Raw genomic sequence first — 127897 nt, 5'->3', positions numbered from 1 at the left:
CCTAGTTCTGTGACAGGACAAGTCATGTTTTCATAACTGGAAATAGCTACGTCAAGTCTTGAGAACAGATGCTTGCTTAAAGACTAGCTTCCGTTCTTGAACATGTCTAAATGGGCTGCCATGTAAATTGTCAATTAACTCTTCACTTGTTAGATAGAAGCCAATATATTCTGCAATAGTCCATTTCTGTTCTGTAATAGTCGGTTTCCTGCTGTCTGAGAATCCAAGCCAGTTTGGGAATTACATAACAAGGGGCATCATGTGTCTACCTTAGCCCTGTGCATTCCACCAACTCCCTTGGTGATTCAGGGCTGAGTAAGAAGATGGTGACGGGGCAGGTGATATTTTTGGTGGCACAAGGATGAGCTAATCAAAACAACACAGGGGCAGGCTGTTGAGGGAAGAAGCATTGGCGTGGCATCACAGATGGATTGCTGGCTTAGCTTAGACTGTCCAAATTCTTGCTTGGCCACAGACCTCACCAGGTGACAAAGGGCCAGCTTCTTTTCTCTTGACCGCCCTGCTTAAATGGCTTATGAGGAGGATAAATAAACATTGCTGTCAGTTCTTGGAATAGAGCCGGGATGCAGAGGTATTAAATACTCAAAAACATTCTACATTTTGGACCTGTTTTTTAAAAACATGCCAGTCAAGAATAGCAGACAGAGGAGAACAATTCTGGTGAGACTGGTCAGTTGTTTAAACACCCCCCCCCAAAAAAAAATCAGTGTTGCTGACAGAATAAAAGGAAAACCATACACAAGATGAAAGACTTAAAGGGAAATATAAAGTTGAAATTTTTAAAAGAACAATGGGAATGGACGTACCTAATCTGAATTTCCTGGCTGGTATGTAACTTGTTACTTTTTTAATTTGTATTTTTGCAAATCATCAGGACACTGAATATCTGGCACTCTTCAGATCCCTTGTTTATCTTAACCTGTTTAATGTGGGTAGAAACATACTGGTAGTTCCTAGCCTTGGGTCATTGGATGTTCTTGGACTACAACTCCCAGAAATCCTAGGCAGCACATCTAGTGGCAGAGGCTTCTGGGAGTTTTAATTAAGAACATCTGGGGATCCAAAGTTGAGAAAACCAGTATACAATATTAGTTTTTTAAAGGGTGTGTGTGTGTGTAGGGTGTGTGTGTGATCGGGTTCAGTTTCACATTTTGACAACTCATTTTGCACGTGAAATGTCACAGGAGACATTTTCTCAACCTTAACAATTTCATCTTTATTGATTACATGTTGATCGATATTGTTCATAATTGGATCAAAAAGGCTTAACTCGGGCAACAGGCAGTAACTGTCCAACACGAACTCCGGCCCCACATCCATCAAACTCACAGGGATGCTGGGCCAAACTTATCTGCGTCAGTGGGTTTCTGGAGAGGAGCGCTCTGCATCGCACACATGGTGCCACAGCATGGGTGCCGGGCCCAGTCTCCCTCGGGGGGGGTGGGGGGGAGGTGTGTTGTATCAAGAATCCAGGTGGATCACCTGACATCCTCTATATTCTTAGGGAATACTATGACAGAGCATTCCAGCAACTCCTGTCTCACCTCTCCTGCTTTTGGGGTGGGGTCCGGTAGCAACCCCCCTAACTTAAGTTTCGGAAAATCCCGTAACAACTTATTTATGTATTTATTTTATTTATACCCCGCCTATCTGGTACAATTACCACTCTAGGCAGCTAGAGTGTCTTTACTCTCTCATACTCCCGCAGCCTCTCTTACACTTCCACAACTCCAGTTCGACCTCAAACCGTTGCTCTCCCTGACTATACCCTCTTCCCAGACTGACAGCTCTTGCTCATCCCTCTTCTGACTCCCACTCTCCTCCACCAGACATATTTGAAATTTCCCGCCTTGCTCCATTCTCGCCCTGTTCATGGTCAAGTTCTCCTTTAGGTCCACCTTTACATCGGCACCTTCTGGCTTCCCTACTCTCTCTCCGCCCTCTTTCTCGTGGGGGGAGGGCACACTCCGGGACCTCCTTCACAGGCGGCGGGGGGGGGGGGAGACAGGAGAGATCACCACGTGCTGTAATCATTACCTAAAGTAATTTTCCCTTAGGGTACATTCCTCTGGCAAGTACATCTGGCTTGCTGTCTTTGTGCAGCCAGGCTTGTATAACCAGTTTCTGGTGGCCTGTGTGTGTCTCCCCCCCCTCACCCATTGGAAAATGTTATCCTTGGCCAAGATCAAGAACAGAGATGGGTAAACTTGTCCTGAGTCAATTGGGATAAGATTGTTGCAGAGAACTGAATCTTCTGACTTTTCAGGCCCCAGACATTAAGACCAGAACTCCCAGAATTGCAGAGAAGCCACAAAGAAGAAGGGTTTATTCATGTAGTGTTTCCTGAATTTTTTCAACCTGCAAGTGATGTAACACTTTCTCAAGCTTATTCTTCCTTGTTCTTCCATTAGAAATCACATGGTGGGCCACCAATTCCAGCCCACAGGCCTTCTAAACATCAAATGGGATAAGAAATCCACTCTGCATCCAAAAGATTCAGTCCCAATATATATTTTCTCAAAATCACTGATGACAACCCTTCGATTGTCCATGTTTTGGGCTTAAAGGTAAAGGTAAAGGTTCCCCTTGACAATTTTTGTCCAGTCGTGTTTGACTCTAGGGGGCGGTGCTCATCCCCGTTTCCAAGCCATAGAGCCAGCGTTTTGTGCAAAGACAATCTTCCGTGGTCACATGGCCAGTGAGACTTAGACACGGAATGCTGTTACCTTCCCACCAAGGTGGTCCCTATTAATCTACTTGCATTTGCATGCTTTCGAACCGCTAGGTTGGTGGGAGCTGGGACAAGCGACGGGAGCTCACTCCGTCACGTGGATTTGATCTTACGACTGCTTGGTCTTCTGACCCTGCAGCACAGGCTTCTGTGGTTTAGCCCACAGCGCCACCACGTCCCTATGTTTTGGGCTTAGGTAAAGGTAAAAGTTCCCCTTGACATTTAGTCCAGTCGTGTCCGACTCTAGGGGCAGTGCTGATCCTCATTTACAAGCCACAGAGCCAGCGTTTGTCCGTAGACAGTTTCCGTGGTCACGTGGCCAACGCGACTAGACACGGAATGCTGTTACCTTCCCACTGAGGTGGTACCTATTTATCTACTTGCATTCTTACATGCTAGGTTGGCAGGAGCTGGGACAAGCGACAGGAGCTGACTCTGTCGCGTGGATTCAGTCTTACGACTGCTGGTTTTCTGACCTTGCAGCACAGAGGCTTCTGCGGTCTACCCCACAGCGCCACCATGTCCCTGTTGTGGGCTTAACTGGAGCCAAAACAGGCATGAAATGGGATTTTAGTACAGGAAATAACACCTTTGACTATTTGCAAAGTATAATTTCTATGCACCCCTTAAGAGAATAATATCTTAAGATTTAACAAAGTAGGTTCCCAGGTCAGACTCTTCCAGCTGCTTCCATTCTTCTCCAAGTGCAGCCATTTTACAATTGAAGCCAGCCATTTCATACAAGGATAAGCGGAATCTCTATTCTAAAGTAAGAAGGGCAAAGCAAAAGTAAGAGAAATGAACAAAAATGGCAAAGAAAAAGAAGTAGAGTATTACACCCAAGGGGTTTTCACCATAAAGACTCGGAAGTTACCAAACCCTCTGCCTCCAGGGCTCCTCATGGTGGCTGGCAGCAATCCTTCCCTATGGTACTGAATGTGGGAGAAACTGACATTTAAAGGTGAAAAGTGCATGTATACCAGTCTATGATGCTTGGGGGAGTTTGGCATCACAGTCTATTTGAGCTGCCATAAGAAATAATGTGCTATTTTTCCACAAGAGGCAGTAGTGCCCATTGGCACCGGAAGGGAGGTCAAGAAACCTAATTAATCATAATGGATTCCGCAGATGATAGTAGAAAGGTTCATGGGAGCAACCCATTGCATGGAAGAGAGAAACTGACATGGTCCTGGTGCCTGCAAAGCTGCAGAGGGGACACAAAAGCAAGTTTTTCATCCCACATGAACAATTCATCACACAGAAAAGGCAATGAGATCTAAAGAAGTTCAAAAGGCCTCCATGTTTATCTAGAGTGGTGGGAGATCATAAGAGAGAAGCCGTGAAGGTGACAGTTTACAGAGCAAAACAAGCCCTTTTATGGAGGCCTGAGAAAGATTTTGTGAAATTAGAACAGTTGGATAGATTTGAGTAAGAAAATCTGAGAAAAGCTCTATTAAATGCTCTCTTTATATTTATGTGTTCTGTTCCTGGATTTGAGTGGCAGCTTGAAAGACAAACATTTTCTGGGCTTAAGGAGGGATACGAACAAAAAACTTTTTTTTCAGTATATGTCCAGTACAGAAGCCTGCTAAAAGAACTACAGTGGTCCCTCGCTAGATGATAATAATCCCTTCCACTGAAGCATTTCCCCATTGGAATGCATTGAAACCTGTTTAATGTGTTCCAATGGGGAAGAATCGTCGTTGTCTAGTGAAGATCGCCCATAGGAAAGCCGCTTTGCGAACCACCGATCAGCTGTTTAAATCACTGTCTTGCGAAGCTTAGGTTCCGAAAACACCTGGTTGCAAGCGCGGAGGGAGCTGTCAAAATTGTTGTCTAGCGAAAATCGGTTTGTGAAGCAGGGACCAAACATTGTCCGGTGAAATTTCCCCCATAGGAATCACTGTTTTGTGAATCGCTATAGCAATTGCAAAAAGCCAATGTCTAGCGAAAAAACTGTCATGTGGGGTAACTGTCTAGTGAGGCACCACTGTACATGATGCTGATGCCACTATTTTTCATTTCTATTCATTTTATTATTCTTAATGTTCCCTGCAAGGGCATTCTCTTCTGTAATTCCATACAAGAGTAAGCAGACACGATCATCCAGCAGGAAGGCAATGGGATTCTGCATGAATTCAGGAACACCTTTGTCTTTATTAATGTCTCATATAATCACACTTAAAACTGCCAAATCAGAAACTCTTTAAGACTTTTTCCACCTTAAAATCCACTGAGGCAAGGCATGGGCTCACAGATGGTTATTTGGCCACCACAGCTGAATAACAACCGATGAGAATAGCCGCTGCCGCCACCTCCACCCCCCCCAGTGGGCATCATATGGTGGCACTGGATATGTGGAGAGTGGACCAGTGTTTTGCACCTTTGACATGGCTACTAACTGGCCAACCTTGCCCCGTGTGGTCCCTCAGAGGTAAGCCTTTCATTATGCCTCACGATCAACTAAACTGTCCCTTTTCATAAAGATGTGAAGAAATTCAGACAGCAAAAACACAAAACACTCTAATCTACACCTGAAAGGGAATGCTATTCAAATTCCAATAACTTTACACCTTTTAAAAATGTTACACAAAACGAGTCATCTGTGTATCACTTAGGAGGGGGAGGTTACTTGTTATATACATGAAACTAATGATCCTTCATAATTTTCAAAGAAGCAGCTGGGTTAGTTTGTTTCAGCACAACGATGACAACAGCAGTAGCAACAACAACAAATTCTTACGGTCTTGTTGAGATTAACAGGTTTATTTTAGCATGACCTTTCATAGATCAGAAATCACAAGCATGTATGTCTTATGACATTCTGTTTCCTCACAGTTAGTTGCTTCCTGGCCCATTGCTTGTGGCGGGTGGGAGCAGGTCATCTGAATAGCTAGATGGCCCATCAAAGTGCCTAGGTTCCTTGTTATCCAATAGTTTCCCTGCTGTGCTCTTTTGTTGCCCTTGTGGAGAAACTAAGATCAGAACAAATCTTTCCTGCTAGGATGAATTTAACACATGGCGCTGTGGGTTAAACTGCAGAAGCCTCTGTGCTGCAGGTCAGAAGACCAGCCATCGGTAAGATTGAATCCACGCAATGGAGGGAGCTCCCATCACTTGTCCCAGCTCCTGCCAACCTAGCAGTTCAACAGCATGTAAAAATGCGAGTAGATAAATAGGTACCACCACGGTGGGAAAGTAATGGCGTTCTGTGTCTAGTCGTGCTGGCCATGCGCTGGAGAAATGCTGGTTCTATGGCTTGGAGACGGAGATGAGCCATAGAGTCAGATACGACTGGACTAAATGTCAAGGGGAACCTTTATCTTGGATTATCACCTTGTGCTGGAATGTTAAAAAACAGAAGGTAGCGTAGTGTGGTGGACACGGGGATAGACTAGAATTCAGAAGACCTGAGTCTGAATCCCTTACTCAGTCTTGGAAACTCACTAGAGGGCGGCAGTGGTGAAACTAAGTAGCTCACATATCTAGAAAATCCTATTAGAGTCACTGTAAATCTGATGTGACTTGATGCTACACCGCAATTTAATTTATGCTTTGTGACACCACCCACCCATTCAACCCCTATTGGAGTCATAATCTCTCCCCCACACACACACACACCAACCCCTGCTTTGTCAGGACTCCTAGACAAATCACTAATCAATTTTTCTTCTCAAGCAAGGGGGTGATATCCCAAGTTTCCACCTGTTATATTTTGGCCTAAATCCAATTGCTCATCCCAACTACAGCAGACAGATTATATCTAAGGAATCTATATGGCCAGGGATTTACCATTCAGCCATCAATTCACTAGGTCTACTCTGCTGGGAACCAGCAATTAGATTTCAGCCACGTACATCCTCACAACCACCATGTGAAGTTGGTGAGGTTAAAAAAAAAACAGTGGCTGGTCCACGGTCTGCAAAAAAGAACTTGAGAGAAGTGGGAGATGTTGCTTTCTTTGGACGATAACATCCAGAATCCTCAGCCGTGTAAGCCATGGATTTCTAGGAGGCCCAAAGTCCAAAACTGCAACAGCCAGAACCCCGAGTACAATGGCATGGACCACAGTAGCAAATTGCTGCTCATCAAGGAAATTGTTCATGTTCCTCGTGGTGCACCAGTTGTGCAATGTGGCACCATGAGGAGCACAAACGACAACTCTTTAACAAGTATCGGTTTGCTGCTGGTGGTCGTGGGGGAGGAATGGGGTTGTGTTATTTTTTACTTCTGTAAAATTCATGGCCAAATAGGAATTCGATCTGAGGTTTTCTCTCTATCCAACGCTCCATTCACTACTCCCCACTGCTCTTAAGCATGAACCTGTCTATGCACCTGTCTGGCAAACCATGTAGGAAGCCACACCTCCTCACAGCCCTGAAACAGCAGCTACTTACAGAGGCACCTGCCCCTTTCTTTTCTTGTCCCCTGAGGCCTCTTCTCAGAGACTCACCTGCACACCACAACGGGTCCCAGTTCACGTGAGGCAAGGCAGGAAGCCTTTAATTTTCTTCTTATTTCCTGACAGATATTGAGTCAGCCCTTTGTGCGTTGTCATTTGCCGAGCAACGCAAAGCTTGGGAACTCCTGGAATGTATGGCAACTGGAGTAGACTCCATGCCGTGGGAACATGTGGCATGAGGAGAGCTTAACGTCAACAAAAGATGACTGCATGATGAACTTATGATTACTACCATCTATAGCCCAAAATATCCCTTCTTCATTTAAAACAACCTTCTTTCCTCTTTCTCTTTCGCCTCTTTTCTTAGCCATATCCACTCACCTTCTTCCTATCTAATCCCTTCTGTCAGCAGTATAAATCTCCTAGTCCCTTCCTCGGCTCTATGTGAGGATTTTCTTCTAGTTGCCCCTGTTGTCCTTCATTCCACCAAACTTTTCTCTTCCCCCACCTTTTCCCATTTCTCCCTCAAATTTCTGCTTTTTGGCAGCTGTGACTATTTCATCCCCTTCCTCATTTATTTTATCGATTGATTTCTACCACCATCTTCTCCAAATAGGAATACTGTATGGAGAAAGAGAAGAATAGAATGCATAACATACTAGAAGACCAATCATTAAAATTGAATTAAATCAAAATTATAATTAAAAACACAATTTAAAAACACATCATTAAGAAAATACAGGACCCAAGTGGGTGACATGGCCTGTCCTCAGCAGATAAGCAATCATTAGAAGCTCTGATGGTTGTTGTGGGTTTTTCGGGCTCTTTGGCCGTGTTCTGAAGGTTGCTCTTCCTGACGTTTCGCCAGTCTCTGTGGCCGGCATTTTCAGAGGACTGGAGTAGGAACTCAGTCCATGCTCTGTTGCTGTTTGTTGGATAGTAGAAGTTTGTTGGATATTAGAAGCTCTCTTGGAGGAAAAGTTCTTCACCTGCCGTCAGAAAGACAACAGGGAGTCTACTCTGTCTTTGCACAGAGTTCCAAAGTTTGGGAGCAGCCATCATGAAAGTCCTTCAGCCACTTGGCCCCTGAACTAGGGATAAGGAACTTGTGCAGTCCAGATGCTTTTGTTTACAGCTCTCATGAGTTTCTCATCAAGACATATGACAGGTGAGGCTGACGGGAGCCGGAGAACAAAAATCTGGAGAGCCATAGGTTCTTCTTCGTGGCCTCTGTGAATGCACACTAATGGGTTAAATCTGCACTTGTGCAGAGGCCTCGGAATATTCTAGAGCTTAAAGTAACACTTTTGGCTCCGCCCCCCAGGACCTCATGGTCCGCCCGCCCTAACAGTTACCTCAGTTCCATTTTTTCCGCTGCTGCAGTTAGGTCTCCTGGCTAGAGCTCCGTGAAATTATTGGAAATTCCTGGAAAATATTTGGCTCCTGTTCGATTCTTCATTAAGGAAAGTACAAAGACTTTATTATTTAGGAGGGGAGGTGTGCGTTTTGGCCCTTTGCGAGGGTTTTCCCTCTTTCCACCTCCCTTCCCCCCCTTCCCCCCCCCCCCCTTTGGACTGTTCCCAGGCCTCCAAGGCTTCCTCATCTCCCAGGGTTATTTTTAAAGCTGCATTGCCTTGGAGAGTCGCACAAAAATCTTTGTGTATGCATTGAAGCGGCCTCTGCGTCCGCAGAACCCGACCCTTTACCTCATATATAACCTAGGGAAAAGAGTAAAGCCTCTAAAACTAAGGCCAAACCCTTAGTTTTATAACCACCGACCCCTCATTCTTCGGCTATTCCTAGCCTGCCACCACAGGCTTCCCCGTCCTTGCCTGTCCTCACTCCTCAGTCTCCTGTTGAGTTTCTTTCCTAGGGCTCTTCGCCTCCATCTTCACCGCCATCGTCGGTCCGGCTTCCTCCTACTCTGGAATTATCCCTGCAACATCATCTCCGAAAAACAAGAAGGTGAAAGCGAAGCATTTGGCGCCATCTTTAGAGATTCCCGGTCTCCGAGCCACTCGGGACCGAAGGTCTCACCCCACGGGGCTCGACATCTTCGCCCCAATAAAGCGAAGAAGCATGCGCCTAAAGAGGACTTGCGAAAAACAAGAAGGCGAAAACGAAGCATTTGGCGCCATCTTTTAGAGATTCCCGGTCTCCGAGCCACTCGGGACCGAAGGTCTCACCCCACGGGGCTCGACATCTTCGCCCCAATGAAGCTAAAGAGCATGCGCCTAAAGAGGACTTGCAACCGCTCAAGCTCTCTAAGAGCTATTTGAGACGTTGGAGGCAGCAAATGCAAAAGCTGTATTATCCGTGTCTGCTATACAGCCTTGCTGCGGAAACTTCATCCTCCGAGTCCTCCTCGTCCTCATCAGAATCCTCCAATGAGAGTTCGACATCGTCGGTACCGTCCTTCCCTGATATCAGGAGGAAGAGGCACCGATCGGTACCAAGGGAACCTCCGTTACTGGAGATGCCTGAACATCTATGGACCTCCCAGGTCCCGATACTCCCGCGGGCTCCGGTACCGAAGAAAGAGATCATCTCCTGATACCAAAAGACATAAGAAGAGATGGTACCATGAAGCCTCCCTGGTACAGGAGGTTAAAACATGCTGGTACCATGCCTTGGTACCAAGCAGAAGGCTAAAACATGCTGGTACCAGGAGGTCAAAACATGCTGGTACCATGCCTTGGTACCAAGCGGAAGGCTAAAACATGCTGGTACCAGGGGATTAAAACATGCTGGTACCATGCCTTGGTACCAAGCAGAAAGTTAAAACAGGCTGGTACCAGGAGGTCAAAACATACTGGTACCATGCCTTGGTACCAAGCAGAAGGCTAAAACATGCTGGTACCAGGGGATTAAAACATGCTGGTACCATGCCTTGGTACAAAGCGGAAGGTTAAAACAGGCTGGTACCAGGAGGTTAAAACATGCTGGTACCATGCCTTGGTACCAAGCGGAAGGCTAAAACTTGCTGGTACCAGGGGATTAAAACATGCTGGTACCATGCCTTGGTACCAAGCAGAAGGCTAAAACATGCTGGTACCAGGGGATTAAAACATGCTGATACCATGCCTTGGTACCAAGCGGAAGGTTAAAACAGGCTGGTACCAGGAGGTTAAAACATGCTGGTACCATGCCTTGGTACCAAGCGGAAGGCTAAAACTTGCTGGTACCAGGGGATTAAAACATGCTGGTACCATGCCTTGGTACCAAGCAGAAGGCTAAAACATGCTGGTACCAGGGGATTAAAACATGCTGATACCATGCCTTGGTACCAAGCGGAAGGTTAAAACTTGCTGGTACCAGGAGGTTAAAACAGGCTGGTACCAGGAGGTTAAAACATGCTGGTACCATGCCTTGGTACCAAGCAGAAGGCTAAAACATGCTGGTACCAGGGGATTAAATCATGCTGGTACCATGCCTTGGTACCAAGCGAAAGGTTAAAACAGGCTGGTACCAGGAGGTTAAAACATGCTGGTACCATGCCTTGGTACCAAGCGGAAGGCTAAAACTTGCTGGTACCAGGGGATTAAAACATGCTGGTACCATGCCTTGGTACCAAGCGGAAGGCTAAAACTTGCTGGTACCAGGGGATTAAAACATGCTGGTACCATGCCTTGGTACCAAGCGGAAGGCTAAAACTTGCTGGTACCAGGAGGTTAAAACGTGCTGGTACCATGCCTTGGTACCAAGCAGAAGGCTAAAACACGCTGGTACCAGGGGATTAAAACATGCTGGTACCATGCCTTGGTACCAAGCGGAAGGCTAAAACTTGCTGGTACCAGGAGGTTAAAACGTGCTGGTACCATGCTACGGTACCAAGCGGAAGACTAAAACAATATATGCCCATAAGAAACGCCTGGTACTGAGGAAGTATTCTTAAGGAAGATACTGAATACTGATGATATGAGGAAGGATACTGAAAAAGAAACCAGAAGTCCTTTTTCACTTCTGATGCTCCACTTTCTTCTACTTTCCATGACTCTGACTCTGAGTCTTCTGACTCCATGGCACCAGACCACTCCTAACCTGACCCTGCCAGACTCTGATATTTGTGATGGCTTTCCTCCATCCCTCATTTCCGAATTTCATTCATGTTCTAACATGATACAGAGAATCGATAAGGCTCTTGATTTAACAGTGCATCAACTTCAAACAGAGTCTGATAAGGTTTATGCAGATATTGATGAGGAATCAGTGCCTTCCCTGTGCTTGTCCCTTATCCCATCTTTATTCTGCTTGCTTCAGTAGACCTGGGAAAAGCCCTTCTCTGTCCCTAAAATGTCCAGGCTTGTAGAAAATCTGTACAAGACCTATGGTACCAATACAGATTTTTAACTAGGCATCCTCCTCCTTATGTGGATGTGGACGCCACACAAGCCAGATCACGCTCGAGATCTACTACCACACCGAGCAGCGAGGAGGTGAGAAAGCTCATCTACATGGCAGCTATGTGCGCCTACCATGTCAGCCTCTCTAACTGTGCACTACCCTCTCTTCAGGCAGCCCCAGCAGCATTTAATCCGAAAGGGCTTGCTCTCCATTAAGACGCCATGTCCCTCACTCAGCAAGAGAGTGTGATAGCGCATCACATTATCGAGGCCACCTCCAAACAACTCATGACTGGGGTAACCTTGCAAAGACACGATTGGCTAAGTTCAGCCAACATTTATGATTATGTCAGATTTGGAATAGGGGACTTGCTCTTTGATGGCTCTAGGTTATTCGATCCCTAGATGGCCTTCAAAGAATGAGGAAAACAGCATGGTCGTACAACGTTCAGCCTTATAGATCTCCGTTCTCTCTAGGAAGGCCCATTTTAGAGTTCAGCGCCTTGCCATTCAGCTCTCGACGGCGCCTCGAGTATTCACATAGGGGCCGTATTGGAATCTTGGCCGGCAAGAGCTTTTCCTTTCCCAGAATGGCATGGTTTAAATTTGTTCCCTGATATGTTGCTCCCCTCCGTTGTCTTGGATCACAGCCCATCAGGCCCAAAATCTTCGGGGACTCATGATTTCCACCACATCTGTCATAAAGCCCGCGAGGCTCAAGAGGCAGTCCCTACAGCCCTGGCATCTGCCCTGTTTAACCCCATGAAAAATACGCCCTACATATGCCTCCAGATTACTTATGAGCTTGCACACCAACCCTGCTGGTAATCAACCCAGAAGACTTGGCCCTGGAAAGACTGTTTGCTCCACTCCTACCTACCTCGAGAATCACGACAGACTCCAGTCTGGTCGGATGGGACCCCACTGTACCAGTCTTCATATCTACGACACCTGGTCAGTGAAGTAAAACTTTCTCTTTTTAAAAAAATCTGGAATTGCTGGCCATCTTCAAAGCATTTCAGGCGCTCCTAACTCTCAACCTAGGCATGGCTGTCCAAGTTACTACGGATAATGCGACAGCAATGTACTACATCAACAAACAGGGAGGCACCCATTCTCTTCCTCTACTGTACCTGACTGTTCAGTTTTGGGAGTAGTGTCTAGAATTCCACATCTTTCTGTCTGCTGTGCACATCTCCGCCCAGGACTTCACATGGGCAGACCATCTGAGCAGGCAAACATACCAAATACACGAGTGATCTCTGGACCATTGCACATTCATCAGAATCTGCAAGAGATTTTTTTTTTTGGTTCCTCCCTGCCATAGATGCCCTTGCAATTGAGGTGAACAGCTAGTGTGCCATCTATCTTTCACGGCCTGGACTAGGGGTAAACTCTCAAGGTGCCCTGGAAGGGCTGCTTCATGTACATGTTCCCTCCAATACCTCTCCTACTGTGCATAATAGTGAAGATATGACATGACAATGCCACCGTGATCCTCATAGCTCCATACTGACCCATACGGCTGTGGTTCACAACACTGCTGTCTATTCCTCATCTTCTGACCCAGAATCAAGGGAAAACGTACCGTCCAGGTCTACAAGCTCTTCACCTCATGGCATGGAGAATTCCTCCTCAATAAACTCCATATTATCACACTCCCGGAAGCCCTCTACCAATCAATTCTATTTCTGCAATTGGCTGGCATTTACCAAAATTACTACTCGCTACCCTAAATGAAGAGGTTTTCCCATGGTACAGCAAACCTTTACCCTCCATGGGGCCAGTCTATACCACAGTGGACTCTTCACACTGTCCTGAGTGCCTCTCGCATTCATCGTTTGAGCCACTGACCACAATTGCTGGACGTTTGTTGACTTTCAAGGTTATTTCTTAGTTGCAGTTACTTCCAGTAGCACTTCAGGTGGATCCTCCCTTCCTACTTTGTCACCTGGACAAAGTTATCCTGTTCCCAGATGTCTCCTTCATACCTAAAGTTTCTACTGAGTTTCATGTTCGGCCGCCTATCAGTCTGCCCACTTTCTTTCCTAACTGCCTACAGATGTAGAGAGGTTTCTTCACCTGCTAGATGTTCGCAGAGCATTATCGTTCTATGTTTGCAGGGCTGTTTTTCCCCCCGCAAATCTAGTCACCTGCGCCCGGTGAATGCTCATTTTACCGGAACTTTGGCTACTTCTACAGCTTTTCCTCAAACACCTGCACAGCTGACATTTGGCCCACTTCGTCAGCCTTCATCTTTCACTATTGCCTGAATCTGCGGGCCAAGGAGGATGTCATTTTTGGACGCGCGGTCCTGTCTGCTGTTTTGCCGTGACGTCCCTCCTCCTATCAGAGGCAAGCTTGCTAATCACCCATTAGTGTGCATTCACAGAGGCCACGAAGAAGAAAGAAAGGTTACTTACCTGTAACTCTGGTTCTTCGAGTGGTCCTCTGTGAATTCACACGTCCCGCCCGTCCTCCCCTCTTTCCGTCACGGCTGTCTCACCTTAGAGCAGCAGCGGAATTTGGGGAACTGAGGTAACTGTTAGGGCGGGCGGACCATGAGGTCCTGGGGGGCGGAGCCAAAAGTGTTACTTTAAGCTCTAGAATATTCCGAGGCCTCTGCACAAGTGCAGATTTAACCCATTAGTGTGCATTCACAGAGGACCACTCGAAGAACCAGAGTTACAGGTAAGTAACCTTTCTTTCTCCCTACTCTCACTCTGAACCCTCATTTCCTTCTCTAATGACCTGTTGTCCTGATCTTGCCTTCCTGCTGGTAGGACAGCACCCCCGTGTTTTTAGCTCTATGTGAAGCTTTTATCGTTGACATACAAGCCTTTATCTTCCTTCTCAGAAGTGCCAAAATGGGTCAAAACTGGATTGCGGATACTTTCCCTCTGAAAAATTAAATGACTTTATGAACGTTTCATTCACTGCAGCACAGACAGTGGCCTCAAAGGATGATGGTGGGAACAGAGAGACTTCACTATTTGACGTTATAAAATGAGTCTGACTGGATCAGGCTCAAGGCTTATCTTTTTCCAGGCCTGGCCCCTGTTTTCAATACTGGCCAAACAGATGTACTCTCCAGAAACCCAGAACAGGACATAAGAGAAACTGGACCAAGATGATCAGCTGACACGAGCAAGGAGCAGGATAGTCATGCTCAACGCTCCTACTCCCAATCACAACAACAACAATGACCTTTGAACTGCAGAGCAGGAAGGGACCTTATCGATCCAGCCCTTCTCAAGGAGGAACAGTAGGGAATTGAACTCCCCAACTCTGCCTAAACTGCTGAGCTATCCAGTGGTTCTGGACGTGAACTATCTCTACTGGTGAGGGGATAATCCCTCATTGTACCTGAGGAGTGACATGTCAGTTCAGAAGGTGCAGGAGAAACTGTGGTCTATACAGGCTCCGTTTTCTATCACTGTTGCTTCCCAGCATCTGACACTTGGAGCACTTCCCTAATGGGAGACCGAGCCTCACCTCGCCCACTGCTGTTCCTTGAAGACTGAGCATGGACCTAGAACATGGGTGGACAGCAACTCTCCCAATGTGGTTGATTCCAGCTCTCGGTACTCAACCATTTGCTGTTGTAGGCAATGCAATGGGGGAACAAATAAGTGTGTTTACAAATGCAGAATCAATATAATGACAGGTCCACTGATATTACACAACTGTAAACGGGGCAGCAACGGATGTTCCTATATACCATCATAGTATATCATCGCAGACAATCAAAGCAAATGACATGTCATGCTCTGCAATATCGCAGGTGTATATAGAGTTCAACAACAGCAACCAATATACCTTTGAAGATTCTCAATCATCCAGGTGAGATTATCCGGAAGTTGAGTCATGTCAACTGGATCTTTCTTATTAGGTTGAAACGTTTTGCTACTCATCCAAGTAGCTTCTTCAGTGTGAGGAGAGTTGGTAGGAGACCCCTGATATATCCTCCACATTCTTTTCATTTCCCTCTGGGGGAACCAGTTAAAAAAAATCCTCAATATGTATTCTCTGCATCCTGTCAATTCTGTATATGCACACACTGGGTTTCAAGACAGAACTTTGTAACTTGGATTCTAAAACTTTTGCCATTATTTTTAATGATGTTTCCAGTATTTAATTATTTTTATCTGATTATAGTTTCAATTTTCAAATTGCTTCAGATAATTCAAAACACAAAACAAGAACCAAAATTAAAACATGAAGACATCTTTTCAAAAATACTTGAAACAAATAATTGAGTTTTTTTAAAAAAACATGATTGACACCTACCTTTTTTGTGCTTTTCATTTTGGCTCTCTAGTCTGTAACACACATACACAAAACACAGATGTATCAGAATGGGTTTGCCAAAATGGTGTAACGCAGAAGGAGCTGAGTTCGGAGCTAATGGCCAAACTTAATTTCCACCTGGGTTATGATGTCACAGACAGACTTGGGTAAGCTCAGTCCCTCTGTCATGAAAATTAGTTCAAAACAGGGATTTGTGGGGACAGAATAAAACAGCTTTCCCCAATTTGGTGCCACCCACAAGTTTCAGAATCCCAAATTCCATCGTTACTGAATTGACACTATGGGAGTTGTACTCCAAAACAATCAGAGGGGCAACGAGATTCAAAAATAGATTTTTAAAAACCTGTGAAACAGATTTCATATTCAAAATGTGCATTTGGTAGTGGTGGCTCCAGTGGAAATACAAAAGCATATAAACAGATGTCAACGGACTCATGTTAGTGTAGGAGTATGCAAACTTTTGACTTTCACATCACTCCTCCTTCTGCTTCCTGAAGAGTTCTGTGACTGAAAAATGGCCTAATCCTGTGCAGAGTTAGGCAGATCTAGACCCAATGAAGTAAAAGTAACATCATAATTGTAGCTATTGACATGGAACCAGGAAGACCTCACTACAAGATCCAATGTCATCCTGAAGTGCAGTAGGCAATCTTGAACCAGCCTCTATTTCTCAGGCTAACCTACTTTGCAGGCTTGTTGTGAAGAAAAACTGCAAAAGGAGAATCTATACCACTCACAAAGCCTAGAGAATGTGAATTTTAAATAAACTAGAGCCAACACTGGGTTCTATCAAGCACACATGTATTACCTGGGGCCCAAGCAAGTCCAGCTAAGCTTTTACGATTTCTACCAAAGGGATCATATTGTCCAGACTGAATTACTGGGGTTAAAAATGGGGGCAGCAGGCCAGAGAACCTCAAGGAATCCATAATGTCCACCCACTTCTTCCTGTCCCTCACTTTTCGTCCATCTGGAACTTTCTAAACAGAGTGAGGAACCATTTTTAAAAAGAGGGGCCCAGGGCCATGACCGAGCTTCTATTCATTCTCTCTCAGCCTATCCTACCTCAAAGGGTTGTTGTGAGACTAAAGGCCCACATACCATGCCTTGAGCTCCATGAAGGACAAGAAGGGTAGATCAAGGTAAGTGATGTTCCTGTTTGAGAGTACAGATCTCAAGAGTCCTCTAGACCAGTAGTCCCCAACTTTGGGCCTCCAGATGTTCTTGGACTTCAGCTCCCAGAAATCCTGGCCAGCAGAGGTGGTGGTAAAGGTTTCTGGGAGTTGCAGTCCAAGAACATCTGGAGGCCCAAAGTTGAGGACCACTGCTCTAGACAACTCTAAAAAAGAAATCTTTACCATACAGTGCATGGCTACAGGATGATGGAAAGATTGATCCTCTTGCTGGCTGGAGGATTTGGGGCGTGGTCGTTCCCCCACCCCAAAGGGGGATATTTCCAAGCTCTGCCAAAAAATAACAAGAAACCTTTCCGGCTGAAGGTTCTCTCAAACTCCCCTTATTTGCACGTCTCCCTTCAGGGGTGGAGCCCCTCCCAATCCTCCGCCTTCAGCTCACCTGTGAAGGTGGGCTGCCTCCTTCCTTCCCCCTCTCCCCCCTCTCTTCCTCTGCCCGGTCCTGGGAGGCCGGTCCTGGGAGGGCCCCCCCCTTCCCGCAGTGCCTAGAAAGAGTCGCCGCTCCGTTTGACAGGCCAGGGATGGCGCGCGGGGGGGGGGGGAAGGGAAGGCTACAGGTGAGCCAACGCGCAGGAGGCAACAGGTGAGCCGAAGCGGGACTTCCCCCTCCTCCCGCCGCCGCGGCCAGGTGCGAGGGAAGCAGCTGACTGGCTCTGGCGGGGAGCCCAGCCCGTCCCCAACAGGTTGGGCCACTTGTCCGTCATCCCCGGGAACGAGGCCGAGCCGGGAGCGCCGCCTCCCCTTCTCAGTTCACCTGCCTGCTGGGCTACCTGTAGCAGCCTTCGCCCCGGCTCGCTTGCGTTTGGCTCTTAAGGCGCCGCCACCTCTCCGGGAGCAGAGAAAAGAAACGGGGCTGAAGGCAAGCAGACATCCTGACCAGTAGCCACGCCATGGGAAGGTGGCTAGCACTCCGGTCCTTTGGACTCGCCCTAGGCCTGATGTTTGCCAGTGGTGGTGAGTACCCCGGGACAACTCTCCTAAGATATTAACGGGGCGCCATGAGCCAGGGACTGGAAGATTTGCCTTGGTGGGACTACAGTTCCCATGTTGGTTAGGGGATTCTGGGAGCTGTATTCCAGGGCGGGGAAAAAAAAAACTTTCCTGTCTTTGCTATGATCATGGCCCCTCTCTTCTACCTTTCTCTGCTTGCTCATAGAGTTCTAGGCGCTGTATTTTTTCTTTCCCCACATCCACACCCCACTAATTTTGTCTGCTGGCTTTTTTCCCAGTTCCTCCCCTGCCATTTGGCACAGAGGGCGGCTTGGCATCCATGTCAAGATCAAGCAGTTTAATTAACAACCGTTGGGTCCTTTCAATCTGCTGGAAATGTCTGGGCGGCTGTGTGTGGGGAAAGTTAATGGCACGAAGGTTCAAATCCCTAGAAGGGAGAACTTTTGGAGCCCCGTGGCCCCGTTGAAGGCGAAGAGGAGCCACCGGCCTGGCTGTGTAGACCAGTCAGTGGCTTCATCAGAAGTACCAAGGCAGCCCAAAAGCTGGGTCACCTTGTGTTTACCTACCTGTGCCTTGAGATGGGGGGAGTAACATAATATATGGGTTTGTCATTGTATCTGGGGAGGAAAAAAAATGTAGTGATTCATTGTTGGTCAATACACATTTAGTCAGGAGTTAATTTCTTAAAACGGAGGTGCTGGGATTCACACGTCTGGAAGCTTCCCTCCTCCCTTCCTTCCCTATCTCTTGGCTGGCTGTAGCTACCTTTTTTTTTTGAAAGGGAAGTCCTGTTGAAATGGATGGTTGTCCTCAGATTTGCTTCACATGGCTGCAAGTTTTACCGTTGATTATTGTTACATTAAAAAAGCTCTGTGTGAATTCTCCAGGGTTTACAAGCGAGTCTCAGAACTAAGCCGTCTTAAAGGAAATTTAAAAATCTGTACATCATATATTATGGACTGTGGATGTGTGCCTTATTATTTATTGCACTCTGATGCTCCTTGGAGGAATATAGCTCTAAAGAAATATTACCAAAAAAGAGGAATATTTGGAAACCAGCTGCCACATAGTATACATCTCCTGTTAGGTGGCAAATTAACAGTAGAGGATTTGGCTCAGTTGTTTATTTGCGGTGAGGCTGCAGTGGAGGTCCGGTGATCTTTGGGTGGAGTTTTGATGGGTGGTCTGATGACTTTTCAATTGCAAAAGCAAACACATCCTGGTCTCTTTTCCTCTTCCTGAAAGCAGTCCTGTGTGTATAGCTAGGGGGTGGGAGAGATGGGTGTTACATTCCTAGAGGACAAAGGTCTTCGAGTGCTGAGAAAACACAGGCAGAATGGGGAGGGGGGCACGTCTCAAGCAAGCACTTGTAGAACACTGGAATGAGCTTGTCACTTGCCTTTTCTCCCTGTTTCTTTGATTTTTCTCCTAAAAATTGAATTCAGGTGAATTTTTAAAATGGTTATCATTACATCTCTCTGTAACAGATGCTTTACCTAATGAATGTCTTCTTCCCATCATTTTTGTTTCCTTGATCTGGTAGAAAAGGAAAGGTTATTAATCTGGAAAGAGGAAAAAATTAGCCTGCAGAGGTTGCTCCGTGTTTTACAAGAAAAGCTTGTTTGAATGCTGCAGGTTCTAAGCTAGAACATTAATAATAATCATATGCCGTCAAGTCAATTCTGACTTACGGTGACCCATGGTTTCCCATTCCTGTGTTCTTGGGGCATCCTGGGACTGTGCCGCTCACCCAAGGCCACACAGGCTGGCTCCACCCAGTGAGGAATCGAACTCCCAACCCCTGGTTTTGCAGCCAGAGAGACCTAACCCACTGAGCTATCCAGTCAGCCAATGAGAACACTGGCTGCCTATTTATGGATGTGAATGGGAACTGGCTTTGATGATATGTCAACATAAAGACAGCAGTCCGTGAATGCTCAGAGGTACCGTTCTTTAGTACAGTGGTGCCTCACTAGACAGTTACCCTGCATGACAGGTTTTTTTGCTAGACATTGACTTTTTGTGATCACTATAGCAATTCACAAAACAGTGATTCCTATGGGGGAATTTCACTGGACCATATTTGGTCCCTGCTTAGCAAACTGATTTTCGCTAGACGACGATTTTGACAGCTCCCTCTGTGCTCGCAAAACAGGTGTTTTCAGGATCTAAGCTTCGCAAGACAGTGATTTAAACAGCTGATCGGCGGTTCGCAAAGCGGCTTTCCTATGGCCAATCTTCGCTAGACAACGACGATTCTTCCCCATTGGAACGCATTAAACAGGTTTCAATGCATTCCAATGGGGAAATGCTTTATGCTAGACAATGATTTCGCTAAACAGCAATTTCAGTGGAACGGATTATCATCGTCTAGCGAGGCAGCACTGTAAGTGGTGGTAGATGTCAGATCTTAGACTCTCGGAGATGCAGTGAGTTTTAGTCCCACTAGATTTTAATCAGTTATAGAGGCTGGTGGCAGCAGTACTGGTATTACTTCTTTCTCCTCTGGGAAGGAAATATGACCTAAGAGCAAAAGGGCATATATAACCTTTCTTTCTTTCTTTTGTAAAAGTGAATAAAGTGGAGAGCCGCTGAAGGTGCAGCCAGGAGACTGGTTTGTGTGAAACTCCTGTTATCTGTCTTCCAACAATCCCGAAACTCTTTGTAACCAGACACCATTGAGAGAAGAGGCTTGAAACCCATGACTTGGGAACAGTGGGCATGGGTGTGCATTTTGCGGATGCCGGCAGGTGTATGTTTGTATAAGCATGAAGTATGCAAACCGTTGACTGTTGTACCTGTGTTCAGTCCTGGAATCAACCTCTCGTGAGCATTTGGACACCTCTGTAACTAAACGTGGAGGATATACCTCAGCGGTGTCTCTGTGGTCACTTCAGTAAGGTGCAAAACGGTGTACACTGCCAGTTGTTTTCAGTGGCTGTGTAATGCCATGGAATAGGAGGGTGAAGGAAAGAGGGCCTCTGAGCATATTCAGAATGTCTTTCTCTTACCACTGACTAGTGACAGCCACTCTCTATGCCTGAGATCACAGGACATATGTTTCTTCCCTGATAGGCTGATTTCTTCTGATGTCTCACGTTAGAAATTTCCTCCCTGAATCAATAACGGTGGATATTAATCTGCAAAGCATACAGTCTTGATTCAAGTCAGTTCAGACAAGTGGTATTTGCAAATAATTGCTGTAGTGCTTATGCGGCATGCCCCTGTTTTCTAGCCATCTGTTTTCTTCTAGGAACCAGAAAAAGCTGCATCTAGTGGAATTCGGCCGGTTGTGTCACTGTAAAAAGAAGAAAGGAGCATTCAGGCAGAGAAAGTGGCCGCTGTAATTTCTCAAAACGGTTGATTTTTCTCCTGGGCTTTTTATTTCTTTACGGGACAGAACTGGTTGAAACAGAAACAGCCAGGTCATGTTGTGAAGGTTTCGAAATTTGTTGCTGAGGAAACGGCCTGAGAACTGCACTGAACGGTACGAAGTATGCCCCGAGAGATTCTTTGAGGGCCGCCTTGTGTCCTGTGAATGCTCATTGTCTGGGAGGGCTGAGATCTGGGGGCCAATTGGTGCAACAGGGCATAGGGAGGTCAGCTTGGTGTCTTTTCGGTGAAATTCTGTCAGCCAAGGTGGGGCCAGCTTGACATCACAGGCAAGCCACCTAACCAGTCAGACTTGGCTCTATTTTTAAGTTGCCTTGTTTGATTATTCAACTGCAGCCTCCTGATGACGGGGCCAGAATAGTAACTGGCCCGTATGAGGACCAGCTTGCAATGAGCTGTTGGGTTTAGCTTGGGATATTTTGTGGGCAGATTTAAACGGTGTCCCTTTGTGGTCTCATTTAGGAGCTGAGCTGAGTGACGTCACCTAAATTTTGTTTCGCGCCCAGGTTATTATGAGGGCAGACTGATGACCTCAGTGTCCCCTAGAGGCAAGTTCCTGGGGTTCATGCTCTTGCAGGAAGTCAGGACTGATTTCTCTGGAACAGGTCTGGGGTTCCCAACGTGGTTCAGAGGATATGGACAAACTGGAGAATATTACAGCTTTCTAAGGATTCCCTTTGGAAGGATGGGGTCAACTTGATCGTTTGTTAGAACCTCAAAGAATTTAAGATTGGGACGTGGTGGCGCAGCAGGCTAAACCGCAGAAGCCTGTGCTGCAGGGTCAGAAGACCAGCAGTCGTAAGATTGAATCCATGTGACGGAGTGAGCTCCCGCCAACCTAGCGGTTTGAAAGCATGCAAATGCAAGTAGATAAATAGGGACCACCTCGGTGGGAAGGTAACAACATTCCGTGTCTAAGTCGCACTGGCCATGTGACCATGGAAGACTGTCTTCGGACAAAACACTGGCTCTATGGCTTGGAAACGGGGATGAGCACCGCCTCCTAGAGTCGAACACGACTGGACAATAATTGTCAAGGGGAACCTTTACCTTTACCTTAACAGTCTTAGAATCTGTACCAGGAGATGGGAAGAAGTAAGAATGCCTGAGGGTCTGCCGAACCTCATTTCCCATGTTCCACCAAGGGAAACACAGTCAAGTCTTCTGTGGTTAGGCTAAGCTGTGGAGATTTCCAGGATGAAATATATAGCTTGAACCCTGACAACTCTCGTGTTTGAAATTACCCTTCTGGAATATGTCAGAGCATTTCTCTATATATGTATAGGGACCCTCAACCTCTGGCCCCACAGCCAGATGCCTAAGCCACTGTGCTACCTATTCAGCTATATGTGTATCAAAAAGGAGGGAAATACCTTTGGTCTATGTGTATTTTTCCCATTACACATTGTTTGATTTTAATCAGCTCTTTGTGGCCTGGCTTTATTCACTGTGGTTTTTCTAGTTGCTTTCCTTCTCTGATTATTGGTTATGATTTATATTTTAATTGTTCTATAGTTCTTTTCTTTCTGTGAGTCATGGTGTGCCCTTCAGACAGAAAGGGGAAATGAAAATAATGAATGTATTTTGAAAATCGAATCCATGTTCCTGCAAAGTCCTGCCTCACCCAAAAAGTCATTCCCAGGCCTTTTCCACCAAATGTATTATGGACCAAGGGGTGATTCCTCAGATAGTTAGAAAATGATAATACGAGTCAAGATTTTTCTGGGCTTGCTCTTTAAAAAGGCTAACAATTCTCTTTTGAAACCTTGGATGTTGGTTTTCTGATTGAACCAATGTAGTGAGTGAACTGGGTGCTAGATTAGACGGGTGAGTGAGTCCCGGTTTCCAATCCCGCCTCATCCCCAGAGCTTGCGGAGTGACGTTGGGCAGTCATAATCTCTCAGCTTAAACTGCCTCAACAGGGATGTTGTGAAGGGGAAAATGGAAGCTGATCCTATAGGTTGCCTTGAGTTCATTTTGAAGAAAGGTTGATTAGGCATCCTTCAGTCTCGAGAGACTATGGTAACATGCTCTGTATGGAGGACTTGGAACAGCATCTAGTGTGCTGAGAAGGCCAATAGGAGAGTGACCATCCCTTTCACACTGAAAACAAATCCAATCTGTCCCCTGTCCAGCTCCCTACTTTTGCTGCTCTTGGAACTGCCTCTTTGCCTCGGCCTGCTGGACAACTGTCTCTTCAAAGTGGGAGAGGCCATGATGCACTGCCTGCCTCCAGGCTGAATGCTCAGATGTTGAGGTTTCCCATCTGTTGAGGTCCATTCCTAAGGCTTTCAGATCTTGCTTGCAGATATCCTTGTATTGCAGCTGTGGTCTCCGTCTGGGGCGATTTCCCTGCACTAATTCTCCACACAGGGTCTTTTGGAATCCGACCATCAGCCATTCTCACGACATGCCTGAGCCAAAGTAGATCTCGCTGTTTCTCCCCCACCGGGCAGCTTCTCCGCTGCTGAAATTGCCATCGGGGCAGCCCTTTGGGAGAAGCCGGGTGGCGGGGAAGAAAGGCAGGAGCCGATCTGGTCTTTCTCCCCCACTGCGCGGCTTCTCCGCTGCTGAAACCACCATCGGGCGCAGTGCTTTCGGAGAAGCCTCACGGTGGGGGAGAAAGACCGGATTGGCTCCTGCCTTTCTTCCCCACCACCCGGCTTCTCCCAAAGGGCTGCCCCGATGTCGATTTCAGCAGCGGAGAAGCTGTCCGGTGGGGGAGAAAGGCCAGATCGGCTCCTGCCTTTCTTCCCCGCCACCCGACTCCCTCCCTTTTCCAAACTGTTGGGGTGAAAGAGCTAAAGAAGCAGCCTCTTCGCCACCAACGGTTTGAATTTCCCGCCCTTTTTCCCTGCCTTTTTTGTCTGTACATCGAAGCTCCGTCTGCAAGTCCATCCAAAATTTTGTGGCTGGAGCTGTATGTACGTTGAAAAGTCCGTAAGTGGGGCCATTCGCAGGTCGAGACTCCACTGTACAACTGGTTCCAGCGACGTTGCAGGAGTTCACAGAATGACACGAACTGCCTCCGGGACTCCAGCTCCGGATTTTGCCTCGAGGTTAACTCCTGAAACCTTTTCCATCAGTGGATGTAGCCACAAGGCAGTGGAGGTTTGAAATTGAAGTTTTTCTTCTCCTAGATGGCCTGCCTTCCAAGGCTGATGAGCCCCACCTACCTGGCCTGCTCCTAAAATGTATATGCAATGCTATTTGGCTTTCCTATTTACCAGATTAGAGTCAAAAATAGAACCAGAGAATTTCATGTGCCATTAGGTGCGCGCTTCTGCTCGCACTCATTTAAAGCTAAAACTCTGCCCCCTCAAACCATGTGGTCAGGGAGAATAAAGGTCAGCCTAGAAGAAGATACCTCACCAAATAAAATGTCCTCCCAAGAAAGGTTGAACAGATAGATAATATGATGAGTATGACATTAAAACATTTATAGTAGCCATAGCATGTGAGCCTGGGTGCCAAGTCACCCTGCTTTAATGATGTTAAATAACAGAGAGTCAGCAGTCATATCACTTAAACGTAATAGTCAGAATAGCGACTGACTCTTCAAAACATCAACTTCCATTTTCAGAGTGGTTATAATAAACAAAACCGTAGTGCTTTTACCCCTCCCCCCCCGAAGCATATTTGTTATTCCCCTTTTCTCCTCTCAAAACAGGAATTCCACTTGACTAGAGGAAAAATATTCAGAACAACCTGGCCGGATCTTTTGACTTTAAAAGAAGCTCAGTATGGACAAATAAGCAATCGAATCCTTTCATATCCTAAACTGTCCTTTCTTTTTGTTGTTACGTGCTATCGAGTCGGAACCGACTTACAGCGACTCCAGTAGGGCTTTCAAGGGAATTTAAGGAGTGGTTTTACCAGTCCCACACACATACACCCCGTGAGTTTCCATGGCTGAGCAGGGATTTGAACACAGACCTAAGTCTTGGTTCCATCACTCTAGCCACTACACAACGCTGGATGTCGAACGGAAATTGACAATTGTGTGGCAGTAAGTCAGTTCTGTAACACGCTCTACTTGAGGCTACCTCCCGAAAGCGTCATGAAACTTCAGCGGGTCCAGCAGCCGCCATATTGAGATTGGTCACAGAGATCACATACGAGCCCCACTGTTGCGGCAGCTCCACTGGCGGCCAATCCATTTCCAGGCACAATTCAAAGTGCTGGTTCTAACCCATTAAAACCTAAACAGCTTGAGCCCAAGCTATCTCACAGACCACATTCCGCTTTATGAACCTAGTGGAATATGAAGATGATCGGGAGAGGCTTTCCTCCTGCCCTAGCCCACCTTCACCAGGTGCATATTGTGGAGACAAGGGAGAGGGCCTTCTCTGTTGCTGCTCCCAGGCTTTGGAATACCTTCCTTCCTTTTAATTCGTGTCCCACTCCCATTAGTGTCGAGGCACTACTCAGGGTGGTTACAGAACATATAATAGAAAACAAAAATAAAGGTAGAGCAGGCTGGCTGCATTTCTGCCCTTCTTCCGCAAGCAGGCAAAGACCGTTTCTCTTCAGGCAAGCTCTTTTCTTAGTGACTGATTGGCTAGGTGTTTGTGTGTGTGTGTTTTAGTGGATTGTTGTACGTTACTGCTGTGAATGTGTTTTGGTGTTGCTTTTGTTTACCAATTTTTAGTGTGGTGTCTCTTTGATCTTTTTGTATTGTTTACTCATTGTTAAATTTACATACTGTCTTTTAATGTTGTGAGCTTCCGCGTGTCTTTTTTAATTAATTTGCATATCTGTATGGGTCATATGAGCGGGACGTGGTGGCACTGCGGGTTAAACCACAGAAGCCTCTGTGCTGCAAAGTGAGAAGACCAGCAGTTGTAACATCAAATCCATGCGACGGAGTGAGCTCCTGTCGCTTGTCCCAGCTCCTCCCAACATAGGAGTTTGAAAGCATGCAAATGCAAGTAGATAAATAGGTACCACCATGGTGGGAAGGTATCGGTGTTTCGTGTCTAAGTCGCACTGGCCACGTCACAACGGAAACTGTCTTCAGCCAAATGCTGGCTCTATGGCTTGTAGACGGTGATGAGCACCGCGTTCTAGAGTCGGGCATGACTGGACTAAATGTCAAGGGGAACCTTTACCTTCACCTATGGGTCATATGAGCACAATAAACTTTATTATTATTAATAAAAGTTCTGACTTATGGCAACCCTGTTCAAGATTTTCTAGGTAGGGAGTACTCAGAACTGGTTTGCCATTCCCTCCTTCTGGGACTCTGCAGCTTGCCCAAGACCACAGACTGGAGCTTTGCTGGAATGCACAGTGGAGAACTGAGCTCTCAACCTCTGGTTCCACAGATAGATTATTGTCCACAGAGATGAGCACTGTTGCTTGTTCATGTTTGCACACCCATGGTAGACATTTCAGAAGAAGATTTGTTTGTTACCAGTATATTCAGTCCTCCTTCCAAAAAGCTCGAGGTGAGCTTTTTGGTGGCTGACCTAATCCCCCACTTTACAATCACCAACTGTCTTGTGTGGCAGGTTAGCCTGAGAAAGTGGGACTGTCCGGGAGGCCACTTAGTGAGTTGCATGGCCAAGTCATATTTACAATTCAATTTAATTATTTTAATATTTAATATATATTAAAACCAAAGCCCTACTTGGGCCAGGCAACGATATAGAGGCAAACCCATTCCATAATACATTCAACTGGAGTCCCATAGAGGAGCTAAACCTGGAACTTCCTCTTAGTTAAGAGTCCTCTAGTCTAGTCCCTTCAGGGGTGAGTGAGTTTCAGCAGGGCTGCGTGTGCTCTCTTACTCTGTCTCTGACGACACGGTGATTGGGTGCTCGCAAAATCAGTGCCAGCTCATCTGTCAGGAATCTCTGGCATGTCAGGATTCTCATCCTGGAAAGTTAGTTCGCTCTCGGTTGGCAGGTTCCTGGGAAGCAGGGCTGTGGCAAGAGAAACTAGGGCAGGTGGAGACTGACTCCTGAGGAGGAAGGTGCAACTTTGGGAAGAAATTTCAGAAAGGGAGAAACTGCTTCTCTCTGTATTTGGTTGTATCATGATGTCATTTATCATGTGAAGTCGAGGAGACTGGTGTTGTCAGACATTACATCGATCTGGATAGGGCTCGTCACTTTTTTGCTTTTCCTCTGGCGCTGTTCCTTCACCTTTCAGTCAGGTGTGAAAGCTACGAAGAGCAGCATTCTTGAAACCTCTTCCTCCTCAATTTCTGCCTGTTTTATAGCTGCTGAGGTCACAGTGACTTGGCAAAAAAAAAAAGACACTGTTCCCCATTTGATTTTCACATTCCAGGACAGACATTTAAAAGAAGGGCCATGGCTGAGCCATACCTCCATCGAAGACCTGCTGAGGATTAAAGGATCTATTTGAATCCAGTGGTAGTTTGGAATAGCTTTCCTGGATTTTGCCACTGCAGGGAATTTCAAGACAATAACACATTGCCTGCCTTCTAAAACGCTAACTTTCTGTGTCTCTGAGGATAGAATTTGACTGTGCCATCTCTTCTCCATAGGCGCTTTCAGCCTTTAAATGGTGCAGTCCAGGAAACCTTTACCACTTGATTGCAATGAATGTCTGAATTATTATACATTTTCCAGGAGATAAGTGTAGTCCTGGATTGCAGCCCAGACGGGTTGGTGGGTAGATCACTGTGAAGGATGTAATCTGTTGGTAAGGATTTCGTATTTGAATTTTGGACTTTAAGATAATACATGGCCTGGTGATTTATTTTAAAAAAAAAAACTTACCTGAAACTAAACTGCAAAACTGGGGTCTCCAGGATTCACTCTTAGAAAACATCTTCAGTGTTTTATTTTTCATAGTAAAGAAATAAGAGCTTTCAGTGCAGTTCACCAGTTTTGTCATAATTGGAATGTTGCATACTACCTTTATAACTGACTGATAACTTGTCTTTTTTATTTGTTTTATACAGGATTTTTATCGTGCTCGCACTGTGCAGTTGTAGGCGAGGCCAGCACAAGAGAAAGTAAGAGATTTGTGAATGTTGTATTGATTTAAAAAAAAAATACCAATAACAATAGAATATCACTGTCCACCCTTTCCATTTTCCTCACAGAAGTATGTCATTTTCAGTTCCCATCACTGGTTCCCAGCAGTCTTAGTTTACCTATCGTTATACATTTTTCCCAAAGGAAATCTTACAAATGGACCCTTTAATGAATCGCCAAATCCTTTCCATATATACAAGTACACAAGTCTTGACTTTTAAACACTGCCTTCCTATTTGGTCCACTGTACCTTTTGAGATCTCTCTCTCTCTCTCTCTCTCTCTCACACACACACACACACATACACACACACACACACACACTCAAGCCCTACGTTCATTATTTAATCGTTGTATACAAAAGAAGTGTTGTGATGATTCTTGGAATGCTTTTTTCACTCTACAAAATGTCTTTTTATCAGCAGTGCTCTGCGGAGTGCCCTCCATGGGACGAATTGTGGGTGGCACAGACGCCCAAAGTGGACAGTGGCCCTGGCAGGTCAACCTTAACTTTGATGGCCATCATGTCTGCGGAGGGACCCTCATCACCCCCCAGTGGCTGGTCACGGCTGCACATTGTTTCCCTCCGTAAGTGTGAGCAAGGCATATGTGGTGGATGATACTGTTGTGGGTATTGGAGAGCAGAGATGGAAAACTGGGCTGTCCTTTGGAAATGCAGGTGTCTCGCCCAGTAGAATGGGCAAGATCCAAGTCTACATTTATAAGCTGGTAAAAAATTTAGGGTTTGGAGAATACAGTAGGTATGGAGAAATGCCATGCTTTCTCATGACATTATAATTCACCCAACAATTTTCATAATGATCATCTTTGTCTAGCTTATTCCAAAATGTGTACAACTCCATACTGTATGGTTGTGTATCTTGTTGCATATCCTCCCCACCTCATAGTTCAGTTTGTTGCCCCTGTAGTTGTGAGAGTTCTTAGTCTCAGATAATGGCTAGATAGAGATCCAAGACAGACAAAAGGAACTTGTTCTCCACAAAGTTTTAGAAAAATTTACTCCTTCAGACTCAGCAGTCCTCCTGCCCGAATCCTACAGCCTTAACTGCATTGTCTGGTGAGGCAAAGGACTGCCATGGAGTCCTCTTCTCTTTCCTCATCAACCTCAGTTTTCTCTTTCATGTGGGGTTGGTGTGGGTGGCTGGGAGGTGGCCATTGTGGCATCATGTTTAGTGAGAAGAAGCTGTTTTCTTCCCACCTCAAACTGCAGCAGAACTCAGGCAATCTCTGTGGAGATCAACCCGAAAGTGGATAGAACCAGGAAGTGGAGCCACTTTCTTAAACTCATGGGTAGAATCATTGCTGTATTTCCACACTCTGTACATTTTGACACCCTGGAGCCAAGCCCTGGTTTTGCCCTGCCCTAGTTACGGCTTTGCCTCTTTGCCTCATCCGTCTAGCAGAGGTGATTTGACGTCTCTGGCAATGAAACTCCTTTGGTATCTTAGAAATGGATTTTTGTTTTCTTTTCTCTTCCTCACTTCAGAGTGAATCCAATAGACAGGTATGAGGTGACCTTGGGGGCCTTTCAGCTTAAAAACCCCACGCCGGACATCGTAGTGAAGCAGGTGGCGCAGGTGATCAAACATCCCGAGTTCACTGATGATGAAGGATCGAAAGGGGACATTGCCCTGGTGAAGCTCAAGGAATCGGTTCCGTACACCCGGACGATACGTCCCGTCTGTCTGCCTGCCTCCTCTGTCAGCTTTCCCAAAGGAATGAAGTGTACAGTCACTGGCTGGGGCAATGTGCTCACCTCTAGTAAGGAATTTTTCTCTTGGAATGACACTCCCTACAGTTTATTTGGTGGTGGGATGTGTCTGGGAGCTGTGAAACACAGCCAGGAGAGAAGCGTTGAATGATTATCTTTCTTGTGGCTCTTGTTTCCCCAACACATGTAGGGATCTTTGTTCCCATATTTCAACACCGGGGTCTGGCCTGGAACACATGTAGTTTGTTTCTTTTTTCTGTTTCTGTGCTTCTTTCTGATGGTTTAAAATGAAAGATGCCCAGAAGAGCTCACAACTGTGATAAAGATCGGCCAAGAAATAATTTGAAAAATGCATGATGCCAAGTCGTTGAGCAGTGTTAGAAGGAGATGGTTGCATTTAGGGGCCAATAACTGGCAAATAAAATCCAAACATTTTAAGTAGACTGAAATAAAGTCTGCAACAACTAAACAGATGTAAAGTAGGGCCTGGCGAATTTCTATAGGGTGGGTTCTTTAGATTTATGGTACCAGTGCTAAATAAGGCTCTTCCTGATCTTGCATTATAATAATAGGAGGCTGCATCTGGGCATGTGCAGAGTGCTTTATTTTTCCTATGCATCCCATTTAGACAAGACATATTGCAACATCTGCATCTGGAAATGGGCTTAAACCTTCTGCATTAGAGATTGTGGGTCCCAGAAAGGTTTTAGGTTTGGGACCTCTTATTTTGAACTTAAAATTTGAGGGGACATCCCTTTTTAACACGCACACGTACCCCTGCCTTCTCTACCACTGGACCCTGACTCTTAATTCTGTCCTTCCATTTAGCAAGCCTTCCCTCACCTATGACACTACAACAGCTTGAAGTGCCCATAATTGGGATGGACACCTGCAAGTGCCTATACAACCGAAACCCGGACCCTGAAGATCCTCACGTTCTCCATGATGACATGTTGTGTGCTGGATTTGCTGAGGGAAAGAAGGATGCTTGTCAGGTGAGACCATACAGAGGTTGGGGAGATTGGGAAAGCTTATTCATTGAAGTGGGATACGATAACCCATCTCAACATTTTGGCTGAAAGAGTTGAAAGCCGAGCTATGGACAGGTTCCTGCTATTTCAGTGAAGAGTATGTAGGAGATTGTTCCTCACAGAAGAATAGAATAATGGGGTTAGAAGAAGGCAATTGTCCTACTGCTCTAATAGTGAAGACGTTTTTCCTGATATTCACTTGAAATCTGGCTTCCTATAACTTGAGCCCATTATAACACGTCCTGCACTCAAGGATGATTGAGAACAAATTCTGTCCCTCCCTTCAAATATTTGAAAAGGGCTATCATATTTCCTCTTAGTCTTCCTTTCTCAAGGCTAGACGGGCCCAGTTCTTTAAATATTTCCTCATAGGGCTTTCAATCCCTTGACTGTCTTTGTTGCCCTCTTGCTGAACTTGTTCCAGTTTCTATGAATCGTTCTTAAAGTGCAGCACGTAGAACGTAATATTAATGTCATATTAGCAGACTAGTGCCATTTGTTCTTTGTCTTAGACACCATACAGATGGGCCAAGTATAAGCATCATTCACACATACACACACAAAAGTGAGGCAAAGAATGCCCCATAGTTGTATGTGGAACAGAATCCGTGTTTCTTCCCCTCACAAAACATGTTATTTCCCAGCCTCAGCCAAGCAATGAAGTGGCATGAAAAGTTATTCTTCTTAGTGTCATAGTTGTGGACGTTTAAAACTAAAACATACAGGAGTGTGGGGCAAACTTAAACGTTAAATAAGGAGTTCTAACACCTGTTCTCAGAAGATGCTGGCCACAGAGACTGGTGAAACGTTAGGAAGGAAAACCTCCAGAACATGGCTAAAGAAGCCCCAAAAAACTACAACAACCATCATTAAATAACATGTTTATTTCCTGCGGTTAACATGTTTTCCCACTTATAGCGGGATTTGGGAGATACAGGTCTTCCACAATTGGCCTTCCAAATTAAGCCTGTGTTTAATTCTTGTGAAGTTGGTAATCCGATCACACCACAGAAGGAAAGCATATGAAATCCAAGACACATAGGTGGATTTAATGTAAAATACTGTGACAGATTACTTTCTGGATTTGGGGGAAGTATCTTTTCTAAAAGCATGCTAAGCATATTGCCTTGTTTTACCCTAAGGAAGGGGAGTTAGAAATGCTTATATGAAAGACATTGCATTGAATGAGACTGACAGTGGGCCTTGGCTAATTCTGGCCCTAATAATCATCTTCCAGATCTCTGATCTTTGCAGAATTAGGTGATGCCCTCTGGCTTGTGAATTTGCAGATTCTCAGATCTAGGTGTTTAATTTCCCCCACAAACGCATAAACTATTTTTTTGTTTTATCTAGGGTGATTCTGGAGGACCTCTCTCCTGTCGTGTTGGAAATGCCTGGGTGCTGGCAGGAGTGGTGAGCTGGGGCGATGCATGTGGGGCTCCCAACCGGCCCGGCGTCTATATCCGTACTTCAGCCTACTCTGACTGGATTAAGGAGAACATTCCGGAGGTGGAGCTCAGCGAAGTGAAACCCAACGTGGAACCTGTCTCTGAAGAAGGCATGTGCTCCAATACTACTACTAGCCGGCCTGGACTTTATGATGGTATCCAGCCCTCGCCAGGGTGGAATCGCCCTATCGTCCCCAGTAAATTCCCCCCAGAAAATGGGGCCCCTTCAGCTTGCATGGCCAGTCTGCCCCTTCTGCTCCTTGTTCTCCTTCAGAGTTTATATTACCTTTTATAAATAATACCTCAAATATGCCAAAACATTGTAGCGGAAGAGTACTTCTTTTTAGTCCCCTACTCATTGGTGGTCCTGCTATTTCACAATCTTACACCTCAGATTATTATTTTGCACTCTCAATTTAGTGCGGTTGGCTGTGACTCCAAAAATATCTGCATGCTCTTCAAGCAGAAGTTTCCTTCAAGCTTTGCGATTCAGTCTTGCGGGTACCTAGTGCCAGCATCTTGAGCCTCAGCTTATTGTATGCTTTTTATATCCAGCCCTGCTAAGTTTTATGTGTGTTCCACTTCCATTGCTAATCATCTAACTTTTTAATTCATTTCAACCTTCCCAACATTTCTGTATTTCCTGTGTTAATAGCATGCCCCTCTTTGCCTTGCTTTAGAGAACGTACTTCTTTTAAGTTATGAAATTCCACTTACCCTCTTCCCCAAGTCAATTCTTGATCTGCTTTTGTGTCCGACCGTTCATTAATTCCTTCCTTCTGGCAACCTCTGACAACTCATTCTTCATACCCATACCTGTAACCTTGAGCTATCTCACAACAGAGACATCTTTTCTCGTGCTTTGCTCCAAAGCCAGCCTGTCCCAATAGTTGCAGTGTGTGCCTGCCATCTTGGTTCTTTGCAGTAGTAGTTTCCTCTGCAGCCCATTCTCTTTTCTTAAAGTGGGATCTACAGAGGCTTAGTCCTAATTTAAGTCAGGATCCACATAAGATTGCACGGCCACCACTTCTGTCTTATGTTGACTGGCTTCCTACCAGGAATTGCACTAAGTCTTCCCAAGCCATAGAGTTGGTTGGATCCTGTTAGTTCTTAAGTTCCAACTATTGTTTGGTAGTCCCACCCTTCTTGATACCTCACAGGACAACTAAAAATGCTTTAAGCTGTTCCGTACCTATATTCCTTGCTAGGGTAGGTGTGGGGGACCCTCCTCCTCCCAACCAAGACAATGCTTGGTTCCTGGGTGGAGCAGTGGTGCCCACTGTCTATATTCATCTTTCACCCTACACAGATTGGATCAAGAACACGGTTGGAGAAGTGGACGAAGGGACATGTTCCACAGCATCCTCTCTGCTTTTTCCTCCCTGGATTTTGGTGGCCTGCTGGTTCTTGCCATACAGCTTTGGAACAGGCTAATGCTCCTGTGTTTTCCATGCCTCCTCCCAGTAGCAAGACTGAAGGGGGAAAAAAGGAGCCATGGTGGTGTAGGACTCTGGAGCCAACTGATTTTGAAATTGGTTCTATTTATACCCTTGATTAGAGGACTAGGTCCAGCTTTGTGTGGTGATCACAATAATATAACTTCCACTGACTCGTCTTGCATTTGTCACACACAGTGAAGATGATTGCCTGGTTTCTACATTTCTGTTTCATGGTCAATTAATCTATGGGTGGCTGAAGTATTTTGTGTATGAGTGAGTGTGACAAGGGCTTGAGGAAATGATATAATCAAAGCAATGTTCTCTCGTTGTCAGCTTGACAGACTTATTTATGGTGTATGACTCAAATGTGATGCAGCAGCAGCCGGAATGGGATCCTTGATGTGAATGTGCTGTCAGATAGACAAAACAATGGTCAGTGCAACCGCAGTGTTGGAAGGAAGAAGACAGATGAGGTGGGTGGTGGGTGGGGAACCTACGTCCTTGCAGGCAATCAGCTTTTTCCCCCCCCAAGCAGACTGTTTTGCACAACTATTTAAAAATATCATGTAAGCATCTCTCACTCTATCAAGAAGGATGTGATTCGGATGCTACCTCTCATGATGGTTTTTAATAAAGTGAAGAGTAAATTCTGCAGCATGGGTGGCTGTTTTATTATTGAAGGATAATCTTGGTCCACCACAGCTGGATCACAAGCATTCTGGATGTATTAGAACTGGCCAGCAACACAGCCTCTAGTGTATGGGACCCAATATGTATAAAAGTTGCACAAGCGGTAACGTTCAAATCTCTTACAAGTTTTATTCTCAGAAGAGCCGAAGCTCTCAAGTGGTCTCATGATGAGGCAAATTGGACTTGCCCTCGTGCCAGCACTATAAAACAATGTAGCTCACATGTTACTACACAGTGATACTGCACTCGTTTTGTGGTTTTTATTAATTAAAATACTTTTTAAAATAACAGAAAACACTGCATATGTGGAGTCTGACTCCAATAGCTGTAGCAAGACTACCAAACTCAATGGCTGTTTCTTCCAGAAGTCCTCCATGCAAGTCCACACTCCTGCCAACAGCACTGGTGCCAATGTCAAAACAGTGTGATAAAAAGAAAGCTGTATGAAGAACAGTGGCTTCCGTCTCTTTCAGCATTGCTGAGCTACAGAGACTTGTCTCTTTTGGGAGGAAAACCCTTATTTTATCACCTGATAATGCAGTACACACAACATAGGGCAGCTATGTCAGGATTAAAACAAACAAACAAAAAAACCCCATGAAGTAACACAATTTTCTCTAACTTGCATGCTGTCGCAACAATGCAAAGTCAGAGTGCTCCTCCCTCTCCACTTTGTTCCTTTTCATATATAGCTTTTCTACTGAATTTGGGATTGGGTGGTAGGAAACAGCCCAGATCCCCTACAATAAGCTAAAGGCCAGGTTTCATTTTAGCTGCCCCTCCACAGTTCACACAAGCTCAGCAGTGGAAGTGGAACAATGATATTTTAGTTGCTGCATCTGCCTTGGGAAGCTACTCTTCAAGTGAGACCCAAGTGTAGACTCTTGCTGCCAATACTATCTTAGGGAAAGGCCAACTGCCTAACTATTTAGGAAACAAGGCAAACTAAACTGTAAATCCTTCCAGTCTCTTTTTCCAAGGCTGCTGGCAGCAGCTGTGTCGTTTGAAACGCTGGGAAAACCTCTTTGCCAGACCTAAAAAACCGGTGGGACATTTTTTTTTATAGACCAAGACTTCTTGCATCAGAAGTCACAACTGAGGGCTTCCCTTGAAACGGAGTTTTGTACTCTTAGAGCAAAAGTTATACAGCTTTTAACAATTTGAGCATGAACATTACACTAGTGGGCATTGTTGCTGGAGAAACTATTTTCCTTTCCTGCTTGTAAATTAGTACTCCTTGGAAACAGTCGCTACTGCCAACCAACATTACCTACCAAATCTGTTGACCGATTTTCCCAAACATCTGGACAATGCATTCAGGCACATGTTTGCTTGCTAGTCCCCTTTTGATCTACAACTAATCTTCCACGGTGTATGACTTACTTAATTCCAGAGGTGGGAAGAAGCTTGCAGACTTTCCATAGAGTAGGTGAGAAACTGGCTACATCTCTGGCCCAATAAGGAATAATACAAGAAAGTGGGTGAATTCCCATTCCCTGCTACAACAGAGAGGACACCAGTTTTGTTAACCAGCAAAGCAACGTTTCAGGCTGGCAAGGGAGGAGTTTGCCAAGCAGGACAGAAGAGGGTTTAGGTGGGCTACCTACACTGTAGTGAAGCCCTCTCCTCTCCCTGACCCCTGGTCTCTCTGTTCCAAGCATGTCTTATCAATACAAGACCAACACAGATGCTTCACCTTAGAACATCTCTTTAGAACGAAGGGTGGATATGCACTGAAGCTTAGTGCTTTTTTTCAGTCAATTCTTCCTTCACTTCTTGGAAATCTTGGCTTGCTTGTGTTTGGGTGGCGCCCATCGCAGGCAGAGGGAATCAACTGGAGAAGTAATAAAAGAAAGAGGAAAGGAGGAAATTGTCAAAAACTCTATAACGGAGCAGAATGGCCAAAGACATTCTATTGCCATCTCTTGATACGATGGGCTGCCTCCTTTTAGAATACCCACGAATGTGTCATGGGAAGTAATTCGAGTTGGATTGTTTTCCATGATATTTTTAAACGGCTCCTTGAACAAGTCTGTAGCAGCAGCAAATCAATATTAAAAAAATGTCCTGTCCAATTTTTCTTAGCTTTCCCAAGACTATTTGCTCTGATAGCCAGCATGGAAGCAAGTAGTTTGTGAAAAGCAAAATGAGATGCCAGCCTGTCTTTCATGTGACTGCCCATCATTCCTCCCCTTGCCCTGCCCTACAAGGATCTCCACATCGGCTTCTTTAGAGGGGAGAGGCATGGGAGGAGGAAACTGCCAACTCACCACAGGTCTTGTTATGTAACATCACGGGCACATCACTCCCACCCACGGGGGACAAACAATGACTCTTTCAACAAGGATAAAAATTCGAAACCAATGCAAAGAAGCTCTGACTCCGCGACCTCTAGTAAGGTGGTTCTGTGTTTATCTTTTGCTGCGCCTGGCACACTCCACAATAGGGCTAACAAAGCAAAATCCAGTTCTGCAACTTAATACGGAAACAGTGCACTCAGCGAGCCCGGATTTGGGGAGGGATGCAATTTCTGCTTTCGGAATACTGCAAAGTGATTAAGTCTATCTATCTATTTAATTTATATCCATAAACATGCTTTCTACAAGGACAGACTGGGGTGAAGAACCTGTAGCTGTCCAGATGTTTTTGAATTCCATAGACGTTCAGCAGTGATGGCACTCATGATATTCTAACAACATCAGGAGGGCCATGAGTTCCCCATCCTTGATATAGGAGTACTATCGAAGACTATAGCGGCAGAAGGGGAACTGGGGAAAAAAATATACAACTTAGGGTGCAACTACACAGTGAAGAAAATGCAAATCCACTTGTACACATTTGCTGTGAAGTTGCACCAGGAAATTCAGGTCTGTGTGATTTAAGTGGCCACAAAGAAAAACAGAGCCCTTTTTTGCTGTTTGCTTGCAGTTCTGATCTAGCCCTGTAGATTAAAATGACCTGCCTTTCAAGCACTAAAAAGGCTTCCCACTTCAATTCCCTACTGTAGCTATCTTGTTTGCTTAAAAAAAAGAAAACACCTCTCATGCTGGAAAACAAGCTTTATTTCTTAAACCATAACAAACCACAGGTATGTTGCCCATGGAGAAGAATGTAGGCTTTCTTCCCTGTATGTGTGTGCACAAACACGTGGCTTGTGTTTGCCTGTTTCTGTGTGCTGTGCTGGGTTTTCCTTTCAACATTAGTTGAAAACGACCATATGCTTTGAATTGAAGCAAAAAGATTCCACTTTTAAAAAGTAGAAGTCTCTCTTCTGGGAAGGAAAAACAACAGATTGGGGCTGTGGGACTCCTAGCCGATATTCAGCACCCAGTTAAATCCTGGTTCTCCATCCAAGAAACTAGCACTTACTGAGATCATGGCTTGGTTTCCAATTTATCAGTTTGCCGGTTTCTGTTTTGTTTGAGTTGTTAAATTATAAAAAGTTTTTTAAATGGACTAAATTATTAAGTCAAACACTTTTTATTGTGGTTTTATTAATTGTGTATCCTGATCTGAGATCTGATTAGGCAGGTATGGTGGATTTGAAATGTTAAGAGTAAAAAACAAAGATACGAAGGAGCCAAGAATCAGTGTGAGGGAATAACTAGGGGGCAAGGGCAAATATATACTAATTTCAACTAAATTCCAGTTAAAAGCAATCACCAGCAGAGCTAGGCCAGAACTTCTCCTCCCCACTTCACTCCCTGCCCCATCATACCTGTGATGGGAGGCTTCTTATACTGGGCACTTTTGAGGTGTTCTTCAACCAGCTTGGGGGTGACGCAGATGACATGTTGTCCCTTCCAGTACTTGACCATGTTTAGGGACTGCAAAGTACTGATGATGTCATTCTGTGTGATGCTTGTCATTTGGCTGTGCCGGGGTCAATGGAGGGAAAAAGAGGGAAGGCGGTGAATGAAGAAGCGCAAGGTAACATAACCTCAGGGGTTCTAACTGGGAGGAAACATGATGCTCCCCCCCAGACTTCTCAGAACATGACACCAAATGAGTATGCGTACTCCCCTTTCAGTACAGGATGGTGCTGTGCTTCACAGAATAACAAGGCACGCTAGTTCTCAGGTTCTCACTTACCTGAGATCTTTGATGGAGAGAGTGCCCCGGAAATCCCGGAGGATTTCCAGCAGCACCCAGGACCAATAGCTACGGTAGCTCAGCTTGCCCAGATCTGAGAGGGGCTTCTCTGGGGAGCCCACAGTGCTTTCCAGCTTTGAGAGTTCGTAGCCTGAGGAAGAGAAGGGTTTAGAAAGAAAAGTTTGAGAGAGAAAAAAGGCGTAGAAACAATTGGTCTGAACCAACCATACAAAACGGAAGTGGAATACAGGGGCTCAGGCAAACAGGTTACTTCTAGCACTATCTGCCAGCTGGAGGTAGGGGGAGAGTATCCCCAGGTTCAGCAACAGGAAGAGGTCAAGGAGCTGCCTGTCGTATTTCACAGGTTTCTTGGGGGCCACCACACACACCAATTGATGGAAAGAAACTTACTGAAAGCAATGAGGAACTTCCCATAACCCCGCCTCTGGTATGGTGGCAAGGTGAGGATGCAGGCCACGTTGTTGCCATCTGGCGATTCTTTCTCCTGGGAAAGAAAAGCAAAAGCAAATCAGTCCGACGAACGAAGAAGCAAGGGGGTGGCAGTGTTCTCTAATGCCATACCTGATGGCCTCTCCCCTCTCTTGCCATTTCAAACAGCCCCTCCTCTTTTCATTCTCTCAGCCGGTCTCCATCCATATGCAAATCTACTTTCTGCTAGTCTTTCCACCCCTGTCACTCTTCTTACCTGCCACTGACCAACATGGATCACGTGACATTACTGTACAAGCACACAGACTGTATCCCAATTTATGTGACATCACAGGAAGTGCCACACCGCAGGGCCTTAGGGCAGGGGTGGGCAAGCACAGTCTGCAGGCCACATGTGACTTTCCCAGGCCATTTCATCAGGCCTCCATGACTCCAAGAGGCCACACAATTTTGGTAAGGGTAGGTGTCTCAAGAGTGATGCCTGAAGGCCCAACCTGATGCATTCCTACTGCATTCTGTTATATGCCATCAGAATCGAAACTGACATGATAATCGTAATACAGCTTTCAAGGTAAGTCAGGTGCTTAGGGAGTGGTTTTACCAGATCCACACCCCCAATGAATTTCTATAGCTAAGCAGGGAACTGAAACCTGGCCTCTTCGGTCCAAGTCTGTAACTCTGTTCACTGCACCATGCTGGGTACCTCATTGTATTCTAATCATATAATGTAATTATGTTAAAGTGGAAGCCCTTTTGAACCTAGCACTCAGAGAGGCAAATAGAGAAATGCAATGAATAACTGCGATTTCTAGCCCTTGTGGTTGCAAATATCTGAAAGCACGTGGATAACTTCTAGTGACATCTAGTGACAATCTGGAGGTTGTCAAGAGGGCAAGATCAGAGGTGGCGTCATGCACAACTATTTTCTTCTCTCTTCCCTGGCAGGACCAACATATGATGGAGAAAAACAGCAAATGTATGGAAACTTTCTTAATTTGTATTTTTCAGGTTGCTCTTTGTGCAAAAGAGGACACAGGCACAAATTCTTCAATGCTTATTTTCTTTCTCAAAAACCTCAGTTTTAGCTAGAATGAAGGACAACCAAACATTCTGCGCCGTGCAAGTACCTTGGAAAAGTAGCCCACGATGTGGGCCCCTTGCCTGTCGACCTCGGTGAGGATATAGAAGACAAAGGGCTCCACGTCAAAATAGAGGGTCTTATGGTCCAGGAACAGCTTGGCCAAGAGACACAAATTCTGGCAGTAAATCTGGTAGGGGAAATACAGCAAATTTAGATAAGGATGTAGACATCTAGGCAATAAATCACTGAACCAATCGACAAAAGAGAAACAAGAAGGGTGTAGGCCCTACCCAGGAAAAGAAGAGGCACTCCAAGGAGTTCATCTCCACAAAAACTTTACAAAAGAAACAAACAGAACCTTAGAATAGTAGTCACAGAATCACATGCAGAACTTTGTTCTAAGTAAGCTCTTCTGAAATGGTAGAGTGGGGAGCATTCTCTTCCATGTATTCAGCCAGCCACAATGAAAAAGACACTAATTGGGCATACTGCAATGATCAATTTGGCATTAAGATTCTACTTTTGGCAGCCTTCAAGCATTACAATAAAATCAAACATCTTTGAGGAATTCTTTTGTATGGAGAAATTAACTGTCCAGGGCCATATCAAGGTTATAAATTATCTTGTCAAAATTCAAGAGACTTGCTATTAAACAGCTTCTCAAAATAAAAGTTCCTCTTAATGCCACCAATGATTCTGTTCGCCATTAGAAGTACAATGGGCAGTAGAAATGGGATATTCGTACTCGTATCCCTGATGATACAAGTATAAATATTGTGGACACAGGTGGGCAGGGAACGAAATTCATCGTGCAGCACCACAGGAAGGAGCTCGGCTGAAGCATTCCCACCTCCTCTGGTAGTAGACCGCTCTGTTCAGCTGAATGGGGAGAATCCTTGTCCTGCCTCCTCATCGGAGTGGCTGGCTGCCAGAGGAGGCAGGGATGGGTCAGTTGAGCTCCTGCCTGGATTGGTGCTCCACTGGCGAAGATGGACCCCAACAGTGCGTAACAAAAGATGAGTGACCCTGCTGGCCACATGACAAATTTCATCAAGCCTCCCCCCCCTCAAGAATTAATTTGGGCCCATCTCTACTCTGAAATTTATTCCAAAGTTTAGATGGTAATTGACAGTGCCAATATAGCAGACCCACTACTGGGCAAACAGTCCCTACCTTGTGATCTTTGCCATCCACCTCATACACTGAGATATTATTCTTGCGGTAGATCTCTTTCCCTGGTGGCTGCCTCCACTGACACTGTCCCTGAACAAGAAAAACAAAGAAAAACAATCAGCCCTCAAAGCCAAAGACTTGCATTTTTCTGACAAGTTCCATCTGCTGAGCCACTCAACAGTTTCACCAACTTTCTCACTTGCTTGTCCTTTGAGTTAGGTCAGTACCTCCAACTCTCGTTTAGGCACTGCTTAATTTTTCTGCTTCCTAGCACAAAATTATTAGTACTGCATGCATCAGCTGTTTTAAAAATCTATTCGGTATGCTTGAAATTGAATGTGCAATTATATTCTGACACACCAAACTTGTAAAAACTAAGGGGACAGACCTGTTAATAGAAATCAACTCTCAACTAACAGTCCTCTTTGAATTCTTCAAAGCTCCCTTCATTCCACCTACAGCTACCCTGCCCTTTCTCTCACTCAGCTCCCTCCCCAGGAACTCTGGGCATTCTCCTTCCCCTTGCGTACAAGGTGATAGCGGTAAGTCTTCTCAAACTTCATATACTTGAGGCAGTACTCGCAGATCCACAGCTTGGGCTGTTTCCCGTAGTCTTCGGGGAAAGGTGAGAAGTACCAAGCATCAATCTCATAGTTCCCGATATGTATCTTGTCCACATATTTCACCTTGGTGATCTGAGGAAAGAGAACAATATCTGGGGAGCCTTGAAACACAGCTATGCTTCTTATTCCTACCCTTCCTTCCCTTTGGCAACAAGCCAGTCCAAATGTAGGCAACACTCACGGCTTCGTGTTCTTTCTCCAAAGCTGCTGTTGTGGGATCCATCTCAGCGTAAGTCTGCAGAAGAAAAGAACAGCATGGAAAGTGGTTGTGACTAAAACTGCATTAAAGAATATAGCTTCCTTGGTGCCATTATGGGTTTAGTAATAGCTCCAGGGGCATAAAAAAGCACACAGGATTTTTCCAGCTCTGGAGATGACACTGAATATGAGTGACATATGAGCCAACAGTGTGAGGTGGCTACAAAAAAGGCTAATGCTATTTTAGGCTGCATTAATAGAAGTATAGTTTCCAAATCCCGCAAGGTGCTAGTCCCCCTCTATTCAGCACTGGTTAGGCCACATCTTGAGTATTGTGTCCAGTTCTGGACACCACACTTCAAGAAGGAAATTGGAACGAGGAGGGCGACAAGGATGATCAGAGGGCTGGAAACCAAGCCTTATGAGGAAAGGCTGAAATAACTGGGCATGTTTAGTCTTGAGAAAAGAAGACTGAGGGGTGATATGATAGCACTTTTCAAATATTTGAAAGGCCATCATATAGAGGAAGGGCAAGATCTGTTCTCGCTCTCCCCAGAGTGCAGGACACGCAACAACTGGCTCAAGTTAAAGGAAGCCAGGTTTCGGTTGAATATCAGGAAAAACTTCCTAACTGTTAAGGTAGTACAACAGTGGAACCAGCTACCTCGGGAGTTGGTGAGTGCTCCAAAACTGGAGGCATTCAAGAAAAACTTAGATCATCACCTGGCAGATCTGCTTTGATGGTATTCCTGCCTTGAGCAGGGGGCTGGGCTTGATGGCCTTGTAGGCCCCTTCCAACTTCACTTTTCTATGACTCTATGAAGCACAGCATCCCCAGCCACCTTTCTGTGGGAATCACCTTTTGCACATGGTTGATCTCATCATGTTTGCGCTTCTGGTTGCGAGTGATCTTGCGTTCTGGCTGCTCAGAGAGCTCGTTCATGTACTGATCAGTGTTCTTCTGCACTGCATCTTTGACGGTCTTGGTGAGGGCCAGGCGGTTCTTATCCACCCACTCATCCAGACGGCGGTTGACTGTGGTTACCAAAGAAAATAGGCTTTTTAATTATATATCCATGTACTCTTGTGCTCAGTGATAAGATGCCAATATCTTTTGCCAGCTTTTTACTTCTATTAATGATTTCCTATACACTCTATCTGGATAGAGATCTGGTATGATAGCAGGTATTTATAAGAAGGAATTTAAGGCCAATGAAAAGAATTATAGCTATACAGGTATGCAGCATATGATATTTATTTATTTTATATACAGTATTGCCCCATTAGTGCAGTGCACTATTATTAAAAGGAATACCTATTTACCATTGAAATTACGGTAGATTTGCAAGCAGATGAGCAGACTGTGAAGGACTAAGGTGGATTTCTATAAAGGAAAGTCAACAACTTGAGGAAAACTATTCTCCCAGCCACTACATGTGTTTCTCTTTGCTTTATTTTCCCTTATATATATGCACACCAGGAATATCCCTTTCACGAGGCAGCCATCTCAGACAGAGGACATTACCAGGAGTGGCCTTTTACTGCTCGGGGGGGGGGGGTGAGCATTTCCTCAATGCTCATTAAGGAATTTTTAGTTCTGGTTGGAGCTGCAGGTGATATAGCTCCTTATCTATATCTAAGCAATGGGTGGGTGTTGGAGAAGGGACAGGCAGTTGCTGTGGTCAATGGAAGGGGACAGCAGCTGCCCCTGTTCCTTGCTCTACACAGCCGTGCTCAGCATACCATCCACTTTTTGGTGGTCTCTCCTTCTAGTAATAGGCAGGGACTGTGCATTGCCAATGGGGCATATGTAATGCACAGACTGCCATCAGTATACCTGCTCTTCTAGCTCTGTGCAATACTATAGTCAGTACAGTTCCCCTTCTGCCTGAAGAGGAAATATTAGTGATAGGAGACACTGTCATCACCTCCTCTTCCCCCTTCAGACCTTTTTTTAACACCTGAGCACATTTAGCATTCAACTCATCTTCCCAAAGTCCGTGGCAAAGGGGAATAGCATAGCTAAGATATGGAGGTAGAGTCAACAACACAGTGAAAGAGAGCTTGAGCTGTACTAATGTATATATAGAACCCCCCTGGGGGGGGAGATACATGATGTTTTGTGATTTGTCATGTTGATTCACCATTTCAAAGTTGCACTCACAGACCCCTTAGAAGAGTCAGTGTGCCCACAGCCCAAAATGTTTGTCACCACTGGACTAAACAGACACTTCATATTTCCTCCAAAACATACTGATATAGAGAACCACAACAAAATACTCACATCCAACATAGTGCACATAGAACTCTTCCCTGTTTTCTTGCTCATTGATTCGAGACTGGATCACCTCTGCAGAGTCTGGAAGAAAAAGACATTCAGCCTGGTTAAGACACATCTTAGAAAGGAAGGCCTAAAGGTATACATTGTTCTCAGAATTCTCACAATTTCCCTTGACGCATCTAGTGGCCAAAGTGTTTACTTTCAGGTGGCAAGAGCAGAAAGGACTTGTGACAACTGGGCATGGCTGCACTCTTGCAAGTTTTGTCAGGACGACAGCCCGTTCAGGCGATCAAAACTAGCATACAAAGCCAGCAGACACACAACCACTGGAAATGTCATGGTAGCCCTGAGATCATGCAATCAAGCACCCCTCCCTACTTCAAGAAATGGGTAAGAAACACCTTTTCTTTTTGTTGAGGTATGGCGTGGTGATAAGAAAAACGTAATTTATTGTGGTGCATTTTATCTTTCAGTGCTTTGTGTTGTTTTGTTGTCCTCACATCAAAAGGAGGGCCAGATCCTGGAAAGGGCCAAAGTGCCGCAGCCATACGTCATGTAGTCTATGACACCCCATAAAGGGGGTCGGTTGGGGGGATGTTCCCGACCAAGGGCCAACTTACGCCACGTCCCGTCCCCTCGCCGACAAAGGTAGGTCTCTCCGATCTCCACGGTGACCTCGGCCTCGCGGGGGGGCGGGGACGAGGGCGGGAGGCTTTGCCCGGTCGCCCCTCCCGCGCTGCCTTGTCCCGGCGCCTCCTCTTCTTCTCGCCCCCCCGGCCCCAGGCGTCGTGGGTCCGAGCCGGGGGGGCTCCCCCTGTCTCCACCCCCGCCGCCTTCGTCGGCGGCGGAAGCGGAGGCCCCTTCGCCCGCGCCGGGCCCCCCAGCCGCTGCCATGACAATCGCCACCACGAGAGCTCACGCGCGAGCGCACAAACGCACACCCTCCCCCGCCACCAACGGTTCCCCAAAAACCTTCTAGGCCCAAACCGGAAGTGATTGGTCCAGACAGAGGGACCGCCACAGAGACGGGGGCGGGGCGAAAGTGGCGCATGAATGTGACGTTTACAACTGTCCGGGTCATGTGACTGGAAGTTCGCTAGCGGCTAGACAGAACCCGCGGAGCGGTGCGTTGCTAGGAGACTAAGAATCCCGGTGTTCGCGCGAGTTATCCCTCAATCTAGGGCCGCGGGCCCTTTCAACCATGTAACGAGGGACCAGGGACTGCCTCCCAGGATGCACCGCGCAGGGCGTTCCTCAGTTGCTGCGTTAAGACTGAGAATTGAATGTTAATGTGTCATTTTGTGGCTTGCAAGCCACTTCTGCAGAAACAGCGTGATGGGATGTGTCTGAAGATGTGCTTAGTCCACGGAAGCTGACATGGATATAAATTTTTTATAGTCGTAATCTTAAAATGCCGCAATACTTTTTTGTTGCTGCTGAGGCAGTTACCTTCTACAGTAATAATTTTCGAAAATGTCATTTAAAGTGGCGGCGGTAGCTCCTGAGGCAGCGTTTCCTGACCCCCCAATACAATTTGGTGTTCACCTCTTCCTTGTTCTGGAATTATAATAAAAATCATTTTAGTGTGGAATGAGAAATATTTATGCCGTGTCACAGAAATTTTCCTTCTTCCCTTTTCCAGGTGAGGGGCCACAATCCTAAGGACCGTCACTAGTGGGAACCCCTGTTAACTTTAGTAGAGTTACTGTAATTCAATCGTGTGGGAAAGGACCACGTGGAAAGAGGCAAATCCAGCTGAGGGATGCTACTGTGGTTTCCTCTGAAGGTGTGATGATTGTGACAGTGGTTGCAAAAGCCATTTATATGTGATGCAAAGATATAAAGTGCTGTCTGCACTTTCTCCAACATAATTTTAGAATATTAAGCCCAAAGTGTCTGAGTTTTTTCTGCAATTGGGTAATTGTGTTTTGTCCTTGCATAAGAGTCACGGATGCAGTCAATGCATGTTTTTACTGATCCCACTCTCATTTAGAGGTGCTTTGATTAGTTTTTTCTTAGAAACATAGAATGCAAGAAGCTAGATTGATCGGATGACCCAGTTATACCTGAGACAGAGAGAAGAATTAACTTGCCCCTAAAAAGGGGCAATTAGAGAGTGATGGATGAGGATGTCAGCGTGGCAGTTTTTAACAGCATCTGTTCCAGAAGCTCGTTGTTCCAGTCCCAGCAGTCAGGAAAATCAGGCAGAGACAATATACATCTAACAGCTAAGTCTATTTACAAATATATACAGCAGCAACAGCATTACAGCCCACAAATATTTACTTTAACCAAGAGAATAAATCATTAGTGTCTATATATACTGTTCAATTGGTTGTCAGAGATATTACATCATCTTCACCCTCAAGATGTGTATTCCAGTGTCCTCAGGCACACCCGCTGACACTTTGTATGTGATCTCTGTGCTAAGTGTTCATGGCCGTAAAAGTCAGGTTCCAATTTATTTGGTTTATAACTTGACAGGATTCAGGAGATCTGGGCTTGAATTCCCAGGAGGGGGAATTGGCCATGGCAACCCAAGGGGGTGGGGGAGTAGAACTGGGAAAACCACTCCTTACCTTGAAAGCCCTTTAAGTGTTGCTGTAAGTCAGTTCCAACTTGATGGCACATATAACACATCGACACAAAACCCACACACTTTAAAGAACCAGTGTGGTGTGGTTGTGGATAGAGTGAAGGACTAGGGACTCAAGAGAACACCTGAGTTTGAATCCCCATTTAACCATGTAAACACACTGTAGGATAGTAATAGTAAAACCATTTTTAAAATATCTCACATACATGGAAAATCCTATCAGGATCAGTAAAAGTTAGAAGGAGTTTGATAGCACACAACAAAAATCACTAGGATAAGTCAAATCACAGAGGCTCTTCTCTGTGTGAGTGCTCAACAGAGACTTGAAGTTTAAAAATGAATTCTTGTGGTCTGGGAATTCCTGCTATATTGGAACTTGCAATGAATTTTGAGGGCTCTCTTCCTGCATGTACTGCACCGGTTATCCCTGCATAAACCGAGGAAATGTTTCTCTGTATAACTGGTGTGTTTTTTTAAAGTGCAGAAGAGGTAATTTTCATTTTCTACATTTCTAGAACAAACCCAGTGCACTACAGACAAAGCAAAAGTCTTCAGATTATGTGAAATTACGTTTTAATGCATGATTATAGAAGAAAACAGTCACAGTAAATCTGAACCACACTCAGTTCAAAACTAGTAAAATTACAGTGTCAGATATTTCTATACAGCCTTTATGCTCACTCTTCTTTTCCAAAGATATCATTAACCTACTTAATATTACTAGCATAGGAAGTGAGTGACCATATTGCTCCCTATGAAGAGACAGCAGAAATGAAAGTAAGGCTTTAATCCATTCCATTAAGCACAAATGCTGATACTTGAGAAGGCCAAATGTTTGAATTTCAACTCCATGAAATTCTGGCTAGGTTGCGTTATGGCAGGTTGGTCTATATTTAAATTTACAAATCTCCCTCAGATTTTTGGATTTCATTAGCATTATAATCTTTTTATAATGACTAAAAATGATGAATAAATAAGCAGTTATTTATTATTTATTAGTCTCTAGATGATGATGGCAAGGCTTATTCACAAGCCTAAATTATTTTGAGGATTTGCAAAGAAAAATTAAGTGATCAGGATTATGGCCTCAAAACTGATTGCATTTTACTATATTTATGGCATGACAGAATGCAACTGTAATCAGTTAAGGACCTGAAGGCAGCAAATTAAGCCTGTTTGTCATCCTAGTTTTAGTGTCTCTGCATATGTGGGAGAAAAATCTACTGCATTTTTCCGTTTGTAAGAACCCCCCCACACACACTTTTCTAACCCCCAAATTAAGAAAATTCAGCTTATGGGCTCAGAACACCCAGACATTAGGAGTCCCTGTTGAATCTGAGCCTACAGGCTCCGCCTCCAACAAGGAGTGTTCCACTTGGTTTGTTCAGCATCAGTAGACGTCTGTTCCATAAGGCTTATGACTGGAGGAAGCTAAGTCTCCTGGCTATAGGAAGCTAAACCTTGTGACTGAAGGAAGCCTGTTTACAGAGGCAAGGTACAGGCCATTTTGTTCTCTCCTCAGTTTACTTCTGTGTATAAGATGACCCTCAATTTTTAGTGTAATGATTTTAGAAGTAGCATCTTATACATGGAAAAATACAGTATATTCTCTTGGTAATGTAAACAGAGCCAGGATTTTAATGTTACAGAAATACAAAAGTGTAGGTGTCCAACAATATCTGAAGGCGGTAATAAATATATTTGGGCACTTTAGTAACTCGCTAGGGTGGCAATACTTTAAGCGCCCCTCTCCAAGTGAACTGTTGTAGCGCTATACATCACTGTTTTGCTTGCACCAAACAGAACCTGGAGTGTATATAATATAAAAATCATCTTAGGACTATAAAACTGGAAGGGACCCTATGGATCACTGAGTCCAGTCCCTGTCAAGGAGGCACAGTGGGGAATCGGACTCCCAACCCATCTCTGCAGCCAGATATCTAAGCACAGTATTGAGCACAGATTGTTAGGCGAGACTAACAAGGCTGCGACTACACAGTGGTGAAAACACACTTTGATCTCCTGTGATCCACAGTTTTTCAAAGGGGGTCCCTGCTAGTTTCTGCAGGTGAGATCACTGTAGGCATCGAGATCACAAAGCTGTGTTTGCACAGAGCTCCAAAAGCAGGCGCAGAAGCTGCTTTTGGCAATTTCCGCTTCTATTCTTTAACACTAATTTTTCCAAAGTGACATAGTGATAGTCTACTGCAGTGCTAACCTGAAAGCTGTTTTTAAAAAAGTTTAAAAAACACATTGTTTGGAGACAACCACCACTTTGCCTTTGGATCAGATGATTACACACAGCAGAACAAAAGGAAATTACAGCAAATCTAATTTGGGGAATCACCCCAGCTAGCTGAACAACAGCAAAAAGACAACTCCCCACTGAAAACAGGTGATTCCCCACCAGGCTTTGAGGCCTTGAGCTCATGGAGTTGCTGGTATTTGATTTGATTTGTGCCTAATTTGATGCAAACTGGGGAGTAAATAGTCAACTGAGGAAATAATTACTCCCAAGTGATTAATACTATAGAGTTCTGGATAGCCAGTAAGGCACTGTAAAGTTTAAAAGGATGGTCTATTAAGATGGATTCCATTTCACAAGGAACCAGCTGTCAGGCAGCATTTGCAGCCATAATTACTTTGAAAATCTCAATAATAGTCAAATTGTCCTTGTTCTGAAAAAAGATCTATGCCTTAAAGAGCCAATTCTGATTTGCTGGGATTGTCTCGAATCAAAAATTAGGGGCCATTATGATACCATGTGGAGTTTTAAATCCAACCCAGTTTGTACTTTAGTTTCTAGTTGGTATGATGAATGAACTGAGTAAAACCACAGCACGGATTCCAAGAACCATCCCTTCTGAAGGACTGATTGGCTGTTTCGTAGATAAAACTACAAATATTGTAATAAAAATAACCTCACAATATTATTTTGCCTTTCCTAAAGAAAAAAAGGGAACACCCAGAAAAGATGTATTTGTATGTCTTCTCCATCAACGCTGAAAATTAAAACAGCAAGATCTTTACAAAAAAATTTGCCTTTCTCAAAACAAAACGAAAAGGCTGGAGGATGATACCACGAGTGGGAGGAAGGTAAACCGAGGACCACAAGTGGCTCTTCAAAATCTATAGTCAGTTATCAAGGCTTTCTGATTCCCAGTTGCCTAACAATAACATTTCTGTTGATTAATTAGGTTTCTGAAAAATAATGACTGAGGAGAACCAAGAGTAGCTATGTAAAATTTATTCTGGTTAAAAACTTCAAGGATAAACATCTGCAGTCACTCTATTCCCTAATTCTCAGGCCATGGCCATCTACCTGACCCACGATTTTACACCTCAGGCTGGATGACCCATGATTTTATCCCTCACACCCACAGGGAAGAAATCAGCGCATTTTTACCATAAATACCTCAATAAAGGGGGAAGTCACAGCATGTGTAGTGAACAGATCTGGGTTTCTTCCCCCCTCATAAAATAATGTAAATATAATAAAGGAATCCTGACAGCAGAAGTGTGTGAGAGAGATTCCAGAAACTGCTTAATAATTCACCAACAAGATGCTACTGTATATTGGATAGTTTAAGGACCTAACAAATTTGGCACCGTTTATGCCTTTCAATGGAAACCACTTCCAGGAGAACAGAAGCCTACAAACCAAGGACTCTTTTAGGCTCTATGAGAGTAGAATATTAACACTAGTGCCCAAGGTAACACCGGCGCTCAAGGTAAGCACAGAAACCTGATCCTCCCCAGGATGGACGTGAGCCACGTGTCGGGGAAATTGCTGCTTATATCGGAAAGTTTTCCCACAGGCAGAACAAGCGTAGGGTTTCTCCCCCGTGTGTATTCTTTGATGTTTCACCAGTTTGGAGTTGACATAGAACCCTCGGCCACACTGGGGACATTTGTAGGGTTTCTCTCCCGTATGGATTCTCTGGTGCTCTATTAGGGACGAGCTTTGCGAGAAGCACTTCCCACACTCCTCACACCGATAGGGCCGCTCCCCGGTGTGCACCCGATTGTGGGACACCAGGTGGGTCTTTTTCTTGAAGCATTTGCCACAGAGGGGACAGGGGAAGGGCTTCTCCCCCGAATGGGTGCGCTCGTGCTTGAGCAGGTTGGAGCTCAGGGAGAAGCGCTTCCCGCACAGCGTGCACGTGTAGGGCTTCTCGCCCGAGTGGGTGCGCAGGTGCTTCACGAGGTTGGAGGTGCGGCTGAAGGCCTTCCCGCACTCCTGGCACGGGAAGGGCGTCTCTCCCGTGTGGGTGCGCTGATGTTCTGTCAGAGCAGAACTCCGGCTGAAGCCCCGTCCACATTCGGGGCAGGCAAAAGGTTTCTCGCCTGTGTGGATTCTCTGATGCCCCATCAGAGTGGAGCTTTGAGAGAAGCGTTTCCCGCACACGTTGCACACAAACGGCCTCTCCCCGGTGTGGATCCTCTGGTGTTCGATGAGCACAGAGCTTTGTGAAAAACTCTTCCCACACTCAGTACAATGGTAGGGCTTGTCCACTGGCCTGCGGGGAGCAGGGGGTGGCAGAGGAGGAGGAGGTTCCAGGATACCCAAAAGGTTGATAAAACCAGGAGGATTGTGGGAAGCTTCCTTTGCCCGTCGCCGCCTCACCTGCCCACTCCATCTCTGTTCCTCTACCTTGGCTTGAGTTTCATAGTCATTGGGGCTTTGAGAGGCGTTTGGGCGATGGAGCTCAGCTTCGTTTTTGCCTTCATTGTCTTGGTCCCTCACTCGTCTTCCTGCACCGTTCCTGCTGCCCAGTGCTGATCCTCTCTGGCCAGCAATCAAGGTTACTTCAACCTCCTGTATGTCTGCCTTTCCTTCTCGTATTTCCTTCTTGAAATCTTCCGTTGCAACCTGTCTTTCTGTCCCAACACCTGCTGACAGAAAATAAATACTTGAAGAAAAACTACAGAACAAGAATTGAGAAGGAAACATCTGAAATGAAACATATACACATGCTGGGCACTCATCTCAGTGGATTAAATATTAATCAGGATTACTTAAGTCATTACCAAGTGTAATAATTACATTATTTTCTACTGTTATTTTGTTTCCCAACTAACCAGACCCACCTTTTTAGAACAAGGTTCAAAGGTAAAGTCTGTTGTTCTCTACATTACAACCTGTTGCTCCTCTGTTGTTTCCTTTACTCACTATTGTTGTTAACAGAACCAGGCCTCAAAAGAACTGAATACCAAACATCATAAAGCCTTGCCATGTGTGAAATGTAACCAAACACCACTGTCCGTTTATCTTAGAGTCTTCCATGAATGTTTTGGTCTCTGTATTCTAACTCATATGTCTGACGAAGTGGGTATGTTCCACTAAAGGTTATATGAAAATATAGCAGTTAGTTTTTAAGGTTACATAACACCTTTTTTTCCTTTTGGGTTGTGTTTCTTGTTAAAATGCTTGCACAGACTAATATGGCTACAACTTTGAAAACTCTTCTAAGGGATCCCAATGAATCCTCAGTTATGAAGCTATAAATTTAAACAGTGACATCAACATGTACATCCACAGAGTTACTCAACAGGATTTCAGCCAGTGGGTTGGATCCAGGATCTACTTTCTAGGAATGGAAAGGGTACACTGATAAAAAGGTGTTCCTCTCCCCCACACTTCACTTCATTTACTTTTGTGAAGAGCTGCAGAATATACAGGAGGGTTATTTCCAGATGGAGAAATCACTGGAGGGGGAGGAAACTGTGCAGACAGAAATATATTATTGTGTCCAGTCACAGTGATACAAGCATTCTCAATTTTCTTTCCCTAAAAATGTATGAGTGGTTCTCTCTTTCCTTCCCAAAGATTTAGAACTGCAGGCCACACTAACAGCTGGTAGAGCTATGAAGATAGGGAAAGAGACTTAACACCAATGTTATCCCACAGCATTTCTCTTTCATTGTTTACTGTCCCAGCCTGGAGCATATGGGAACCAGCTGTGAACATTTAACCTGACAAGAAAGCACACACCCCATGACCTCTGAAGCATATTTGAGCCAGGCTGATTGATGGCTTATGGCAAAAAAGGCACTGTGGCTGAGTTCGGTTCTTTGTTTTAGAATGTTAATTTAAATTTTGCTTTTGGCTTGCTCTTATTACATCCAGATCATTATGTCACATAAAACACACATTATGTCCAGATTATGTTGTTGTATTAAGCTCTGTTAGCTAGTTGGTTGGATAGCTCAGTACTCAGTGGTCCCCAACCTTGGGCCTCCAGATGTTCTTAGACTACAACTCCCAGAAGCCTTCACCACCGCTTCTGCTGGCCAGGATTTCTGGGAGTTGAAGTCCAAGAACATCTGGAGGCCCAAAGTTGGGGACCACTGCTTTACATAACCCACTGTGTGCCACGATAGGAGCCAGCCTGTGTAGCCTTGGGCAAGCTGCACAGTCCCAGGGCGCCCCTAGAGGAACGGAATGGCAAACCCCTTCTGTGCATTTTCTACCTAGAAAACCCTGGAAAGGGTTGCCAGCAGTTGGAATCAACTTGATGGCACACTGTTATTGTTCGGCTCTGTTTATTCAAGAGTTAGTTTTGTATTATTTGAATGTCTTCCTTCATTTTGTAACAAACTGTTTTTTTTTTTCAAATAGGATGTTGGTGTGCATTGATCTGGGCACATTCACTGTGGAAATACAGCATATATAGTTTGAAAAATATAAAATGTATTTGGAATGTATATTTGGAAAACAAGGAAAAACAAGTTATACCTATTGCTTTAATAGCACATAGCATGTTGCACTATCTCATGAGGTGCAGCAGTGTAAAGCGGATTCAAAAAATTGTTTCTAAATCTGGTCTTAGTCTCAGTACAGTATTTCAAATAAAGTTATTAGAATTGGAAGAGTTCCAGAAGAACTTTACGTTTATCTGGGAGGACCATGAATTTACTGGTCCAGAACAACTGAAACTGTTGCAAGGGCAGTAGTAAAACATGCACACACTCCTTCTCTTATGTTATAATGTGCTCATGCCAATCCCAATCCTGAAGATTTTAACACTGCCTAGCAGTCAAAATAAAGATTTAAAAGGATGAGAAAGAATATAACATGTCCTCTATTAAGCCTGAAACAGCATTACAAGTTCTCTCGTTCTAGTGGAACCATTTCTGGGAGTGACAGGGAGCAGGAAAACACCCCAAATTTTACTGCAAGTGTAGAGATAGGAAACAGGGATTTAGAATTTCTCACTATGAATATGAACAAAAAGGGCAGAGGAGAAGGTAGTAGCTACCAACCATCCTAATTTTAAATCCTCCCTTTATACTCTGTTGCTCTAAAATACTAAGATGCACATAATATATGTTCTACCCTGTACATCCACCAAATATACATACAGTATTTTTAAAAAAACATTCCTACTCTAAAAGGCCAAAAGATCCTTGTTTTAAGTCACAGGATAGAAGATCTATTGGCCTCATTAAGACATGAGACTGAAAATTGTTCTAATCTACAATTCCCTCATTGGGAGAAAGGCAGCTTATAAATAAAGTGAAACAAAACAAAATAAAAATAAAGCAAATTCAGAATGTGTTCTTGTACAAGCCTTTTTGACAACACACCAGGTTTTCAACTGACATAAAACAATATTTTGTTTGAAGATGAGTTCAGTACAATTCCAAACCAAGGCAAGAACAGGAAAAAAAAGTGTAAGCTGAACACTGAAAATCTCAGGGCATAATATGTAACAAAGCTATGTTTCTAAACGTGCACATGTATACACATATTTCTGCTTTGAATACCTACATTCCAAGAAAACTCCAAAGCAACCCTCAAAAATAAGTTTTCCACTTTGAAAATTAACACAAGTTAATATGCCATAATATAACATTTTCTTTCTTGTCTGTGGGACAGAACAAAGGTATGAAGAGTTTGATCCTTCTTTTCTGAGGCTGTTTAATCTCCAGTTTAGCGGGGAACGTAACGTAGGAGGGACGTTTAGCTGTTCCTCCCCGTCGGAATTTTCCAAGATTTACTGCCCATTTTTACCTTTGCTTCTGGATTTCTCGCCTTCCTCTGCACCTTGTCCACGAGGCTCTTCCATCTTGGGGTGGGATTATAATGTCCTAAATAATCTGGGGAAGCTTTGGCAAAAAAAAATCCCCGCCCTGTTTTTTTTTTCCCCCTCACCCCGGGACAAAAGCAAGACCCGTTGCAACACACAAAACAGTTATACCAATCCTGTGGCTTGTGAATCACTAATGCCTGCAGAATAGCACAGGGAACCCAGTGATGACGTCATATCCTCACCCAAGTTCACATGATGCAAGGGGGAATCGAAGAATGGAGGGAGGAGGAAGAAGAGTCCTGGAAGCGGTTGCTAGGCAACCAAAGAACACGCGCGCAAGGAAACGAGGGCCCGAAAGAAATGAAGGGCTTGATTGCCTTTAGACCTAAGTTTATATGGGCTGCGTTGCTTCCAGAGAAGGGCTGAAACCCAGTAGTAAGTCATATCTAGAGTAGGCCCATTGAATCAGTGGGGACTTGGTGAGTCAACTCCTCTGCAAGTTCCATTTATTCAGTGGGCCTCCTTTACTTGCAACTTACTACTGGGTTTTAGCTACTACCCAGAGTAGACCATTGGTCCAGATGGGCTGGGTATAAATCTAATAAAATAAATTTAAAAAAAAAACGTTAGGGAGACGCTGGAGTACCTCCTTTACTTCCTCTCCCCCCTTCCCCCAGTGTGTATGTCAGCTAAATACTGTATCCTGCTCTACAGGAAAGCAGGGGGCTTGAATTTGCTGGTCAATAGTTTAAAAGCTGAATATCTAACCAACTTGGCAACCAGGTCTGGTTACAATCCTTACCAGTATGATGGATGGTATTTCTACTGAAAAGCATTTCTACCCATGTGTTATTCCTATATTTACACATCTATTGATACATATAAAACAAATCTCTTTCCTTTTTTCTCTTTGATGACAATTTCTTTCTTTGCGGTGTATAGGAGGCCACCATATACCAGTATGCTGTTAGTAGCCTGTAAGTTACACAACAGAGGCAGTCAGTAAAAAGTTTTCCTGACATGGAGACAAGAGTGATGAGGAAAGTTATGTTGGTTAACTGTCATTTGTCAAAGGGAGATCTTCAGATCTTTAGGAGTAATGCCAAGTTGGAGAAAGTCACATTTCATTTGGCTGTGCTAATTTGCTTAAATATTTAGCACTCTGAAACATTAAGACTTTCTGCATTCATCCTGCCTCGTTCACAGAATTTTATTAGGGTGGGAGGAGAGGGTCATACTCCATTCGCAACCCTCTACATTTTCCTGCCATTTCTCCCTGGTTCTATTTTATTGAAAAATGACAGAAAGTTGTCTTGTTGATAATGTTGTGAAACCTTGCAAATGGCCTTCAAGATCAACATTAGCAGAAAGGTAGTGTATACTGTATATGTAATATATAGACTTCAGGACACATTGCCTTTGATCATGTGCAGAGGCAATGCTTTCTCTTGAGGGAAACCATTCATGAGACACAAGGCTGTGAAGCTGTCGGTTAGCATCATAAGCTTTTCTGAGGCTTGTAAGGTGCTGGGAAGATTCTCCCCTGTGCTATTTCTCCTGTGGGTTGAGACTGGTCCAGTCAACTGTTATGTCGAATGCAGGGAAACTGAGGGTCCCGTTGGTCCAACTGAAGTTGTTGTTCATGGTTCTCTGGTATTTGAAAATAAAAGAAACGTTTATGAAGAAGGCCTGTCTCCACTTTTTGGGGAATGGGGTTTTCCCAAAATTGAACCCACTCACAGACTGTCATGCTACTTTTGACACTGGAGCTGAAAATGAACAAAGCCCTTTGAGACAGGCCCCCCAAGACTTTGACATGGAAAAATAAGTTCTCAAATCTAAAGGACAGAAAGGGTGCTAATCATCCAGCATCCCCCACTATGATCCAAAGTCAATCAGATGGAAGAGTTTCACAATTTGTGCCTACGGTTTTTCCCCTTTTCTTTCTGTAGCATGTGTTTTTTTTTCACATTGTAAGCATAAAGACGTGAGCTGTTAGGTCTTTTGAGAGACATAGTTAATTATTATTGCTATTCATGTGAGCCAGTCTCATAACTATTCAGCTGCAGAGCATGGTATAAATCTATAAATAAATAAATGAAAATTAGAGCACATGTTACGCAACACTCACACATCCAACAGATCAAAAACAGCGACTTTTCTCCTTCCTAGTTTTACAACCAGAATTAAGACAGATCGTTAAGTTAAAAAGAAAAAAAAACAATAAAAAAACTAGTCAAGTGATAGTCTCAAGAAACAGTGAGGCACAAGATGTTTAAAATCAAAACTGCCAAGAAACCAAACTCTCTACTGTACTTGGGTAGTTAAAATCAGCAGTGTAGGAACTCATTGCTATTCCAACTATTTGAGCCAACATTATTTCTCAGATATGGAGTATTCCCACTTATTTGGCTTGTTCTGTGTTTTGGATATCCTATCACTTCCATATGCTGAAGGTTAAAAGGGTAAATGTGATGAACAAACTGAATGAAAAATATTTATTTTTTGGCTTCTAATGAACAAGATATATACACACATGACTCATTCACAAATGAAGATTTTTCTCAGGGGCAGCAGTGAAATAAAAACATCCATTATTCAGAGGCAGCAGTGAGATAAAAAACATTTATGTTCTTTAAAAACAAAGAAAATCAGAATGCCAGTACTACTGTAGAAAATGGTGAATATATTATGGTATGAATATACATCAGAACTTTCTGCTGTCTTGTTCCATTGGAAATCATACCAGTTTTAGAGTTCCCTACAATCAGTGACCAACAGAAGGGGCAAAAATCTCATTATGATGACATGCTACCATTTCGTGTTTTGAATAACATGTCATTGGTACTAACAAATTTAAATTCAAGGCAGCTTTAAACAAGAAATATTATGGCATATCTGGATTGTAAATTAACAGTGCAATAAATATATAACTGCTGTTCTGCCAGTGCAAAAGATCCAGACATATGTCCTCTCTTTCGGAAGTGTTTCTGTTTTGGAGATAATGGCATTTTTCTCAACATTTAAATCTATTGTTATTGTGTTATTGTTTAGTCGCTAAGTCGTGTCCGACTCTTCGTGATCCCATGGACCAGAGCATGCCATGCCCTCCTGTCTTCCACTGCCTCCCGGAGTTGGGCCAAATTCATGTTGGTCGCTTCGATGACCCTGTCCAACCATCTCGTCCTCTGTCGTCCCCTTCTCCTCTTGCCTTCACACTTTCCCAACATCAGGTTCTTTTCCAGGGAGTCCTCTCTTCTCATGAGATGGCCAAAGTATTGGAGCCTCAGCTTCAGGATCTGTCCTTCCAGTGAGCACTCAGGGTTGATTTCCCTTAAAATCCATAGGTTTGTTCTCCTTGCAGTCCAGGGGACTCTCAAGAGTCTCCTCCAGCACCGGTCTGAAAATATTTATCTGACTTATCCTGTGGCAATGTCTATGGAAGCTGTTTCAGTTCAGCAATAAGCCCAGCAGATGCCTCATGAAAAAGCCTGACAAGTTTACTGATAACCCAGTTTACTGATATACCTTGCGTGAAGTAATAAGAGAGAAAGAAAGTTAAGAATGCGGTGTGTTAGGAAAACACATAAGGGCAGATGTTCCGTGGCACCAGGGTAGATTAGCTAATGGTGCCACAAAACTCATTAGCCCACCTGGCATTATAGCCACCTTAGGCCTGAAAGAAAAGATGAACCAACTTTCTTCCATGTTATAAATGTTTCTCCAGCTGGTCACTTGGAAATCACTGCTACTCACCAGGAAGGTCGTATCAGGGCATGATAACCATAACTCAGAGCAGAGCACTGAAGTTCTATCCAACATGTCCTGGAGCCCTAACTTGCATGTCAAAGCCTTTTTCAAAGACTCTCAAACCACAGATTATAACAAACTCTGATTGTACATTTCCTTCCATGGGTTTCTTTGGGAGAAAACAGGATATGGCCAGATTTAGTTGCTTTCTCGGACTGAGGAAGCAGGGAGATTGGAGAATGTAGGCCCACTGGAAACTCTTTCTTCAAGGGACTGAAGGTAGCCAAACTGAAGTGACAAAGGAGCATAACTTTAATGGGAGCTACAGTCAGGAGTTCTAATCCAGATTTCAGAGAAGCAACTATGACTGTAAACATGACTTACTCTTGATCAAGCCCAGAGACAAGAAGAGATAAGAAAGGCTACAGTGATAAAGAAGCAATTAAGCATTTCCATTGAACATTTTGTCAGACGCTTGTATGAGAGAAGGTGTCTCTGCCCAAGCTCCCAAGGGGATAGTAGCAACGGGTTCATCTGCTCCCTCCTTTTCTGCATGCGTCTGTTTCTGGTGACGAGTAAACTGGGGCTTGTAGCGAAAGGCCTTCCCACAGATGGAGCAGGTATACGGTTTCTCTCCCGTGTGAATTCTCTGGTGCTTGATAAGGTTTGAGCTCACACAGAAGCTCTTCCTGCAATCTGCACATTTGTAAGGCTTCTCTCCTGTATGGATCCTCTGGTGTTCTACCAGGATTGAGCTCTGGGAAAAGCACTTCCCACACTCCTCACACCGGTAGGGCCGCTCCCCTGTGTGGACACGATGGTGGGACACCAGGTGAGTCTTTTTCTTGAAGCGTTTTGTACAAAGGGCACAGGGGAAGGGCTTCTCTCCCGAGTGTGTACGCTCATGCTTAAGGAGGTTGGAGCTGAGGGAGAAGCGCTTCCCGCACAGTGTGCATGTGTAGGGCTTCTCGCCCGAGTGGGTACGCAAGTGTTTCATGAGGTTGGAGGTGCGGCTGAAGGCCTTCCCGCACTCCCGGCATGGGAAGGGTGTTTCCCCCGTGTGGGTGCGCTGATGCTCGGTGAGGGTGGAGCTACGACTAAAGCCCCGCCCGCACTCTGTGCATCGGTAAGGCTTTTCGCCCGTGTGAGTGCGCTGGTGCTCGACGAGGGTGCTGCTGCGGCTGAAGCACTTCTCGCACTCGCTGCAGGTGAACGGGCGCTCTCCTGTGTGGATTCTCTGGTGCTCTATCAGGTTGGAGCTCTGCGAGAAGCTCTTCCCACAATCAATGCAATGGAATGGCTTCTTGGACACGTGCCGGGTTGAAGTGGAGACTGATGGGGACCCTATAGTGCCTGCCACATTGACACAAGCTCCTGAGGCTGGCACGTGAGATCTCCTGCATCCACGTCTAAGTGGCGGGGGGATTACTTGTGGTTCCTCCGGTCTTCTGCAGGTTGCTCCACCTCCTGCAGGTACTGCCTCTGAAACAAACATCACTTCTTCCTTCACTTTCCAACCACCTATGGGATGAATAGGAAGACTGTCAAATATTTAAAAGCTTAGTTCCTCCCCTATATCAGGAAAAAGTTACCTTTATGTCCTAAGGCAGCAATAGGCAAATAGCTATTGAACTGCAGCTCCCATCCACTAACAATGACTATTTTGGTAGGAGTTTTAGCCCAACATCATCCAGAGAGCCACACATACCTCAATGCTGGCTAACAGATTTCCAGGCTAAATCAGACCAACTGTTCAACTTGCTCAGGATTCTGCCACTGAACAAGGAAGAGGCTAGGTTAGGTTATCTACAAGATCATTCCCAACTCAAGTATTTTGTTTTACAGTAATAAATCAAATACTTCTGCTTTAAAGTGTGGTGCTTAACTATTCCAGCAGGGATGGGCAAAATGTGGCACAAAGGCCACATGTGACCCCCACCCCACCTTGGCACAACAAATACATTGCCCCATGCCTTGCCAGGAACCCCCCAATAAAACACATTATGCACCTCAATTTTTTCCCCCTCTAACGGTCCTCTACCTTCCCATAGGGGGCACAAGGGGCAATTTTGCCACATTCTTCTCCCCACTGTTTTAGGCTGAGAGACTTTTCTGAAAACTAGACATCCATTTAGAATAGCTTCTTGTTCTGTGTCATTGAGTTGCTTCTGATTTATGGCTTAGGATCAACCGTTCTTCCTCACAATGCACAAAACTGTTCCCTATGGCCCAGAGGATGTGAGCATGCTTCTTCAGTTGTTCTTTTTCTCCCTCCCCCAAAAAGAAATTGCTGGTGTGGGCCTGGTGCAGTCCTGCCGGGGGGGGGGCTGTGCCTCTGAAAATAGCTTACCCCATGTTAGAGAAATGGGAGTATGATAAAAGAATTCTTAGACCACACCATCTTGTAAGTTTATGTAGGTTGAATCACTCTCTCTTAAACTAACCTGTTTCACAGGATTGTTTGAGAATCCAAGGGAAACTGAGCAATATTTGCAGATTACACCTTATTCCACCTTTGCAGGCACAAAGATAATGCTGTCTTATTGTTAGCCGCCCAGAGCGGCCTGGTTGCCAGATGGTGCAGGGTATAAATCCAATAAATAGATAAATAAAAATCTAGATAAAAACGGATCACTTGATGCTTTCGTACCAGTCAAAAAATTTAAGAACAACCAAAATGAAGTCACTAGAGATTCAAGTTCTGGAAAAGAGCTTGCATGCCTCCCAGTTCTCCCCAATTCCGTGTGCTTTCGGAAGATACAACTTCAGAAAATTCTGTTTTCATAACTGTGAGCTCCAAACACATATTAAACTAGCTAAAATTATGCAGAACTATATAATCATCATCTTAGAACTGCAGAGCTGGAAGGGACCCTATGGATCATTCAAATTGAGCCCCTGATTTTGATTTCAAAATATGGAGATGATAGCATGACTGTATTTGCATAAATGTAGATTGCTGTACATGAAACAAAATACCCTGAAAATAAGCCCTAAAGTAATTTTTGGAGCAAAAAATAATATAAGACCTTGTCCTATTTTTGGGGAAACTGAGTAGTTGTGTTCTTTTTCAAAATCTTAATATAAAGATTTGCTCTTTGTATACCAAAGGAAGGGAAGGGGGCCTCACAGTTTTTCACCTTGATTGTCTTTTCCATTTGCCTGTTCCTCAGAAACTTGAAGTTCTGGAGCACATTCTTTCTTCTCATCTTGAGCCATGCAGAAGACCAAAGCAAAACTTTCTAGGTTGAAATCCTGCGTGTGAAAGACGAAGATTTTATGCCTACTTTATGTTCTAAAGCAGGGGTGTCCAACCTTTCACCTTCCCTGGGCCACATTAGAAGATGAACATTTGGTTTAGGCTGCATTGAGGGGGCAGCCCTAGCCATCCTCCGCAGCCCTGCTCCAAGCACGCTTCCCGGCAGCTGCAATCTCAGACAGCAGAGGCTGCCAGCTTCGACTCCGGTGGCTTTATGGGGCTGGGAGGGGGTCCACCTATTGACGGGGACGGCACAATGAAGTCACGCAGCCCCCCCCTCCCCTCCTGCTCCTTCCTTCCTTCCCTCTCTCCCCCCCTACCATTGTGACGTGCCCCAGCCGCATTCCGGCCGCAAGCACCAGCAGTGTAACTTGAAACTTTGGAATTTCTTTAAAAATAAAAAATTGCACTGGACCGCATTATGAGCCAACCTGGGCCACATGTGGCCCTCGGGCCGCAGGTTGGACAAGCCTGTTCTAAAGAGTTCCCGTATGTGCTTCAATACAGAAAAAAGCAACAACAAATTACACATTGCTATGAACACAAAAGGGAAATGGTGGCGCTGCAGGCTGAACGCTCAGATGTCAAGGTTTCCCATCTGTTGAGGTCCATTCCTAAGGCCTTCAGATCCCACTTGCAGATCTCCTTGTATCGCAGTTGTGGTCTCCCTCTGGGGCGATTTCCCTGCACTAATTCTCCATACAGGAGATCTTTTGGAATCCAACCATCAGCCATTTTCACAACGTGCCTGAGCCATCGTAGACGTCGCTGTTTCAGTAATGTGTACATGCTAAAAATTCCAGCTCATTCTAGGACTACTCTATTTGAAACTTTATCCTGCCAGGTGATACCAAAAATGCGTCGGAGACAACACATACGGAACGTGTTCAACTTCCTCTCCTGCCATGCACACCAAGCAGGGGAACAACAAAATTAAACAGAACTAAACAAGTGCAGTATATAATTATGTGCCATCAAGTAAATTCTGACTTATGGTAATCCTTTTCAGGGTTTTCTAGATAAAGAATACTCATAAATGGTTTTACCATTTCTTTCTTTTGGGGGAACCCTGGGACTGCTCAACTTGCCCAGGGTCACACGGGCTAGAATCACAGTGGAGAATTAAACTCCCAACTTCTCACTCTGCAACCAGATATCTAACTCGCTGAGCTATCCAGCCAGCCAAGGGTAAGCAAAAATGTAAAATGGATGCATTTCAGGGAAAAAGAGACAGGGGCAGAGGGCAGCTGAATCCATAAAGGGCTGGAGAATAACAACAGAATAGATTTGAGTCTTACGGATTGCCAAGGAACACTTCCAGCACTCCCCCTAAAGCTTCAAAAAAACCCTAGAAAGATGGGCTTGGGATATCCTAAACTTGCCCCTCTTGCAGGCGGATCGTTAGGATGGGGGTGAAAAAGCCAGACGTACCATGGACAGCAAACGTGAAAACCAAAAGGAACTCCTAGAATAAGATACAAATAGTCCCTCATCGGCCATATTTCCCCCATTTTTTTCAAATAAAAGCATCGCCCCCATCCTAATTTGCAGCGCTCCAAAAACTCCTGCCGTGCACGATCCCTCCCTTGCTCTCCTCTTCCCCGCCCCCCCCCCCCATCGCTTTGGTGCCCCTTTGCAAAGCCCTTTCCAAAAAACAGCCCCCACACCCCGCGAGGGAGGAGCCTTCCTCCTCCTCATCATCATCATCACCTCTCTCCCGGGAAGACTCTTAGGAGCTCACCAGATCCCCCGGACAACCCCAGGCGGCAAGCGGAGGAGACGAGGTGCCCCCGCGAAGGCCGTCCCCGGGAAATCCTATCCTGGCATCAGGCGTTCCCCTTCCTCTCGCGCCGCCCGGCCCTTCCCCCTTCCCCCCCCCCGCGTCGGGGCCAGAAAACCGGGAGGCGTCGCGGTACAATGGCAGGGGAGGGGGGAGAATGAAGGGCAGCGTCCAGGTTGTCCTTTCAGGAAGAAGGCGGCCACCTGAGGAAAGGGACGCCGTTTCTTCAGCACCGGCCTCGAAACCCTGAGCCGGTGGGGTGGATGGAATGTGAAAATATGATCCCTGAGTGTTGATAACCTCTATTAACCTGATACCCGCCTTGGGCTCTTTTTTAAGGAGAAAGGCGGGATAAACATATTTTAGATAGGTTAGAAACCCCTAAATGCATTTAGCAGACTCCCCTTTTGCAGAAGGAATTGTGAAGGAAGAGTCAGTGGAGTTAAGCTTATTTACAGTTTGTTCTATCCATTTGTATTCCACCTCTCCTCCAACGAGCCCAAGGTGATATGGACATGGCTCTTTTCCTCCCTGCCTCTCATCACAACAACCCTGTAAAGTAGGTCACTGGGCTAGATAAGGGGACTAGCCTGAGCTCACCAATCAGTTTCATGACGGAGTGGTGGTATGTTTGTGGTTTGCAACAACAAAAGTTTCATGTTCGGCACAGCTACTTGAAAAAAATATCTGCTCCTTCCAGTTCTAGTGGAACATGTGTATTTTTATCCACCACTGAAGAAAAAGCCATAGAAGTCCAGAAAGTGAAATAAAGGACCGTGTGGAAAATAAATTCGGATTGCATTTGCTGTAGATTTGTGGCCTTGTGTAAGTTGCTCCGGGTCACTGCTGAAGTGTTAGCAGAGAAGCTGATCCCATTAACCAGAATCACCAAACTGTTAAGATTAAATCTGAAGACAATGTCATGATTTTAATTAACAAGGTTTGTGTGCTTTTGTACACTTACTTGTCTCCAGGGCTATAGCCAAGGAAGCTTATTTATCCAGGCACATGGAACAGAGGTCTACCCTTGTTTTTGTATATACTGTACATACCGATTTCCACAAATACATTTTCATAAGCAGTTTTTGGAAGAGTCCTAGAATAATGCCAGCACAATTAGAAAGGTTATGTGTCTGTACCATTGTGGCATCTTTAAAACTAGTATGCTTTCCCCACAGGCCTGGGGATGATGGCACTTGTGGCTGAACATATCCAGACTCCTATTGATAAGGCGTCAAGCTGGGAAAGGCTGTTTAGAAAATGGATTTTTGAGGACTGCATGTCCGAGACATGTCCGAGACATGACATTTGATACTCCTGTGGATATAAAGCAAGATGTGGCAATGTTATCAATTATTTTGTATTCATCTTTGTCTTTCTAAAGGTACAAGACTTACCCTGCATCCAGATCAAAAACTATAGTGAATTTTGAGCAAAACATAAAACAAATTTTGAGATCTTTGGTGTGTCTGTGTGTGTGTGTATATGTTTGGTTCACTCCATGTGCAATTCAAAATAATAGTGCTTTTTAAAAATAATCACAATACTGTAGTTCTGTCAGCAGGAACAGAGATGGGACACACAGTCAGAAGGTGGCTGGGCTCAGATGTTTGTGTATTTCTCCAGAGTGAAGTAAGAAGGGTTGGGCAGCACCGGGATTCATTAGGAATCGCATCCTCCACATTTTACTTCACTGAGGGTGTGTGATCAGGCAGCTGCAAAAGCACCCCTCGGACCCCACTGGGTTGCTTGCTTAGTTTAAACTAGGGAGCGATCTCGGCAAGGCGGGGGGAAGCCACCAGGGGGCAGCAGACAGGCGCCCAAAGGACGAGGTTCTCCCTGACTTTAAAACCCCTGGCTCTGCTGATGGATTTCCTCTCCCCCCCACCCGCTTTTCCCCCAATCCGGCCTGATGAAAAGTTCTGTACAACTGGAAAGCTTGCCTATTTTGTGCCTTTACATTTGACCCTCGTAAGGATTTTGCCCACCTGTGGATATAGGATTTTGTTTTATAGATGAAATAGTTTACCTGTATAAAAGCCAGCCGTTTCATTTGGTCATACGGCTTCCTTATGATTAAAAGCTTTTACATATTAATACCTCTGCTTTTACTGCCTTGAAATATTGTATTTACCTAACACATTACATGTTAACAACTGGTAATAATAAAGTATCCAATAGTGGAACGTGGAAGAATAACTGCAAAAGACTTTAGTTGTGGCACTTTTTTTTCTTCCTTGTCACTCCATAACCCCTAAAATTCTTTATCTCGTCTGTCAGATCTTATCCGAGTCTTCAGCATTCCAGATTTTTCTTTTTTTACTTCTGGGAACTTGTAATGTTTAGGGCATATCTGCTCCTGTAAGCCTTCATTAAGCATTTTACCATTGTATTCAACAAGAGCTGGCCTTCATGGTGGACAAATAAGGTGGCAATTTTTATGCCCACAAAATTCCACACAAGCTCCCGTTTCCATTGATTTGCCAAAAACAAATTCAGTTCATTTTCTTCTTTCCAAAATGTGCTGTGGCCTTTTCCTTGCTTTTTTTTTTTTGGGGGGGGGGAAATGACAGTTTCATTTTCACTTTCTCATTTTCTCATATCTGCAGGTATAGATGAACTTGAACACAATGTGTGTGGATTAAGAGGCTTCACTGGAAGCCTTCATTGTAGCCAACCTCCTTGTGCAAGCTCAGTCCTGCCCATGTTATCCCCCTGAATCAAGTCAAATAAGAACACACACACACACACAAGATGTGGCATAAATCTCTTTTATGTACTGTATATATGTATATATACATATATAAAAGAGAGAGAGGAACATGTCTGTGGGCACTGTGACTGCATCAGATACACTAGGAAGGGTTTAGCCTTCTGGGCACTGAGGGCTCAAACTGATGCTGCAGTGGGTTTCATGACAACTGCAGAAAAGGCTTGCATTTGGGGGAATTACTACACCGTGCCTTTAACTGCCCTTTCCCTTTTAATTGTGCAGCTATGAGTGCCTGCTATCCTGGAGGGGAGGCTCTCATTGGCTAGCTGTTCCGCTGGGTGGAGTTTAAGGCTCTGCTGGCTGCCAGTTGCTGATCAGTAGTAGTTTGTCAGCGTACCTTCCATAGCAATTGTGTCTCTCTTGTGATTTTTAATTCCCCCACCATGCTATTTTCTCCTTAGGCTAGCTAAAGTCCCTCTCCTCCAGAGCTCGGGGAGATTTGGATATAACATTGCCTCAGTTGGCCTAAGTCTGGTTCAGCCAGCCTAAAACCAGCCTACCTAGTTAGGATTGTGCCCGTACTCAATGAAATTTTCTTCTGAGTAGACATGTATCAGATTGCACTCTAAACTTGCCCAGTGTGAGTATTTATGATATGAGCCATCTTTGCTGAAAAGGCACCTCCTGCGGTTGAGATTTTTTTCTTTTATAAATATATTTTTTAATTTTTTATTTATTATAAACTGCAACATAAAATACAGAAACCAAAATACAAATCAATATATATCATATATCATAAAATTATTTTTATCTCTCCTTTCTTGCCCTTTAAATTGCAAGTTAATTTATCATTTATATAATATTCCATATTTCATTATACCATTTTTCCATTTGAAATACAAGTTTTGATTTACAATTCCTGGCTATTATTAATCTGGCTGCTGTTAATAAATTGGTAATCAACTCTCTAGTCATCATACCATATTCCACATTTACAAATATTGATAACAAAGCTATCTCAGGATTAAATTCTATATACCTTTCACATATGTCAGTTAATTCCTTAAAGATTAATTTCAACATCTTTTTACTTTTTCACATTCCCATCACATATGAAAGTATGTATCAATTTCCTTCTCACATTTCCAGCAGATATTCAGATAATTAGAGTTAATTTTATTTAATTTTATTGGTGTCAAATACCCTCTTAAATTTAGTTTTTTTTAAATTATTCTCATTGACATAAATCGTAAAACCCTCATTTTCCACATCTTCATCCATTCTTCACTATTTATTCTTTTTCCTAAATCTTGATTCCTAAATCTTGTTCAATCCTTCATTCTCAATCTCTTCTTCTTCTAAGTCTAGCAGAAGTCTATAAATTTTCCTTACTACGCCCTTCACTGATTCATTCATCCGAATATTTTCATATGATAAAAGAAATTGTTCATACTTCGTACATTCATTACCTCTGTTATACTTCTTTACTCATTCATTAGTCCATCTTTCTAATTGCGTATAATTCAACCATGATATATTCTTATTTTGAAAAATTTGTTTCAATTGATATTCCATCTCATTTTATCCAACCAATCTTTTAATCTACTCACTTTTTTTCTTTAAATAATTCTAAATAGACTTTCATATTGGCAGGGAAATTCTCTATTTCCGTCACAAATCTTAATGGAGAGTTAGATGAACATAGATTTGTTTTATACTTATGCCACACATTTAACATAGTTTTAAAAAAGAGGTTATTGATTTTACTTATTTTATATTTTTTAATTATTCCAAATTATTAAGAAACTACCATAAGGCATGTTGTGAGGCATCAGAAAGCATTTAATTTTGCTAGCAGGGAAAAGCAGTAGATGCACAGGCTAGGGTTTCAGTATAGAAAATCCAGAGAATTAAGAATGCATGGAAAGCTCTAGAGGAGGCAGAAAGAGGCACCAATAAGTAATTAAAACTGGTATTTCTTTTAAAGTTTACTTCACATGGATATGACCCAGAGTGAAAACATTCCTCGAGGAATCTGCTTGTCTTCCTAACATGGTAAATTCATACCTCCTTAGGAAGGAGCTGAATTTATTATTTTACGGGGCCCCTTTGTTATTACAAGAATGGTTTTTCAAGGAATGGCCATATCCCGATATACTTTGGACATAGCTATACTATAAGGTGTATGAAAATACATTGACTATTTGTAATCACATTTTAAATACATAATTGTAGTTCTAATAGAAATGGTTCTATCTCAAAGCTACCTCTGAGGAGGAAGCTTTGTTACTATCTTGTTACGCACAATACTCTTCTCCAATTCTTCAAACGGTGTTTGCTTTCAGTTTTTATTGATACTTCTCAAAAGTTTCCTTTGCAGTGTGTATTTATGTTTAGTCTTTTAAAAAAAAATCTTTCTACATCATAGTACTTGGTCACATCGTTTTAAAAAAGGTTTAAGGAAACAATCCTATAGAGCCAAGTTATTTCTATTTGCTGAATGGTTTTCAAATAAAGGCAGATTTTATTCTACTTCCAGGGTCAGAATATCTAAGAACGAAGTGGAGTGGATGAAATGATTTGGCAGATCAGGAATGTACCAGGAGATCAGTCTTAAACAATCATGAAAATTTCCACAGCATTTGTTTCTGCTGGTAGTTCCAAAGCATGTGCTTAGTTTTCTGCAATGTGGTTAGCCACAACCTATAACCCCACTACAAACCACCATTTTCTGATTCATGCCAACTCTACTCATACCCCCTATGAAATAAATTTGAAAAGAAATACCAGTTTTAAATAACTTCCTGTTTACTCTGTTGCTTCCTTTCCTTACAGAGTCATTCATGAGATGTAGATTGGTGGCCTTCAGTGTTTCATACAGCTGATCTTTGCAAAAGCTGTCTCAGGTAGGCATGGCATTGTAGAACTCCCATATTTTGCCCTGATTGATTTCCTTTGTAATGATATTTTCATGTTGCTTGTTGTTTAGCATAGTATTGTGCCACATCTAGTCAACGGAGATTTACTCTAAAAGGAAAGAGGGGAAAAATTTAATTTTTGCATACTGTCTCAGATTATATCTACCCAGTCATCCCCTCTCTTCCCATGATCTGGGAATGACAGATGAATGAGGAAAGGCAAAGGAGTCTTAACCAGCATCCTCAGCACTTCCCTGGGAATGCAAATGCTAGAATATGGAAATATAAGACAATGAAAATGGTCTCACAATCTTTTTCATCCTCGGAGGATTCAGAACTGGACGTATCTGCAATAAGAAAAAGAAAGGAAGGATGTGTGAAACAAGGAAACATTGTTAAACAAAAGAAAAGAAGAGCTGATATGCTAAATTTTGATCTGAATGTTAGGTTAATGGAATCAATGGGGATTTGATAAGTCAGCTTTTGTGTAAGTTCCACAGATTCCTAGGGACCTATGCTAGTGGTGTCTTTCTACAGTAAAGTTAGCAGCCATCAGAATAGGTCCAGAAGAGTAGAATCACTTAATCCCCATCGGTTCAATAGGCCTTCTCCAGTACAATTCCCTAGGCTCAGCAACAAAGATTTTGAGGAAATGGAAATAGGCTCACCATCATCATCATCATCATCGGACTCAGAACCAGAGGCTTCTGTAATAAGGAAAAGAAAGGAAGGATGTGTGAAACAAGGAAACACCATTATAGACAAAAGAACAGAAGAGCTGATATGCTAAATCTCAGCAAGAATGTCAGACAGTTCCACCTTGCAGACTATGCGTGGACAATCTGAAAAGTGGGAGTCCGAGGAACCATTGTTCAGATACGAAACCGGGAGATACATTCAGCTGAATCAGTTTGGAGGGGAAGCGAGCCTCAATTTATTTATAATCTGGCACACCACTGGCTGTGCTGAGAATAGTCAAATGGGATTGTGCGTCTGTGCAAACACCATCCAGGAAAATTGCAGAGCCTCTCAATACGAAAGACCCTTTGCCTGTACCATCCACGCATGGTCCCGCTCTCCTCTGTCCTTTCTCGTCCCCTTCTGCAATGACACGCAAAGGACTGCTCTGGAACCTTCTCTCAGCTTACCTGCTTTTTTTGATACGTCCTCTTTTTTCCCTTGTGTCTCCTTTCCCTTTCCCCTGGAACAAACAAGTTCTTTCATTTAGTCCCTCAGGAGGAGACCTTCTTTTATACATCCCCCCCCCACATTGCTACAGCAGCTGCCTTTTGGGCGGTTTATGGTCTCTTCCGCTTTCATGAAAAACTGCCTATTCGATAACTGTGACTATCAACATTTGCCTGTTCTGTCTAGGAGAGACCCATTTTGTAAAATCATGTAAGATCTGTAAGAGGTGCTCCTACCTCAGCTCTCCACCTCCATTCATCAAACAGGCTACTTCCACCTCCCAACCCAGACTTCGCCCTTACCTTGCAGTTGCCCCTTGACTCCCAGCACCTGGTTGCAACTTCTTTAGTCCCTGCAGGAAAAGAAACACAACATGATTCTGCCTCTGATTCTGAAGCAGAGGAACAACAGCGCTCTTTGGGCGCACCCAACTTCTCACCTGAGTCCGAAATGCAGAATTCTGCCTTGCTGTCACCTTTGGAGGATCACTCTTCTTAATAGCAATAGCATCTGATAGAGAGAATGGCGAAATCATTACACCTTCCAGTCTTAAAGCCTGTTCCGTCTGGAAAAGACTCAGCCTTTGCCCATGTTGGGAAAGAAGACCAATAGCCCTATAGAGATGGCAATGCTGGAAACACTGACTGACCCCATTAGCCAGTCCTGCCACAACCCCTTGTCAGTCCAACCCACATCTGGGCAGATTGAGAAGTTTTACAGAGTCCAGCAAGAGAAGGCAAGATTCCCCTGATTCCCATGGACCTGTGCTAGTTGTGACTTACTATGGTAAAATAAGTTGCAGTTAGAATAGGTCCATTGAAATTAATAGAAGTGACAGAAGAGTAGACCCATGAAATCCCAATGGGTTCAACAGGCCTTCTCCAGTACAATCCACTAGGCTAAGCAACAGAAATTTGGCCAATATTTGAGAAAATGGAAACAGGCTCACCATCTTCTTCTGGGCTGTCGTTGTCGTCATCAGACTCTGAACCAGAATTATCTGTAATAAGGAAAAAGAAAAAAAAAGGTGTGTGCAAGAAGGAAACCTTGTCATAGACAAAAGAATAGGCGAAGACCTGATATGCTAAATTTTGGTCAGAACGTCAGAGAGTCCCCCCCTTTGCAGCCCACGTGTGGACAACCTAAAATGTGGGAGTCCGAAGAACCAATGTCTAGATACAAAACTGGGAGATAAATTCATCTGAATCAGTTTGGAGAGGGAGTGAGCCACAAGTTATTTATATTCTGGCACACCACTGTCTGTGTTGAGAAAAGTCAAGCAGGCAAGTCAAGATCTCTGGCTCAATCTCATTGGGCTAAGCAGATTGTCAAGTTACTCAGAACTAGAGATGTGTGCTTCGTATTGGCATCCAAGAAATTTGTCTTCTTGTCTTCTCACTGGAGTGGTTGGCTGAAGGGGGAGGCGGGGAAGCACCAACGGGGCCGCTTCCATGATTGCACAATGTAACTACCAACGGACATGCTAATTATGAGGAGCCCAGTGAGTGGACTGGGCTGTCTCAAGGAGATGGGAAGAGACACCAGGGCCCTCGTGCTGGCACGCTTCGTATTCGTATCCCTTACATCCAGAACATACAAATAATTTGAATTAACAGAATGTTTTCTTTTTTTAAAAAATGTGTGAAAAAGTACTATGCTGTAGGGAGATAATTTTTAAAGATTAAACACAGAGACATGTTACAAAAGCACCTTTTGAGGAAAATCAACAAAAGCAGTTTGAAATGAGAAGCCAAGCATGGGAAGTTCACACCAGCAAGCAAGAACAACAGAGCGCCGAAGAGAGTGTTTCTTGGCCAGTCCATTTTTGATCAGATCTTAAACCAACTCCAAGGATTGGGGAGAAGTTTTACTTCTTCCTTAGTGGATTCTTTTATTCTTTTGACAGAATGTATTAAAACTGGAGAAGAATAAGGTGCCTAGTGAAACAGTGATGAGATTTCTCCTCAAAGGTAACTTTGATTGATTGATTGATTGATTGATTGATTGATTGATTGATTGATTGATTGATTTATTAAATTTATACCCCGCCCCTCTAGACCATGTCTACTCGGGGCGGCTTACAACATAAAATAAATCAATATAAAAATATATATAATCATAAAAATACAACTGCAATATTAATTAAGACAATTAATTTAAGAAAGGATTACCAAGATGGGATAGAATAAGAAAAGAGATCTAGTCTTTTGTGTTAGCACTGAGCAATTATTGATTTGAAATGTAATTCATCTGTTTATTGCACTTGTATACCACACCAATTACTGCCAGGCACAAATGCAGTCAATGTATTTCCTCATACCTCACAATATGCCTAGGTTCCCTGCATTCTGAGAAATGGCCATTTCTTGAAAGGTATAAAGACACCCACAGGCATTCATGAAACATGAAAGAGATGTCATAAAACAATAAACTCTTGTTGGCCTGGTGCCAATGCTTGGTACTAATGCCCTTTCCCAGCCTTTCATGCCAGAGAGCGAGAAGCTACAAGCTGCTATTTTCCATTTTCCCCAATGTCTGCAGCTGTCAATGCCATGTCCTTCCAGGCCATTGTGGGAAAGTGAAAGTGGAAGCTACTGCCTATATGCCCCTGCTGCCAAACATCGGGAGATGGCACTCACATATCACATGGGGCAATTGAGGGCACTTCGATGCCTTATCTTTCACTTGGCTAACTTTTCACATTGACTTTAAGAGGATCAAAGCCCAGGACCAGCCTTATCATGAGGCTGGGTAAGGTAGCCACCTTGACCTCAGGAGTGTGACAACAAGCTGTTAGTTATTAAATTTGTTGATAAGAATGGGAGAGATACCGGTGGCATTTCTGCTACATATATTTGTTTTTGGGTCTCCACAAGTGGGCTAGACAGGGGGTGTCACATGCAGCAAAATGTTGTTCCTGATCCCTCAGCCCTTTCTCTCCTTTTCTGCTTTATGTACCTTTCTGCTTCTCGTCAACTTTGTAGTATTAGAATAGGTCCACTGGAAATACAGTAATGGAACTGACGGAGAAGCAGAATAACCTAATCCCTGTTGGTTCAATAGGCCTACTCTAGTATGATTTATTAGGCTAAGCAAGCGATTTGGCCCATATTCGACAAAATACGAATAGGCTCACCGTCATCGTCATCAGACTCAGAACTGGAGGCATCTGTAATAAGGAAAAGGAAGGAAGGGATGTGTGAAACTAGGAGACCTTGTTATAGACAAAAGAACAGAAGAAGAGCTGATATGCTAAATCTCGGCCAGAACGTCAGACCGTTCCACCTTGCAGACTATGCGTGGACAACCTGAAATGTAGGAGTCTGAGGAACCAGTGTCCAGATACGAAACCAGGAGACACATTCAGCTGAATCAGTTTGGAGGGGAAGCGAGCCTCAATTTATTTATATTCTGGCACACCACTGACTGTGTTGAGAAAAGTCAGTATCTCTCAATGGTTCATTTGCATTGGGATAAGCAGATTGTAAAGTTACTCAGAACGTCTCAGCAGACAAAATTACAGTATTCTCTTCATCCAGCACAACCCACCATCCGCTTTTCATAGCAAGTCCAGCCCCCTCTAAATTTCAGCAGGAGTGCTGTGCTGTCAATGAGGTAGAGTGAGAGAAAATGTCAGGGGACAGACATGTTGGGTCAACGAGTGGCTTCATGGATGAACACATCTCACATCATACTGCATAACGCAGAGCAGATTTGACGGATGTTTATCAAAAGCCCCAGATAATGATGGTGTGGAGGAATATAGAAATCTGAATGCAATGATTGGTCTTCTGAAATGAGGAATGTTACAGGATTGATCATGAAAAATGTTTTAAACAAGTGATGTTCTGTGTCCATGTAGGCCCACAGATGGGTTTGTGCGCCTGCGCGAACACCATCCAGGAAAGTTGCAGGTCCTCTCAATACGAAAGACCCTTTGCCTCTAGCATCCAAGCGTGGTCCCGCTCTCCTCCGTCCTTTCTTGTCCCCTTCTGCAATGACACGCGAAGGACTGCTCTGGAACCTACTCTCAACTTACCTGCTTTTTTTGATATGTCCTCCTTTTTCCCTTGTGTCTCCTTTCCCTTTCCCCTGGAACAAACAAGTTCTTTCATTTATTACCTCAGAAGGGGACCTTCATTTCCTTGTTATACGTTTCCTCACCCCCGACATCACTACTGCAGCTGCCTTTTGGGCGATTTATGGCCTCTTCCGCTTTGATGAAAAACTCCCTGTTCGATAACTGTGGCTATCAATATTTGCCTGTTCTGTCTAGGAGACACCCATTTTGTAAAATCATGTACGATCGGCAAGAGGTGCTCCTAAATCAGTTCTCCACCTCCATTCATCAAACATGCTACTTCCACCTCCCAACCCAGACCTCGCCCTTACCTCGCAGTTGCCCCTTGACTCCCAGCACCTGGTTGCAACTTCTTTATTCCCTGCAGGAAAAGAAACACAACACGATTCTTCCTCTGATTCTGAAGCAGAGGAACAACAGTGCTCTTTGGCAGCACCCAACTTCTCACCTGAGTCCGAAATGCAGAATTCTGCCCCGCTGTCAGCTTTGGAGGATCACTCTTCTTGATAGCAATAGCATCTGAAGGAGAGAATGGCGAAATCATTACACCTTCCAGTCTTAATGCCTGCTCTGTCTGCAAAAGACTCAGTTGGGAAAGAAGACCAACAACCTCATAGTGATGGCAATGCTGGAAACACTGACTGGCCCCATTAGCCAGTCCTGCCACAACCCCTGGTCAGTTGAACCCACATCTGGGCAAATTGAGAAGTTTTACAGAGTCGAGCAAGAGAAGGCAAGATTCCCCTGATTCCCATGGACCTATGCTAGTTGTGACTTACTATGGTAAAATAAGTTGCAGTTAGAATAGGTCCATTGGAATTAATCGAAGTGACTGAGGTGTAGACCCACAAAATCCCCATAGGTTCAACAGGCCTTCTCCAGTACAATTCACTAGGCTAAGCAACAGAGAATTGGCCCCTATTCAAGAAAATGGTCATCACAAACACTCTTTTCCAACAACACAAGAGGCGACTCTATACATGGAAATCACCAGATGGGCAATATCGAAATCAGATTGATTATATTCTCTGCAGCCAAAGATGGAGAAGCTCTATACAGTCAGCAAAAACAAGACCTGGAGCTGATTGTGGCTCTGATCATCAGCTTCTCATAGCAAAATTCAAGCTTAGACTGAAGAGATTAGGAAAAACCACTGGGCCACTCAGGTATAATCTAAACCAAATCCCTTATGAATACACAGTGGAAGTAAAGAACAGATTTAAGGAACTAGATTTGGTGGACAGAGTGCCTGAAGAACTTTGGATAGAGGCTCGTAACATTGTCCAGGAGGCAGCAACGAAAACCATCCCAAAGAAAAGGAAATGCAAGAAAGCAAAGTGGCTGTCCAACGAGGCCTTAGAAATAGCAGAGAGGAGAAGGGAAGCAAAATGCAAGGGAGACAGGGAAAGTTACAGAAACATGAATTCAGACTTCCAAAGAATAGCAACGAGAGACAAGAGGGCCTTCTTAAATGAACAATGCAAAGAAATAGAGGAAGATAACAGAAAAGGAAAGACCAGAGATCTGTTCAGGAAAATTGGACATATTAGAGGAACATTTTGCGCAAAGATGAACATGATAAAAGACAAAAATGGGAGGGACCTAACAGAAGCAGAAGACGTCAAGAAGAGGTGGCAAGAATACACAGAGGAATTATATCAGAAAGATTTGGATATCCTGGACAACCCAGACAATGTAGTTGCTGACCTTGAGCCAGACATCCTGGAGAGCGAAGTCAAGTGGGCCTTAGAAAGCCTGGCTAACAACAAGGCCAGTGGAGGTGATGGCATTCCAGTTGAACTATTTAAAATCTTGAAAGATGATGCTGTTAAGGTGCTACATTCAATATGCCAGCAAGTTTGGAAAACTCAACAGTGGCCAGAGGATTGGAAAAGATCAGTCTACATCCCAATCCCAAAGAAAGGCAGTGCCAAAGAATGCTCCAACTACCGTACAATTGCACTCATTTCGCACGCTAGCAAGGTTATGCTCAAAATCCTCCAAGGTAGGCTTCAGCAGTATGTGGACCGAGAACTCCCAGAAGTACAAGCTGGATTCCGAAGAGGCAGAGGAACTCGAGACCAAATTGCTAACTTGCGCTGGATTATGGAGAAAGCCAGAGAGTTCCAGAAAAATATCTACTTCTGCTTCATTGACTATGCGAAAGCCTTTGACTGTGTGGACCACAGCAAACTATGGCAAGTTCTTAAAGAAATGGGAGTGCCTGACCACTTTATCTGTCTCCTGAGAAACCTATATGTGGGACAGGAAGCAACAGTTACAACTGGTCATGGAACAACTGAGTGGTTCAAAATTGGGAAAGGAGTACGGCAAGGCTGTATATTGTCCCCCAGCTTATTTAACTTATATGCAGAATACATCATGCGGAAGGCTGGACTGGAAAAAACCCAAGCCGGAATTAAGATTGCCGGAAGAAATATCAACAACCTCCGATATGCAGATGATACCACTCTGATGGCAGAAAGTGAGGAGGAATTAAAGAACCTTGTAATGAGAGTGAAAGAGGAGAGTGCAAAAAACGGTCTGAAACTCCACATCAAAAAAACTAAGATCATGGCCACTGGTCCCATCACCTCCTGGGAAATAGAAGGGGAAGATATGGAGGCAGTGTCAAATTTTATCTTCCTGGGCTCCATGATTACTTCAGATGGAGACAGCAGCCCTGAAATTAAAAGGCGCCTTCTTCTTGGGAGGAAAGCGATGACAAATCTTGACAGCATCTTGAAAAGCAGAGACATCACCTTGCCAACAAAAGTCCGAATAGTCAAAGCTATGGTTTTTCCTGTCGTGATGTATGGAAGTGAGAGCTGGACCATAAAGAAAGCAGACCGCTGAAGAATTGATGCCTTTGAATTGTGGTGCTGGAGGAGGCTCTTGAGAATCCCCTGGACTGCAAGGAGAACAAACCTATCAGTTCTAAAGGAAATCAACCCTGAATGCTCACTTGAAGGACAGATCCTGAAGCTGAGGCTCCAGTACTTTGGCCATCTCATGAGAAGAAAAGAGTCCTTGGAAAAAACCTTGATGTTAGGAAGGTGTGATGGCAAGAGGAGAAGGGGACGACCAAGGATGAGATGGCTGGACAGTGTCTGCGAAGCAACCAACATGAACCTGACACAACTCCGGGAGGCAGTAGAAGACAGGAGGGCCTGGCGTGCTCTGGTCCATGGGGTCACGAAGAGTCGGACATGACTAAACGACTAAACACACACAAGAAAATGGAAATGGACTCACCATCTTCTTCTGGACTGTCATCATCATCAGACTCAGAATCAGAACTATCTGTAATAAGGAAAGGGGGGGGAAGGGATGTGTGAAAGAAGGAAACATTGGAGACAAAAGAACAGAAGAGCTGATATGCTAAAATTTCGGCCAGGACACCAGACAGTTTCCCCCCCCCCCCCTTGAAGCCTATGTGTGGACCACCTAAAATGTGGGAGTCCAAGGAACCAGTGTCTAGATATGAAACCAGGAGATAAATTCATCTGAATCAGTTTGGAGAGGCAGCGAGCCACAGGTTGTTTATGTCCTGGCACACCATTGGCTGTGTTGAGAAAAGTCAATATCTCTCAACGGTTCATTTGCATTGGGATAAGGAGATTCTCGAGGTACTCAGAACGTCTCAGCAGACAAAATTATTCTCTTCATCAAGCAGAACCCACCACCTGCTTTTCATAGCAAGTCCAGCCCCCTCTTAATTTCAGCAGGAGTGCTGTGCTGTCAATGAGGTAGAGTGAGAGAATCTGTCAGGGGACAGACATGGTGGGGCAGTGAGTGGCTCCGGGGATGAACACATCTTGCATCACGCTGCATAAGGAAGAGCAGACGGGTGTTTATCAAAAGCCCCGGATAATGATGGTGTGAAAGAATATAGGAATCTGAATGCAATGATTGTTCTTCTGAAATGAGGAATGTTACAGGATTGATCATGAAAAATGTTTTAAACCGGTGACATTCTCCCTTCTTGTGTCCATGTAGACCCACAGATGGGTTTGTGCTCCTGTGCGAACACCATCCAGGAAAGTTGCAGGTCCCCTCAATATGAAAGACCCTTTGCCTCTACCTTCCACGCATGGCCCCACTCTCCTCTGTCCTTTCTCGTCCCCTTCTGCAATGACACGCAAAGGACTTCTGTGGACCCTTCTCTCAGCTTACCTGCTTTTTCCGATACATCCTCCTTTTTGCCTTGTGTCTCCTTTCCATTTCCCCTGGAACAAACAAGTTACAGTATTTCATTTATTCCCTCGGAAAGGCAACCTTGGTTTCCTTTTAATACCTACCCCCCCACACACACCCATATTGTTACGACTGCTGCCTTTTGGGCGGTTTATAGCCTCCTCCGCTTTGATGAAAAACTCTGCCTATTTGATAACTGTGGCTATTAATATTTGTCTGTTCTACTACCCTCTGTCCTACTCCATGTCAACCACCATTTCAGATTGACGCAGTTCGGTGCTCCTAAATCAGTTCTCCACCTCCATTCATCAAACAGGCTACTTCCACCTCCCAACCCAGACCTTGCCCTTACCTCGCAGTTGCCCCTTGACTCCTAGCACCTGGTTGCAACTTCTGTAGTCCCTGCAGGAAAAGAAACACAACACGATTCTTCCTCTGATTCTGAAGCAGAGGAACAACAGTGCTCTTTGGCAGCACCCAACTTCTCACCTGAGTCCGAAATGCAGAATTCTGCCCCGCTGTCACCTTTGGAGAATCACTCTTCTTAATAGCATCTGAAGGAAAGAATAGCGAAATGATTACACCTTCCAGTCCTAAAGCCTGCTCCATCTGCAAAAGACTCAGTCTTTACCCATGTTTGGAAAGAAGACCAATAACCCCATAGAGATGGCAATGCTGGAAACACTGACTGACCCCATTAGCCAGTCCTGCCACAACCCCTGGTCAGTCCAACCCACATCTGGGCAGATTGAGAAGTTTTACAGAGTCCAGCAAGAGAAGGCAAGATTCTCTTGATTCCCATGGACCTGTGCTAGTTGTGACTTACTATGGTAAAATAAGTTTTAGTTAAAATAGGTCCATTGGAATTAATGGAAGTGACCGAGGTGTAGACTCACGAAATCCCCATAGGTTCAACAGGTCTTCTCCAGTACAATTCACTAGGCTAAGCAACAGAGATTTGGCCCATATTTGAGAAAATGGAAACAGACTCACCATCTTCTTCTGGGCTGTCGTCCTCAGAATCAGAGCTCTCTGTAAAAAGGAAAAGGGGGAAAGCGGTGTGTGAAAGAAGTAAACATTGGAGAGAAAAGAACAGAAGAAGAGCTGAAGAGCTGATATGTTAAATATCGGCTAGGGTGTCAGAGAGTTCTCCCCCTTAATGCCTATGTGTGGACCACCTAAAATGTGGGAGTCTGAGGAACCAGTGTCTAGATACGAAACCAGGAGATAAATTCATCTGAATCAGTTTGGAGAGGGAGTGAGCCATAAGTTATTTATGATCTGACATACCACTGGCTGTGTTGAGAAAAGTCAGTATCTCTCAATGGTTCATTTGCATTGGGATAAACAGATTCTCAGAACAGGTACTCAGAATGTCTCAGCAGACAAAATTATTTTCTTCATCAAGCAAAACCCGCCACATGCTTTTCATAGCAAGTTCCGCTCCTTCTTAATTTCAAGAGGACTGCTATGCTGTCCATGAGGTAGAGTGGGAGAATCTGTCAAGGAACCTTGTTGTTGCAGAGAGTGACTTCATGGATGAACATATTTCACACAATACTGTATAGCACGGAGCACATTTGAGGGGGTTCCATGAAGAACATTCATCAGAGTTCCCAGGTAAGTGAAGGAATGCAAAAATCCGAATGAAAAGGTTGGTCTTCTTGAAAAAGAAATATTAAAGGATTTATAATGAAAAATGTTATATGCAAGTAAAGTTTTTAAAAAACCCTTTTATCACTTTTCCCATCAACCATATCATATGTAGTTTTCCCTTAAGGGATGCCCTTGTACCCAACTATACAGTTCTGGCAAACAATGTTCAATTTTTTAAAAGAAGAATTGCACATTTTGTGACTTCATATTCAGTTGTTGCTTGTTTTGCTGCCACTGGGTAGCCCCCACTGGCATAAGTTGAGAGCAACTTTGTATTTCTAAAAAAGAAGTGGAATTAAAGCAATAGCTTAGTATGTTGGGGTAAACTTATTACACATATCTCTTTTACAGGGCATAGATTTCAAGGAGTTAAAAGAACATAGCAGGAAATAACGAAATAGGAGAAAGTGAAGGTAAGAAGAGTCATAAATAGGAAAACAGGAAAAGCATAAAGGTGCGCTCACAAAAGAAGTATGTTGACAGAGGTAAGAGCTAGCAAGAAAAAAGAAAAAGAAAAAACTATAAAGCAAGTAGTAAATCATACATTATTATTTTTAAACTTTTTCCAATTAGAGTTCCTTTTTCATGCTGAAATTATGGCATGCACCAAGAAGGAGAGAAGATAATTTTTCCAGACAGATACAGGAAATTCTTGGTCTGCCAAATTATTTTATCCACCCCAGTTTTTTCCCAGACCGTGAAGATGTTCTGAGCCTGGAAGTAGACTGTAATTTGCTTTATTTGAAAACTATCTAGAACATACAAATAATTTGATTTAACAGAATGTTTTTTCTTTGAACCTTCCTTTAAAATATGTGACAAAGTACTATGCTGTAGGAAGATGCTTTTTAAAGATCAAACACAAATATACATTGCTGATATTATAAAATATGTTTCCGATCTTACACATGTTGTTTGCAACCATATTGGCTATACGTTTTGCATTCTCAGATCTAACTTGAGAAACATAGAATAAAATGACTGTTTTCCACTATTGGACTGGTCCGGATTATCAGTCCTGATTAAGAAGATAAAAGACCAAGAGGTGGGTCTTTTGACACAGATGTTCAGGAAACCGCCTCCAGAAGCCAATATGGCTCACAAAGATAGTTCATATAGAGGTTTGTTACTCTCCCACCTTCCTTATCTTAGCACACAGGCAATCTTTATTGCATATGCTTATCTTGGGTTGTCAGCAAATGTTTCTGATATGAAGGCGGTCATGTCCTAAGTCCAAGGAGATAAAGTTGAGAATGTTCTCTCATGCTTTCACTTTTCCTTTTCTTGTTTTTAACCTCTGTACTATTTTGATCATTTGATAGCTTTTTCTGTCTGTCTGGTTGTTTGAATAAATTCGTTAGCCTACCCTATATCCCAATACATGCCACAAAGAGAACTTTTGAGGAACGTCAACAAAACCAATCTGAAGCCAAACATGGGAACTTCACAAAGGCAAGCATGAACAAGGACGGCCCCTGGATCCCCCTTTAGACCAATTCCAAGGAAGTGAGAGATCTCTAACCTCTTCCTTAGTGGACCCTTCTTATTCCTTTGACAGAATGCAGGGAAACTGGAGAAGATTATTGTGCGTAGTGAAACAGTGAGGAGATTTCTCCTCCGGTGTAACTTTGAGATATAACCATTTAGCAACTATGTATGTAAAATATTGTGAGAAATTGTCAATGTATTTCCTTGTAGTATAGCTAAGTGCAACGTATTCTGGCAAATGGCCATTTCTTGAAAAGTGTAACGACACCTACAAGCATTCTTGCAACAGCAAAGAGATGTCATAAAACAATAAGCTCTTGCAGGCCTGGTGCCAACGCTTGGTGCTGATGCCTAGCCTAGCCTTTAATGCCAGAGAGCGAAAAGTTACAAGCTTCTGTTTTACATTTTCCACATCACCTGCCACAGTCAATACAGTATCATTCCAGGTCACTCTGAGAAATTGGAAGTGGCAGCTTCTAACTTTTTGCCACTGCTGCCAGACATCTGGAGATGGCACTCACCCAATACGTGGAGGACATTTTGTTGATTCAGTTTTCAATTGGCTAACTTTTCATTTTGAGTTTAAGAGGATCACAGTCCAGGGCCAGCCTTATCGCTGGGCACGCTGAGGCAGCCACCTTTGGCGCTTGAGTTTGGCAGCCACCGGTCAGTTCACTTCTGTAATTTGTCACTAAGAACGAGAGAGGTGCCTGTGGAATTTTCCCTTCATATATTGGTTTGGCTACTACACAACTTGGCTAGACAGGGGGGTGTAATTTGCTGCTGGTCCTCAGGCAGCCACAATATGTGCACTCTTTGTGTACCTTTCCAATCTCTTGTCATCTTTCTAGTATCAACCCCTACATGGAAAGAGGAATAAAACCCTGAAATTTTGCACATTGGACAGACATCATCTGACCAGTCATCCCCTCTTTCCCCATGATCTGAGATTTATGAGGGAGGGTAAAGGAATCTTATCCAGCATCCTCAGCACTTTCTGGGAATACAACTCCAAGAATTCATTGGAAAGTAGACATGACTGCTAAAGAGATATACAACAGATGCTTCTGTAGTAAAAAGTAAAGTAAAGCCCGAATAAAAGGACATTTCAAGGTAGATATCACTGGAGACAGAGGCAGGCATCAGAGAACATCAGCTCCCACAAATTGTGGGGAATACACAATTGCCAACATTGTGTTGCATAGTAAATTGCACCAGAGTAGGTCATTGAATCAATTTGGTAAGTCAAATCCATTACATTCAATTGATTCCTATGGGCCTATACTCGTTGTGTCTTACTATGGTAAAGTAAACAGCAATTAAAATAGGTCCAGTGGAATTCTTGGAACCGATTTACTTAATCCCCATTGGCCTACTCTGGTGCAATTCACTAGTCTAAGCAACAGAGATATGGCCAATATTGGAGAAAATGAGAATGGGCTCACCATCGCTTTCTTCGTTGTCAGAGGATTCAGAACTGGTAGTATCTGTAATAAGAAAAAGAAAAGAAAGAAGGATGCGTGAAAACAGGAGACTTTGTTATAGACAAAAGAACAGAAGAAGCGCTAATATGCTAAATTTTGGTCAGAACATCACACAGTTCCACCTTGGAGCCTATGTGTGGACAACCGGAAAGGTGGGTCAGTGGAGCCATAGAAAGCAACTGTTGGTCAGAAAGGCAGGAACTATTTATCCTATTCCTGACCCTAAATTTATGCCACTGAAGTGGGAAGGACTTTTTCAGATCCCATGTGTATCATTTACAAAGTTCATTACACTTTGCTATTACATCTTATGTAGCTGCTGTTAAAAGAAACTGCTGATGTGAAGGGTTTTTTAAGTGTCTGAGAAAACAGGAACTAATGCAATTGGTCGATGCAATTTTTAAGATTTTTTTTGATAGGATTTTGTTACCTTTAAATTCATGTATTTCTCTCAATGCATTTGGCATAAAAGACTGTTTATTGAGGAATAATGTGAAGATTGGTGTGCAGGACTTTGGGATTAAAAGTGTCTGGATATGGAACTAGGAGATAAATTCATCTGAATCAGTTTGGGGAGGGAGCGAGCCATAATTTATATTTTTGCACACCACTGGCTGTGATGAGAAAAGTCAAGCGAAAAGAAACGGAGAGGGTCGGGCTTTTGCGTGTCAATACATGCATTTGGGAGGGAGAGGAAACTAATGGTCTGTATATATATATATACAGGAGGAGCCTTCTGTCACACAATATCCAGGTGCTGAAAAGTCATAAAAGTGAAAAGAAAAGTGGAAAGAATCAGTAGCTCAGGACAAGATTAAAAAGGAAACGGCTGGCAAGAAAAAAGAAAAACTGTACAGCAGGGAGTAAAATCAAACCTGTTGGCTTTTACCAAGGGGAGTTCATTGCTCCTGCTAAATTTATGCCATGGACTGAGAAGGAAAGAAGGGAGGGAGGGAGGAAAAGCTTCACAAGGGCTCCTTCCCCACAAGACCCCAGCCCTCCAAAAGGTCAACAACAGGGCGAGTTACAGAAGGCGTTACTACTTGAAGGAGGCAAAGAAGGGTCTCTTCCACCCAGATCCGCCTCCAGAGACCTCTCCAGATGCCGGATCCAACCCCAACCACTGGATGCAGGGGGGCGGGGGGGACACAGCCGCAGGAGAAAGGCTCCCTCTCTCCAGCTCCCCAGAAGCCCCACTTCCAGGCGAGGGAGCTCTGGGTGAACCCCGCTCCCCGTCCCCTCCGTCCCCCCCCCGCGCCCCTCTTCCCCTACCGATCTCCAGGGTCTCCTTCAGACTCTCCGCCTGCTGCATGCAATTGATGCCTTTCAGCACCCGGACCGTCACCCGCGGGGCGTATTCCTCCGTGTAGAACCTGAGCAGCAGGTCGACCACTCGGAACAGGGTGGCGTTCTCCAGCCGGCTCCGCGGGATCTTCTTGTACCTCCGGCGGACCGGGAGCTTGCCCAGCTTCCAGAGGAAGCGCTCCAGGTCGCTCCTGTCCAAGTCCTCCAGGGCTTCCAGCAGGCAGTCCTCGATCGCCCCCGACATGGTCCCGGAGAACAAGCCTCGACCCCGGGGGAGAAGGTGCGGCGGAGACAGGAGGCGCGATCGCCCGCGTTAGGGTTAGGGCGCCTGCCACCGGTGCGGAGAGAAGGTGAAAGTGAGCCAGGAGCTGAGAGAAGGTGAAAGTGATGCAGGAAAGGAGGTGCCCTCCCTCCCGGGTGGTTATGCGCTTTCTCTTCTGCGCGCACCGACCCATCGCGCGCCACCCCCCCCCGCGTGGCAAGGGGCGAGAAAGCCTTTTCTTGAGAACATGGGCCGCGCAAACTGGAGCAAAGCAGGAGGAAGAATAGACCCCTCCACCCCTTTCTATTTCCCAGGAGGTCCCATCACCTCCTGGGAAATAGAAGGGGAAGATATGGAGGCAGTGACAGATTTTATTTTCCTGGGCTCCATGATCACTGCAGATGGAGACAGCAGCCACCAAATTAAAAGACGCCTGCTTCTTGGGAGGAAAGCGATGACAAATCTTGACAGCATCTTAAAAAGCAGAGATATCACCTTGCCAACAAAAGTCCGAATAGTCAAAGCTATGGTTTTTCCTGTCGTGATGTATGGAAGTGAGAGCTGGACCATAAAGAAAGCAGACCGCCGAAGAATTGATGCCTTTGAATTGTGGTGCTGGAGGAGGCTCTTGTGAGTCCCCTGGACTGCAAGGAGAACAAACCTATCCATTCTGAAGGAAATCAACCCTGAGTGCTCACTGGAAGGACAGATCCTGAAGCTGAGGCTCCAATACTTTGGCCATCTCATGAGAGGAGAAGACTCCCTGGAAAAGACCCTGATGTTGGGAAAGTGTGAAGGCAAGAGGAAAACGGGACCACACAGGATGAGATGGTTGGACAGGGTCATTGAAGCGACCAACATGAATTTGACCCAACAGAAACTCTAAAGACCCCAAGATCAACTATAGTGGCATATGTTGGGCCCAGATGGCAGGTGGCCTTGATCTTTCCATCCTGAATGGAAATCATTATTTTGATAATATCACATAATTTATCCTTGTACCCGGGCATGGAAGTCATATTGTTAATTTTGTACTAATTTCCTCTCCTCTGTCTAGACTGGCTAAGGATCTCTCAACTGGAAATCGAACTGAAAATGATCATTTATCAGTAACTCTAACCCTACCAGTTTTACCATGGTACTCTTGGCTTCTGAACATCAGTAGAGCGAGCAGACATACACACTCAGACATAAACGTTTGCATTGATCAGAGGAACTAAACATTATTTTCATCAAGGAGAACCTGCTACCTGCTGTTCAGAGCAATTCCAAGCCCCTCCGGATTTCACCAGGACTGGGGGAATGGAAGCAAAGAACACCCTGTGCTTATTATGGTTAAGAAAATGATTGCGGTTTCTATTATATATACGATCCTCCTCCTATCACGCAGAGTCCAGTTGCTGAAAAGTCATAAAAGTGGAAAGAACACAGGTTTGAAAAGAAAAGGTATACAGAATGTCTATGCTTGGACGAGTTTGAAAAGCAAAGCAAAGAATCCAATGTGCTTATGGTCATGAAAATAGTACGGTAATAGAAACTGAACTCTTATAACTGCAGAATTGGAAGGGTCCCTAAGGATCATTGAGTCCAGCTCTTGTCAGAGAGGTTAGTGGGGAATTAAACTCCCAAAAGATACCCAAACCACTGAGCTAACTGAGTCATCCACCAGTGCTGGTGGTTTCTTCTCTGTATCATCCACCTAATGTCTTCTGTCACGCAATGCCCAGTTGCTGCGGAGCCATCGAAGTGGAAAAGCTTTGAAAAGGAAAACTCTACAAAACAACCATGTCAAGACGAGTTTAAATGTTGTAAGCCGCCCAGAGACCTTTGGGTAGTGTGGGCGGCATATTAAATAAATAAATAAATAAATAAATAAATAAATAAATAAATAAATAAATAAATAAATAAATAAATAAATAAATAAAAAAAATAAAATAAAATAAAAAGGAAACAGGGCTCAAGAAAAAAAGGGGGGGAGAAAGAAACTATATAGCAGGAAGTAAATAATACATTCGTACTTCTCAACTCTTTCCAATCTGAGTTCATTATTTCCTGCTGAAATTATGCCATGTGCTGAGGAGAGAAGAAAAAGGAGAAAAGGCAAGGAGGAAAAAAAGTGGTGTATTTTAACATTTCAAAACTCCTTCCCCAGGAAGCCCCATCCTTTCCCAGTGCAAGCAACAGGGCGAGTTACAGTAGGAGTTACTACTTGGAGGAGGAACCGGCTGGCAAGAAAAAAAGAAGAACTGTACAGCAGGGAGTAAAATCATGCCTGATGGCTTTTACCAAGGGGAGTTCATTGCTCCTGCTAAAATTACGCCATGTACTGAAAAGGGAAAGAAAGAAAGAAAGAAAGAAAGAAAGAAAGAAAGAAGGTTCACAATAGCTCCTTCCCCAGAAGTCCCCAGCCCTCCAAAGGGTCACCAACCCCAACCCTAGGATGGAAGGGGGGGGGGACACAGGCACAGGATAAAAGCTTCCTGTCTCCAACTCCCCACAACCCCCACTTCCAGGCGAGGGAGGTCTGGGTGAACCGCGCTCCCCGTCCCCACCTCGCCTCTTTCCATACGGATCTCCCGAGGGTCACAACCAGCCCCTCCGCCTGTGGCTCTGGTGGCCTTGCATTGGTTACCTGTTCATTTCAGCATTGATTTCAAAGTATTAATGATGACATATAAAGTTCTAAATGGTTTAGGGCCTCAATATCTGGCAGAACGCTCCCACCTAGATCTATCTGAATCACTCGCTCTAGCCAGGAGGGGCGGCTGAGGGGCCTAATGCCAAAGGAGGCCCGGAGAGAAAGAACAAGAAAGCGGGCCTTCTTGGCAGTGGCCCCTCGGCTCTGGAACGATCTCCCCCCAAAAATTTGTCTGGCTCCCTTGCTGGGCGTTTTTAAGAGCCGACTTAAGACTTGGCTCTTCAAACAGGCCTGTTGATACCTAACTTATTTTGCCATCCTTCAGTGTATTAACATTGTTTTATTATCTTTTAATATTGTTGTTAGCCACGCAGAGTAGACTTTGGTCTAAATAGATGGAATATAAATTAAATAAAAAATAAATAGTATATCTATTCTTCCTTTCTTCTTCCTTTCCTGTTTCTCATTCTCCATTCTTTATATAATATTCTTGAATTTTTTCAATATCCTCTCTTTAAATCTAGATTTCTCACTATATTTTATCTACTGTTCCAACTGCATTAAATTTAACCCACTTAAAATTTCATCTACAAGCATAATTCTTAATTGTTCCTTATTTTTAATTTTTCCTTCCCGTTTATAGATGTTTTCTTTTTAGCATATTTTTTGGTTCCTTTATCCCCTATCTTGGGAAACTTTCAAACTCCATTACTAGAGTTAAAGCTGATATTCCCGGACAAAATACTTGTCTCCATTTATTCCAGATTTCTAATACATTCTTTATAAAGGTATTCTGGATCTTTTAAAAATTATTCTTTTTAATATTATTATTATTTTCTTTATACTGGTAGTATTTTTGTAACTCTCCCATTTCATATAACTCTTGTACAGTAATTCTGTCATTCCATATTGTTTCCTTATTTTGTGTTATAATATCTGGAATGACTCTTAGGGGGTCACGAAGAGTTGGACATGACTTTATGACTAAACAACAAGAACAAATATAAAATTTATTAATATTTGGTTGTCCTAAACTTCCTCTTTTTGGGTGATAAATGATATCTTTTTCTTTAATCTGGTTTTCTTCCTCCCATTACAAAACTCATCTGTATTTCTTTTGGTTCCTATTCTGAATATTTCCTGGAAAATTCCTGATCTGGCAATTCATTTCATCCACCCACTTTGTTCTCAAGGTATGAAGATGTTCTGCGTCTGGAAGTAAAGTGTAATTTGCTTTTATTTGAAAACCATCCAAAACATGCAAATAATTTGACTCTACATGTTTTCTTTACACTCTTTTAATTAAAAAATGTCACAAAGTACTACGCTGTAGATTTTTTTTTAAAAAAAGGTTAAACATAGGTATATATTGCAAAGGCAGTTTTTGAAAAATATCAGTAAAAACAATTTGAAGAAATGAGAAATCCAACATGGGAATTTCACACCAACCAGAAGAAGGATTTTGGAAACGTCTGAGCAGAATGCTTTGCTGCCAAACATTTTTGATTCTCTCTTAGACTAACTACAAGGCATGGAGGTAAATCTAATTTCTTTCTTAGTGGACCGTTCTTATTCCTTTGAGAGAACGAATGACACTGGAGAAGGGTATTGTACATAGTGAGGCTGTGAGGAGATTTCTTCATCAATGTAACTTTGAGAGCACTTGTGTTAGAATTTACCAATTATATATTTTAAAATGTAGTAACAAATAATGTATTTTTGATACCTTATAGTATAGCTGAGCCCAATGTATTCTGGGAAATGGCCATTCCTTGAAAAGCCTTTAGACACCTGGAAGCATTCTTGCAACAACAAAAAGGCCTCATAAAACAGTGCCTTCCTGAGAAGGGACAAATTTTTCATGATAGGAAGACAAGCAGACTGAATGATGAGGAATGTTTCTGTTTTGGATCCTATCCCAGTGAAGGAAGCATGAAAAGAAATAGAAATTTTAAATAACTTCCTGTCTTCTCTGTTGCTTCATTCCCTTTTGAGGTGATTAAGGAGGTGTCTTGTTTGTGGCCTTCAGCGCCTCATGTTGCTGATCTTTGCAAAAGCTGTCCCAGCTTGGCCTGAGGTTGAAGAGCTCTTGCATTTGGTCTTGATGGTTTCCTTTGCGATGATCTTTTGGTGCTGCTTGTTGTTTAGCATAGTACTGTACAATCTCTCTAGTCTCTGGTCATTGGAGATTAACCTCTACAGGAAAAGAGAGGGAGGGGAAACAGCTGAGAATTTGCACATTGGATGTAGATTTCCTGCCCAGTCATTTCCTCTTTCTCCATGATCTGAGAACCATAGATTTATGAGGGAAGGGAATGAAGTTTTACCCAGCACCCTCGGCACTTTGTAAGAATACAACTGCCAGGATTCCACAGAAAGAGGTCCTGAGTGTTAAACAGGTATAAAACTAAGATATATTGCTAGCAGCTGAATATGTGGCCTAAATAACTGTAAGGTTGACATCACGGGAGACAGAGACCAAAGAACATCTCCCACAATCCATGGGGAATGGACAATTGCCAAAATCTTGTTGCTTCACATAGTAAATCGCAACGGCTCATTTAGTCAATCAACTCCTCTGTCCATTCCATTGATTCCTATGGGCCTATACTCGTTGTGACGTCCTATGATAAAGTAAGCTGCAATTAGAAGAGATCCATTGGAATTCATGGAATTGACAGAGGAGTACACTCACAAAATCCCCATTGGTTCAACAGGTATACTCCAGTATGATTTACTAGGCTAAGCAAGAGAGTCATAGTCAATATTTGAGAAAAGGGACTGGGCTCACCATCTCCTTTTGGGGCAGCACCAATAGAGGTCCGAAGAGTTTCATAAGCATCTGCAGTAAGAGAAGGAAAAGCAGGAATTGTGAAATGATTGTGGTCCTCCTTATGTTTCCGGTCAGGCAATGTCCAGTTGCGGCAAATTCATGAAGTGCAAAGAAGACAGCTTTGAAAAGCAGAGCTCTACAAAATGTCTACCTATATCAGGGCATGATTACAAAGGGAACTGGGCCAGAAAAACAGAAAAACGAAACTACACAGCAGGGAGTAAATCAGCCCTTCGAATTTTCAAAATTTAGAGTTCATTTTTTCCTGCTGGAATTATGCCATGTAGTGAGAAGGAGAGAAGAGAAAGGAGAAAAGACAAAAGGGGGGGGCTTCAGGTTTAAGAGCTCCTTCCGCAGCCCCCCCAACCCCTGAGTGAGGAGAAAGCAGGGGCTCGTGTGTGTGTGTGTGTGTGGAGAAGCAGCAGGCGAAAGGCTCCCTGTCCCCAACTCCCCAGACCAGGGCTCCACTCTAGGGAGACCCGGGTCCAGGGCCCTCCCCACCGCGACCCCACCGCCCTTCTTCCCTTTTGCCCTACCGCTCTCCAGGGCCACCTGCAGCCTCTGCGCCTGCTGCTTGCAGCCGATGGCTTACAGGACCTCGACCGTCACCCGAGGGGCATAGCCCTCCGTGTAGAAGTCCAGCAGGAGGTCGACCATGCGCAAAATGCTGGCGTTCTCCAGGCGCCCCCAGGGGATGTTCTTGTAGCCCTGGCGGACGGGGAACTTGTTCAGCTTCCACCGAAAGCGCTCCAGATCTTCCTTGGACAAGTCGTCCAGGGCGAACCGCAGGCGATCGTGGACGGGCACCGACATGGCTCCGCTGCAGCGCCGAGAGCGAGCGCCGAAGTCTCGCCCGGGAAAGGCAGGACTCTTGGAGAAGGGGCCAAAGCGTGGTGGGCAGAGGGGCGGGCGGAGGGCCTCGCCCGCCTTCCAGCCACTCTGCCTGGAGTTCGAGGCGGGGTTTCGGCCACCCAGAGGCGCGCAGGAGGGACGGAAGGGGCCGCGCTCCTTTCGGTTTCAAGCCCGATCTTGAGGCTTCGTAGCCGTCCAGGAAGCGCTTTTTTGTTGTTGTTTTTTAAAGCGCGGGAACAATAAAGGCGGCGAGCAACACCCCTCCCCCGCCTCATCGAGAGCAAGCAGTTGTGGGACTGGGAGGGGCTGCTTGCTGCCTGTCCCAAGGCTATGCACGCCCGGAGCCGCTGGCAGGCATTTCGGCGGAAGATGCTCAACTGTTACCTTACAAGGCCTGTCTGCGCGGTTGCAGTGCCTCTGGGTCAGTTTAGGTCGTTCTGATATTTTTTGCTTTGGGAGATTCGAATACATCACTGCTAATATAAGCGCACGCCTCAACCCGAGGGAGGATAGGGGCCCGTCCCTGCAAGGAAACTGGGAGCAGTCCAGTTCCGACTTAAAAAGTTCTTGTCTCCAGTGCCCTTTTTTTATTTTCCTTCCTTGGGCGATCCTTCCATCCACGCTGGAGATGTTTATTCTCCCATGAGAAGGGCCAGCACCACTCTTTGGATCGCCTGTTTTCCTGCCCGTAACTTTACCCAGTTGATTTATTATTGTTTCAACTCATAGGCCACCCCATAGTGTTAAAGCACTCTCTGGATGGTTTACTTGCATGTAAGGAGGCGGCGGCAACAGTAGTGGAGGGCCGCAGTGACCGGAGGGGAAAACATTGGGGTGAAAACTGGGGAGATGAAAGGCAGATTCCCCTTCCCCCTTTTCCTGCCTTTCTCCTTTTCTGGGACGGTGACCAGGCTGTGCTGCCTTGTGAAGATGGAGCCCATGGAGTCAACTAACTCTCTTCCCCACCTTTTTCCACAGCTCTCATTCTGTAGAGACAAGGTGACTCTTCCCTTTTTTGGTTTAAAAAAAAAAAGGTGGCATATCAACATACCAATACATCAGTCTAGCATGGTATTAGAGTTTTGCTGTATCAGCAAGGGAAATATTTTAAAAGATGAAAATAGAGGAGCAGGTTTCTCTCTCTTTTAATGCTGTAGCGTTAAAAGTGGGATCTGAAGGCTTTAGGAATGGACCTCAGTAGATGGGAAACCTTGACATCTGAGCGCTTAGCCTGGAAGCAGGCGGTGCATTACGGCCTCTCCCAATTTGAAGAGACCCTTGTCCAGCAGGCCGAGGCAAAGAGGTAGTCATGAAAGCAGCAAAATCAGGGAGCTGGACAGGGGACAGATTGTATTTGTCTTCAGTGTGGAAGGGATGGTCCCTCTCAAATTGGCCTCCTCAGCCACACACGACGCTGTTCCCAGACCTCTATTCAGAGCATGTTATCATAGTCTCTCGAGACTGAAGGATGCCTACAGTAATAGATAAACAATATGTTTTTTATACCTTAGTATAGCTGAGCCCAATGTATTCTGGGAAATGGCCATTCCTTGAAAAGCCTTTAGACACCTAAAAGCATTCTTGCGACAACAAAGAGGCCACATAAAACAGTGCCTTCCTGAGAAGGGGCAAATTTTTAATATTAGGAAGACAAGCAGCCTCCATGATGAGGAATGTTTCTGTTTTGGATCCTATCCCAGTGAAGGAAGCATGAAAAGAAATAGAAATTTTAAATAACTTCCTGTCTTCTCTGTTGCTTCATTCCCTTTCGAGGTGATTAGGGAGATGTCTTGTTTGTGGCCTTTAGTGCCTCATGTCGCTGATGTTTACAAAAGCTGTCCCAGCTTGGCCTGAGGTTGAAGAGCTCCTTGGCGATGATCCTTTGGTGTTGCTCATTGTTTAGCATACTACTGTGCAATCTCTCTAGTCTCTGGTCATTGGAGATTAACCTCTACAGGAAAAGAAGGGGGGGGAAACAGCTGAGAATGTGCACATTGGATGCAGCTTTCCTGCCCAGTCATTTCCTCTTTCCCGATGATCCGAGAACCATAGATTTATGAGGGAAAGGAAGGGAGTTTTACCCAGCATCCTCAGCACTTCGTAAGAATACAACCCCCTTAATTCCACTAAGATATATTACTAGTAGCTGAAGATGTGGCCTAAATAATTGCAAGGTTCACATCACTGGAGGCACAGACCAAAGAACAACTCCCACAATCCATGGGGAATCGACAGTTGTCAACATCTTGTTGCTGGCTACCTGAACTTGTGGGAGTGAACTCAAGTCATGAGCAGAAATTTGACTGCAGTACAGGTTGTCCATTCTTCTGCAGAACAAGCTGAACACAGACTGAGTGGACCTCTAGTTATTGCTCAGTCCATCTCATTGCACAATTAACTCAGGGCATGTCCTGACAGTCATTTGTCCCAATGTTTGGTGTGCTCCAGGGGAGGATTCGTCCACTCTTATTTCCAGCAACCACACAATGTAATTGCTAGAGCAGGCCAATTGTTCCCCATACCTCTTTTTGAGTCCATCAGAGAGTTCAACTCTTGTGCGTAGGTGTGCTCTAGTTTGGTCCATTCCTAGTTTTGTGCAATCACTGGGAACAGACCAAAATTGAGTCTCGCACCTGTCAAAACGACCAAGACTCCTTCAGGTTTTAATTTCTAGTATGATCAAATGGCTCAGGATATTGGCAAATTGAACTCTTCCCTTGCTTCTCTGTGAAGGAGTGGGGAAGTGAAATTATTATTTGTGTGTGTGTGTGCCTCCTGGACCATCACTGATATATTGAATTGCTTAAATTATTATTTTTTTTTATATTTTTTCTTTTGTGTAATCCTGATCAAAACATGATTACAAGCAGTTTTTTGGCTGGCACTACACAGAAGGGAAATAATTTTGAAAAATGTAATCTAAGTGATTCAGCACATCGGCAATGGTCCAATAGATGGGAAAAATTATTTCACTTCCACTGCCCCCTCCTCAAAGGACCAGGGAAAGTGTTCAATTTGAAAATGGCCTTGAAATGGCTCATTTTTAGCAACTGCATGATACTCAAAATAAGATCACTTCCTTTATTATAGAGTCCATCCGTCTCCTATTTGATTCTTCCTCTTTTTCCTGATGCCTTCACCTTCCCTCAGCGTTATGGTCTTTCCCAGCAAATCTTGTTTTCTCAAAGTACCACAACCTGAGTTTTATCATTTTTGCCTCTTGAGGTTGGGCTTGACTTGATTTAGAAAGCACTTTACTGCTGAATTAAACAAGATAAAGTAGGCCCATTTGAGCCAGTGGAAGTCACAGAGGAGTTGACTCTGCCCTAGATTCAATGGGGTGAACTCTACGACAATTCACAAAGCCGAGCAACAAGATCTGAGCCACTGAACATGAGCTTTCTGGTTAGCTACCAGATGCTCGTATCTACTGATTAGATCTCTCTCCCCATGCATGCTTAAGGTGTGAAATGACTATTACCATGTTCCATGACCATGAATTCTGTGTCAGTTCTGTGCTTTCTCTAGTGCCAAAAGAATGCCTTGAAAACATAGGTGAAAACAATTTTTTAAAAAAAGAGTTAAAAAAGCAAAAACATGGTTGCACCTTAAAGAAGATGAAGTGGACTTGTCTGTGAAAGGTCATATGAAAATATATATAAAACTTAGTCTTTAAGGTGCCCCCATATTTTTGCCTTTTTTTAACTCTTTATTTTTGTTTTTAACCTATAATGCTTGCACAGACTAACACGGCTACCCCTTCTACAACCTTGAAAACAGTTTTGTCTTCAAACTGACAAAATCCCAGTTCTTTCTTTCGCTAGTTCTGGACTTCCAATCGATTTACCCAGGGTGGCCCCAGTCGCAACAACCCCAGCCAGGGAGGCCGGGCCAGGCATGGCATGGCAGGAACCGGCCGGGCACGCTTCCTCTCTCCTGCTCCGGTGGATGCACAAGAGGAGCCCAAACCAAAGGAAGCGTCTCCAGTGGCTGCAGCAACGATGCCCAATGCTGGGGCAAACACAGGCAGAGGGAAGGGGATGGGGAGGAGGGAGAAGAAGAAGAGGAGGGGAAGTGCCACCCCAGGAAGCAGCAGTGGCAGCATTGGAGGAGAGGATGAGGCAGGATTTGCTCCTTGCAGAGGCAGGGCAACCGAGCTGAGCAGAACAGTTGGGGGCTGCGCCTGGCCTGCGTGGACCCATGCAGGAGGGCTGCCGATGCCTCCCAGTCCCACCTCACCCCTTTCAGCACTGGTTTTCTGGTAGAGCAGCGGTTCTTAACGTGGGCGATAATGCCCCCCGGGGGGCGATTTCATTTTTTCAGGGGGGCGGTAGAATGAAAAGGGGCGGCGTGGGGGCGCTGGTGCAGAAGGGGGCGGTAGGGGGGCACTGGAGCAAGCCAAACCTGTGGAGATGGCTGCAGCCTTTTTACAGTGTGCATGAATATATATTTTCCTCCAATTTTAATTTACTTTCAGACTTTTTGTCTTGAAATTTTTAGTTCCTGCATTTGTTTTTATGACCTTTTTATATTTCTTTTTGCGTCTTAAATTCACTTGCAACTAAATCATTAAATGCTACTTTTTGGGGGGCATTTCATTTTCTTGGAATTTAATTTTGTTTTCAGGGGTCATTGGATTTAAATGTCTTAAATAAACAAACAAACAAACAAACAAATAAGATATCATCACCACGGGGAGGGGGGCGATGATAACTTCCTCAATGGCTCAAGGGGGCGTTTCTTTCAAAAAGGTTAAGAACCACTGTGGCAGAGGGATTCCCCCTCCACCTCTACCTCCCAATCCTTGCTGGCAGGGCCTTTGGCCATGAGCCGCGCTCGGGGAGGCTCTGGCGCAGAGTAGGGGGAGAAGGTGGGGGAAATGTGCTTCTCATCCTCACAGCTTCTGTGGAAGCCCAGCTCTAGGCTGCCATTTATGGTCCCCCTCCCCAAAGAGGTGCTCACGGGGTGTGGCAGCTCCCTGGACCCTGGCGTGCATGGCTCCCAGGGGGCTGATGATAGAAAAGGGTGTGCCCAGCCCTGCGGTGAGTGCCCAGCTGGAGCTGTGACCTCAAGCCGCCCCATCCTGGGTTGCTGAGGGTTGAGCAGCTTCCTGCCCGGGCAGCCAGTCCCACAGGAGGGGGAAGAGAGTGCTGTTGCAGAGTGGACAGCAGGGTGGGAGCGGGAGGGTCAGCCGAGGAGCAGCTGTGAACTTTAAAGCCCTCCCCCGGCTTGCCGAGGGTGTAATGGGGGCAGTCACACACGTTGCACGGGGACACGTGATCCCCACACCCTGTAATACTTGTCTTGCCCCAGGGGCCAGAAACCCACCCCATGCCACTGCTGAGTCCTTTTATTTATTTATTTAAAATTAAAGAAAACAACAGTAACAAAACAAATATAAAGTACATGATTTTACACAATACAAGTGCCACCTGTGCCACCGTCACCCTCAGGACCAGGTAACCAAAGATATCCTCTTAAAACTTTTCACCCCGTTACACTCCAAAAATACATTGATTCTTCTGCTGGCTTATAACATTTCCCTTTTAAAAAAACATGCTCCAAATATAAATTCCATACATCTTTAAAAATCATTAAACTTTGTAATTCCCCTTCTTTTTTTCATTTCACTTGTTAACTTATCATTGATTGCTACACTTGACATTTCTTTGTACCAGTCTTCAAGATTAATTTGTCACTTTTCCAATTCTTTGCAAACATTAATCTTGCTACTGTGACCATTATGACTATTAGCTCTTTCTGTTCTTTTTAAAGATGGCCACTGCTGAGTCCTATCACATATTTTGGGGCTCTCTGCAAAGTGAAGACACCTGAGAAGGAAAATTGCTCAAGATGGGATTGCAGAATGATCATCCCCTGGATTGTCAAACCACTCCATCCTTCCTTTAACCCAGTGAGTGCAATTCACACATGGAAATGGGAAAAATACGTCTTTTAATATCCACAGGATACATGCATATTTTATTTTATTTTCTGTATATACGTGTGTGTGCTTGTGCGTGCGTGCATGTGTATGTGTGTCAGAGAGAGAGAGAGAGAGCGAGAGCTGCATATATAAAAGTACTTACAAAACAAATATCTAAGACAAACGTTTTGGCTTCCTTCTTTTGTTGCTCTAGCAAAAGTATGCTGTTTGCCAGATGGCAGTTAAAGAACCCACTCCCTGTTTCTATCTGTCTATAAAACAAGGCACAGAGTGGCTAAAAGACAGCTTCTTTCTCAGTCAGGCCAAGACAGGCAGTTTTAGGGCATTTTGGCAGGAGAGTCTGATAATGAATCGGGAAGCCAACCGCCGGAACAATAGGAGAGAGACCAGGAGCACAGAGGCCGCCCTGACAGTTTGTCCTGTAGCTGTTCCACAGTCTAGTAAATGTTTCTCCTATTCCAGGAGTGAGCAAAGCCTTTGGATGTTGTTGGCCTGCAGCTCTGATGAGCCCCAGCTAGCCTAGGCAATGGAAGTGGGGAGTGGTGGAGCAATGATCTGGATGGTTTGACTTACAGTGACTCTACGAATGAGTGGCCTCCAACATGTCCTGTCATGAACAGCCCTGCTCAGTTTTTGCAAAACCAAAAGGGTGGCTTTCTTTATTGAGCCAATCTATCTCACGTTTGGTCTTTGATTCTCCTCATAGCTGCCTGCATTTAACCCCTAGTAGAAAAGGAATGATAAGTTTTCTTGTATTTCATGAAGTAAAATGAATACAGTGGTGCCTCCACTTACAAATGTCCTGACTTACAACCATTTTGAGTTACGACCAGCTCCAGCAGCAAAATTTTGCTTTGACTTGTGGCCGGAGCTTCGAGTTACAACCAAAAAAAGGCAGGGGAAAAAGGTGGGGAATTCCAATTTGCTAATCCTTGGTAGGCGAAGAGGCTGCTTCTTTGTAGCTCTTTCGCCCCAACAGTTAGAGTGAGTGCAATTGGAGGAGGCTTTGGACTGCCTGGTAAGGTAAGGTGCTGCTTTCTGCTTTTTAAAAACTGTTCTGGGTGGGTGGTGGGATTACAGTATGTTTCTATGCTATGATGGGTCTTGCGGGGTTTGTTTTTTGTTTTCCCCCTCCCATTTCCGATGGGGGTTTGGCTGCCTTTTGGTTCCCCCCTCCTCCATTTTTGATGGGTCTTGCAGGGTTTGGTTGCTTTTTGGTTTGCTTTCTTTGCATTTCCGATGGGTCTTTTTTTGTGTGTATGAGTGATTTTTTTCTTTGGCCGGAACAGATTAATTGCATTTCAGTGCTTTCCTATGGGAAATGTTGCTTCGACTTACAATCATTTCGAGTTACGACAATCTTCCGGAACCAATTAAGTTTGTAAGTCGAGGCACCATTGTACTTGGAAAGAACACAAGAGTGCTGAGGCACACCTGGCTATAAACGGAGCTGGTAGATTCAGGATGTCCTAGAATGATGGCACACCTTTGTTGACTCATGACTGATGTTCAAGGTCTTCAATGAGGAATTTGTTTTTCTTCTTTATTGCCTCGTACAGCTTGTCCTTGCAATCACGGTTCCAGCTTGGCACCAACTGGTAGAGCTCCCGCATCTTGTCCTGGTTGGTTCTCTTTGCAGAGATGGCTCGGTACTGCTCTTCATCCAGGATGATTCCATACAGCATATCCAAAATCCCCTCTACTGCGGCAGTCCTCTGAATCAGTGCCTCTCGGTGTCGGTCAATGAAATGCTGCTCCAGTGGGACTGCCGCCTGCATCCCTGTCAAAGAAAGAAATGCAATAAAAGGACATGTCTGCACAAGGAATATTCTCTGATCAGTCATAGAAGACTTTAACAATGAATTGTAATTTTGTTCCAGAACATTGTGGCTGAAATCCTGTTGTTTATACTTGCAGAGGGATGATGACATCACTAGCAGGGGTTATTTTCAATAATTAAAAACTTTTTCTCTCACACAGCTTTTCCAGTTCCCATGTAATTCATTTTATCATGTGAAAGTGATGGGAGTCACAGGATAGGAGGAGGAAGTTTTAATTACCAAAAATCAGTGCTGCTAGATGATGCTACTAATGCAGGAGATTTTTGGTAATAAAAAACTTCCTCCTTCTGTCCTATGGCTCTTGCAGCTTCCATGCACTTAAAAGTTATGAACTTACCAAAATTCCTTTTGTATTTTTTTCTGTAACTATAACATAAACAAAAAAATATACACATAACATAAACTCAAATACAATAACAGTGTTCCCCCAGAGAAAACTTTTTAAAACTGGGTCCAAGATGGTATTAAACACTGTTAAAATTAAACAAGATTAATGCCAATCATCCGAATGTCTGTTGGAAATGTGATAAAGAAACTGGTACGTACTTTCATATGTGGTGGGAATGTGAAAAGTGCAAAGATTTTGGAAACAAATTTTTAAAGAATTAAGCTATATATGTGGAAAAGATACAGAATGTAATGCTGAGATTGCTTTGTTATCAATATAACAAACAGAATGTGTAATATGAAAAAATGACTAAAGAACTGATGACTAATTTATTAACAGCAGACTCTTCTCCCTCATTACTTCAAGGAAAATAGATTCTCAAAAAGTAGAATTACACATTCTTCTACACATAACTGCACACATAATTTGACGTAGAGCTCCTGAAACCATAAAATCCTAGCACCCGAGAGGCTTCTGTCTTTGGCAGAAGACCTAAATATGAGACTGGCTCTCATAGATTCCTGCTCACCTTGTACTGAGCCCAACGTCAGTTCTTCTGAAAGAGAAAAGGAAAGAGGAAGTTAGAGAGGGAATGTGGCTCGGATGTCCTTTTCAACTCTGCCTCCCGAGTTTTATTCCAATCCTCATGGATTCCTCCCCTGATCCAAGCTCACCTCTTCTCACGCAGGACGTCCAGATGGATGCATCCTTGTTCTTCTCAATGAGGTTCAGCTCCAGCTCATCTTCCATGTTTCGAGCACACAGTTCCAGGTACTGCTGCTCCATGTCCACATCCAGGTATCTTAATATCAGTTCCTGTGTGAATGAGTGAAAATTCTGCATGTGATAATATTTTTTTGCCCCTCATTTTTGACACAGCTCACCATTCAAAGCAGATGACCAAAAGCTCAAGAAAACCCCAAATGACCCACTTAATAGCCCTGCTTTCATTGAGGCAACCTTGTGTCCTACCTCGGGAGAGATTTTAACTTCATGTGAAGTTCTCACAAAGTAGCAAGTCTCAAGCTTCAGAGGGCGTGTGGTGCCAGGAGGTTTGGGCAATCTATTTGACCATTTCAATTCATTGTCATGTACAGCCTGGGAAGGAAAGAGGAGGTCTGTTTTGAGACATGTAAAGAGACACACCCAAAATTCTGGAGAACTGGACACCTTTCCAACAGGTGGGAGGATCCCGGGAAGTAGGAATCCAGCTCTTTCCTTGCAGACCGACTGCTTTCTAGGTTCTTCGATAGCACCTAAGGAATAGTATGCCAGACTGTCAGAAGGCACTGGAATATGAACAGGAGATTCTACGGCCACATCACTTAACTCAGGGCCTTGCACAGCCAATATTTAAAGATACAGAAAAATATATTTTAGTAATCGGTGAAGGGAACTAGGTCTAAGAAAACAGGGCTTTTGGCATCTGTTTTCCAAATCTGTCTCAATAATTCAAAAGGGATTCTTTTGATCCTGTAAGAGTTACTTTTAAACTGCAGTGAGAACCATGTTGGTGGAGGTGACAGTTATTCGTGTGTTTACTGATACTTTCAAGTTTGTTAGAACTTCAGAAGTTAGTCCAAGCCCACAAGTGTGGGTAGAATACAGCTGTCATGATACCCCCTGAAGCAAAGCTTTGGCATTCTACCAGAATATGAGCTGTATTGTGAACCTAATATTAGAACAACTTACAGAGTTGGAGAGAGCCAATCACCTGTTTTAGAGAAGAATCATTGGGGAGCAGATACAGGTGGAGTATTGGGTATGGGAGTCTCAGCTGTTGATAGAGCAGAACTATGGCATGGACCTTGATCTTTTGCTTAAGAAATGGTATTTTGCAAATAGCACCAAGGAGAGAGAACCTGGGGTCGTACAATACAACATGGAAATTCTCCACTTTATCTGGCTTCTCCAGAATCATCCCCTCTTCAGTAAAATGTGCAATGCTGACTTGGTAAAGGTCTTCACCTGCCATAGAACACAAGGAAATATGGATCAACATAGACCAATTGTCAAATAAGAAACTGGCATGTTGCTGCCAAGCTTGTCCTTTTCTGCTTCATTCGGGGGTGTGTGTGTTATTGTCATTATTACTGATGTTTATTTATTTATTTATTTATTTATTTATTGGACTTATATACCGCCCCATAGCGCTACAAGCACTCTCCGGGCGGTTTACAATTTTTATTATACAGGCTACACATTGCCCCCCCAGCAAGCTGGGTACTCATTTTACCGACCTCGGAAGGATGGAAGGCTGAGTCAACCTTGAGCCGGCTACCTGGGATTTGAACCCCAGGTCGTGCGCACAGTTTTAGCTGCAATACAGCATTTTAACCACTGCGCCACGAGGCTCTTAATGTTGTGATGTTGTGATCTTTGATCACCATACACAAAAATGTTTACTCAAGGCTTGTCTAAACAATTTAAATCAGAGAAAACAAGATAACAGCTGGAATCCTATTCCTCCTTACAGAACATTTATTTGACTCACAGTGGCGGATCACAGCTAATGGCTAATGTGCAAATGTGTATCTTGGTGGTGCAGTTGGGCATGTGACCGAGACACAACCCGGCACCTTGTTAATTAGTGGCAATTAGCTCCAGCAAGTTGCACAAATCTGGCCAAAGTAGTAAAATCATGTTACAAGATTAAAACACAACATAAAAACAAAAGAAACAAGAAAAATTTATAGAAATCAGCACCTTTTAAGATACAATGAATAAACAAACACGGCTGGCCCCAGAACATTTTTGGCTTGTCAATTGAGGAAATGCAAATTGTAATTATTCCTCTTCAGGATTCCTGGTTTTATGATTACAATAATTTTTTTCTTAACATACCTGCAAGACACAAAATGTGAGGGAAGTGAACTGCCACCACAGCGTCTGCTGGATCTGCCTGGATGTTGAGCAAAGGTCCGGCAACGATTAAGTTTGCCTTCCTAATATCATCCATGTAACCAGACCATGAATCAAAGTGATATGTTATGGTTACAGCTGTTTTTATATCAAATATGAGATCAGTAATACCACATCGTATAGAACATGCTTCGGTGACGTGTAATCTGGATGCACCAAAAAAGAAGAAAATAAGACAAGGGAATTGAAGAATGGTATCATAGGTTCTTACATGGTCGAGTAGACCAGATAGGCGGGGTATAAATCAAATAAATAAATAAACAAATAAATAAATAAAATTACAGCGGTGCCTCGCTTAACGAGCGCACCATTTAACGACGAATCCGCATAGCGATCTCTTTTTTGAGATCGCGAATGCGATCGCATTGCAATGTTTTAATGGGTAAAACATCGCATTGCGATGATTGGTGAGCGTTTCACTTACCGATCTTCGCATTGCAATGTTTCCCCAACAGCTGATCGGCGGTTCCAAAATGGCCGCAGGACGCCCAAAATGGCTGCCGCAAATGTTTTCGCGCCCTGCCCTCGCTTACTGAGGACGCGAAAATGGCGGCGCTATGGCGGAACTTCGCTGAACTGTGAGTTTTGGAGCCATAGGAACGCATTAAACTAAGTTTAATGCGTTCCTATGGCGATTTCCGTTCCGTTTAGCGATGTTTCCTCATAGTGACGATTAATCCGGAATGGATTAACGTCGCTATGCGGGGCACCACTGTAATTTAAAAACTTTTTTGGCAAAGAACAAGAAGAACTCTTAGCTCATTTCACAATGCATACAAAGAGTCCAACATCTGGTCTGTGCAAACTCAGGTAGTCATATGTCAGCAGTGGCTTCAGATTCTGGTCCTTAACTTTTGGTTCACTTGTATCTGATGCTATCATAAGAAGAATGAACTAAGGACAGAGGACAATGCTTTCTTCAGGTGATGTCCAATGACAGTGAAAGTCCCTTATAGACAGAGGTAAGGTCTAACAAACACTAGCTTCAATCATAAACTGTGGCTAGCAGTGGATCTGAATTCCCATGCAAAAGCCCTTTTCTGCACAGACTAACAGTGTGCAGGCGCAGCTGGACAGAAAAGCAAAAAACAAAAAAACAAACATAAAAGCAAAACATGCTGCCCCGTAGCACTTAAAGAGCTCCCCAGGCAGTTTACAACTTAATTATGCAGGCTACACATTGCCCCCACCCTCCCTGCGAGCTGGGTATTCATGTTACCGACTTTGGAAAGATAGACAGCTGAGTCAACCTTGAGCCGGCTACCTGGGATTGAACCCCATGTCATGAGTACACTTTTGGCTGCAGTACAGCAGTTTAACCACTGCACCACAAGGGAAGGAAACCTCTCAGGCAAGCACTCCTGCACACTGTGCCATTGAGGGCGATCCTCTTACTGATTAGAGCACAGATTTTTGGAGCCTGCAGCCTCCACAGGGCTCCCTCCAACTTACTGCTCTGCATGAAGCAAAAAATGATTCCAGCACAATCTGCTCCTGTGCTTCCCACCTCCATCCTCTCCATCAGAGATGGCTCCTCCCACCGCTTCCCAATAGAGATGGCACCCTGGCTGCACCTTACCCTCCATATCCATTGCAGCGTGGATGAGGCTGGAGAGCCAGTCCACGCTTGAATTGCAAAACCGGCAGTCCCACCTCATCCCTATGGAAGTGGTGAATGACGTTAGTGCTCTTGAGCTCCCTTCACACACGCAGTTCGAAGAAGGGTACAGTGAGCGAAGGAATCAGATATGGAAATTAATCGTTCTCATTCAGCTATAGAGTTGATTCAGAGTTCAAAGACTGCATTTCAGAAATAAACTAAATGACACGAAAACAAAAAGTAGTGCTGCTTTTGTGATGTTTCCCATTCAATGCGACTAAAAAATCCGATCCCTAAGGTTTACCTGTAAGTTTTGCGTCTCCTTTTGGGGTCCTGGACAACCGTCGGCCAGATTTTTTCTGGACTGGCCTGGAAAAAAGCATCACTGATATATCTGATGGTGCCTCCCCATGGCATCCCTTCTGAATACATAGTTGCTCCGTTCTGGACTTGTTACACCCCATTCCATGACATGAGTCATCCCGTATAAAACAATGTGAAACACTATTCTATAGCAAATGCATATTCTATTCATTTATTAGCCTGAGCTGTATTGATATCTGAAGGATTAGAAAACTGCTGATAACAGAGCCTTCAAAAAGAAAGTATAATACTGTAGAACGTTTCATCCTTTGAAATGCGTAGGTCGGCTTTTTATCAGAGACCTGATGTATTTCTAAGGTATAGAAGCTCACACTGAAAATACATTTGATAGTTTTAAAACCAAGCAGGATTTTTTTGTTTGTTTGTCTTGTTTCTCACTTTGTTTTTGCTGAATCAGATTAACACAGCTGGCCCTCTGAAAACTATTAATTCTAAAGAACTCAAGTCCATAGTGAATGAGTCTCAAGCTGAAATCTTAAACTAATGAACTCTAGGAAGTTTTAGCACCTGCCTTCCGAGAAGAGTAAACCAAGATGAAGAGCAGCCTGGTCTCTTCTGAAGAACAATGTCTACTTCCCTTTACTTTCTGCCAAAACAAACACCGAGATCCAACTGTTAATTGCCCCAAGTACACAGAATTTATTGACAAGAGGGTCACATCTTGAGAACATGGCCAAAGAGCCCGAAAAACCCACAACAACCATCAAATCTTATGTTAAGAGAAAGGTGTGCTTCTGGATATTATAATATCCTTCCTGCAAACAAGATTTGACCCTTTGAGGTATCAGACTCACAAATGAAGCCCAGGTTTACCTCCTCATTTCCCATTCCAAAACAAAAAGGAAGACAATGTGCAAAATACAGTGTTACATATAATTGTGCTAGGGTACACAAACGTCTTTTACTTCTAAAGGGAGGTCTGATTCTAATGATGTGCTGTAATGTATGCTAATTGTTTTCAACTTTAAATATTGTCTTTCATTGTTGTAAGCCACCTTGGGTCCCTTTCAATATTTTAAATAAATAAATAAATAAATAAATAAATAGATAGATAGATAGATAGATAGATAGATAGATAGATAGATAGATAGATAGATAGATAGATAGATAGATAGATAGATAGATAGACAGATAGACAGATACATAGATAGATACATAGATAGATAATCAATCCAGTCCCTTACCTTGCTGCACAGTGAGCTACACATGGGACATTCCTCAGAAGGTTCAGGGTCTATTTTGGTTTCCATTCTTTGCTCGTCTAGTCCTACAAATAAAGGCTGATAGTTAAAACACAGCTCTCTGATATGTGAGACTTCTTTCAATTTTGCATTTAAAAAAGAATCATGCTCCAGACCAGGGCAGAGCAGAGAAGGTAGGGGGCTGGAGTAACAACATTTGCTGGTGACACCACCGGTCCTTGCCAGACATTTGCGGAATTGCCCTGTGATCCTAGCAGTCAACGATCTTCTGCCATTACCAGATTGATGGGCAGGCACACGCCAATGCTGTTTTCGGAAGAGCGGTCCTCTTGTCTACCTTGGAGTGATACAACCCTCCTCTGGTAAGACAGCTTTATAGCTTCCCCGTTATCGGAGTCACAGAGAAAAAGAGAAGAATGATAGGTCGCTTCTCTGTATGTGGTGCTTCCAGTGGTGATTTGTGACCTCACACATGCCAAAGATGAGGCACCGCAGCTGTCCGAAGAGGGTTCAAACCTCACCCTTTCTTTGATCTCAAAGTGTCCGCCCACTTCCACGGAAACTGTATTTTTAAACCACACTGAAATCCCTCATAGAAAAAATATCAGCATCCTCCATAAATGAATGCCCCTTTCACTATTCCACCAATTTAGGCCATGTCACTGGGCTGGGGCCATTTCAGAGGAGGAGGGGCCACTTCCAAAGGGCTCCTTGACGGCAGAGGCCTCTCTCCTTCCTGATCTGCACTGCCGGTCCAAATGACAACCAAGAGGCTAATGGGAGCCCACAGAAATAGGCCGAGTTGGACCTATCATTTTGAACAGATTTACTTACTGAATGGCCACCGTCAGACCTTGCTCCCTACAGAGGCTTAGCAAGAGTCCTAATTTGCTATCATAATTGCCACTGGCCCTCATTTCTACAAAGTTGAGGATTAGCCGTGGTCCTCATCCTATAAGTGTGGACATACTGTAGGCAGGAAGGGCCCTCACAGTCCACACAAAAGCCCCAAATATTACACCAAACCACTAGAACAGGGGTGTCCAACCTTTCACCTTCCCTGGGCCACATTAGAAGATGAAAATTTGGTTTGGGCCGCATATACATTTGGTTTGGGCCACATGGGGGGGGGCAGCCCTACCCGTCCTCCCCAGCCCCGCTGCAAGCGCGCTTACCGGCAGCTGCGATCTCAGACAGCAGAGGCTGCCAGCTTCGGCGGCTTTATGGGGCTGGGAGGGGGTCCACCTATTGATGGGGACAACGCAATGCAGTCACGCAGCCCCCCTGTCCCCTCCCCTCCCACTCCTTCCTTCCTTCCCTCTCGCCCCCTCTACTGTTGTGACATGCCCCGGCCACATTCCAGCCGCAAGCGGTGGCAGTGTAACTTGAAACTTTGGAATTTCTTTCAAAATAAAAAATTGCACTGGGCTGCATTACGAGCTGACCTGGGCCGCATGCGGCCCTCAGGCTGCAGGTTGGACAAGCCTGCACTAGAAAAACGCTAGAGCCCTCCAAGGCTGCGCTTGAACCAGTACTTCTCCAGAGAAAAGAAATTCCAGAAGCCAATTACTCCACATGCAGCCTACCTTCGTACACTACGTTTTTTCTTTGTTCCTATTCTCCTCCTCTTCCTCACCCCATTAGCCAGTGCCTCTATACAAAAGGCTGAAGATCTCTATGTATTCTCCTTTTCAATTTTTTTTTCATGGAAGATGACTCCCAAAACAGAAACTTCTGCTCCCCAACAGGAAGAGTCTGCACAGGTTTTAAACTGCACTGATACCGAATCGGACCCCAACGACATGTAACTGTTACCTCTATCCGGTAGTGGCAGGAACATACGATTACTCCCTTTGTTACTACAACCCCCAACCTATGATGCCTGGAAGAAAGATGCAACTTGAGCAGGAAAACTGGCCAGAATCCCTATAAGGTATGTGAAGTGCCCCTATCCCCATCACCACAGGTACCATATTGTTGACTGAAGACCAGGCCAGGGGATGGCCTCCAGAGTCCCTACCCCACCAGTACTCTGTCTTTCCATGTGATGCTACAGACCTCTCACCTGAAGGCACAGCTGTTGCTTGGGTTCGACCGCCAGCCAAATCACTTGTCTCTCCTACGTCTGGGCTGCAATCGCCATGCTTGGAACCTTGACCCACCGATTCTGGCACTCGTGTCTCTTTATTGGGTTGGTCAACTTTTCCTGCCACAATAAAGCTTGATTAGCCAAAACAACGTTATTTAGCAGCCTCGCTCCCCTTCATCTCCCTTTCGGTTCTCCTGGCAGGAGCTGCCAGGTAGAGAGGAGGTGGGGAGCTGACCGGAGCTTCACCCCTGCCAGAATGAGGGGGGGGGGCTCCTCATCAGAAGGTGATGAGATGATGAGGAAAGCTCCTTTGCGGCCTGTTTCATAGCTGGCTCCTTGACATCACTGTAGCTATGTCCCTCCTTCAGAGCCTTGGCTCTCGAACCACTTTGCTCTGGACAAAGGACACGTATCCGAACATCAACCCTCACCCCAGTTACCCAGTCACCCTGCCAAAACCCTGAGGTCCTCCCCCACTGCCTGATCCATCCACCTTAGTGCTGCTCAGATGAGCTATGTTGAACCTGTAGCAGAAATTGCAAACTGATGCAGTTCTTTAATTGAGCAGCAGAGCAAAGGCAATTCTAAACAAGGGAGCAGCCCTAACAAACTTGTAACTTTGAAACAGCAAAGTGGCTGTCCAACGAGGCCGTAGAAATAGCAAAGAGGAGAAGGGAAACAAAATGCAAGGGAGATAGGGAAAGCTACAGAAAACTGAATGCAGACTTCCAAAGAATAGCAAGGAGAGACAAGAGGGCTTTCTTAAATGAACAATGCAAAGAAATAGAGGGCAATAACAGAAAAGGAAAAACCAGAGATCTGTTCAGGAAAATTGGAGATATTAGAGGAACATTTTGTGCAAGGATGAAGATGATAGAGGACAAAAATGGTAGGGACCTAACAGAAGCAGAAGACATCAAGAAGAGGTGGAAAGAATACACAGAGGAATTATATCAGAAAGATTTGGATATCCCGGACAACCCAGACAATGTAGTTGCTGACCTTGAGCCAGACATCCTGGAGAGTGAAGTCAAGTGGACCTTAGAAAGCCTGGCTAACAACAAGGCCAGTGGAGGTGATGACATTCCAGTTGAACTATTTAAAATCTTAACATATGATGTTGTTAAGGTGCTAAACTCAATATGCCAGCAAGTTTGGAAAAACTCAACAGTGGCCAGAGGATTGGAAAAGATCAGTCTACATCCCAATCCCAAAGAAAGGCAGTGCCAAAGAATACTCCAACTACCGTACAATTGCACTAATTCCACGCGCTAGCAAGGTTATGCTCAAAATCCTACAAGGTAGTCTTCAGCAGTATGTGGACCGAGAACTCCCAGAAGTACAAGCTGGATTCCGAAGGGGCAGAGGAACCAGAGACCAAATTGGGTCATGCGCTGGATTATGGAGAAAGCCAGAGAGTTCCAGAAAAATATCTACTTCTGCTTCATTGACTATGCAAAAGCCTTTGACTGTGTGGACCACAGCAAACTATGGCAAGTCCTTAAAGAAATGGGAGTGCCTGACCATCTTGTCTGTCTCCTGAGAAACCTAGACGTGGGACAGGAAGCAACAGTTAGAACTGGATATGGAACAACTGATTGGTTCAAAATTGGGAAAGGAGTACGACAAGGCTATATATTGTCCACCGGCTTATTTAACTTATATGCAGAATACATCATGCAGAAGGCAGGACTGGAGGAATCCCAAACCAGAATTAAGACTGCCGGAAGAAATATCAACAACCTCCGATATGCAGATGATACCACTCTGATGGCAGAAAGTGAGGAGGAATTAAAGAACCTTGTAGTGAGGATGAAAGTGGCGAGTGCAAAAAACGGCCTGAAACTCAACATCAAAAAAACCAAGATCATGGCCACTGGTCCCATCACCTCCTGGGAAATAGAAGGGGAAGATATGGAGGCAGTGACAGATTTTACTTTCTTGGGCTCCATGATCACTGCAGATGGAGACAGCAGCCATGAAATTAAAAGACGCCTGCTTCTTGGGAGGAAAGCAATGACAAACCTTGACAGCATCTTAAGAAGCAGAGACATCACCTTGCCAACAAGTCTGAATAGTCAAAGCTATGGTTTTTCCTGTCATGATGTATGGAAGCGAGAGCTGGACCATAAAGAAAGCAGACTCCCGAAGAACTGATGCCTTTGAATTGTGGTGCTGGAGGAGGCTCTTGAGAGTTCCCTGGACTGCAAGGAGAACAAACCTATCAATTCTAAAGGAAATCAACCCTGAGTGCTCACTGGAGGGACAGATCCTGAAGCTGAGGCTCCAGTACTTTGGCCATTTCATGAGAAGAGAAGACTCCTTGGAAAAGACCTTGATGTTAGGAAAGTGTGAGGGTAAGAGGAGAAGGGGACGACAGAGGATGAGATGGCTGGACAGTGTCTGCGAAGCAACCAACATGAAATTGAACAACTCCGGGAGGCAGTGGAAGACAGGACGGCCTGGCGTGCTCTGGTCCATGGGGTCACGAAGAGTCAGACACGACTAAATGACTAAACAACAATGGCGAAACACTCATTCAAGATGTAAGAAAAAAGATAAATTAAGTGGTGATATAGCTTTTCTTCCTCAGGCTGCCAACCCCAAGGAAAGAGCTTGCAAATTGGAAGATGGTGTTTTAGTCTGTATTCTGTGGAATGGGCATGGCAACATTAGTTTACCCGAGTTGTTAAAGGGTGTATATGTTCTCCTGTTTTATGTGTTCTACTTACTCATATCTTTGCTTCACTATTTCACTAAGTCCAAAATAACTTTTCAAAATACAGTGGTGCCTCGCTTAACAGGCGCTCTGTTTAGCGACGAAACCGCATAGCGACAATGTTTTTACGATCACTTTTGTGATCGCTTTGCGATGTTCCCTATGGGGAAAAATCGCTTTGCGATGATCGGTACCCTTACCGATCATCGCAAAGCGATTTTTTAACAGCTGATCAGCGGTTCCAAAATGGCTGCTTGGTAAACAAAATGGCCACCTGCTGTGTTGCCTCGCTTTAGAGGCACCGAAAATGGCCGCCGCAATGGAGGATTTTCGCTTAAGGTTAGTTTTCAAGCCCATAGGAACACATTAAACAAGTTTTAATGCGTTTCTATGGGCTTTTTAAGATTGCTTAGCGATGTTTTCGGTTAGCAGCGATTTTTACCGCACGGATTAACATCGTTAAGTGAGGCACCACTGTATTTTGGAACAGAGGGACTACAGCTACATCCTAGCTGTTCTTATTTCTGCCCTCTCTCAGCAACATAATAAAGATTATGTGCTCGTCTTCTGGGAACCATTTAGCAGTGGGTAGTTCTGCATGATAGAATTTTTTTTTTAAAAAAAAACAGGAAATTCAATTCTTAAAAAATCTCTGGTTTATGAATGGGATACTGCGGTATCTGAATCTATGATTCAAAATGCTAGAGAATGACGCAGTATTGCTGCACAATACCATGCCTGTATTTCCACCAAAAAAAGGACGCCAAGCTTTACATAGCAAAGGGCAGCTTAGTGATGGCAACATCGATGGTAGTAGTCAGGATGGTCTGCAGGATACCCTCTTATTCACACTTGTAAACCAAAAAAAAAAAAAAAAAAAAAAACAACAACAGCCAAAGTGCTTTGTATTTGGGAGAGAAATTGTTAACTGATGAAAAAGAGGGCAGCTTCCAAAACTTTCCTTTCCTTGGTTCTCTTTGCGAATGATAGGATCAGGCCATTTCCGATATTTTGAATCGTGGACACAAAACACAATATCCCACACTCTGGGATCCCACACTCTCTAAAAAAACTAGAGGTATTTTAGAGAGTTGAATTCCTATAGAAGGAGATCTTTAGAGATAAGATGGACTGCCAGAAAGAGAAAAAAAGTGGGTGCTAGATCGAATCAAGCCTGAGCTGTCTCTAAAAACAAAAATGCTGAAACCAAAGCTGTCATACTTTGGCTATATCACAAGATGACAAGACGCACTGTACAGGACAAAAATGCTAGGAGAAATGGAAGGCAGCAGGAAAAGAGAATTATTTAGCATGAGATGGGTTGACTCCATAAAGGAAGCCATGGCCTTTAGTTTGTACAATCTGCACAGGACCTTTCAGAATATGTTATTTCATAGGGTCAAAATATATTGGAAGTAGCTTTATGGCACAGAATATGCACTGAATACATCCTCAAGACAGACTGGTCTCACTCATTACTTCAAGTAAATAAATATATCTATGGCAAAAGTTCCTGCGCTTAGCAATATTTTGTTGTTATCAGATGACTCCAGATGCTCAAAATACAGAACTCTTTTGCATGCATAAACACACACATAGTTTGATGTAGAGCTTTTGGAGAAGGAAAACTCCAATTTCAAACCTCCACTGCCTTGTGGCTATATCCACTCATGGAAAAGGCTTCAGGAGTTAACCTAGAGGCAAAATCCGGAGCTGGAGTCCCAAAGGCAGTTCGTGTCGTTCTGCCAACTCCTGCGACGTTGCTGGAATCAGTTGTATTGGCTCTTGCCTTTCCACTGGACCATTTCAGCAACGTGGAGAGGGGGGATCTGTTGCTTGGGTAACAGCCTATCCTCCATATTACTTTACCCAGGCTTCATGCTCTCGAGAGGACACTCCTTGATACAGAGCATGTTACCATAGTCTCTCGAGACTGAAGGATGCCTATGCTTTAAAACCACAAAAACTTAGCCAAGAGGTTTCTTTCTTTGGAAAAGACTTAACTTCCAGATTGCTTCCCACAGATTCCTGCTCACCTAATATTGGGTTGAGCAACAGTTCTTCTGAAAGAGAAGAGGGAAGAAGAAGTTAGAGAGGGAATGTAACTGGAATGTCCATATCAAACCTGCCTCCAAAAATTGATTCCAGTCCTCATGGAGTCCTCTCCTGATCCAAGCTCACCTCTTCTCACACGGGCTGTCCAGACCGGGACATCCTGCTTTTCCTCCATGAGGTTCAGCTCCAGCTCATCTTTCATTTGTCGAACATCCAGGAAAAACAACTCTTGCATTTTGCCTGGCGATGTGTATTTAAATACTACTTCCTGTGTGAAGGAATGAAAATTCTATGTGAATATTTCTTTGCCCATAGCTGAACAAAAAACTAAAGAAATTGGGTTTCCCTCAATTTTCATAATAGCTTCACTTTCATCCGGGAAATATGGTATCTTACCTCTGAAAAGACTTTGGAACCATCTGACGTACTCAGAAATAAGCGAGATCCAAACTTCAGAGGATATCTCGTGCCAGGAGGTTTTAGCAATCTCCGTGAACAGAGAATATCTTCGATGCCATATACAGCCTGGGAAGAATAAACAAGGTCTCTTTTGAGACACACGAACATTCTGGAGAACCAGATCCTTTTCTTACAGGCTGGAGGATCTCCGGAGCAGAATTCAGCTCTTTCCTTCCACACCTTTTTAATCCTTTGCGTGGCTGCTAAAGAAGACTAAGCCAGATTGTCACTAGACACTGACTCTTCAATAGGGGATCCCATGACTGCATTAGAAATTTACCACAAGGCCTTTGAACTGGTCAGCCTAAGCTATAAAACAACAGAAAAATACCAGCAGAGATAGTAGTCAAATCCAGAAATAAATCATCCTTGTCACAAAGAGGATATGGCCTCTCTAATGTGTTTAAAATAAATGTTTATTTGTGGGAATTAATTTATTCAAGCACACAGTCCTCCCTGCAGCTCTTGAAATGAAATTTTATATGAATGAAACATTCATTGTTTCATTCTCTGTGTGTGTGTGTGTGTGTGTGTGTGTGTGTGTGTGTGTGTGTGTGTGTGTGTGTGTGTGTGTGTGTGTGTGTGTGTGTGTGTGTGTGTGTGTGTGTGTGTGTGTGTGTGTGTGTGTGTGTGTGTGTGTGTGTGTGTGTGTGTGTGTGTGTGTGTGTGTGTGTGTGTGTGTGTGTGTGTTATTAATGGATGATCCCTGGGGTGACAGGTGCACTATTGCTTCGCTTTATGTCTTTGTTGTACGTAAACAAAATAAAAACTGAAACAAAGTTTTTTTAAAAATTCACATGGAATAATAAAATAGGTTATCTCCTCTCTCTGTTATCAATGAAGAGGGGGTCATCTCAACTTTGTCTCACCATCATTGACACCACACCAGCCTGTGCAAATATTTTTTTTTCTTAAAGAAATATTTTAAAGGACAGGAAACCTATTAACAAATTTAGAGTAGCTCAAGTTTCTCACTTAGAAAAAGCAAATGGCTGACATTTTCTGCAAATAAACTGTAGTGATTAGATTTTAGAAACTCTTTTCTTGATTTTTCTTTTGTTATAAAACTTTGTAAATCATTTTAAGTGTGATAAACAAATTAGGGTGTGGTGAAGGAGGGAGGGAAGAAGCTCAACGTTTGGAGATGTGGAATCTTTTCATAGGGAACAGTATTGCTGTTGATAACTATAAGAAGAATTCGTAATAATGCTCACATGTGCGAACACTGTCAACCATTTTTCCCTCCAAATCTTCTCTGAGGATTTTTGTAACCCGGTTACTCTATGAATCAAGGGAGCTCTGCTCACCATTAAATACATTTATTCTGTAGGAATACTATTTCTAATGTATGGCTCAATAAGAAGCTGATGGCATATACCAAGATCCAGATCAATAGTGCCTGTGTCCTGAGCACACTCCTGTATTGCACTGAGTCCTGGACCTTTGTGCATGGCAGGAGAGGAAGCCGAACACCTTCCATATGTGTTGCCTCCAACACATTTTTGTATCACCTGGCAGGACAAAGTTCCAAATAGAGTAGTCCTAGAACAAGTTGAAATTTTTAGCATATATACATTACTGAAACAGCGACGTCTACATGGGCTTGGGCATGTTGTGAGAATGGCTGATGGTTGGATTCCAAAAGAAATCCTGTATGGAGAATTAGTGCAGAGGGAGACCACAGCTGTGATACAAGAACATCTGCAAGTGGGATCTGAAGGGCTTTCCTCAACAGATGGGAAACCCTGACATCTGAGCGTTCAGCCTGGAGGCAGGCGTTGCATCACAGCCTCTCCCAATTTGAAGAGAACCTTGTTCAGCAGGCCGAGGCAAAGAGGAAGTCACAAAAGCAGGGTCGGGGACAAATTGGATTTGTCTTCAGTGTGGAAGGGATTGTCACTCTCGAATTGGCCTCCTCAGCCACACTAACGCTGTTCCAAGTCCTCCATACAGAGCACGTTACCCATAGTCTTTCGGGACTGAAGGATGCCTAATGAACTATTTCTAATTAAGGCTTTAGGTGAAGTCCTTAAAACTGCAGCATAAACTTACTTTGTTTACTAAGCCTGTTACTACACAATGGGGAGTAAGCAACCTATCTGCTGTGAAGCCGTGTTCTCCTGGGTCAATTTGCTTCAGCAACCCCATAGGGGTCACTAGAGAGGGGGAAGAAATCACCCCTGTTTGAAATGTGTCAATTGTTTATGAATATGGTGCCTAGATCTACTTCTTCCCTTCCCTTCGCTTCCCTGATTTGCACAGATTTTATGTAGGTAAAATAATGTAAATCAGATTGTCCCAGTTTTGGAGCATTTTCCACATTACTTGCCATTGTAGTCATAGCTGAGTGGCCACACTGTCATCCAAAACACTACAGGGGAAAATTGCATTCTTTATATTTTTGAACTCCAGCTCCCATCAGCCCCGGCGAGCACAGCCAATGTTTAAAGGTACAGAGAACTATCATTCAGTATTATGTGAAACAACATACTGTAGGTTACTCCCTTGTTGAAGAAGTGAGAAGCATTGTTTGGCCCATGGATCTACATCTGGCCCAATAATTCAAGAGGATTTCTTTTGATCTTGTAAAAGTTACTTGCTGTTGACTATCATTCTAGTGTTTACTCATACTTTACAAACTTCAGAAAATACTCCATGTGTGTGAGCAGAAGTCAGCTGAAGCAACATGAGAATATCGAGAATACATGTTGGTAGTCCTTTAGAACCAATATGAGCTACTTTATGAACTAATCTGTAGCACCTAACAGAGTTGGATAAATCCAATCACCTTTTTTAGAGAAGAATCACTGGGGAGGACATATAGATGAAGCATTGAGTTTAGGTATTTCGGCTGCTGATAGAGTAGTACTATGGCATGGACCTTTATCTCTTGCTTAAGCCATGACTTTTCGAGAACAACTGCACAAGGGGAGAATCTGAGGTTGTACAATATAACATGAAAACCCTCCACTCTATCTGGTCTCCGCAGAATCATCCTCCCTTTATTGAAATGTGCTATGCGGACTCCATTATCTCCTCCACCTGCCAAAAGAACATATGGGCAAAGATGTAACAATTGCAAGGTATAAAACTGGGATGTTTTTGCCAAGCTGTATTGCTTCTCTTTCCCTGCTTCATGCTAAGATGTTGTTAATTAGTTAATTGTCATGCTCCTTGATCACCTTACATTGAAAGGTCTTCTCAAGAAAACAAAAAACAAACAAAAAAAAACAGCTGGAATCTTATTGCCATTTACATAACATTTACTGTACATAACTTGCAGTGGCTGATCACAGCTAATTGCCAAGGTGTAGAAGCATATCTTGGTTATGCAGTTGGGCAGGAGTTCAGGCGTGTGAGTGAGACACATGGCAGCATCTTGTTAATTAGTGGCAATTCGCTGAAGCACGTTGCATAGATCTGATCAATACAGTAAAAAGATGCTGCAAAATTAAAACAGAATATGATAGACAAATGAAACAATCTAATATATAAACGAGTACCTTCTAAGATACAATGAACCAGCCTCAGGGTGGATTAAAGTGAATTATTTTTTAAAAAATAACTTTAAAAACAGATTTTTAAAATTCAAATTTGATTTTTTTAAAAAATAAAATCTTTCTCAAGGAAAAATTTATTTGAAGATCGTTTTCTGTTTAAGATACAGTATAATCCAAAAAATATTTGTCATAAAATAAGGATTAGTTTTTAATTAAGTAGCATGAAGCTGTATATTCATTCAACGTTTAAAGTTTTTGTTAAATGAACTCCATTAATCTGCTCAAAATGTCATCCTCTTCCAGAGGTTTCTGTATGATTTTTCTATTTAGAAGATATTATCACTGATGCTTGGTATTGCAATTCTCAAAACTGTGAATTTGTCTGCATAGATCACATGCCTCTGCTTCATAGGAGAAATATTATAAAATAAACATATAGAGGTGAGAAAAAGACTTTAATCCCATTGTTCCTTTGCAATTCTATGTACACAGAATCAATCCCTTACCTCTTAAGTGCAAAGTTTCAAAAAAAAAAATAAATAAATCAGTGAATAGAATTATATTGATTGGAGTAGAATAGATCTCCAGAAGAAGCTAAGAGTAAGGAGGGAGGATCAGTCAGTAAAAATGAAAGTGACACCTACTGAGCAGAATACATCACAAGTCTTTGGATCTTTTTGTGCACAGTATAGCCTGAGGTTTATCAAATTATTCTTTCCTTGGAGGAGAAAACCTATAATGGCAGGAGGCCGCAAAAGAGACCAAGCTTGGGGATATTTTCAGAAAGTTCTTCTAACTACGGCTAAGCATGCAAAATGCAAACACTGCAGTGAAGAAATGCAAGGCCTCGTGGTCTCAGTGAAACAACATCAAGAGAGCTGTGATGGAGACAACAAAAGGAACATGTTTGAACAGGAAATGCAGATTTTAATTATTCCTCTTTAGCAGTGGTTCCCAAACTTTTTAGACTCATGACTTCCTTGACCTAGTGGCCACTGGCCGCATCTCCCCAGTACAGTCAGACTGCCATATACACAGGATCAGTACCTGTAGTTTCACTTATCTACTGCCGGGGGAAAAAAATAAAAAATTGGAGCACGTGTATACATCTGCCCCAGGTATATTACTTGGACTGGATAGAATCAGAGACAATGCTATACAGTAGGACCCTCTTATCCATGGGATCAGCATCCACTGATTCACTTATCCACGGCCCAGAAAAAAAACTATTTTCATGTGTATTATCAGAACCAGCTGCTAGAGGGAGCCAGAGACTATGCTATCAATATTTGTTAGTGAAGAATATATAGCATGGTCTCTGGCAATTTTTCTGGGGGTTCCCCCCCCCTCCTGTTGTTGTTTAGTCATTAAGTCGTGACCCCATGGACCAGAGCACGCCAGGCCCTCCTGTCTTCCACTGCTTCCTGGAGTTTGGTCAAATTCATGTTGGTAGCTTCGATGACAATGTCCATCCATCTCGTCCTCTGTCGTCCCCTTCTCCTCTTGCCTTCATACTTTCCTAACATTAGGGTCTTTTCCAGGGAGTCTTCTCTTCTCGTGAGATGGCCAAAGTACTGGAGCCTCAGCTACCCTCTTTTTACCATGCTATATATAGAGTGTTCGCTGTTATCCATGTTCAGTATCCATGGGGGAGCTTAGAACCAATGTCCAGCAGATGTGGGGGTCCCACTGTATGCAAGTAGCTTAATGGGAATGCCCTCATGGCCTGACTTCTCTAAGGGAGATAGCTTCTGGGTAAAATGGAGACACCCCTTTTTTGCAGGCGGAGAGTAGGGAAAGTTTCCTTGCAAACAGGAGGGCAGGAAACCCAGTCCTTTGGCAAGACTGGGACAGGATTCCCTCTCTGCACCATCCATGGACACCAGAGAAACTGGAAGTAAGTGCTGTAGGATGCTATGGGTGAGGGAGGAAGGATGAGAGGATTTCGTAGTAACCCTGGGTTGGTTTGCCAGTGTCCCATGGAGCCACAGCACACGGTTTGGGAACCACTGCTCTTCTAATCCTAGTTTTATTATTATCATTTTTTTTCTTAACGTACCTGCAAGACACAAAAAGTGAGGAAAATGAACTGCTGCCACGGCTTCTACTGGTTCTGCCTGTATGTTGAGCAAAGGCCCGGCTACCATCAAGTCTGCCCTCTTGACCTCATCCATGTAACCAGACCATGAATCAAAGTGATATGTTATGGTTACAGCTTTTTTTATATCAAACATCAGATCAGTAATACCACAACGTATGGAACCAGCTTCAGTGACGTCTAATCTGAATACAGAAAAAAAAAAAATAAAAGAAGAAGACAATAGGACAATGGCTTAAACAGTGTAAACTCAGGTAGTTTCCCTACAATATATTGTAATATTATTATATAAACATTTGGCTATAAGTTTCACATCCTGAGATCCTTGTGCCATTTTCCTGTCAAGATAAGGAACTAGGAGAGTGAACACGGAAAACACTTAAAGAAGGCAAACTGTTTCTAAGATTACAATGAACACCCACATACCTTTTTCGTATCTTCTTGAACCATTTAAACTAAGCGCTGTTTTCAGTCAGGCTTGTAATTTGGGAACCACCTCTTCACATGATTGGAAAAAAACCCTCTTTCTAATGTGATGTTTGGGGCAAGTCATAACGTAAAAACATATTTAAGAACTTAGACCACACATGCAAGTAGCTTTTCCTTTTCCTTGTTCTAACCTTCTGTTAACTGATTCCCTGCATTTCTTTTATTTTTTTAAGGAAATGTACTGACTATCTTACATTTTGCATCCATCTTTCTGATTCCACTTGGGTCACAGCCTATAGTGTTTGGTTAAAATCCACAAAGGTAGTCAAAGTCCACCATTGTTACTCATTCCTACCTCTTGGTTGTCATAAGAGCAACTGACCTAAGGATACGAGAAATGCTTTCTCCAGGTGATGTCCATTGAAAGTGAGAGTCTCCTGCAGACAGAGGCAAGTGCTAGTAAACACTGGCTTCAGTCAAGAATCGAGGCTGGCAGAGGATCTGGACTCCCATGAAGAAGAACTTTCCTGCACAGACACCCAGTATGGAGGTGCATTTATAGGGAAGGAAAACTTGCAGGGAAGCACTTCTGAACATTGCACAGAGCTTTATTTCTGTACAGATACCCTCCATTGACAAGGCTGCCCAGTCAGTTAAAAGAGTTTACTTTGACAGTGGAAGGTCATTTATTTTGCTAGACTTCCTCCGTCTATGGACAGGGTGCAGTACTCTAGAAGAAGGCAGGTTAACTTTTAGGAATAGTAGCTCTTCCACTCTGTCACCCAGAAGGCAGGAATGGGTTGGCATCAGGACATCGCCAGCCGACAGAGTCTTCACTCTCCATGCTAGTGGACTGGGTGGGCACAAGACAGCAGCCCAATGGCAGTGTTGGCAAGGGCCCTCCACATCTCTCTCTTCTCTACGCAGTACTCCGAGTGATCTATGGTAGGTTTCTGAGATCTGGGTTGTCTGTTACTACTCAATCCACTCCACCTCCACCCATCCGCCACTAAGAGTGGGAACTGTACTGATGACGCCTAGGAGAAAAGCAATAGCTTTGCCGAAGATACTTGTGCTGGTTGCCACAGAGGTGGGTGGATGGCCAGGGCCAAGCTGCCCTTCCTCCCCATGTTCTACCCAACCACCCCCGCCTCAGCCACAGCAGAGCCAGTCCTCCATTGATGCTATCACACAAGCATCACACAAGCCTACGGGGCTTCCTGGCACCTTCCCAGCCAGAGACACCTTGACCCAAAAGATGCAAATCATGGCCAGAGCAAAAATCTCTGAGCTGAGCAGGCAACCAGTGGAGAAAGTTTTTTGTCACAGGCAATTTCCTCAGCCTTATTGAGGAAACACTGCATCTTAGCCTTCAGGAGGTTGACAAGAAGAAGGACATTTCCCAGCCCACCAAGGCCCTGCACAGAGACTCTTTTAACCCCTATGAATGACTTCAGGATAACCATGACTTGAGGCACAATGTCTTGATCAGTGTGGATAGGATCCATGTTTCAATCTCAAGAGGCCAAGCTGGTGAACCATGGGCCACTGCTCCATCAAACACTGCAGTGTGTCATACATGTACTGTAGTTCCACCAGGTGGCAACATGGAAGACCAAGGAGTGCTCTGAGACATCTAATTATTTCTGCATGAGATACAGGAGGCAGCCAGTCTTCACATTCCATGAGAAACAGCCCATAATCTTCCTACTACAGTAAATAAGTTACTCTCAAAAAGCAACTTTACCTAGAATAAATACGTACACAGCCAAACAGCAATATAAAGAACATCATTCAAACAAGGAGAAAGAGTGCCTCCCATCACACCTAGGAGGGAAAAATATCAAAATAAAACACACAGAGACGTCTCTTCCCCAAACCAAGATTGGCAAGGGGGAAATAAGGGCAAGAAACATGATCATCTCACAAGCCAACCCCTCTTCCTGGTTGGGGAGATCTCGCTTACTCCTTCTCAGTCCAGCAGCACACGCTGAACACAGTCCACTAGGTTATGCAAGCAGGCACGGCAGTCAGGAAAACGATTCCCCCAACCAATCAATCAAAAGAGCAACAAAAGGAAGGAATCCAAAATGGTGGCAGATAACAATGAGCGATCCAAAATGGAGGACGGCAGGAGAAGAGTTCAGCACAGCCATCTAACAAGGAACCATCAACAAAGATCAAGCCTCTCAACTTTCCAGGCCTTTTCAAAGATTCAGACTTCCTGCCCACTGTTGTGTCAACTGACAGCCATTGTGGCGATTTGACAGCAGCTTTACACGTTACATATGCAGATCCAAAGAAGGTACAATGAACAAAGGAGTCACAAATAAACACGAATCTTTGTGTTCCTCTCATTCAGTCAAATGGATGATTCAGAGACTGCAGTTCAGAAATATACTAAAGGATATGAAAATGAAAAGTATTGCTGTTTCCCCTTCTTTGCAACCAGAACATCCCATCCCTGGTGCTTACCTGTAGATTTCACGGCTCCTTCCTGGGTCCCAGACAATCTCTGGCCAATTTTTTTCTGGAAGAGTCTGGAAGAAATATCATTGTCATAGTTATGCTGCCTCCCCATGGCATCCCTTCTAAAAACAGGGAGGCTCGCTTCTATGCTTGTTACACCAAATTCCACTGCATGAGCCACACCAGTTTATACAAAGTGAAAGGCTTTTCTACATTTTATATAGTTTGTATTCATTGATTAGCCTGATCTGTATTGATAGCTAAAGTATTCGTAAACTGCTGATAACAAGGTCCTTCGAAGAAAAGTTTAACAGAACATTTCATCTTTTGAAATCTCAGAGACTTGGTAACCTTACTTCTCTCTCATTCATGCCAAAAAGAACATTAAGATCCAACCAATTGCCCTGGATATGCAGAATTTATTGACTGAAAGTAAAATCTTACATTAAGAAAATGTGTATTTCTGGGTACACAACATCTTTCCTTCAAACAGAGAGGGAGAGTGTGTGTGTGTGTTTGTGTCAATGAAGCCCACATTTACCTCCTCATGACCAATTTCGAAACTAAAGGAAGCTAATTTGTGAAATACAGTGTTACATACATTTGTACTAGGTATACAAACTTCTTTTACTTCTTAAGGGAGGTCTGGTTCTAATGATGCACTAACTGTGTCATCTAGTCCAACCCTGATATGTTTTACAAAATATTTAACAAAATATATGAGAAAGCAAGTAGAGGGAAGATGTGCACAAAATTTTCTAGGTGACATGAGCTTTCTCCCCCCCCCCCCCATATGTAGTAGGTACATCACATCACATCTGTGAGTGGACTAAACATAAAGAACATGAAGAAAAATTGCTGTATCCCCAAGAGCATGGAATGTCTATTGCAACTTTGCAGTTCAGAGGCTGCATTTCAGAAATAAATTAAAAAACACTGAACAAAAGCTTAGGATCATGCTAGGATCAGTGTACACTTTAATCCCACACGTGCATAATGAAAACTGGAATTAATCTAGTCCCTTACCATACTGCAAAGAAGGCAAGATGTGTAATATTTCTCAGAAGATTCAAACGTCCCTCCAATATTTTCTCCTTGTAGTGCTACAAATAGAGGCATAGCGTTAAAACACAGCTCTATGATGTGCAACACTTGGTCCATCTTTGCAGTTGAAAGAAGAATAAAATTCAAAGCCATTAACTAAGAATCAGTTTAAGACTATTAAATAAGAATGTAAAAAGAAACCAAGGCATTTACAGGAGAGAAAAAAGAAACTAGATTTTTAAGAGATACAGAAACGTTGGCATTTCTATATAAAACTTACGCTTTCTAACAGTATAGATTAGGCACATGCACTATCTTTGAGCAAATATGCAAAACCAGATGAAATCAGGGATATTTATGTGATTCCAGGGCAACACAGGGGCACGAAGGTTGACTTTTCACCCCTTGGGCAAAACAAAGTGGTGGATCCGATGCATCCCCTCCAGCATTCATTTGTAGGGTTAAAAAGGTTATCAGTTATTTGAATTGAGGAAAGAAGGAACTAAAAAGAATATAGTAACAGGAGACCCAGCTTTTGGAAGTTAAACAGTAACAATTGAACCCCCCCCAATAAAGCCCTTTGATTCCTGGAACCACTGAGACTCTATGGAGGCTTCAAACTGAGGTTAGCATCCTTACATATTCCCAGGCAGGTACCTGTTTAGATAGATTTTTTGAGTTTGGGAACATTCCACTTTTCTTTCTTCTCCAAATCAGCTTAGCCTACAAAGTGTTACTGAAATATGACACATTTTAGGATTGTGTGTGCATGTGAGAAATTGTTCTTCAACTGGGGTCTGTGACTCATAGAACTGGGTTACTGCACCTGGGCAGAGCCTCCAGTGAAATACTCCAGAGCTGAGCAATTTCGATGGGAAGCTCACTTCCCCTGTCCACCAAACCTGTACAGGGGCACTTCAGCTCAAGCTGCAGAGTCCATGTGAGACCAGAGGCAACCCAAAACTCATCACAAGTTGCTGCCCTTCAAGTGAGCACTCAGGGTTGGTTTCCTTTAGAATGGATAGGTTTGTTCTCCTTGCAGTCCAGGGGGCTCTCAAGAGCCTCCTCGAGCACCAACATTCAAAAGCATCAGTCCTTCGGCGGTCAGCTTTCTTTATGGTCCAGCTCTCACTTCCATACATCACTACAGGAAAAACCATAGCTTTGACTATGCGGACCTTTGTCGGCAAGGTGAAGTCTCTGCTTTTTAAGATACTGTCTAGGTTTGATATCACTTTCCTCCCAAGAAGCAAGTGTCTTTTAATTTCATGGCTGCTGTCACCATCTGCAGTGATCACGGAGCCCAAGAAAGTAAAATCTGTCACTGCCTCCATATCTTCCCCTTCTATTTGCCAGGAGGTGATAGGGCCAGTGTACTTGATCTTAGTTTTTGATCTTAGTTTTGCCATAGATATATTTATTTACTTGAAGTAATGAGTGAGACCAGTTCTGTCTTGAGGTGATGAGACCAGTGGGCATGATCTTTGTTTTTTTGATGTTGAGCTTCAGACCGTTCTTTGCACTCTCCTCTTTCACCCTCATTAAGAAGTTCTTTAAGTCCTCCTCACTGCCATCAGAGTGGTATCATCTGCATATCTGAGGTTGTTGATATTTCTTCCGGCAATCTTAATTCCGGCTTGGCATTCATCCAGTCCAGCCTTTCGCATGATGTATTCTGCAAATAAGTTAAATAAGCAGGGAGACAATATATAGCCTTGTCGTACTTCTTTGCCAATTTTGAACCAATGACTTGTTCCATATCCAGTTCTAACTGTTGCTTCCTGTCCCACATATAGATTTCTCAGGAGATAGATAAGGTGGTCAGGCACTCCCTATTCTTTAAGGACTTGCTATGGTTTGCTGTGGTCCACATAGTCAAAGGCTTTTGCGTAGTCAATGAAGCAGAAGGAGATGTTTCTCTGGAACTCTCTGGCTTTCTCCATAATCCAGCGCATGTTAGCAATTGGTCTCTAGTTCCTCTGCCCCTTCGGAATCCAGCTTGTACTTCTGGGAGTTCTCGGTTCAGATACTGCTGAAGCCTACCTTGGAGGATTTTGAGCATAACCTTGCTAGTGTGTGAAATGAGTGCAATTGTATGGTAGTTGGAACATTCTTTGGCACTTCCCTTCTTTGGGATTGGGATGTAAACTGATCTTTTCCAATCCTCTGGCCACTACTGAGTTTTCCAAACTTGCTGGCATATTGAGTGTAGCACCTTAACAGCCTCATCTTTTAAGATTTTAAACAGCTCTACTGGAATGCCATCACCTCCACTGGCCAAGTTATTAGCCATGCTTTCTAAGGCCCACTTGACTTCACTCTCCAGGATGTCTGGGTCAAGGTCAGCAACCACATTATCTGGGTTGCCCAGGACATCCAGATCTTTCTGGTATAATTCCTCTGTGTATTCTTGCCACCTCTTCTTGATGTCTTCTGCTTCTGTTAGCTCCTTACCATTTTTGTCCGTTATCATGTCCATCTTTGCACGAAATGTTCCTTTATTATCTCCAATTCTCTTGAACATATCTCTGGTTTTTCCCTTTCTATTATTTTTCTCTATCTCTTTGCACTGTTCATTTAAGAAGGCCCTCTTGTCTCTCTTTGCTGTTCTTTTGAAGTCAGCATTCAATTTCCTGTAACTTTCCCTATCTCCCTTGCATTTTATTTCCCTTCTCTTGCTATTTGTAAGACCTCACTGGACAGCCACTTTGCTTTCTTGCCTTTCCTTTCCTTTCGGATGGTTTTTGTTGCTGCCTCCTGTACAATGTTATGAGCCTCCATCCATAGTTCTTCAGGCACTCTGTCCACCAAATCTAGTTCCTTAAATCTGTTCTTCACTTTCACTGGGTATTCATAAGGGATTTGGTTTAGATTATACCTTACTAGCCTGGTGGTTTTTCCTACTTTCTTCAGTTTAAGCTTGAATTTTGCTATAAGAAGCTGATGATCAGAGCCACAATCAGTTCCCGGTCTTGTTTTTGCTGACTATAGAGCTTCTCCATCTTTGGCTGCAGGGAACATAATCAACCTGATTTCGGTATTGCCCATCTGGTGATGTCCCTGTGTAGAGTCGCCTCTTGTGTTGCTGGAAAATTGTGATGATCAGCGTGTTCTCTTGACAAAACTCTATTAGCCTTTGCCCTGCTTCGTTTTGAACTCTAAGGCCAAACTTCCCTGTTGTTCCTTTTATCTCTTGGTTCCCTACTTTAGCATTCCAGTCCCCTATAATGACAAGAACATCGTTCTTTGGTGTCAGTTCTAGAAGGTGTTGTAAGTCTTCATAGAATTGGTCAATTTCAGCCTTTTCAGCATTGGTGGTTGGTGCACAAACCTGGATTACTGTGATGTTGAAGGGTCTGCCTTGGATTCGTATTGAAATCATTCTATCATTGGGGGGGGGGATTGTATCCCAGTTCAGCTTTTCCCACTCTTTTATTGACTATGAGGGCTACCCCATTTCTTCTATGGGATTCTTGCCCACAGTAGTAGATATGATAATCATCTGAGCTGAATTCGCCCATTCCTGTCCATTTTAGTTCACTGATGCCCAGGATGTCGTTGTTTATTCTTGCCATCTCCTGTTTGACCACCTCCAGCTTCCCAACGTTCATAGATCTTACATTCCAGGTTCCTATGCAGTATTCTTCTTTGCAGCATTGGATTTTCCTTTCACTTCCAGGCACGTCCACAGCTGAGCGTCCTTTCAGCTTTGGCCCAACCACTTCATTAGCTCTGGAGCTACTTGTACTTGCCCTCCACTCTTCCTCAGTAGCATGTTGGACGCCTTCCGACCTGAGGGTCCCATCTTCCAGTTACTCAATCCCCTTTGACACGACAAGGCAGCAATCCGAGAAGGGGCAGAGGATGTGTATATTATGAAATAAGTACATGTTAAACATTAAACTGATCATTCTGTTGACCAATATGGTCATTACCACACCAGGGTAAGGCATACTGATTAACAGAGCTACTTACAGTAGGCCTTACTGTACTATTTAAATGCGGTAGAGAAGGATCTCTTCTCTCTGGATCTCGGATCCAACCCTACCCACAGCATCGTGGGGTGGGGCTGAAGCAGGTGAAAGGCTCCCTGTCCCCAGCTACCCAGACCCCTGCTTCATGCTAGGGAGAGGTGGGTCAACTGTGCTCCCCCTCCCCACCCAAGATCACATTAATCCAAAAGGCTGAAGCCTTCATTGTCTTTTGCTGAGTCACCCACCCCAGGGCTCCAATGGTGCTGGAGGGGCCGGAAAATACTTGAAAGCCGAGGGACTCCGCCAGGGGTTAACACAGCCCTGTCCTCCACCCGGCCCCTTTTTCCTACCGATCTCACGGGTCGCGTCCAGCCTCAGCGCCCGTCCCTTGCAGCCGCTGGCTCTCAGGACCCGGACCGTCACCTCCAGGGCACAATCCTCCCCGTAGTATTGGAGCAGGAGATCGGCTATACTACAAGCATCATCCGCTTTCTTCAGCAGCCCCCACGGGATGTGACGGCTCAGGTGGTAGGTTTCCGAGACGACGAACATCAGGAGCATCTCCTTGAACTTCTTGAACTCGTCCTCCGTCAAGTCCTGCAGGGCTGCCAGCAAGCGACCGGGGACCGTCTCCGCCATCTCGCCCCGCTTGCAGCGCCGCTCGCTGCCTTAACGGAGGGAGAACGCCTGGCCGGGGAAAGGCGCGAAGACGGCGCCTCTAGCCTGCCTTCCGCCTCAGGGAAAAAGGAAGCGGGGCGGCAGGAAGGGACGAAGGGGAGGCCAGGAGACCCGCTACACCCGGAGAGCCGCAGCGGCGCCGCCTCCACTCCCTGGTCGCAGAAACGGGAGCGTGTTTTCTTTCGGTTTCGTTTTTCTCCAGAAAGGGCGACGGACGGGCCGGCGGGCTGGCTGGCGGGGAGAGGCTTCGGCCCCGAAATGTCCGCCCCTGTGCCTCTATTGACACCACCGAGCTGTCCAACTCGTTCAAAAGACAAATCCTTGGATCCTGTCCAAGTGTGCCTTTTGCTCTGTGAGGAAAATGGGGGCTCTTCCCAACCTAGAATCATGACGCTGGAAAGGGCTGCTGCCTAAGGCCATCGAGTCCAACCCACCCACCCACTCACTCACCCCGCTCGAGGCAGGAATCCA

At 44.1% G+C, this 127897-nt stretch overlaps 6 protein-coding genes and 3 long non-coding RNA genes across 11 annotated transcripts; 4 read left to right on the top strand and 5 right to left on the bottom strand.

The window, feature by feature from the left end:
- Positions 1–17582: 17582 nt before the first annotated feature.
- LOC110086396 (serine protease 8) lies at positions 17583–34658 on the top strand. 3 transcript variants are annotated; one of them, XM_020807296.3, is made up of 7 exons: positions 17583–17955; positions 28280–28333; positions 28777–28942; positions 29862–30136; positions 30915–31081; positions 32471–32675; positions 33875–34658. In XM_020807296.3, exons 1-7 carry the CDS (start codon positions 17892–17894, stop codon positions 33997–33999), a joined length of 1056 nt encoding a protein of 351 aa, XP_020662955.3. In that variant the 5' UTR covers positions 17583–17891; the 3' UTR covers positions 34000–34658. The 3 variants fall into 3 exon arrangements, with proteins under 3 accessions (XP_020662955.3, XP_020662954.3, XP_020662953.3); XM_020807295.3 differs by having other exon boundaries at positions 28780–28942; positions 32471–34658; XM_020807294.3 differs by having other exon boundaries at positions 17585–17955; positions 32471–34658.
- A 282-nt stretch (positions 34659–34940) lies between these two features.
- KAT8 (lysine acetyltransferase 8) lies at positions 34941–45632 on the bottom strand. The gene is made up of 11 exons (XM_020807307.3): positions 45213–45632; positions 44596–44670; positions 43171–43346; positions 42295–42348; positions 42021–42185; positions 41491–41580; positions 40364–40504; positions 39198–39291; positions 38787–38937; positions 38413–38567; positions 34941–36528 (listed from the first exon to the last, which is right to left on the bottom strand). The coding sequence occupies exons 1-11, from the start codon at positions 45484–45486 to the stop codon at positions 36464–36466; spliced, it is 1440 nt and encodes a 479-aa protein (XP_020662966.2). The 5' UTR covers positions 45487–45632; the 3' UTR covers positions 34941–36463.
- LOC140701335 (uncharacterized) lies at positions 44737–50225 on the top strand. The gene is made up of 2 exons (XR_012080276.2): positions 44737–44982; positions 46235–50225. It is a non-coding gene; the product is annotated as an uncharacterized LOC140701335 (long non-coding RNA).
- Positions 47745–64051, bottom strand: LOC110086407 (uncharacterized). The gene is made up of 4 exons (XM_078377117.1): positions 63944–64051; positions 62115–62229; positions 59532–60495; positions 47745–51708 (listed from the first exon to the last, which is right to left on the bottom strand). The coding sequence occupies exons 2-4, from the start codon at positions 62191–62193 to the stop codon at positions 50868–50870; spliced, it is 1884 nt and encodes a 627-aa protein (XP_078233243.1). The 5' UTR covers positions 62194–62229; positions 63944–64051; the 3' UTR covers positions 47745–50867.
- A 35-nt stretch (positions 64052–64086) lies between these two features.
- LOC140701334 (uncharacterized) lies at positions 64087–67954 on the top strand. The gene is made up of 2 exons (XR_012080275.2): positions 64087–64267; positions 65192–67954. It is a non-coding gene; the product is annotated as an uncharacterized LOC140701334 (long non-coding RNA).
- LOC110086382 (uncharacterized) lies at positions 67423–85476 on the bottom strand. The gene is made up of 18 exons (XM_078377115.1): positions 85011–85476; positions 83700–83741; positions 80104–80142; positions 79600–79664; positions 79463–79512; positions 79090–79142; positions 78169–78216; positions 75362–75432; positions 75225–75274; positions 74872–74924; positions 73969–74001; positions 71782–71832; positions 71272–71342; positions 71135–71184; positions 70793–70845; positions 70320–70351; positions 69953–69992; positions 67423–69753 (listed from the first exon to the last, which is right to left on the bottom strand). Coding segments are annotated over exons 1-18 (1080 nt in total). The 5' UTR covers positions 85288–85476; the 3' UTR covers positions 67423–69751.
- LOC144583406 (uncharacterized) lies at positions 80197–81630 on the top strand. Its single transcript, XR_013537165.1, has 2 exons — positions 80197–80730; positions 81118–81630. It is a non-coding gene; the product is annotated as an uncharacterized LOC144583406 (long non-coding RNA).
- A 3749-nt stretch (positions 85477–89225) lies between the features above and the next one.
- LOC144583404 (apoptosis-associated speck-like protein containing a CARD) lies at positions 89226–91927 on the bottom strand. The gene is made up of 3 exons (XM_078377116.1): positions 91313–91927; positions 90735–90785; positions 89226–90139 (listed from the first exon to the last, which is right to left on the bottom strand). The coding sequence occupies exon 1, from the start codon at positions 91587–91589 to the stop codon at positions 91365–91367; it is 225 nt and encodes a 74-aa protein (XP_078233242.1). The 5' UTR covers positions 91590–91927; the 3' UTR covers positions 89226–90139; positions 90735–90785; positions 91313–91364.
- Positions 91928–96969: 5042 nt separating this feature from the next.
- LOC110086381 (uncharacterized) lies at positions 96970–127608 on the bottom strand. The gene is made up of 17 exons (XM_078377113.1): positions 127099–127608; positions 122757–122833; positions 121737–121801; positions 118794–119017; positions 116023–116276; positions 113172–113300; positions 112902–113043; positions 112757–112783; positions 107978–108118; positions 105895–105977; positions 104631–104695; positions 102649–102872; positions 101519–101772; positions 100777–100902; positions 100479–100620; positions 100334–100360; positions 96970–99355 (listed from the first exon to the last, which is right to left on the bottom strand). The coding sequence occupies exons 1-17, from the start codon at positions 127385–127387 to the stop codon at positions 99072–99074; spliced, it is 2553 nt and encodes an 850-aa protein (XP_078233239.1). The 5' UTR covers positions 127388–127608; the 3' UTR covers positions 96970–99071.
- Between the last annotated feature and the right edge of the window lie 289 nt (positions 127609–127897).

Source organism: Pogona vitticeps, chromosome 6 (genome assembly GCF_051106095.1).
Source record: "Pogona vitticeps strain Pit_001003342236 chromosome 6, PviZW2.1, whole genome shotgun sequence".
NCBI lineage: Eukaryota > Metazoa > Chordata > Lepidosauria > Squamata > Agamidae > Pogona > Pogona vitticeps.
The sequence above is the reverse complement of the archived record's forward strand: the minus strand, read 5'-3'. Positions and strand labels throughout refer to the sequence as shown.

What these genes read in the sequence shown, in the direction of transcription:
- LOC144583404 (XM_078377116.1), bottom strand. Translation starts at nt 91,589, where the DNA reads ATGTCGGTGCCCGTCCACGATCGCCTGCGGTTCGCCCTGGACGACTTG.
- LOC110086396 (XM_020807294.3), top strand. Translation starts at nt 17,892, where the DNA reads ATGGGAAGGTGGCTAGCACTCCGGTCCTTTGGACTCGCCCTAGGCCTG. An exon ending in CGAGGCCAGCACAAGAGAAA is followed by an intron (nt 28,334 to 28,776) that starts GTAAGAGATTTG and finishes TCTTTTTATCAG; the next exon opens with CAGTGCTCTGCGGAGTGCCC. An exon ending in GAAAGAAGGATGCTTGTCAG is followed by an intron (nt 31,082 to 32,470) that starts GTGAGACCATAC and finishes TGTTTTATCTAG; the next exon opens with GGTGATTCTGGAGGACCTCT.
- LOC110086382 (XM_078377115.1), bottom strand. Translation starts at nt 85,287, where the DNA reads ATGTCGGGGGCGATCGAGGACTGCCTGCTGGAAGCCCTGGAGGACTTG. An exon ending in GGATGTATCGGAAAAAGCAG is followed by an intron (nt 78,217 to 79,089) that starts GTAAGCTGAGAG and finishes TCCTTATTACAG; the next exon opens with ATAGTTCTGATTCTGAGTCT. An exon ending in CTGAGTCCGATGATGATGAT is followed by an intron (nt 69,993 to 70,319) that starts GATGATGGTGAG and finishes TTTCTTATTGCA; the next exon opens with GATACGTCCAGTTCTGAATC.
- KAT8 (XM_020807307.3), bottom strand. Translation starts at nt 45,486, where the DNA reads ATGGCAGCGGCTGGGGGGCCCGGCGCGGGCGAAGGGGCCTCCGCTTCC. An exon ending in CTCTCCATCAAAGATCTCAG is followed by an intron (nt 38,568 to 38,786) that starts GTAAGTGAGAAC and finishes ACCCCGGCACAG; the next exon opens with CCAAATGACAAGCATCACAC. An exon ending in TAAGAAGCCTCCCATCACAG is followed by an intron (nt 36,529 to 38,412) that starts GTATGATGGGGC and finishes TTACTTCTCCAG; the next exon opens with TTGATTCCCTCTGCCTGCGA.
- LOC110086407 (XM_078377117.1), bottom strand. Translation starts at nt 62,193, where the DNA reads ATGGCTCAAGATGAGAAGAAAGAATGTGCTCCAGAACTTCAAGTTTCT. An exon ending in AAATGGAAAAGACAATCAAG is followed by an intron (nt 60,496 to 62,114) that starts GTGAAAAACTGT and finishes TTCATCCCATAG; the next exon opens with GTGGTTGGAAAGTGAAGGAA. An exon ending in ACTCGTCACCAGAAACAGAC is followed by an intron (nt 51,709 to 59,531) that starts GCATGCAGAAAA and finishes TGCTCCCCGCAG; the next exon opens with GCCAGTGGACAAGCCCTACC.
- LOC110086381 (XM_078377113.1), bottom strand. Translation starts at nt 127,387, where the DNA reads ATGGCGGAGACGGTCCCCGGTCGCTTGCTGGCAGCCCTGCAGGACTTG. An exon ending in GTGATTCTTCTCTAAAAAAG is followed by an intron (nt 113,301 to 116,022) that starts GTGATTGGATTT and finishes TATTCTTCCCAG; the next exon opens with GCTGTATATGGCATCGAAGA. An exon ending in GTAGCTCACTGTGCAGCAAG is followed by an intron (nt 104,696 to 105,894) that starts GTAAGGGACTGG and finishes GCTTTTTTCCAG; the next exon opens with GCCAGTCCAGAAAAAATCTG.